The sequence below is a fragment of the Sapajus apella genome, unplaced genomic scaffold (assembly GCF_009761245.1).
Source record: "Sapajus apella isolate SASKATOON/1434 unplaced genomic scaffold, GSC_monkey_1.0 scaffold26, whole genome shotgun sequence".
Taxonomy (NCBI): Eukaryota; Metazoa; Chordata; class Mammalia; order Primates; family Cebidae; genus Sapajus; species Sapajus apella.
In genome coordinates, this window is record NW_022436966.1 from 6,637,893 (window position 1) to 6,777,262 (window position 139,370).

Genomic DNA, 139,370 nt, shown 5'->3' on the forward strand with positions numbered 1-139,370 from the left:
AGCTATTTTGAAATGTTCAATAGATTATTGTAAACTACAGTCATCCTACTGATATATCTAATATTAAGTCTTATTTCTTCCATCAAACTACATATTTGTACTCATTAATCAATTTCTCTTCATATCCCCTCCCTGCCATCCTTCCTGGCTTCTGGTAACCATCAATCTACCCTTTACCTTCACAAGATCCACTTTTTTATCTCCCACATATGAGTGAAAACATGTGATATTTGTCTTTCCTTGCCTGGCTTATTTCACTTAGCATAATGACCTCCAGTTCCATCAATGTTGCTTCACAAGACAAGGTGTTTTTGTTTGTTTGTTTATTTGTTTGAGAAGGAATTTTGCTCTTGTAGCCCAGGCTGGAGCTCAGTGGTGCAATGTCAGCTCACCATGACCTCTGCCTCCTGGGTTCAAGCAATTCTCCTACTTCAGCCTCCCAAGTAGCTGGGATTACAGACACATGCCACCATGCCTAGCTAATTTTTTATATTTTTAGTAGAGATGGAGTTTCACTGTATCTTTTTTATGGCTGAATAATATTTCACTTTATATGTGTATGTACTACATTTTCTTTATCCATTCATCCATTGATGGGCACTTAGGTTGATTCTATATTTTGGCTATTGTGAAAAGTGTGGCAATAAACAGGAGTGCAGATAATCTTTCTGATATAATGATTTCCTTTCTTTTGGGTATATACTCAGTAGTGGAATTGTTGGGTCATGTGGTAACTCTATTTTCACTTTTTGAGGAGCCTCCATACTGTTCTCCGTAGTGGCTGTAGTAATTCACATCCCAGCCAACAGTGTAAGGGGTTCTCCCTCTCTCCACATCCTCTCCAGCATCTGTTATTACTACCTGTCTTTTTGATAAAAGTCACGTATATTCATGTTATCATGTTACTCATATTGATCTGTATTTCTCTTATGATTAACAATGCTGAGCATTTTTTTTTCTTTTTTAATTTAATTTTTTAAGTTCCAGATAGATATGCAGAATGTGCAGGTTTGTTACACTGGTATATGTGTGCCATGGTGGTTTCCCACATCTACAACCCGTCACCTAGGTTTTAAGCTCTGCATGCATTAGCTATTTGTCCTGATGTTCTCCCTCCCTTCATCCCTGACCCCCAACAGGCCCCAGTGTATGTTGTTCCCCTCCCTGTGCCCATGTATTCTAATTATTCAGTTCCCACTTGTGAGTGAGAATACACAATCTTTGGTTTTCTGTTCCTGTGTTAGTTTGCTGAGGATGATGGTTTCCAGCTTCATCCATGTTTCTGCAAAGTACGTGATCTCATTCCTTTGTTTGGCTGCAGAATATTCCATTGTGTATATGTATCACATTTTCTTTATCTAGTCTATCATTGATGGGCATTTCGGTTGTTTCCATGTTTTTGCTATTGTGAATAGTGCAGCAATAAATGTATGTGTGCATGTGTCTTTATGATAGAATGATTCATAATCTTTTGGGTATATACTCAGTCATGAGATTGCTGGGTCAAATGGTATTTCTGGTTCTAGTTCCTTGAAGAATTGCCACACTGTCTTCCACAATGGTTGAACTAACTTATATTCCCACCAACAGTGTAAAAGCATTCCTGTTTCTTCACAGGCTCACCTGAATCTGTTTTTCCTTCAGTTTTTAACAACTGCCATTCTGACTGGTGTGAGATGGTATCTCATTGTGGTTTTGATTTGTATTTTTCTAATGATCAGTGATGTTTAGCTTTTTTAAATATGTTTCTTGGCCACATAAATGTCTTCTTTTGAGAAGTGTCTCTTTATACCCTTTGCCCACTTTTTGATGAGGTTGCTTTTTTCTTATAAGTTTGTATAAGGTCCTTGTAAGTTCTGGATATTAGACATTTGTCAGATGGGTAGATTGCAAAAATTTTCTCCTATTCTGCCTCTTTACTTGATGACAGTTTCTTTTGCTGTGCAGAAGCTTTTTAGTTTAATTAGATCCCACTTGTCAATTTTAGCTTTTGTTGCAATTGCTTTTGACAATTTCATCATAAAATCTTTGCCCATGCCTATGTCCTGAATGGTATTGCCTAAGTTTTCTTCTAGGGTTTTGATGGTTTTGGGTTTTACATTTAAGTCTTTAATCCATCTTGAGTTAATTTTTGTATAAGATTTAAGGAAGGGGTTCAGTTTCAGTTTTCTGCATATGGCTAGACAGTTTTCCCAGCACCATTTATTAAATAGGAAATCCTTTACCCATTGCTTGCTTTTGTCAGGTTTGTGGAAGATCAGATGGTTGTAAATGTATGATATTATTTCTGAAGTCTCTATTCTGTTCCCTTGGTCTATATTTCTGTTTTGGTACCATTAACATACTGTTTTGGTAACTGTAGCCTTGTGGTATAGTTTGAAGTCAGGTAGCGTGATGCCTCCAGCTTTGTTCTTTTTGCTTAGAATTGTCTTGGCTACACAGGCTCTTTTTTGGTTTCATATGAATTTTAAAGTAGTTTTTTCTAATTCTGTGAAGAATGTCAGTGGTCATTTGATGGGAATAGCATTGAATCTATAAATTACTTTGGGCGGTATGGCCATTTTCACAATATTGATTCTTCCTAATCATGAGGATGGAATATTTTCCATTTGTTTGTGTCCCCTTTGATTTCCTTGAGCAGTGGTTTGTAGTTTGATGTTGAGCATTTTTTCATATGACTTTTTGCAATGTATACTTTTATTTGAGTTGCAGCACAGTGGGGTTCTTTACAACAGCATCACCACAAACACGTGGGTAATGCACTGCACTTTGACATTACCACAGCTACGACATCACAAGGCAGTAGGAGATTTTTCAGCACCATTATAATTTTATAGGACCACTGTTATATATACAGTCCATCCTTGACTGAAACATTGTTATTTGGCGCATGACTGTACAGGCTACAGCTACCTACCTCCAATCTAATCCTTTACTCTCCCAGTTCTTTATTTACTATACTTAGCTTCAATTTGCAGCTACTGCTGCCTGTTCCTATCTTAGCTTGATACTCACTCTGCTGTCTATATGTCCCTCCACACACTCATCTATAGAAACTACTCTCCATCTTAGAAGGCAGCTTAGAGTGTGGCAAATACAGTGACTACTCAGTTTTATTTCAGAGTAAGGAAGGGCCCAGGGCCTTGAATATAATAGTTGAGACTAAAATCCTAACCTTAGGAACAAAAGCCCTGTGTTTGTGGGCAAGCTATGTCCTTCTCTGAGGTTCTGTTTGCTCATCAGTAGAATGAGGACAACAACATCCACCTTATATCCACCTTGCGGGGTTTTTGTGAAGATTAAATTCAGTGAGATAAGATGTAAAGCTCCAGCTACAATGACAACATTCAGTTATGCCCACCCTCCCCTTGGCGACAGCACTGAATGCTGATCTACAAGCAGTGAGCTTTTCTGATGACAAAGATGGTATTAGCAAGACTTTAGGTTAGAGGTTCACAACTCTGGCTGCACAATTAATTCACCAAAAAAGCATTAAATAGTTCAATGCCCAAGCTACATCCCACACCAGTTAAGTCAGCCTCTCTCTCTCACATGGGACCCAAAAGAGAGAAGCTGAGGAGCCCTCAACTTGCTAATCTTGAGGAGGAGGAGGAAGGAAAAACCTGGCTCCAGAAGTGTTTATTTTAATACAGTTGCACTCTCAAAAAATACAAATTCCTTGTCCAAACACATTCCTTTCCCTTCAAGTGGTACATGTCTAAATGACCTGTTTTCAGTCACCAGATTTTATTGAATAAAGCTATCCATGGCCAACAGTGGACTTCAAGACAGTTCTTCTTTATAAGCCTTCATTGAAAACAAGCAGAATTCTGAGTAGAAACATTGACCAATGCCAGCTCACCCCACCCCAAAAAAATAAATACACACACATGGAAATCTAGAATGCAGTAGGAGGTAATGTTTTATTTTTCCTATAACATGGATAATAAGAAATCTCCCAGAATAAAAATTTCTACTAACCCAAATATGCAAAGCCTAACATGATATTTCAGAAGTCAAATCATGAAACCTAACACAACACAACTTACTTTTTCTTTCTAAACAAAACAAAACAGAAGCCCAAAATAGTGCTCTCGTAGGAAGCATAAATTGTATTTGTTAGAAGTAATAGCAATCTCTTTAGAAATATCCCCTAGGACTCACTTGAGTCTATTTTCTTAAGTGCTGGGTTTTTTAAGCTCTGTTGCATACCTCCCTCTTAGACATACTGAATTGAACAGTCTAAATTCTGAACACTTAATGGCACAATCTTGGTAAAGATGTACCTCTAAAATGAGTCACCTTTTCAGTCACTATTGCTATGAAAGTCCCTGGGGGAAAAAAAAATCATTCATGTATGCACTGGTCTTAATTTAGAATTTCCCATGTTGTTATACTTCCTGGTAGATTGATTATTGCTCAAATATTTTTATTTCTGACCCTCTTTCTCTACAGGATAAATATATTTTTCTGACTTTAGATTCAGCTATGTGACTTGCTTTGCCTGTGGGATGTTAACAGATATGATATAAACAAAGGCTTAAAATGTGTCTGCCTCTGTGCCTCTAGCATCAACATGAAAAGAGCTTAGACCAAGAATGAATGAACACATATGGAACAGACATGAACCCAACATGCAGCAAGAGCCTGGACTTAGCCAGATCTGCCATTTAAAGCAGGGGCAACTAGCCAAGTCCAGCCTAGATTAGCCAACTTTTATACAACCCACAATTGTGTGGGTGAGAATAAATGACTTTTATCTCAAGCCACTGTGTGTTTGGGATGGTTTGTTTTTCAGCAATAGCTGACTGGTATACACTGTAAGACTTGGTATTCAATAAAAGAAAATAATAAGCAAAAAGAATAAATAAAGTAAAACTGGTTTTGAGATTGATGTCTTATGGCCAATTAAAAATATATTTTTGAAGATAGTTGCTAAGGCAAAAGATTCATTTTATACTACAAAATAATCATGCTGTTGCAACTATCATTGAATATCTACTGTTTATACATCAAAGTAAAGTGAGTAATTATTTCTGTGAATAATTGTTTTAGACGGTGCCAAATTCACATCCATGAAGCTGAATGGAAAAATTGGCTACAGGTTCACTGTGGTATAAATATCAATTTTGATACTGGTTATAAAATAATAATCATTATAGCAATCATTCACTGAGCACTCACAACTTTACTGATACCATCTCAAACCTCTACACTAAGATAGTTGTGACTATATATGTCCATTTTAGAGATTAGAACGCTGAGGCTTACAATGTTGAAGTAACTTGTCCAGAGGTACCAAGCTAGAAAGCAACAAAGCTGGGATCTGTTCCACATGTGCCTGGCTCAAGAACTGAACTCTCACTACTGCCCCTCAGAGTTAAATGTGTAAGAGAATGATGCAAAAAGAATAAGGTCATAATAAATTAACAAGGTTCTTCCCCACTGACGGATATGTTACAACATAAATCTCTCTGACAAAATGTGGCTCTTCTGGTTCTTCTTATCTAGAGACCATCTTGAGTTACTGTCTCAGATGTAAATATTCAGTGCAATTGAACAACTATTGTCTTGGCCCTAATAGGCACTAGGCCTTATGCTCAGGCTTAGAATTACAGTTGAGTGTAGGATGCAGTTCCTTTTTTTCAGGATCTTTGAGTCTAGTAAATAATTGAAGTTTAAAAGATCCTAACCAAAAATCCCATTGTGAGCTCTATCATGTTCTAAATGCAGGGTGAACAGATGTTCTGACTAATGATTGCTGGGGTGGGAAGAGGGTGAGGGTTGGGGAGTTAGTTACATTTACTCACTGAGAATGCTCATTCCTTTCTGAAGGCAGCCAGCAGCCAAACAACAAGACAAATTCTAAATTAAAGGGGAGAGCAAGCTGTGCAAGACTGCTGATTAGAGTGAGAGGTGAAAGACAACGGCTGCACAAAACGCTGAGCTCCAGTCCGTGGTGCATGAGCCAGACGAACAGCACACTCAGGCCTGGTGGCTTCCATGAGAGTGTTGTCGGCCAATAAGCAATAAATTAAAGTGGGGGAAAGGACCATGGTTTTGTTGAGCTTTAGTAAACTTTCTCCTATATAAGAGGATTTAAAGTTTATTAAATCTAGATATTTTGCTTAAATAACAGAATTTTAATACAGTATTGTTATGATGCTACTATCCAGACAGGTCACAATTTTTGACTGCCCCAAGATTTTAGAGATCAAATTATAGCAGATCCAATCATAGGACTCTCTTTCACCAAATAATTTGACATTTTCCAGTCTCTCTTTTTTTCTTTCCAGTCAAAAGTCAGGCCTCATATGAGCTGCCCTCTACTCCACACCACTTAAAAAGAAAGAAAAAGGGGGTTGCCAAACCCATTTCATAAGTGGGAAGCTAAATGTCAAAAGGTATTTATCCAGGTGAGAAAGCAACCAGTGATACATAATTTTCCTTCACCAATCAGAAATAAACTGTTCCAATCCTAATTGTTTCATAAAGAATTACCATCAGAGTACATTGATGTAAACCTACAAAGAAATCGCAGACATAGTTATCAAATTATATATGTAATCAAATACTGTATCTTTTCAGGAGAAAGTCATATGTGTACTAAAATCCATTTTGTGCATAATTTTATTCTAATATGCCACATGTGGCATCATCCAGCAATATTGCTTGTTACTTTTTGTAAGTTATTTAGCCTATATGAACTTCAGCTTTCTTAACTAAAATAGGAATAGGAACCCTACTGAAAAAATTACTGTAAGGGTCAGAGATATGACACATAAGGTACTTTGCAAGACAGAGAAGAAAATCAATAAGTAGTAGCTATTATCTTTGTTATTATTGACACTGCTCCTATTTAAAATTCTGTTATTGCTTCCATATCTTAATTATTTTTGTCGTATGCTTTGATAAGACAAGCCTCCTTCTAAAAATAAAAGAGCAAAATGACTCTAATTATATATCGCCTTGCTATGGGTCATACTTCCTGTCAATTTCAAATGGGGACTCCCTTACCTCTGATGCTATTTTACAAGCTTAGCACCTTCTACCCCCCAGGTTTTGGGGGGTCTTACCAGAAACGAGGCACTTAATATCTGACTTTCTCAGATTTAGGATTTTCTGTTCACATAAGTTCATTTGCAAAGATGCTCAAACTCATTAGCAATCATGGAGATGCAAGTTAGGACCACAGTGTGATACCATTTATATACTAGATTGGCATAAGTTAAGACATGATATCAAAGATTGGAAGGTGTGGATTTATAGGAATTTTTATTCATATACATTGATGGTATGGAAGCAAACTGGTACAACTACTTTGGAAGAAAATGTGGCATTACAGTGTAAAATTGAATATTCATACACACTACAAGCCAGAGTAATACTTCAGAGAAACTTCTGCCCATGTTCCCCAGGAGACATGAACAAGAATAATCATAGAAGTCCTGTTCAAAGCAGCAGAAAACCAGGAAAAAACTCCTCAAATGCCCACCAGCAGAAGAATGGATAAACAAACTGTAGTATAGTCCCTTAATGGAAAATTATAGAGCAGGAAAAATAACTGGACTAGAATCCCACAAGCAACATGGATGAATCTCAAAAACAGAATATTGAGTAAGAATTGCAAGTCTCAGCAGACAACACAAGGTATACTGTATTTATAAACAATCAAAACAAAGCAGTACACTATGTGGAGGTGTGAATTGTATGTGTATGTGTAAATGGTTTATAATAAAGCAAGAAATCCTAAACACAAATTCATCCTCAGCCTGAGAGGAGGGGTGTGGGATATAAGAGGATTATATAAGCAATGCAATAATGTTTGTGGTTCTAAAATGGGGTGGTGACTTCACAGCTGTTTATTGTATTATTCTGCTTCATTACTTACATGTATGCTACATATATACTCACATCAAAGACTATAATAAAGGAAAGTTATCCAGAAATAATAGATTCATTAAAGGGCATGAAAAGAAGAGATTATTACATAAATCTCACAAGAAACACTGTAGATATTTCCGGTACTTTCCGAGTTTCCACTTACCCATTAATGTCTCCTGCTCTGATTCTTTTTTTTATTTGTTTTCATTTTCTAACTCATTGTATGTCTTTAATCGGCCTCTTCCCATTGGAGTAGTCTGCAGCATTCTAACCACTTACTAGTCCTATAAACTAAAGTAAGTAGAGTGAGATGGTAACTGTATCTCTTATGATTTTGCTAGTCACACATGTTTAACGTGTGCATTTTCTTTATAATGGAAGAGGCCATTTCTATCAGAACCACGGGGTTAATAGATTTCCTTCCTTTCCAATCTCCCACTCCCATACACTAACCAACCCCTCTGGGAAAAAAGCTTTTATCTTATCAGGGGCCTATGCTTTGAGGATAATGCAGCAATATTTTATTATTGCTGCTAATTTGTGCATGTGGCTATAGATGGAACAATAGGCAAAGAACATGGCTTTGTTCTATGCAGACACAAACCTACACTAACCAGTTAAGTGGCTTCTTTCCTTCAGCAGCTGCCTCCTCAGAGGTCTGGAAGAGCCTAGTCCCAACAGAAAGCCATTGGAAGAAATTGCTGCCCACTAAACAGAAGAGAAAACAAAGACAGCTCTGCAACTAGAACTGTTCAAGTGCGTGCTTTTCAAGAATATGGGAAGAGCCTTAGTCTCTCTAAGTTTAAAAAGGTGACAAATTGTTAACAATCATAATGCCTGGGCTTAAAACTGAGCCCAGAAATGGATTAAGTGGTCTGACATATACAAAAAATATTTTTTTCTGGCAAAATCTTTGTCTCAGCTACTCCTCCACTCATAGCAACTCTACCTCTTGCAATAAAAACTTGAAGTGGAGTGCTAATCCGTATTTATATTATCCTGTTATGTTGTGTTATGTTATGCTGAAAGCAACCCAATTTACTAATAGCTTGTTACTCTCTAGCTGCATTTCCCCCAGGCCTAATACCATTCAATTCCTTCTTAGGGTTGCTTTCTCCAAGGAATGCTGGACTGCCTTTAATACATTCAATTTCTAAAGCATTCCTTCAAATGTGTCCTTCCTTGGGAATGAAATAAATAGAGAACAACTACAACACAAAGTGAGCAGACAGTACAGAGTATATATTGTATCCCAGAGGTGTACAAATATAAAACCATTGACTAAAATGCCATGCACATGTTCATATGAGTCTGTTTGAAAACTCATTGATTGTTTCTTGACAGAGCCTACCTACTCTCACCATGAAGAATTTAAATAAATAAATAAGCTATCTTAGAGACACTGAATTAGTCAGGAAGGGCCAGGTTACGCTGCAGTGACAAATGAAACTACATAGTCCAGTGGGTTAAAACACAAAGGTTTATTTTTTGCTCTAACTACATATCCTACACAAGTGGGCTGAGAGCTCTCCTGCACACCACTGCACTCTGGAACCCAGATTTGCAGAGCCCATACCATTTGAAACGTCACAGACTGTTATGGCTGGAAAAAGAGGAAGTGGTAGAGGTTATTTGCATGTGGGCTCTTAAAACTTCCAAAGAGAAATGACACAAAAGTTCCTCTCACATTCCAGTAGTCAAAGCAATAGCAATTTCTAACATAAAGAAAGCAAGAAAATATACTACCAACTGTCTAGAAGTAGAAAAAGACAAATATTTGGTGGACAACAGACATTGACAGAGATCTTTTTAGGAATTTCCAGACATGTTATCCTACCAGGATGGAGGGTGGGCATGACATTTCAAAGTATGACTTTTTTTTTTTTTTTTTTTTTTTTTGTGATGAGACAGAGTCTCACTCTGTCGCCAGGTGCTAGGCTGGAGTGCAGTGGCACAATCTCGGCTCACTGCAACAACCGCCTCCTGGGTTCAAGCAATTCTCCTGCCTCTGCCTCCTGAGTAGCTGGGACTACAGGCACACGCCACCACGCCCAGCTAATTTTTGTATTTTTAGTAGAGGCGGGGTTTCACCACGTTGGCCAGGATGTTCTTGATCTCTTGACCTCGTGATCCACCCTCCTCGGTCTCCCAAAGTGCTGGGATTATAGGCTTGAGTCACCACGCCCGGCCAGTATGACTTTTAATGCTTACTAAAAAGCACCTACTTAATGCTAAAGTAATGAAGCATATGGGGATACTCACTCAATGAGAAATCAACTCTGGAGTTGATATCCTGAATGGATGGTTACTACTTCCACACCCCTAAGTAAGATTCTCAAAACAATTTAATGATGTGAGCCCAATGATGTGGGTAGTTTTAGATTTCTAGCTGGTAAACTTTTCATTTCTAATATTCAGACTAAAGTGAGCATTTTCAAAAGAAATGTTATCTTTTGAATTAACATGTAACAAAATGTCTCAAGCTATCGGTACAGAGCAAAATTATTCATTATTTTTAAGGGGCCAAGAAAAGAAAATGTAACTGGGAACTTTAAAAGATGAATGTGAAAAGCCAAAATGCTATAAATGTACTCTATATGCCAGAAACGCCTGAACTTTCCATTTTTACTAAATTACATCCAATGTAAGCACTTTTGGCCTTTTCCTTGCTTCCTCAAACTATGATATTCCAATCAAACTGTTTCAATATAAACTAAATCTTGATTCAATACTATTATCTCAACCAGAAGCTCATTTTAAAGCAATAAAACCTTTAATGAGATATATGTTCAATGGGTATGAATAGTGATATAGCTAAAAAGCTGCTTTCCCAGAAAAGGAAGATATATTTAATATATTATTCTAGCATCATCTTTACATTCCACTTGGCCAGGGAACTGGGGCCAATAGTCTATCTGAGCTCTCAAGGAGTGGGTAGCTCTGCCATGAATGTCCTCTTCTTCCTTCTTTTTTTGAATTCAACACTGGGATTTCGCAGAATAAAGTAAAAGTACTAGGTACCATGAAACACTATAATAACCTTCCCTTGTCATTGAAAGTAGGCAGAAGGAAGAGAGAAACAGGCTCCAGACAGTGAAAACTCTCTCCCGCATTATTACTGGGCAAGTGTCCTTGCTATAGGGCAGGGATCAGAAAATGTATTCTATAAAGGACCAAGTAGTTTATATTCTGCTTTTGCAGGCCATAAGATCTTTGTTGCAACTATTTGACTCTGTCAGTGTAGCATGAAAGATGCCATAAACTGTGTAAACAAATAGGCATGGTTGTGTTTCAATAACAAAGTGTTTATAAAACCTGGAAACTGATCATATTTGGTCCATGGGCTATAGTTTGCTGATCTCTGGCTCTAGAGAAGAAGTACAGCCTAGTGCTCAAATCCCAAATGTGACCATCAGTCTGACTCACTTCTCTTGTTCTTTTATGTATACACTACTTACTACCTCTTTTTGGTTTTTCTTTAATCAACTCTGTACCTCATCTCACTCTTCAAATATTTATCTCCTTTTATAACCATCATTGCCATTGAGTTCCATAAGTGAAATTTCAGGAAGAGGTATTTTTTCCCTTTATTGTCTAGAAATGGATGCATATTTACGTGAAAGTCCCATCAATGAGTATCACTCATTAGTTAATTATGTGTAGAGAGCTCTATGCTAGGTCCTGAGGGCAGTAAAAGAGGAAGTAGCAATCATCTTTTGCTTCAAGCAGGTCACACTTGCATTGGAAGTGTCATGAGAAGAAGTAGCTTTGCATTTGTTTTTTGACAGAAGCAAGAATATGTGTATAATCACTGGTGAAAGAAAAATAATGACAAATAGGTGTTCAGCGTTAGAAAGGTAATCCGGATGCTTTGAACTCAGAGCAACAGGAAAGCCCAAAGGCTGGAAGGTTACTAGAGTCTGGAGAGTGAGGATATTTGTATGGAGAAGGAAGCAAATCCATCAAACACGTTTAATGCATGAATTCATACAGACGTTTGCCCAGAAAAAGTATTCGTGTTAGAAAAATAAGAGAAAACTGAATTAAACAGATTTCTTTCCTATGGGATTTCTCAATGCTATTAAAATGTGTTGTAAATCTTTAAAAGAGAAGATATACCAAATTTCATCAATTTGAAAACTCATATTTGTTTTCTACATTTTAACAACTGTGAAATTGAGTCTTAGAATCAATAGCATGACATAGTTTAATTAGCAGTGCTTTTTCTTCCTTAGTAGTCCATTAAAAAATGGTTCATCTTACAATCAAAGGTTTCTTAGATCCCGTGAAATAAAATAACATGCTTCCCTTTCCATTTATTTGGCTACCTTTTGCTTTTTCCATAGCACACATATTAACAGCTCTCAAAACTATATCTGAATAACACCAGCTCAGGAAATGTTATATTTGAATAAATGTACAGGTCACACATTTACTTTCAAAATCTCCTAGAAATCCTCTAACAAGTTGTCTTTTCATTTCTCTACCTGGAAAGACACATTCCCATTTGCCTTGTTGGTTGTATTGATGCCCTTTAGTCAATGTGTGCAATCTACATGTTTGTATTGACTTATTTGCATATTTGTTTGTTTGGAAGGAGAAGCCCATAATAAGCCAGGCTAATTCTATAGCAGTTAAGAGGAACTAAGTCTCCCTGTAATTTATTTGGTCTTAAAACTCCTTTGGACAAATTTTATCCCTCAGATCTAGGGAATAATTGCCCCAGCGTACAATGTTTACTACCTGAATTTGACCTCGAACATAGAAACACCTTCTACAACCTAAAGCCAAGGACACACAGCTAGAAACATTTCTGGTTATTTGTCTAGGACAACTCTTACTATCTCCCATCCTATTGTGGGCAGTGACCACATCCTACACTTTATTTTTAACTCACTCCAGGCCTAAGGAGCTTTTTAAAGGTGGTCAATTCTTAGCGGCCGACTGATGATATATTTCATTTGCTATTGAGATTTCCCTTAAAAGGGTATGTTGAAAATGTTGGCTGGAGTTATCTTCCTTCTTTCAGAAGTTTATACTAATGTTATGACACACTAGGATCTAAGAGACCTAGCTAATGAATTCTTAAATGGTCCCTTGATCGTTTGGTCAAAAAATATGTCACCTATCACAAGGCCAGCTTGATGATACTGTGGAAAATGGAGAGGATTTAAGTTCCAATTTTGTGAATTCATAATGAAAAAAGGAGAAAGGCATTTTCAAATAGCGATCTAGCAGATACAGAAATAGAGCACTAAAACCAATGCAGTACCTTCCGACACACAGCCCATGTATTAGCACATTCTCACACTGCTATAAGGAAATGCCCAAGACTGGGTAATTTATAAAGAAAAGAGGTTAAATTGACTCACAGTTCCACATGGTTGGGGAGGCTTCAGTAAACTTACATTCATGGCAGAAGGCACTTCTTCAAAGAGTGGCAGGAGACAGAATGAATGCCAAGAAAAGAAGAAAGCCCCTTATAAAACCATCAGATTCCATGAGAATTCACTCACTATCATGAGAACAGGATTGGGAAAACTGCCCCAATGATTCAATTTTCTCCACCTGGTCCCTCCCACGACACGTGGGGATTATGGGAACTACAATTCAAGATGAGATTTGGGTGGAGACCCAAAGTCAAACCATATCAGCCAGTAATTATAAAAGCATAACAAATAGAGCATAAAGAAAACATCGCTACCACCTCTCCTGCCCAATAGGCTCCCTAGAGGCTGGCAATGAGGCAGGCAATAGTGCCAGCCTCAGGGCCACTGTGGAAACAACTGAAGCTTTTCTTTTGGAAAGTCACAACTAGGAAAACATTGCAGAAGATATTTTTTTCCCTCCAAACCATGAAACTGAGTCAGAAACTCCTACCCAGCATGGAATATGGACTATTGCCACTAGTGTCTGCTCTTGGCAATGGATAAAGAAAGAGATCCTCTAAATTCCATGTCAGCTCTGGAGGCTGGAGAAAGAAAGAATGAAAAGCAGTCTCTGTCTCCCTCTCTGCCCACCAGCAGTTATAATCCTTTACCTTGGGCAGTAGCTCCAGAGGAAGGTGTAAATAGCACAAGGGAAAGCTTTTCTTTTTACTCCTCTTTCTCCATTTTTGGCCTCTTCTCTCTCCTTTCTGATTTCCTCCAAACTAAAAGAATGGCAAAGGAAATAGTATGAAGGATTTGAGTGAAATGAACAGAGTTGGTGGAAAGACAATTTATTCCTTTCTTCTTTTTCCTACTTTAGTGTCTATTCCAAGAAAAACCTTAAAGTTGAATTTGGGGAGAAAATACAAACATGCAGTGAAGAAAATGTGAAACAGGGTGAGTATACTGAGCTGAGTCTCAAGTTTGATTTTTTTTTTTTCCAATTTTCCATCAGAACCAGAAGCTGGTTGATATAAAAAAGCGTTGAGTATGCCCTGGGCAACATAACTTTCCATTTTATCATAAGCACGCTTCTCCCTCTACATGGCCTCACAGAAATCATCTTCAGAGTGCTGAGGAGACCTGGGAACATTCTCAAGAGTTGGCCTGCCGATGGAGACCTGTGAGGTAGCCTCAGTGTGCCCTGTAACAGTGAGGCATCCACACCCGCACAGCCCTGGAAGCCAACCCAGGGTCATTGAAGTAGGCAATCCCAGGGTTCTGAGTGCTTGGACCTGAAACATGTCTAGAAGGGGACTGGGCTCTTTTTGGGCACATGCACTTGGCCCAGCAGACTCTTGCTCCATAGGGAAGACACAACAAGGACAGTTGGAGAGGGCCCTCTAAAGCCTGGCACCAAGCCAGGGTCTGTCTTTCCCTCATTTTGGGGAGATGATTCAACTCTCTCATCCCCTACCTCCTAAACACATGTTCTCTAGAAAGTCTCCTAGGCATCACAGACAGAGGTGAGTTCTCATTCACTCTCTCTGTGTCTCTGTCTCTGTCTCTCTCTCCCTCTCTTCTCTCTTCACATGCCCTTTCAAGATGAGCATTACTTTAGCAGTTTGCTCATAATTTCCTTGAATTTAGGAGCAATGCCCTATCCTTTTTTGTATCCTTTATATTCCCTAACACAGTCCCAAACATATTAGCAGGCATAAAAATGAATGTTAACGGATGTTGATTTTAGAATGTTTTTCAAAAATTATTGGACATATTTCTGACTGTCATCTGTAAAAATTGCATCATATACCTACATCTATATGGAAGATTATAGACCAAAGTGAGTAATTTTCATCCCGATTACTGTGTTGGTCAATATGCATACTCTTTCCTCTCTTGAATCAGCTCCCTGCTGCACTCATGCCCAATACACCTTGTTATTCTTGTTCTCTATTTTCTCCTATCAAGATTCACAGAGTTACCAAGTACTTTAAGAGCATTTGAAATTGAGTGATTTCAGGTGTGCAACAGTCTCCAACACATGAGTTTATGTACCAATAAGAAGAGCTCTAATCCAACTGGAGTTAATTTTAGTGTAAGGTGTCAGGAAGGGGTCCAGTTTCTGTTTTCTGCACATGGCTAGCCAGCTTTCCCAACACCATTTATTGAACAGGGAATCCTTTCCCCATTGCTTGCTTTTGTCTGGTTTGTCAAAGATCAGATGGTTGTAGATATGTTGTGTTGCCTCCGAGACCTCTGTTCTGTTCCATTGGTCTATATCTCTGTTTTGGTACCAGTACCATGCTGTTTTGATTACTGTAGCCTTGTAGTATAGTTTGAAGTCCGGTAGTGTGATGCCCCCCACTTTGTTCTTTTTGCTTAGAATTGACTTGGCTATGCGAGCTCTCTTTTGGTTCCATATGAAGTTTAAGGTGGTTTTTTCCAGTTCTGCAAAGAAGGTCATTGGTAGCTTGATGGGGATAGCATTGAATCTGTAAATTACTTTGGGCAGTATGGCCATTTTCATGATATTGATTCTTCCTAACCATGAACATGGAATGTTTCTCCATCTCTTTGGGTCCTCTCTTATTTCGTTGAGCAGTGGCTTGTAGTTCTCCTTGAAGAGGTCCTTTATGTTCCTTGTTAGTTGTATTCCTAGGTATTTTATTCTCTTTGTGGCAATTGTGAATGGAAGTTTGTTCTTGATTTGGCTCTCTTTAAGTCTGTTATTGGGGTATAGGAATGCATGTGATTTTTGCACATTGATTTTGTATTCTGAGACTTTGCTGAACTTGCTTATCAGTTTCAGGAGATTTGGGGCTGAGACGATGGGGTCTTCTAGATATACAATCATGTCGTCTGCAAATAGAGACAATTTGACTTCCTCCTTTCCTGTTTGAATGCCCTTTATTTCTTTTTCTTACCTGATTGCTCTGACTAGAACTTCTAATACTATATTGAATAGCAGTGGTGAGAGAGGGCATCCTTGTCTGGTGCCACATTTCAAGGGGAATGCTTCCAGTTTTTGCCCATTCAGTATGATATTGGCTGTTGGTTTGTCATAAATAGCTTTTATTATTTTGAGATACGTTCCATCGATACCGAGCTTATTGAGGGTTTTTAGCATAAAGGGCTGTTGAATTTTGTCAAAGGCCTTCTCTGCATCAATTGAGATAATCATGTGGTTTTTGTCTTTGGTTCTGTTTATGTGGTGAATTACGTTTATAGACTTCCGTATGTTGAACCTAGCACCATAAAAACCCTAGAAGAAAATCTAGGCAAAACCATTCAGGACATAGGTGTAGGCAAGGACTTCATGACCAAAACACCAAAAGCATTGACAACAAAAGCCAAAATAGACAAATGGGACCTAATCAAACTCCACAGCTTCTGCACAGCAAAAGAAACAATCATTAGAGTGAATCGGCAACCAACAGAATGGGAAAAAATTTTTGCAGTATACCCATCTGACAAAGGGCTGATATCAAGAATTTACAAAGAACTAAAACAGATTTACAAGAAAAAAACTAACAAGCCCATTCAAAAGTGGGCAAAGGATATGAACAGACACTGTACAAAAGAAGACATACATGAGGCCAACAAACATATGAAAAAATGCTCATCATCACTGGTCATCAGAGAAATGCAAATAAAAACAACATTGAGATACTATCTCACACCGGTTAGAATGGCGATCATTAAAAAAATCTGGAGACAACAGATGCTGGAGAGGATGTGGAGAAATAGGAACACTTTTACACTGTTGGTGGGAGTGTAAATTAGTTCAACCATTGTGGAAGACAGTGTGGCGATTCCTCAAGGACCTAGAAATAGAAATTCCATTTGACCCAGCAATCCCATTACTGGGTATATATCCAAACGATTACAAATCGTTCTACTATAAGGACACGTGCATACGAATGTTCATTGCAGCGCTGTTTACAATAGCAAAGACCTGGAACCAACCCAAATGCCAATCGATGATAGACTGGACAGGGAAAATGTGGCACATATACACCATGGAATATTATGCAGCCATCAAAAACGATGAGTTTGGGTCCTTTGTAGGGACATGGATGAACCTGGAAACCATCATTCTCAGCAAACTGACAGAAGAGCAGAAGATCAAACACCACATGTTCTCACTCATAGGCGGGTGTTGAACAATGAGAACACATGGACACAGGGAGGGGAGCACTACACACTGGGGTCAGTTGGGGGGAAATAGGTGAGGGACGGTGGAGGGTGGGGAGCTGGGTAGAGATAGCAAGGGGAGAAATGCCAGATGTAGGTGATGGGGAGGAAGGCAGCAAATCACACTGCCACGTGTGTACCTATGCAACAATTTTGCATGTTCTTCACATGTACCCCAAAACCTAAAATGCAATAAAATAAATAAATGGGGGGGAAAAAAAGAAGAGCTCATGGTTTCTATATTTTCTGGTTTCACAACATAGTATCTTGGTTTCAATGAATAATTTTGGTTTTTACCAAATTGACCTTTTACTTAAAATCTTCTTCATATATAAAACTCCAGAAAACTGTTTGTGGGAACAGAAATGTGCCCGAAAACACAACCATATAAATGAAGAGAAAAAGTCTTCATGCTGATAAAAGAAACACATATTTCTAGGTTGAATATCTGACTGGAAGGCAGAAATAAAGTAAAATTCTTCAAGGCAAATCCCTGCATTGTGGACACTAGTAAGCCAATTCCCAATCACCAATGTTTTATGGTTTTGTTTTGTTTCCTAATAGGTACAGAATCTCAAGGCACTGAGGCAAGTTTCCCTTAACAAAGTAGAATTAACTAACCATCCTCCTCCTCCCCCCCAAATTAACCATCTCCCCAATGGCTACACACAAGAATCATTTATATTTACATTAAAAATGATTTGGCCTATGTGTATTACATTGTTTGACAGGAAAGATGGATGTTCCCTTATAATTAAGTTTTGGCATAAATGACCTCATTCAAGAGAATAAGCATTCCATGTTCCCTCTCTGCTGCTTTTCTTATATGACATTGTGAGTTATATGAAGACTCAGGTGATTTTTCTAGCTGTCTCATCAATGGGTGGTTTTGCAGCCACTCAGTTGCCTTGGAAAATCTGAAGGAAATTCTTCCTATCTAATTCATCAGCTGTCTCTTGGTTCTTTGCTTTCAGGCAAGAAGGAAGGGGGATAAAGCCTTGTCACTCAAAGTAAGGTCTCTGTACCAGTAACACAGCCAGTACCTGGAAATATACTAGAAATGCAGGATTTTGTGGTCCCACAGAGAATTATGAGGTCAAAATCTGCATTTTAAGAAGACCTCCAGGTGTTTTTTTTCTTTTTTTAATATGGCCGTTTAAGAAACTGTCCTAACATAAAAGTTATCATCTGAACAATGATTAGCTTTGTAAATAAGATGTATTGTTGAGTTGTTTTCTGTCTTACACATCAGACTTTGAGAGTTAGGTTTTCAAACCTTTATATGATATATTCCTTTCTCCTACTATAGCAGTAGAACTAAAAAATCCTAGTTTGTCTTAAATAATTCTCATATTACTCCATGTGTGTAACCTAATCTTTTCAGCCAAGCTGTAAGGCAATGACCATACCAAAATAAACGATTCCACCTTTATTGTGTACAGAATGCATTTAAGTCACTGTTTACAATATTAAGGAGGTGGTATTAGAGAGATGTATAGGTAATGTCCTTGCCAACAGTATTTGTTTGGTTTTTGTTTACTTGTTCACTTGTTTCTTGTCTCTCATTGTTACTGGACTATAACCTTCACGGGGCATAGATCATTGTTGTTCACTGTTTTACCTGTAGCTCCTACCCCAGTTCCCAGCACATAGCAGATGTTCAATAAATATTTGTTTAATTAATAAGTGACTTTCAAATATTGTAGAAAATAAGTTGCATATACAAATATCTAAAAGCCTGGCATAAGTAATTGGTGCCTTATAACCACGTTGTTTAGACTTTTCTCAACTTCTATAAAACTGATGTACCTAAGAAAGAACTAAACCAATCCTTCCAAAACTCTTACAAAAAAATGCAAGGGGTGAGAACAATTCTAAACTCATTCTATGAGGTCAGTATTATCCTGATACCAAAACAAGGCAAAACAACCACTAAAAAAGAAAACTACAGACCAATAGGCCTTATGAATACAGACACAGAAACATGAATACAGACACAGAAACCAACAACGTGTAAAAAGGGTTATACAGTGTAAGGAAGTGGAATTTATTCCAAGAAGACAGGTCAATTCAATGTGTGAAAATCAATCAATGTAATATTCTATATTAATAAAATCATGGACAAAAATTTTATCTTAATAATACAGAAAAGCATCTGCCAAGATCCAACAATATCCTTTTGTGATAAAACACACACGCATACATATACCAAACTAAAGCCTTTAAACAAGTGGCTTTGGAACAATGGGATACTCACATGCAAAAGAAGTTGGGCCTCTACCTTATATCATATACCTCAAAATGCATGGATTAAAGACCTAAAAACAGAAGGATCTTCCTCACCATGATAAATGGCACCTACAAAAACATAAAGCTAATGTTATAATTGCAAACGATGGAAAGACTTTCTTCTAAGAACAGGAACAAGACAAGGCTATCTGCTGTCACTACCTCTATTCATTGTTGTACTGGAGATTCAATCCAGAGCAGTCAGGCAAGAAAAAGAAATAAAAGGCATCCAGGTTGGAAAAGAAGATATAAGACTATCTCTATTTGCAAATGACATGATCTTGCTTATTGAAAAGCCTGAAGAATCTGAAAAACAGCTATTACAACAAATAAACAATTTCAATGAGGTTGCAGAATATAAGATAAATACATAACAATCAATTGTATAGCTATGTACTAGTAAACAATTTGAAACAGAATTAAGAAAGTAAATTCACTTAAAATAGCATCAAATAATTTAACAAATATTTAACAAATAAAAGTGGAAGACTGCATACCAAAAACTACAACCATGTTGGAAGAAATTAAACAGGCTTTAAAAAAAGATATTCTGTGTTCATGGATCAGGAGATTGAATACAGTTGACCCCTAAACAACATGGGTTTGAACTGCATACGTCCACTTATACACAGATATTTTTCAATAAAATATCTGTATTTTATTGAAAAATATCTGTGTTACACTGAGTGTATCTGCCTCACCTGCCTCCCCACTTTTACCTGCTCCACCTCTTCCACCTCTGCCACCCCTGAGACAGCAAGATTAAACCCTCTTCCTTTTCTTCCTCAACCTACTCAACATGAAAATGATCTTTATGATAATCTACTTCCACTTAATGAATAGTAAATAGATTTTATTTTCCTTAAATATTTTTCTTAATAACATTTTCTTTCTCTAGCTTACTTCATTTAAAAAAGAGTATATAATATACATAATATATATAACATACAACATATATATAATACATATAATATATATAACATAGTACATAATATATATAACATACAACATATGTGTTAACAGACAGTTTTATGTTATCATAAGGGCTCCAGTCAACAGTAGGCTATTAGTAGTTAAGTTGGGGGTGGTCAAAGGTTTCCAAACGTTGGTAGGCGGTCAAAATAGGTGGATTTTCTACTGTGTGTGGAGGGTTGGTGCTCCTAACCCTCACCTTGTTTGGGGGTCAATTGTATTGCTAAGATGGCAACATCTTTCAAATTGATCTGCAGATTCGATGGAATCCCTATCAAGTCCCAGCTACCTTGATAGACATTGACAAGCTAAGGCAAAAACTCATATGAAAAATGCAAGAGACCCAGAATAGCCAAAACAATCTTGAAAAATAGCAAAGTGAGAGGACTCACACTTTCTATTTCAAAACTTGCTATAAAGCTATGGAAATCAAGATTGTATGATACCCTTAGATATACAGATGAAAGGAATAGAATGGAGAGTCTAGAAACAAGCCCATACATTTACAGTCAACTGATTGTTGACAGGGTGCCAAGGAAATTCGATGGGAAAAAAAGCCTTTCAACAAGTACCTTTGGGACAACTGGATATCCACATGTAAAAGAATGAAGTTGGGCCTCTACTTCATACCATATGCCTCAAAATGGATGAACCAAAGACCTAAATATAAGAGCTAAAAACTATATAACCCTTAGAAGAAAACATAGGCGTTACTCTTTATAACCTCGAATTAGACAATGGTTTCTTAGACATGACACCAAACATGCAAGCAATAACAAGAAATAATAGGCAAATTAGATTTCATCAAAATTTAAAACTTTAAGAAAAACTGTTATTCATCAAAGGACATTATTTAAAAAGTGAAAAAATAATCTACAGAACAGGAGAAAATATTTGTGAATCATTTAACTGATAAGGAACTTAGATCTAGAAAATATAAAGAACATGTATAACTAAACAGTAAAAGTACAAGTAACTCAATTAATAATAGGCAAAAGGTTTGCATAGACAATTCTCCAAAGAAGATATGGAAATAGAAATAAATAGATGTTCAATATCACCAACCATTAGGGAAATGCAAATCAAAATCACAATGAAATACCACTTCATGCACACTAAGATGGCTATAATCAAAAATCCAGAAAATAACGAGTGTTAGTGGGGATGTAGAGAACTGAAATCCCCATACATGGCTGGTGGGAGTGTAATATGCTACCTACACTTTGGAAAACCGTTCATTAGTACCTCAGAAAGTTAAGTATAACAGTTACCACATAACCCAGCAATTCCACTCCTAAGAAGGTACCCAAGAGAATAGAAAACATCTCCACAAAAAAGCTTGTGCATGAATATTCATAGTAGTATTTTTTTTCTAACAGCCAAAAAGTCAAAACAATCAAAATACCCATCAATCAATCAATGAAGAAAATATGGTATATACCTACAGTGGAATATGAGTCAGCCATAAAAATGAATGAAATATTGATACATGCCACAACATGGATAAACCTTGAAAACAGCGTCAAGTGAAAGAAGCCAGGCATAAAAGATCACATGGTGTATCGTTCCACATACTGCATATGAAATGTCCAGAATAAGTAACTCACAGAGACAGAAAGTACATTAGTGGTTGCCAGGAACTTGTAGAGAGAGAACTATGTGTGGCTGCTAATGATTACAGAGTTTCTTTTTGGTAATAGAAATAGTCTGAAATTAAATAGGAATAATGGCTGCACAACTTTGTGAAACTACTAAATACCACTGAATTGTACAATATTGAAGTATAAATTTTATGATACATAAATTATATCTAAATTTAAATAAAAACTTGTATTTAAAAAAATAAAAACTTCTCTTCACAATTGTTCCCTCCTGCTTTATAAAAGAATAGCATCTCTCACCCATCCTATTTTTACAATGCATTTTCTGGGATGCTCTGCCAAACAAGGAATGATTCAAAATATTGGTGTCTTGATAAAGTTACCCCTAACATATCCTTTGATAAGAAAGTAAGTTTCCAATTTTGTGAGATCAATAAAATTGCAGGAAAATCTAATCATGTTGTCAAGATAATATTCTAATAAAAGTAATTTTTGATGATATATCACAATATGATTTTTAACATAACTCAAAATGATTTCAAGAAACTGAGTGACACTGATATTAAGAAAAATCCTTCTTACCTACTTATATGAGCAAGGTTTCTCAACATTTACATCTTTAACAATGAAAAGTAAAAATAAAATTGATGCCGAAATCTTTCTCATTCTGGTAATAATATTTTTCCACAACACATGAACTGAAAACTATATCTTTTTCACTGAGATGTGTTTCCAATAAATTTTACTCATTATGTTTAATAATAGTCTCTTAAATTTTGAAATATATTTATATTACTTTTGATCAATTGAGTTATAGGTTTCTGTAATATTAACTCAATTCAGTATAAATATTTTAATGCTTCAAGACTCCTGGTTACAGAAAGTTTAAAAATTAATAAAATAAATTTATATGCATATGTTTGTTACAGATAATTATAAATGAATAATCAATAAAAGACTTTAAATCATAAAACATATTTAAATTCCATGGGAGAAATAAAATATAAACATAAGTTCTAAGAGAACAGTAACAATGTAAAATTCCAATTGTTAAAGTAATGCTTGTTCCTATATTTTTAAATAAAATTTAAATCTCATTAGAAATATAAAAAGGTAAAGCAAAAATATTTGTTAAAACATTTTATTATGAAAAATTTTAAGTATAAAAATAGTCTTAGCCTGAGATAAAGGTTTGGGCTAAGACTATATGTATTTAGAAATTATCATAAGGTCTCAATGCAGGTAGTTTATTTTTGGAAGAAATACTGAGCAACAGAAAAAGGAGACCAGGAAGACTGTGACAAGAAAGGAGTAAACACCCATCTAATAATATGTTATCAAGCTTATCACACTGTGGGAACTGGTGTAGCAATTCTACTAGGGACTGTCTAAGGGGCTGTGTGAGATATCCTCCAGAATTGACCAGCAACTCCTGTTTCCCACAAGTCAAGAACTGTCCCAAGAGATGTTAATTTCCTTATACTTTCAAAATATATTTCTGCATCATGATGATGGTAGGTTTCTGCAGATATCCCACTAGGCAAGAGAGATCCTTGGAGCAGCTGAGGCTAGATATTGATCTAGGTATGACTATAGCATTGGCTGGAGTGGACCCAAAGCCTGCACAGTAGGCATAGAAGTTGCCCAATGTATAAGCTAAAGGAAGCAGAGTGATAATGAACATCAGCATGACCAGCACCTAGCGATGACAATTACTTTGCTTCATATATACATCCACCATTATCCTTAATGCATACTCCGTTTTGAAGTAAATTCCAATGATCATGTCATTTCAATGATGCATACATGTCAATATAAATGTCAAAAGAGAAAAGGACTCTTTTTAAATATCACCTCAGTCACTGCAGCACTAGGAGATTTTATTTCCTATGGCCTCTATAAGTAACATATTATTTTATTTGTAATAATTTTTAATTTTTCTCTCCTAGAATTTCTGAGACTAACAGTCCAAATTAATCAAAAGTTAGTGCATTAAAATGCAATCTCTACTTCTGACCTTAGTTTAACTTGGCCTGTTAGTTCCAGAGATGAAAGAAGGCACAAAAATAAACAACAATTAAAACAACAAAAGCAAAATAACAACAACAACAAAAACTTACCTTTTAAATAGACACTTGAAAGGGGAGAAATTAAAAAAAAAAAAAAAAAAAGCATCATAGACCACATTCCCATTTTTCCACCCAAAAAGCAGTTGAATGTTTCTATGATTATTTATTTTTAGACAAATCCCAATATTTAGGAATTGTGGTTGAATTGTTGTCCAAATAGTTTTTTTGATTACCTACTTGGGATGACTTTTAACCTTCCAGTTCTGATTCAAGGGAATATCTCTGTGCATATGTACTCAACATAAAATATAATCAAAGTAATTTTTAATGAATTGTGATGCATTCTGAGATTTTTCTGGTGTTTTTGTTGACATATATCTGTCATTCTCTTTCTCTATAAAGCCTCACACTTCCCTCTGGAGATATCCAACTACCTATTAGGGATGAGAATATATGTATTTAATACAAGTTTAGAACCCACTAATACTCCATAGGTGTAGGATTACAAACCAACTTGAATCTTATGGTGTTCAACTTTGTTTATTCTTGGCAAAGTTTAAAAAACCTAACAGGGCTCAAAAGATTTCTTGGATATGGGCTTGAAGAAAAAGTATTTTGATGAGTAAAGCATAAATGAACCAGAAACCCATATGGATCAAATTTTTCTCAAAATGCACATGGGTTTAATAATTAATGGAAAAAAGTGCTTCTAGCGTGCATTGGGGTTTTATCAAACCCCAAATATTTGAAAAAAAATAGTTTGATAGGTTCAAAGACTCCAAACTTTGATTTGATGCACCCACATTAATATCTCTTGATGTTGAATAAAAATGAGAATGATTTAGATGTAATAGAAAGCAGAAACAGAACTTGTTCAAAAATTACGTGAATGAAAGAAAATAACAATTCTACAGAGTTCATCTTGTTCATATTTGTTTTCTTAAATCCTTCTTTTGAGAATTTCCAACAATCTCTTAACTATGCCCTAGCTCAGCATATTAAAAGTTTTGAAAGAAATTATTGATTGCAGTTGAAAAAGAAAAACTGAATGAAATCCTTTGAGATGCATAATATGCCATGAAATTTTTAAGTTATTTGCAAATGCTTCTGCTACTATCAATAAATCCCTAAAATTACAGGATAAATCGTGATGATTAAGGAATGGTACTATGTATTTAGAAGTTTCTGGAAGCTGTGTTTTTGAATTCATAGTAGTGATGCTTTGTGTCAGTGCAAAATTTAATTTTTACCACTTTTCCACTAAAACTGTTACATTCAGTTATAGGAGCATTTTCTCAGCAACGCCGGAACATTTAGACTTTACGTGATTTTAGTATGTTTATATCTCAAGGAACTACCACAACTTTGAAAAAAATTATCTCATTTCTATTGAGCATGTGAACCTTTTACAAATCTTGAATCACTTATTAAAGATATCATTGTGTTTTCCTTATGTAGACTTGAGAGCTACTATATAGAAAATAATAATCTATGCATTTTTCAGATAACAAATGCAGAAACTTAACATAACTTTCAGCTAAATATGACTAGGATACATCAGACCAATAAAACTAATTCTGAATTATCTCATCCTTTAGCCCCTTAAGAAGCTACTGAATTTTGTCTCACAAATATTTTATGCTTCATTTAAATTCCACAACAAAATAATGATCTCTCCTTTTCATTTACATCTGTATATCTGTAAAAGGTGGCATAAAGGCAATAATTTAATGCTATATCAAAATACCCTGAAAGAACTGTCCAAATAAAGTATTTTAATTATGGGATAAAAATAAATGAAAATGTAGTTTTGTCATTACTGTTTTAAAAAATGAAAAGTAGAGAGAAGAAAAAAAAATACTATCTTTCTTAATAGAAGCAAAGAAAGTGTCTTGGGAAGAACTTATATTTAGGTATTTTTCTGCCACTTTTTCTGGCATGTGGGCCAACAAGTTAGCATGATAAGCCTTAAGAAGAGATTCCTCGGTAAAGAATTCCCTGAAGTTGGAGGAAGGACGAGACTCCATGAATAAGGTAACTCTGTGTTCCAACTAAAAACAGTTGCTTGGGAGCATTTATGGAGGAGCCATAAATGGAACCAAATGTTATCTCCACTCCAGTTATTCTTTCTCCTCGTGCTCCTGCACACACACACAAAACTATTGTAGAAGGCAGCCGTGTAAATTGCCAGAAACCCAGCAAAGCCATATAAATGATATGACCCTTTATGATAGGCATTTATTTATATTCAGCAAAGTAGGTTACTGACAATTTGGTCATTAATTTGCTGTTTATAAATCATATTTTCCATGTGTAGGAACCACAAGACTTTGACATTCACAGTCGTGTTGAAAGAAACAAGTTTATTAAAGAAGGCGACAGGGAAAAAAGATTGGTCCTTTAAAGTTCACCAAATTGCTCATGTCAGCCACCAAGTAAAATTCTGCACTTGCAAATAGCAAAATGCTAGTGTAAGGAAAGGGAATGGAACATACCGTGTGTATTCACATCACAAGTGAAAGGAAATCAGACCAGCAAAGAAAAGTCAAGTATTCCAAACCCTAAAGAAACATAATCTGGAGTTTATATCAGATGGTTTATGGGAGTTTATTGGAATATACAACAGGGTTCATGTCGTGTGTCATGAGGTGAAGCCTGTTCGTGGGTGATTTACAAGCCGCATGTGCCAGCGTTACTGTAATTTATAGAACGCAGATGGTCCTGGGGTGCCCTGCTGACTTGTAGCTGAATCAGGACCTAAGACCCGTGTGTCATCTGCTCTGAGTACCTCAGACTCACTTCCCAAAATTATGCAGCGACGTATTTCTGTTCTCAACTGGAAGATTCCAGAGACCTTTACCTTGTTAATAAATGCAGCTTAAAAAAATGTGTGACTGCAGAGATGTGGGGAAAGATTTAGGCTAGAGAGACACATACACACACCACATTTTCTTTATTCAGTCATCTGCTGTGGAACATCTAGGTCGATTCCCTATCCTGGCTATTGTGACTAGTGCTGCAATAAACATGGGGGTGCAGATGTCTTGATACACTGCTTTCCTTACTTTTGGATAAATGCCCAGTAGCAGAGTTGCTGGATCATGTGGTAGCTTTATTTGTAATTTTTTAAGGAAACTCTGTAATGTTCTCCAGAGTGGTTGTACTAGTCTACATTCCCATCAACAGTGTATAAGACGTCACTCTTCTCTGCATCCTCACCAGCATTTGTTCTTTTTTGTATTTTATAATAATAGCCATCCTAACTGAGGTGAGATATTAACTCATTGTGGCTTTTGACTTTGCATTTCCCTGATCATTAATGATGTTGAACATTTAAAAATATTTTTTGGCCATCTGTATGTCTCCTTTTGAGAAATATCTATTCAAATCATCTGCCTATTTTTAATCGGACTGCTTATGCCTTTGCTGTTGAGATGTTTGAGTTTCTAGTAAATTCTAGATATTAATCCTGTCAGATTAAAAGTTTGCAAATATTTTCTCCCATCCAGTAAATTGTCTTTTCACTCTGCTGATTTCATTCAGTTTTGGATATCTCAAAACTATATATCTCTGCTACCTCCCTATACAAAACAAACAAACAAAAAAAAAAACTTTAAAAAGGAAAAGAGGAAGACTACGCTATTCTAAAAATTTTTGTCTATTTCCGATATAAAGTATCAAAAAGCCCTCATCCCTAGCCACCTTCAAAACTATTATATAATTGTGTCTTTATCACAAACCCTTTTCATAACCCACAAAGAATGTGGTTCAGAAAGGTGGTGTAATAATGTGAGACAGATGTTTACAGAATCAAATGTAAATGGATTGACCTTCTTCAAAAGATTGTTTTATCAGCACTTTAATTCACAAATTAAGGCACACTTGTTGGTTTTGAACTCTTTTTCAGTACTTCCATTTGAAGTTTCTAGCACTCCTCATTCTGTTGCTCACGTATTTCATGGTGTGTTTGAACCTCTGTTGGTCGAGGGGCAGTTACCAAAGAAAGGACCCTTGAAGCTCCAATTGTGCTGCTCCGCCATCTCCCTTTGAGTCATTTATTGAGAAACCGAGTTGAACAATCTGGCAATTATAAACACATGCCTTGATAACATGTTCCAGTACTCTTGCACACTGCCACCAAGTGCTCCTAATTCCTCCCTGCTGGTGAGCTCTTGCAGCTCTTGGAATGGCAGAAAGGACAAGAAAAGTATTTCTAGTGCATCTTTTCATACTTCAGCTGGATATGCAGCACGTCACCTCTAGACCAGCACTGCCCAATAGAAATATAACATGAGCCGCATGTCCAATTCTAAAAGTTATTGTAGCCATTCTTAAAAAAAAGTAAACAGGTGAAATTATATATATATACAACCAAATATTTTCAAAATAATATCACTTGTCAAGCAATTGATATAAAAAGTATCACTGAGCTATTTTTTACATTCTTTTTTGTACTCCATCTTCAATATCTGACATGTATTTTAAACTTGCAGCGCATCTTCACTGGGACTGACCACGGTTTGAGTGTTCCATAGCCATATGTAGCTGATGGCTAGCATACTGGATGTCACATTTCATACCGTTTTTCCCCTCTTCTGATCAAGTTGATCTAGAAAGCATGAAGCAGGTAACAACGCTTGTGACTTATTCCATAAGAAGTAGCCATTAATGCAAGTTTTAATAGTAGTGTGTATGTATATATTGTTTTCAGATCAAGCAAAGGAAAAGAAAAAGTCCAAGAGAAGAAACAGAAGGAGAGCTGTAATGGAAATAAAATTGACAGCCTCTCAAAACTCAGGTGGCACTTTCCTTTTCCAGTTAATTACGGTTTTAATTACATGGCTTCTTGCGACTCCTTGATACCTAATAAACCAGACTCTGTGGGGCAGCCAAGTTGGGTTTTGCTTGAACTGCAGGTGTAAGACTCAGCACGAAACATAAATCAACTGCTTAAGCACGTTCCCAGGGTGTGTTCAAGCTTTTTCTTCCTGTTTGCTTGTAAAATCACATCTTTTCACCATTGTTGGTAAAGAAATGATTGAAGCAGCTATGGGTTGAATAATAGCTTTGTGTTTTTGACTCACTTGGCCTGGCATAAAACATTTTGCTTCAGATGAAATAGAATAGCAGAATGCAAGATGTGGGTTTTTTTTTTTCTCCTTCAGTCTTATGAATAATATATACCCCTAGATATTGACCATTTCATTTAGAAAAATAAGTACCTGTTAGGGAAAACAAAAATGAAGGCCCTGGGATTTCTGGCTTGAGTATTTGGAACCCATAAGATGATGGGAGGTATATTTATTCTAAGAAAGTGCTGTGCGAGGTCAATCAAGTTCAAACACGGTAGAGTGTGTGCCGACTTTGTACGCATGATGGCATGGGGGCTCTACTGCAATGGAAAACAGGGAGGGAGGAAAGTATTCCCAAAGTTCTCATTGGCTGGAAACCCAGCAGCATCTGATGGTATTATGAGCAGCTTGCAATTTAGCCTCAGCAGCAGGAAAATCTGCAGTTGATCAGCTCTGCCGTAACTAGTAAATGTCACCACGGTAAACGTGGATTTCAGTGGAAGGTTTTGCAGTGCCTAGTGATAATTCTGCCAGTTCTTTTCCCCTCCCTCCTCTGTCTATAAAGCGAAAGTGCAACATATGGTATTTGCATGTTATCACAAAATATGAGATACTGGTTGAAATAAATTACGTGTGAAGGGAGTTTAGCCCATAATTTTCTGGTAATTTCAAAAACATGAAAATGGCTTTTGAAGTATAAAAGAAAGCCTTTCTCCTTGGGGAGAACTTCAAAACACATCACATGTTATATAAACACAAATGCATTTACCTTGCCTGGGCCTCCCTTTTTTCTCCTTGGAATCCTGGCTAATTGTCAATGATGTCTGTGTTCTAACAAGAGGTTTCTTTTTCCGATGTGAATTATTTCAATTCAAGCTGTCTAATAGTGAAGTTCTGCTGTGAGTAAGGTTTGCAGGAGAGGACAAGTGGGGGAGGGTTCGGAAGGGAAGGAAGTTACTGCATATGAATCATGGTCCTTCAACGGAAGAAGATCCAAAGTTGGTTCATGATCTGTTGCTCCTCCCAACTTCCCATCAATAATGCTAAGCCCTAAAAAGATGTCTTTGTCTTGTCTCCAGAAATCTCTGTTTGTTCTGCTTCTTGCATTAACTTTCACAGCCTTCTGCAGATACCTGGAGATGCAAGGATCAAACTCATAGACCCAGGAGAGAAGGTGTGGTGAAACCCTTGGAAAACCCTATGTCCAGTTCCTACTGGCCCCTTGACCATTGTTACATTTTAGAAAATACATTCAGGATGTGTGTATGGTAACCCATGCAGGCAGTCACTTTTTTCATATATTAACAATGGAGAACAAGATGCTAGCATTTGTAGGGCAGTCTTGTGACTGTAGCCATTGGATTTAGTGGATGTAAGTGTTCCGTTCACCAACATCCTTTATTTAAAATAAGTTCTCATGACTGTGTACAATAGTTAGCTAACAAGTATTTGCTGTGTCTGCTCTACTATAAACTCCAGGGGACTGATGAATTCCCCTGAGCACCTAGTATACAGTTGGTGTTCAATAACTACTGGTTGAACAAATAATGAATTGCAATGGGATTAGACTTTTCCATCTTGTCTGGACAAGTAAGAATGCAGTGAGGATTTCTGAATTCCATTTCAAAGTTGACTTAGGATCCGGGAACACTGAGTCCAGTTGCGCAAAATTAAAGTGCTCATCAGATTGTGGGAAAAGGCTGGTGCAATCCAACTTAAACCTTCCCTGAATGCCTCAGCTTTCCTTCTCAGTCAGTGCTCCTAGCTAACCAGGAATTCCAAGGAGATCATTTGCCCTTTAAAGACAGACATCTTCCCTGAGGCAGTGAGCTGTGTGGCAACTGTGTGGAAAAGGAGGAGGAGGGAGATGATTATCAACAAAAGTGCGCCACAGTAATCACCCTTTGAGAGCTTAAAAAGCACTTTCACAGACCTTCCTTCAGTCAATTTGCGTAACACTCACATGTGATGAACATCATCATCTTCATTTTACAGGTGAGAAAACTGAGGCTCAGAGAAATAAAATGTCTTGCCTAAGATTATGACGCTAAGAAGTGATAGACCCTAGATTGATACTCAAGTTCTGAAACCAAGAAGACTAAGTCCTTGTTTTAAGTAGTATTTTTAAGTAAAAATGTAGTATATATGATTGTTTTAAAAAATCAGTTCGTGAAAATGTCTTTGTCTCAATTAGACCTCTAATTTCCTTCCCCAAGATAATTACTGTCCACAGATTCTCTAGTCCTCTTAAAGAAATAAAAGCTCAGCTACATATAAACATACATGCACACACACACACACACACACACACAAAATGATTAGGGGCATAATACCATGTTCTTCTAAGAAAAGCTCCCTTCACATAACCTATAGCTTAATGAACATTTATGTAAACATTTCCATCACAAATGGAGCTATGCCATTGTCCTAATGTTGCAATATAATGTATTTTACCATTTTCCCATTGGTAGGTATTTAAGTTGTTTATAGGGATCTATCATTGTAAAGAATGCTGAAATGAATATCCATATACATGACAGTATTCATTTTCTTATAAGAGTCCCAATAACTAACTAGGGCTCCCATAAGAGACAGTAATCCAATGGCTACAGTCACAAGAGTACCCTGTGAATGCCAGCTTCTAGTCCTCCATTGGTGTGTCTGGTTTTGTTTTGTTTTATTTGAGACAGGGTCTCACTCTGTTGCCCAGTCCGGAGTGCAGTTGTGTGATCTTCGTTCACTCCAACCTCTACCTCCCAGGCTCAAATGATTCTCCCACCACAGCCTTCTCAGTAGCTGGGACTACAGGTGCTGTCACCATGCCCAACTAATTTTTGTATTTTTTGGTAGAGACAGCATTTCACTATGTTAGCCAGGCTAGTCTCCAACTCCTGACCTCAGATGATCCTCCTGGCTCAGCCTCCCAAAGTGCTGGGATTACAGTTGTGAGCCACAGTGCCTGGTCTTCATTGTGGTATAGGAATTAAGTGCTTGCCTGCCCAGGTTAGTATACACACATCTTGGACATATTTTCCAAAATGCACCATGTTCCATTGGGGCCTTAAATGAAGCACTGGGCTGAAGTGGCAGGTCCAATTCCAAGACTGCTACACACTAGCTATGTGACTTTTCCAGGTGTAACATCAGAAAGTACAAGAAGAGCTCAAGAGGCAGAGCTGTGCTGTATGGGGAAAAGAGATCCATTATAGTGTCAGGACACCTAGGCTCTAGTCCTACGTGTACCAACAACAAGCTCTGTGATACCAGATTTAAGATAGTCTCTCAAAGTCTAGATGACCTCTAAGACCTCATCCTCTTCCAAAACATTCTACGGGGGAAATCACCAGTCCTAAGCTACACTGGGAAGGGTGAAGTTTGTCTCTAGTGCCCTGCCTTGTCAAAACCCACATGCCATAGAGATACACAGATTTGCCAGTGGTGCTTTAAGTGTAATTAACACTGTAATTGATGCTGTGGTCTTCTCCTCATCATTCATGCCCACCTTCCGAGGATATCCACATTCTCCTTTGTAACTCCTGTGTTTTGAGAGACACTGACATCAAGTTAGAGCTGGTGACTAAGGCTTAAATTTATCAATATAATTCATTCCTCTAGTCATAGTTTTTGGGCCTGGGGTTAATATAGAGGCTAAATATATAGGCCAAGTTGGATCAAAAAGACACAGAAAGTTCTAGGAAAGGAGAGTTCTTACGTATTTTTGAGAGGCTCCTGGAGGGAGAAACATTTAGACCCAGGAAGTATTCATGGCCACCTCCCAACCACAAAGAGAAGCCAGACTTGGGATAAAGCCAACACCAGAAGGAAAGGGCAGAGAGAAGGACAGTGCAAAGGCCTTGATGATATTACTACATCACTGAAGCAAACCAACTTGGGGGCTTGTCTAACTGCTTACCACTTATGTGAGCCAATGAGTCTCTTTATGGTTTCAGTCTTTACAGTAAAGTTTGAATCAGACTTTTTCTGTTACATGTAATTCAAGGCATACTAAGAGGCACAGAATTGGCTATCAATATAGTACTTATGTGGATATCCAGTTTATTGATGTTTATTGAGTACAGGCTGGGTACTGTGCTATGTACTTTATAATCATGAATTCCTTTAACCATTATCATAACCCAGAAAAACAGATACCACCATACACATCTGGCAGATAAGAAAATAGCTTCAGAAATTTTAGTAACTGTTCATGCTTTGCAGCTAAGCAGCAGGGGAGGTAGAATTGCATGGTTCCAAAGAACTTGCTTAAAACCAACTACCTCCTTCAGTCATGACTGGTATAAACAGGCTTATTGAGTTTGCTGCTGTCTAAGCTCCACTGGGAAGGGTGAGGATTGTCTCTAGTGGCCTGCCCTGTGAGTGCCTGCCTCCCACAAAGATGCACACACAGGGCCCTAGGCTGCCTTACCCTAAAGGTGACCAAACTGGCTCTGACTGGCTGGTCATGTTCTAACCTCCTGGATCTGTGTCCCACTTTTTTTGCTGCTAGATACAAGCTAAATTATTAATGAATAAGTATGTTTTCATGATATACTTTCCCCAAGAGCACTTTGTGTTTTACCAGAAATCTTTGAAATCTTCACCCAAAGGAGAGATTAGGGGAGAACAGTCCAGGTACCAGATACATTGGAAGATGGGTAGATGTGATTTTCAAGAGTACTGCTTAGGAGATGATATTTACCACTGGAAAGTTTGTAAGGATATCAAATTCACATTTTGTTAACTGAAAATTGATAAGTTCATTCAAAGTCTGATAGAAGTTTAAAAATAGTTGATCTAAAAAGGTAAGAAAATAAGAGAATCATATTTCCATTAACAGAATGTCAAAAGGAATTAACGCTTCATTGGGCATGAATGTGCCAGGTTGTTTATAAACAAACAAATGTAAATACACATACACATACAGAATCAGCAACCTTTTTCCTTCTTACCTATTAATTCATAGACAAATACCACATTCACCATTGCTGTCCATTCCTTTGTTTTCATATAAATATTTTTAGGTAAGACCTTCCATATAGCATTGTTCTCATTATTGTGTTTAGTTTGTATAAACTGAAGGAAAGAAGGAAGGAAGGAAGGAAGGAAGGAATGAGCAAAAAGAGGGAGAAGGGGGAAAGGAAAGGGTGAGGAAGAAGAAAAAAATCTGGTTAAAATCAGTAATCAATTGTTTAAGCATACTTTCAGAATAAAAATAAAAAACTGCAACTACCTTTATTAATTTTCCTTACTGCCATAATTTAGACTACAGTGTATTATTATGTTGATTACTAGGAAGAAATAAAAGGACCTCACCAATAATTAATTAATTGTGCAATTAAAATCACACACCTGAATCTTCCACATGAATCTTCCTCTTAAAAATGTTTAAATAAATCATTTTTAAGAGAATTAGTATATAGTTGCTTTCCCAGATGTTCCAAAGACAAACAAATGTGTTAATTAGCATACTTTGGGACTTTAACTATGCTTGTTCTCCTTCCTATAATTTTGCCTTTTATTTCCAACTCTGAATTCCTCAGGTGAAAAAGGTCAAAACCTGGCTTGGTACTAATGATTAATGTTAGGAGAAAGTACATACTTGTTTTGTGAATCAATAATTAAATTTAAATGGCAAATAGGCCATATATTATTTGTATGAATTGAGAGTCTATCAAAGTAAAAATTAGAAGAAAATTGACCTGCTGAAATAACAATGAACACATTTTGAAGTCTCTAGGAAGAGCTTTTGACATGTATTATCTCAAGTAATCCTTACAGTGCCTCTGTGGGGAAAGTCCCATCTGCAACCAAGGAAATTGAGACTGAGCAATTGCTTCAATTTTCACAGCTAGTGAGTTGCAGAACGAGGTAATACTAGAATCTAAAAACCCTGAATCCCATGTTTACTGTTTTCGTGACACAACTCTTTCTCCCAGAAAGTGAGGATTTTGATGTCAGAAAAGAGTTTAAGAAAGAGATATCAAGGAAGGCAAACAAGGAATGTTCTTATAATGTAGAAAGTGTCTATGAGAAATTACTTGATAAGCCTACGAAAACCCAGTGAGCATGTGTTTGGAGTAACATGGGAAGGATGAAAAGCTATGAAGCTGTGAAATAAATATTTATTTTCTGGTGAAACAAACTGAAACTGGACCACATTAGCACAAAGTATTTGATGGCATGACAGAGTGAAGGAAAAACACCAGCAGAATGAGATCTGCTACTCAGAGTGCCCAAGAGCGGCCGGCAATGTGCTGGGGAATCAAAAGTGAGCCACGAGAGAAGGACGCCTTGTTGGTTTACAGCAATGTAAAGGGCTATTTCCTTCCACTAACTTTTCATTAAAAAGACCAACAACTGGGTTGTTATTAGAACAGAAGTTGCATAACAATTACAGTAAGTCCTCACTTACCATCATTCATATGTTTTTGGAAACGGCGACATTAAGCAAAAGCAATTTTACTATGGGCTAATTGATATAAACAAGAATTAAGGTCCCACAGCATATTTCTGGTCCCTAAAATATCATCAAACTTCTAAATAAAGTCCAAACGAAAACACCTTTAAACAGTGAAATATGTGTGAGATATATATACTTAAGAAATATTAATAGAAACAAGATAATAACCCAATTTTTGGTGAATCCGTGAGTGATGGCAGTCCTAGTGATGGTGGATTGAATCAAGGAATTAAGGTTTGTGAAGCAAAAATAGTAAGGAGCACCTACTACCTCCATGCGGTTTACAAGCAGAAAAGAACAAATCTGGCAGGCTTACTGAGCACTTTCAAAACACAACATTTTCTGTGGTATATTTGCATGATTGTTTGTAGAAGTGATGATTTTTTTACAATAATGTGTATTCATTCATTCATTCATTCACGCACTCACTCACTCTTTTTCCAACCCACTCCTTTCAGTTCAGTGTCACCAGTGGCTGGAGCTCATCCCAGCAGGTTAGGAGGCAGGGCAGAAATCAGTACTGGAAAGGATGCCATCCCATGCTCAAAGTGCACTCACACACATCTACACACTCTCACGCTGGGACCATGTAGACACGCCGATTCACCTGACATACATATCTTTGGGATATAAGAGGAAGCTGAGTACCCAGAGAAAACCCATGCAGACATAGGGAAAACATGGAAGCTCAACACAAACTATGGCTTTGACAAGGAAGTGATTTTTTCATCAATGTTATAACAAAAGAATATTTAATAAAGTGTCATTGTTCAAGGAGCTGATCTACAGGCATACCTCTGAGATATTTTAGTTGAGTTCCAGATCACCACAGTAAAGCAAATATGACAATAAAGGAAGTTGGCCACATTGAATGACTCTTCCTTTCAGGAAAGATGTCTCTAGCATGCAATGTTGTTTAGTAGTGTTTTACCCATAGCAGAACTTCTTTCAAAATTGGAGTCAATTCTTTCAAAACCTGCAACTGCTTTATCAACTAAGTTTATGTGACATTGCAAATCCTTTGTCACCATTTCAACAATATTTACAAATTTTTTGCCAGGAATAGATTCCATCTCGACAAAGCAATTCTTCATCCATTCAAGTTTCATCAGTATTGAGAAATGTTAAGTTGTTGAATATTGAGAAAGGTTGAATGTATGATAGAATATATTATTTGCTAGGAAGAACAATGGCAAGGAAAATGCAGCTGGCCTCCCCCCACAAGTAGAAAACTACTTGGGGCATTCTAAAGTGGCAGGACAATATATAAATATCGTACACCCATTAAAACAATTCTTTAACCGCAGGACATCTGACCCTGCCCCTATGGCTCCCCCATGAAGAATACTTTTTAGTTTGTCTGTGATCAGTGGTAAGCGGGCGCCAGCTGCCTACTTGGCATATTTTGTGTGATGAGAAAATACCAAACATGTTTGTTTGTAATAGTCACCTGTTCAGAAAGATTAAATGCATGGGCGAGAGTCTCCTCGAGGCCCTCAGCCCGGAATGCTGCTGGCCCCCCGGATAGTCCCACTTTGTTGTTCTATCTAGGTGTCTGCTTCTCAATTACTTCAGTGCCATCTGGGTGGGGGTCTCTATGGCCAAGCTGGCCTCCATACATCAGGAGACTGCAGCAATTCAACCACATCCTCAGGCTCCAATGCTAATTCTCGCACACTTGCTATTTCTACCACATCTGCAGTTAATTCCTCCACTGAAGTCTTGAATTTCTCAAAGTCATTCATGAATGTTGAAATCAACTTCTTCCAAATTCCTGTTAATATATTTTGACTTCCACTTATGAATCACAAATGTTCTTAATGACATTTAGAATGGTAAGTTCATTTCCAATAGATTTTTAGTTTACTTTGCACAGATTCATCAGATAAATTACTATCTAAGGCAGCCCATAGCCTTATGAAATGTATTTCTTAAAAAAAAAAAAAAAAAAAAGACTTGAAAGTTAAAATTACTCTTTGATCAATGGGCTATGGAATAGATATTGTGGAAACAGGCATGAAATCAACATTAATCTCTTTGTACATCCCCATCAGAGCTCTTAGATGGTGAAGTACATTGTCAATTTTGAAAGGAATCTTCTCTCCTGAGCAGTAGGTCTCAACAGTGGGCTTGAAATGCTCAGTAAACCATGATGTAAACAGATGTGCTATAATCTAGACTTCGCAGTTCCATTTATAGAGAACAGGCTGAGTGGATTTAGCATAATTCTGAAAGGCCATAGGATTTTCAAGATGGCAAATGAGCATTGGCTTCAACTGAAAGTTGCCATCTGCATTACCCCCTAACAAGAGAGTCAGCCTGTCTTTTGAAACTAGGCACTGGTTTGTCTCTAGCTAAGCAAGTCCTAGATGGCATCGTCTCCCAATAGAAGGTTATTTTGTCTACATTGAAAATCTGTTGTTTGGTGTGGCCACAGTCATCAATGATCTTAGCTAGATATCCTGGATAACTTGCTGCAGCTTCTATATCAGCACCAGCTGCTTCACCTTGCACTTTTATGTTATGAAGATGGCTTATTTTCTTAAGCCTCATCAACCAACCTCTGTCAGCTTTGAAACTTTCTTCTGCAGCTTCCTCACGTCTCTCAGCTTTCACAGAATTGAAGAGAGTTAGAGTCTTGCTCTGGAATAGGCTTTGGCTTAAGGGAGTGCCGTGGTTGGTTTGATCTTCTACCCAAGTCATTCAAACTTTCTCCGTATCAACAATAAGGCTGTTTTGGTTTTTTTATGATTCATGTGTTCATTGGCTTTTAATTTCCTGCAAGAACATTTCCTTTGCATTCACAACTTGACTGTTTGGCACAAGAGGTCTAGCCTTCAGCCTATCTTGACTTTCAACATCCCTCCTCAATTATTTCTAGCTTTCTGTTTAAAGTGAGAGACGTGTGACTCTTTCACTTGAACACTTAGGATCATTGTCAGGTTATTAATTGCCCTAAATTCAGTATCATTGTGTCTCAGGGAATAGGGAGGCCCAAGGAAAAGAAGAGATATGAAAGACTGGCTAGTCAGTGGAGCAGTCAGAACAAAAGCAACATTTATCAATTAAGTCTGTCGTCTTACATGGGTGCAGTTTGTGATGTCCTAAAGCAAGTATAATCATAACATTAAAGATCACTGAAGACAGACCACCATAACAGATATAATAGTATGAAAAAGTTTGAAATACTACAAGAATTACCAAAATTTGACATAGAGACATGATGTGAGCACATGTTGTTGAAAAAATAGTACTGATAGACTTGCTCAAAGCAAGGATACACAAAGCTTCAATTTCTAAAAAGCTCAATATATATGAAGTCCAATAAAGCAAAGCACAATAAAATGAGGTATGCCTGGACTGGGAATGGAAAACAATCTATGTAAGAGCTCAGTGGCCTCAACTCTGTCAATTTACTTTTTTTTACTTTCTTAATTAGACACACATGCCCACCCCAAGAACACTTAAAATAAAACACGCACACACACACTCTCTCTCTCTCTCTTTCTCTCTCTCTCTCAGCAAAACCAAATAAATCAGGATGCTAAGTAGACATTCCTATATCAGAGTTGCAACACAGAAGAGGAAGGTTAAGGTACTAAGAACTCAGCCTCAGAGGTCCAAGGAGATTCTCTTTTTAAGAAGCCATGGATCTAAAAGCTAAGTCCAAATTTGCTTACATAGTGAGAAAATATTCAGGGCTGTGAATCTTACTGTCTTTTCTTTCAAAATAACAAATAAATGAGTGGGGAATCCTATAGTAAGATCCAGAGAGGCAAAAAATAGCCCATTTGAGTTGTGCACGGTGGCATGCACCTGTAGTCTCAGTTACTCTGGAGGCTCAGGTGAGAGGGTAGTTCAAACCCAGTAGTTCAAGTCTTGCCTGGATAACATAGCAAGACCCCACCTCTAAAAGCAAAATAAAACAAAATACATTTGAAGGAAGAGTTCTTTCTTTCAAATATTTCTATATTCACTCACAGGTATTTCTTTCATCCATATTACTCAACTCCCTGCAAAGAAAAAAATAACCCATGATCACAGGTATAATTATCATTTTTAAAATGTGGAGATCAAGGCATCCGGTGATCTGACCAAAGTCATGTAGAAATTAACAGGCAAAGAAAGTATTAGAGAAGCTGACTGCATAGCTTCTAATGTATCTTCCTGAGACTGTAGTCGCTACCACGTTCAGCCTGTCATCAGGAGAAATTAAGGCCCTGAGAGAAATAAGTCCCACTTGCAGAAGTAGAAATTCCAAGTGTGCCCCCCACAAACAAGTAGCAACATTGATCAGAACAGGAAGAAATGGTTTATGCAGCCCTGGCACTTCATTTTCATTTCCAATGCATCTGTCAGTTTTCCATGGTAAGGTGATTCAGAGGTCCTGAATTTGATTTATGAAATCTTTTAATTGAATACCCATTTGCTAACATCTGTGAATGTCATTGCCTAGTGGCAACCACTATCAGCAAAATGTTCTGTAAAAGACCCTGTCACCCTTCTCTGAGGGCATCCGGTTTGCAGGGAATGCAGCACTTTGGTTTAGAGGCAACAGTGTCCACATGCTCCTCTGTTTGGCAAAGGTATAACTAGGCAAACTATGACTACCAGTTCCTAATGTCACAGAATCAATCTATATTTTTATGCCCAGAAGCAACTAATACATTTGAGAGTAGGGATAACAGGTAGGCGTTCATAGAACAGTTATAAATATGTATTGAGCTTCCTTTTAAAGCTATTCTTATTAGAAAAATTCAACAAACACCAATAGATCAAGATTTAGGAGTCTTTGAAAACACAAGAATAAAGAAATTCAGATAGCTGTAGAGATTTTGTTACTATGTATAGCCATAATATTGCTGCTGAAGAATAGGGAAAATATTTACAGTGATGACAAGGAGGAGAAGATCTAAGGCATTTGGTGGGCATTGATAACAATTATTTAAAAGAGAAAAAAAAAAAAAAAAGCCCTGGAACATTTAAAGAGAATTTTAAAGGGTTTTGTCAGAAGGGCAAAGGAAAGAAAACATCACAGTGGTGATGTAGTTGAGAATCTGCAAAGGGATTACCTCTGGCAGAGCAAAGCAGCATGGTGGGGTACAAGGGCTGTCCCTCCATATCTCCCGGCACCCCATAGCTTTCATGAAGCCTTAGAGGACTTGGCAGTGTGACTTAACTTTGCACCATGGTACACACCTTGTTTAGAGAGAATCTCAAAGGCAGAGCAAATGTGAAAAGGAGAGGCAGTTCACTGAGTTGGGAGAACTGAATGCAGGCTTCTGATATAAACCTAAATGACATGGCTAACAAACAGTAGAGAAGGAAATGGACTCTTCCTTCTCCTCAGTTAGATCTCTCTTTGGACTAGGGCTGGCTTCACGCACGTGTGACCTGTGCGGTTCTGAAGGGCCCAGCACTTCCTCTAATGCTCTACTGTCACCATCTTGAAATACTACATAATTTTTGAGCAGGGGGTGTCACACTTTCATTTTGCATTGGGCTCCCCCACGAATCATGTAGCTTGTCTTGCTCTCATAATAGGGGAGCATATGGTGTCTGGGTTCTATGACAACATCCAAAGCTGGGACCTTCTGACTCATGGCTTAGCAGCAGGCACAAAGAAACATAAAGGAAGTTGAGGTTGATAATGTTATTGACAAAGTGAGAAATTCAAAGTGATGGAGTTTTTGTTTTTTTTTTTTTCTATATGGTAATAGCTTGACCAATAATTTATTTTCTTGTCTTTAATAGCATTATATCTTTTTTAAAAGTCATTTGGGTTGTGGTTTGACCTGGTGCAGTTTAAGAGACAGGGTTGTAATCACCAGGCAAACAAGAGAAAAAATGTCCCATGGACTCAATGCAATTCAACATGCCTTATTCTCCCTGGGAGGGGAATCTTTGTTAGATCCCAAGATTCTGCTGCGGTGATTGTTTTAGAAGGGGCCTCATGGGTTCATTGCATTGTAGAAAAACAGAACTGAACTGGTTGGCTACAGGGCTGGGGTGAATGTTTCATGTTGAAGGTAGTATTTGAGAAGTTGGTTTGAAGATGTTGAAGGATAGATCTATTCCTAGATTGCTTTAGATTCAGATCCTGTTCAATTCAGATCCCCGCCTCAGCAACCCCCAGCAATGTCTTCACAAAAGAACACACTGCTTCTGTAGCACAGAAGGTCCATATAAATATATTATGTTTCAATAAATAAGTAATATAATTAAGAATAATCTTTTCCATATCCCAAATTCGGCACTAAAATTAAACAAGCCCGCGCATATTCCAGAGACAATAACCCAAGGTGGGGGAGGCTAAGAAACAGATGAAAACAATATAAAGACATGCAAAACTGCTATTAGCTTAGGATAGATAAAAGAATTTCAAAATTATAGCTTTTGGTAATGTTTAAGTTGAGAGTCTAGTAATCTGGGTGCAATTGTACTTGGGGGCATTTGTTCTTTGTATAAGAAAATAGATTAAGAAAAAAAAAATAGAGCTGCTAAGCCCACCACCAGAAAATAAATCTTCAGAGGCGAACTCTAGCCCTTTGAAATAATGTATAAAACCTAGCACCACAGGGCTGCCAAGTTAGGATACCAAGCCAAGTCCTACCTGTCAAGTTTCTGAGCTCAAAGTGAACGAGAAATCATTCCCTTTATATGCTTTATAATTTTTTTTCCTGGTAGGAGAGGTCCTTCATGGAAAGATGTGTAATACTGAAGTCTTCTGCATATAACAGGAGGTGAAGAGAGGTGAAGGAGGCATGTACGGTGAGCACCATCCCTGCTCACCTCCCTAAGATGGCCTGTCATATGGCCCACTCACCACAGATGGACCAGGGAGCATAGGATTTACCCATGGTCACACAGCTCAATAGAAGTGGGTCTGGGACTTGAGCTCAGGGCCCAGACCCAATCCAGGGTTCCCTGACAAAGAGGGGGTAGAAGCACACCAGGGTACCCAGGCTCAGCACTGCAGGGGCAGAACATTCACCTTGTCCTCAGCCTGGACACCCTGAGGTCATACTATGTCAAGACCCAGGCTGGGCCACCTTTGCTCTAGGAAGCTTTGGGGATCCTGAGTGAAGGTTTTCCAGTAATGCAGGCCCACAGACTACTGAAGATGGTTCATAGAAACTACCCCTGCCTCTGCTTCATGGGTCATTACAGTCAATTCTGGTTATCACTTCTACCCCCAAACACTGGACACACACACACACATACACACACACACAGAGGCACGTATTCACTGTTTCAATGTGACTAGAGCCTTCTTTACTGAAGAGATGCCACAAATGTACATATATTTGTGTCTGTGAAGAGCTGAACTGCTATAAGCCAGTGGCTCTCAAACTTGAGTATGTATCAGAATGCTTTGACTTGTGAAGCATCTGCTGAGTCCCATTTCCAAAGATTCTGATACCTTCTGCTCAGGTTCTTGTTCACTGCCCTGCAAGATGAGCTGAACAGAGGAATGGTGTCATGGGAGCAAAAAGATCCCCACTCCCTCATAGAATGCCAAGTTAAGCAACTAATCACAGCATGATGGCTTCATCAACCCTGACATGACCAAGAAAGTTGATGGCATAATTCAAGGAGTAGAGGGGAGAGCAAGAAACTGCACTTGAAGGAAAGTGGATGAAACTGGCTTGAAATTTCCTGATCAGTTATTAATATGGTCTCAAATATCAGGCTCAAGCTCATGTCCCTTTGCCAGGTAGGAGCAGTAAAATTTTTCACTGGGAGAAGAAAAATAAACATCCAAATCCTTCTTCTTTGCAAATAATAAAGCTTGCGTTCATCAGCATTTAAAGAAGTAGTACTTTTTTTTAATATTCCAAAACTCTTGTGTTCTTTTGGATGAATTTAGCAGATTTCTCCTAATTTTATTTCCTATGAAAACAAGATAATTGATTTCAGAGAAATGTTATTTTACAAAGTAGGTTATTTTCTTGTTTATATTTTAATTTCTTGCTTTGTTCTGGTCAAAAATCCTGTGAGCTATGTATTTTAGCTTATAATTAAATAACCAAGTAATTCTGGGACATTACCAATAAGCTGGTCATTTTTAAAAATGAATAATTTCAAAGAAATACATATAGGGACAAAGCAACACACACACAAACAGAGAAATAAGTGCTCATTTAAAGTTGAATATTTTAAGTAACCAAGTAAATCTGGTACATTACCAATAAACTGGTCATTTTTAAAAAGGAATACTTTCAAAGAAATACATATAGGGACAAAGCAACACACACACACACACGCGCGCGCACACACACACACACACACACACACAAAACAGAGAAGTGCTCATTTAAAGTTGAAATTTGGTTTCTAATGAGTCATTATTAAACTCTTAATTCCATTCCATAATTGCCTACTTGTGTGCTTGGCACTATGGGAAAACCAATAAACTAAGAGATATGAAAGAAATTCACAAACAATGAAATATGAAAAAAACGATGGCATTGGATTATTTAACAGAAGCATAAAATAACTTCACTACTCTTAAAAGAGTTTGAAGAGACTCAAACAGCCAGTCATATGAGTCAGGCTTCTCGTAACATGAGCCTTTTTCTATAGTACCACCAACAAGGTTATCACGCTCCATTTAAACCATCTCAGAAGCTACATAGCTTGTGCTGTGGGAACCCATCAGAAATGTGAACACAGCTTCCATGATCACCATCTTAACTCCTTAGCTACAGATTCCACATTCCCAGTTACATTAATCAGAACTCTTCAGAGAAACAGAACCAATAGGAGATATTCATATATATGTATGTGTATATGTACATCCATCTATATACATATGTACATATATCTAGAGAGAGACAGTGAGAGGGAGAGAGAGACTGGCTTTAAAAAATGGCTCACAGACTTTTGGGGACTGGTAGCTCTGAAATCTGTAGGGTAAGTAGGCAGGCTGGAAATTCAAGTAACAGTTGCTATTGTAGTCTTGAAGAGTATTTCTCCTGGCTCCTGAGACCTTCAACTGAATGGATATGGCCCACACATACTATGGAAGTTCATCTGCTTTACTCAAAGTCTACTGATTCAAATGTTACTCACATCTACAAAATACCTTCACAACAATTCCGTTGATGTTTGACCACAAGTCTGGGTACCACAGCCCAGCCAATTGGACACATAAATTTAACCCTCATACCAGTCTTTCCACTCCTTGGTCCCACTGATGCGACAATTAGCATCTTGGCCATGGCTAAGGATGAGGACTTTATCCCTGGGTTTTATGTGTCTCTGAGAAGACATAGAGCCATGCTTTTGACCTCTCTCTGATTCCTTCCTGCCCATAAGAGGGAGAATGGCTTGCCCGATTGTTGAATCTGAGAGACATCCCTGGGCATGAGTGCTAAACCTATATAGGACTACAGCACCTGCTGCTTTGGACCTGCCTATGGAGTTCAATTTTCTCCCTGCCTGTGGTGAGCTTAGCAAGCAGGCTTAGGCCCTTCCAGGTGAACCTGCAGTTCTGGTGGCTACACTTAATGTGGGGCTAGGGATACAGGATTAGCCCATCTATTTAACCACTATACAAGTTTCATCTGAAAAAGCTGACATTTAGATTTCTATTTGTCTGACTTATGTATGTATTCCTCCGTTGGTTCAGAAATCTGAGTAAGAGAACAAGATGTGATTAATAGTCATTGCTAAATACATACAGCTTCCCCCTACAGAATATATTCTAGCTCATCTATAACCATCTTCAAGTGGGCACTCAAAATAGAACCAATCTTTCCCCACAACCTGACAATGCAGAATGAAGTGAGACTGTCCCTCCTCCAATCTGTGGCTTTGGACTCACCCAGTCACACCCACCTTTCCAACCCTGTGACTTTGGGCATGTGGGTTACTATACCTTAGCCTCAGCCTCCTTATCCACTAACAGGGCTAATATTACCAACAACCTGCTTCATAGAGATCTGATGAGAGCTAAATCCTATGAGGTTATGCATTTAAAGCACCTACTGAAAATGCCCAATATGTACTGGGTGCTCGATAAACCATTAATAATAATAAAATTTTAGACAGCTTATTACACTCTTGGCTCATTTTGAGTCACTTTCAGACAAGTTCTCCTCCAACAATTTGTGTTAGTTTAATAAACTTTTTGATCCCTGAAAGCAGAACTTTTCACCCCATCTGTTTCAAAGCTAACTCATCTGAATATGTTACCTATTGAAAACTCCTCCCCAGGTTCAGGAGCCCCTGCATCTTACCTTATATTCTTTCTAATTCTTAAAAATGATCATACAGATATCATCTGATCTAGGTATTCCTTCTCTACATCTTTGGGGAACAGTTTTCCTCTAGCTATAAATCTACCTAAAACCATAATGCCCTCTAGGTTTACAGTGCCTCTAATTATCATATGGGAGAACTTGTCAAATTTAGGCTTCATTCATTTATTTATTCAATAAGCATTTAGTGACCTTCTTACCATATGCCAGGCTCTGGGCTGGGTGCAGAAGTTGCCAAAACAAAAGTTTCACTCCCTGTCCTCAGAAGCTTTTACACCAATGAACAACATGAACACCAAAAGGCAGGTACAACACAATGTGGCAAATGCTGTGAGCACTGGATGGTTATAGAGAGGGCCATCCAGCTCAGCCTAGAGTTCAGGACAGACTTCTCAGAGGACAAGACACCTGAGTTTAATGTACAGGAAGGGGAGGATTTAGCCTAGCAAAAAAAAAAAAAAAAATACAAAGAAATATCTCAACAACAGAAAAAAAAATCCATCTAAAGGCAAGGCATGAGGAAGAGAAAAAACAGAAAATAAGAGGAAGTGTCAAACTTATTAGGTCAGAGCCAAGGATACTCGTGGGAAAGTAGACTCCAGAGGTCCACCACAAAGGGCTGTGAATGTCACACAGATTCTGCATGGAAAAGCAATTGGAGGATTTCATGAGGAGAAGCAGTATGATCCAAATAGCATTTAGAAAGGTTACTATTGCCTTGGTTGGGAGGAGAAAAATGTGCCTTTGGAAGAGCTTCCTAGTTCCATAGGTGAATGCAAATAAATTCAGAAAAAATCCACGGCAAGAGATTTTTTTGTTTGAGTGCTACATTTTAAAGATGTTACAATAGGTAGGAGGAATTACAAGGCTTTCCCAGTAAATCAAATAAACTGAATCATGGACCTAAGAGTTGGGCCCTGAACCACTTGTTCCAATACCCCCTGGACCAAGTTCTTGCTTTGATGTGGACAGAGTAGTATAGCTCACATAGGATAGCCAGGGTAACTGTGGCTTGGGAGCTGAAATGACCAGTCCATGTAATAGAGCCTGCAATAGTGGGCAGAGCACCAGGGTGCAGCTTCTACTGTCCAGAGACCTCTGTCCACCATACAGCTTCACCAGACCGTGGAGGAAATGGCTAAGTGAAGAGCTGGTGAAATGGACAACCTGTTTCTCATTTCAGATCTCCCAGGAAAGAATCAGCATATTCAGCTTTCTTGTGTACAGTCATGTCAATAATGATACATACAAAATTTCTCTCTTACTCTCCATTTTGAAAAAATAGTAAAATGAGGTACTCAATCACTTGCATTTACAGGACCCACATTTATAAAGAGATGTACTTTAAGAACAGAGAAAGGCTGGGTGAAGTGGCTAAGGCCTGTAATCTTAGCACTTCGGAAGGCTGAGGTGGGAGGATTGCTTAAGTCTAGGAGTTCGAGACTAGCCAGGGCAACATAAGGAGACTCCCATCTCTATGAAAAATTTAAAAAATAAGCCAAGCATGATGGCATGCACCTCTGGTCCCAGCTAGTTAGGAGGCTGAAGTGGGAGGATTGCTTGAGCCAGCAAGGTTGATAATGGCTACAGTGAGCCCTGATCATGCCCTGATCCAGCTTGGGTGACAGAGTAAAACCCTGTCTCATAAAATAAAAATAAGAACACAAAAGGATTTTAAGAAATTGCTCTTCACCCAGGTACCTAAACCAAGTTCTTAACGACCTACAAAGAGACTTAGACTCCCACACCATAATAATCGGAGACTTTAACACTCCACTGTCAATATTAGACAGATCAACAAGACAGAAAATTAACAAGGATATCCAGGACTTGAACTCAGATCTGGACCAAGCAAACCTAATAGACATTTACAGAACTCTCCACCCCAAATATAATATACATTCTTCTAAGCACCTCATGGCACCTACTCTAAAATTGACCACATAATTGGAAGTAAATCACTCCTCAGCAAATTCAAAAGAACAGAAATCATAACAGTCTCTCAGACCACAGGGCAATCAAATTAGAATTCAGAATTAAGAAACTAATTCAGAACCACATAGCTTCATGGAAACTGAACAACTGGCTCCTGAATGTTGACTGGATAAACAATGAAATGAAAGCAGAAATAAAGATGTTCTTTGAAACCAATGAGAACAAAGACACAACATACCAGAACCTCTGGGAAACACTTATAGCAGTGTCTAGGGGGAAATTTATAGCAATAAATGCCCACATGAGAAGCGAGGAAACAGCTAAAATCGACACCCTATCATCAAAATTGAAAGAGCTAGAGGAGCAAGGTGAACAAAACCCAAAAGCTAGTAGGAGACAAGAAATAACTAAGATCAGAGCAGAAATGAAGGAAATGGAGACACAAAAAAAACCCTTCAAAAAAATCAATAAATCCAAGAGCTGGTTTTTTGAAAAGATCAATAAAATAGGCAGACTGTCAGACAGGTTAATTAAAAAAAAAAAAAAAGGGAGAAGAATCAAATAGATGCAATAAAAAACGAAAAAGGGGATATCACCACTGATTCCACAGAAATATAAACTACAATCAGAGGTTACTACAAACAACTCTATGCACATAAACCAGGAAACCTGGAAGAAATGGATAAATTCCTGGACACTTGCAGTCTTCCAAGACTAAACCAGGAAGAAGTTGAAACTTTGAAAAGACCAATGACAAGGGCTTAGGTTGAGGCAGCAATTAATAGCCTACCAACCAAAAAATATCCAGGTCCAGACGGGTTCACAGTTGAATTCTACCAGATATACAAAGAGGAGCTTGTACTATTCCTTCTGAAACTATTCCAAACGATACAAAAAGAAAGAATCCTTCCCAAATCATTTTATGAGACCAACATCATCCTGATACCAAAACCCGGCAGAGACTCAACAAAAAAAGAAAACTTCAGGCCAATATTCATGATGAACATAGACGCAAAAATCTTCAATAAAATACTGGCAAACCGATTGCAACAGCACATCAAAAAGCTTATCCATAACGATCAGGTACGCTTCATCCCGTGGATGCAAGGCTGGTTCAACATACGCAAGTCTATAAACGTAATCCACCCCATAAACAGAACCAAAGACAAAAACCACATGATTACCTAAATAGATGCAGAGAAGGCATTCGACAAAATTCAACAGCCCTTTATGCTAAAAACTCTCCATGAACTAGGTATTGAAGGAATATATCTCAAAACAATCAAAGCTATTTATGATAAACCTACAGCCAATATCATAATGAATGGGCAAAAATTAGAAGCATTCTTTTGAAATCCAGCACTGAACAAGGATGCCCTCTCTCACCACTCCTATTCAGTATAGCACTGGAAGTTCTAGACAGAGCAATTAGGTAAGAAAAAAAAATAAAGGGTATTCAATTAGGAAAAGAAGAAGTCAAATTGTCTCTATTTGCAGACATGATTGTATATTTAGAAGATCCCATCATCTCAGCCCAAAATCTCCTTAATCTGATAAGCAACTTCAGCAAAGTCTCAGGATACAAAATCAGTGTGCACAAATCATAAGCATTCCTATACACCAATAATAGACAAACAGAGAGCCAAATCATGAGCAAACTTCCATTCACAATTGCTACAAAGAGAATAAAATACCTAGGAATACAACTAACAAAGAAGGTAAAAGATCTCTTCAAGGAGAGCTACAAACCACTGTTCAAGGAAATAAGAGAGGACACAAACAGATGGAGAAACAATCGATGTTCATGGTTAGGAAGAATCAATATCGTGAAAATGGCCATACTGCCCAAAGTAATTTATAGATACAATGCTATCCCCATCAAGCCACCAATGACGTTCTTCATAGAACTGGAAAAAACCACCTTAGACTTCATATGGAACCAACAAAGAGCCCACATAGCCAAGACAATCTTAAGCAAAAAGAACAAAGACAGAGGCATCACGCTACCTAATTTCAAACTATACTACAAGGCTACAGTAGTCAATACAGCATGGCACTGGTACCAAAACAGAGATATAGACCAATGGAACAGAACAGAGGCCCTGGAGGCAATGCCACACATCTACAACCATCTGATATTTGACAAACCTGACAAAAACAAGCAACGGGGAAAGGATTCCCTATTTAATAAATGGTGTTGGGAAAACTGGCTAGCCATGTGCAGAAAGCAGAGACTGGGCCCCTTCCTGACACCTTACACTAAAATTAACTCCAGATGGATTAAAGACGTAAACATAAGACCTAACACCATAAAAACCCTAGAAGAAAACCTAGGCAAAACCATTCAGGACACAGGCACAGGCAAGGACTTCATGACTAAAATATCAAAAGCATTGGCAACAAAAGCCAAAATAGACAAATGGGACCTAATTAAACTCCAGAGCTTCTGTACAGCAAAAGAAACAATCATTAGAGTGAACCAGCAACCAACAGAATGGGAAAAAATTTTTGCAATCTGCCCATCTGACAAACGGCTAATATTGAGTATCTACAAAAAACTAAAACAGATTTACAAGAAGAAAGCAAACCCATTCAAAAGTGGGTGAAGGATATGAACAGATACTTTTCAAAAGAAGACATATATGAGGTCAACAAACACATGAAAAAATGCTAATCATCACTGATTATTAGAGAAATGCAAATCAAAACCACATTGAGATACCACCTCACACCAGTTAGAAAGGTGATCGTTAAAAAATCTGGAGACAACAGATGGTGGAGAGGATGTGGAGAACAGAATCACTTTTACACTGTTGGTGGGAGTGTAAACTAGTTCAACCATTGTGGAAGACAGTGTGGCGCTTCCTCAACGACCTAGAAATAGAAGTTCCATTTGACCGAGCAATCCTATTTATATACCCAAAGGATTATAAATCATTCTATTATAAAGACACATGCACATGTATGTTCATAGTGGCACTGTTTACAATAGCAAAGACCTGAGTCCAACCCAAATGCCCATCAACAATAGACTGGACAAGGAAAATATGGCACATATACAATATGGAATACTATGCAGCCATAAAAAATGATGAGTTTGTGTCCTTTGTAGGGACATGGATGAATATGGAAACCATAATTCTCAGCAAACTGACACAAGAACAGAAAATAAAACACTGCATGTTCTTACTCATAGGTGGGTGTCAAACAATGAGAACACATGGACACAGGGAGGGGAGCATCACACACTGGGGTCTATTGGGGGGGGCCAAGGGAGGGACAGAGGGGTGGGGGGAGATCGGGGAAGGATAACATGGGGAGAAATGCCAGATGTAGGTGATTGGGGGATGGAGTCAGCAAACGACATTGCCATGTGTGTACCTATGCAACAATCCTGCATTATCTCTACATGTACCCTAGAACCTAAAGTACAATGAAAAAAAAAAAAAGAAAGAAAGAAATTGCTTTTATTTTCCTACAGATTTCTAATGTCAATCACATGCTGTGGCTGATTCTAGAATGTCAAGAAATACAGAGACACTAATTTCCAAAGCAATACACCTTTGAGCCATTTCTGGCCATAGCATACTGAGGCTAGGTAAAAGAAATCAGACTTACCAACAGAAGAACAAGAGAGGTACTTGTAAAGAAGGATAAGAATGAATGCAAAGATGAACTGTAAAGCTGCAAAGAGGGACAAATGTGTTCTCATGTAAAGAAAAAAAAAAGATGAGATGAACCAGAACAATAGGCAAGCATTTTGCTCCATCGTTTAATCATAATTACAGCTATTTATATAGCACTTATTATTTATCCATCATTAGTCTCAGAACTTAACACATATGACCTTGTGGGATCCTCATAGCAATGCTGTGAGATGGATACTATTATTGTCCCCATTTTACAGGTGACAAAACCGAGGCACAAAGCGGTGAGCAATTTGCCCATGATCAGAAATTAAAATTAGGAATCTAAACTAGGGGATTTGGCTTGTAACTGATACTAGGAAGAATTGCATTTAGCTATAGTTTGTTCTGGTTGATTTTATTAACAGCAGATTCAAACAGGATTTTAAACTATTTGCTCTGAGTTGGAAACACATGCCTTGTCCTCAGTTCACAACTTGGAACATTTTATTTTTAATTTTTTGGTTGTTCTTCCTTGTGGCTCCTATTATTGTCAAACTATGATTGGAAAAATAATTTGGAAAATTGAAAAAATAATCATGAACACTGGCTTTTAGATAAACAATTGCTTAACTTAAGCAAAATCAGATCAAATTGAGGCTGAAATCTCTTTCTTGTAAAATTTTCCTTTTTTATATGTAATAATTTGTTTCTGTTCTTGTTAAATTCCAGGCCTTAGAAATAGACATATTTATTTAGTTTGGCCTAGGTCTAGTGTGTGTTGCTTGGTCTATTCTTCTTAGTTTATTGTATCTCTTAATCTTCTACATATGCAACCAGAGACCTCAGTGATGAGGTCATTGGAAAAATCTAAACAAACAATAAATACTGCCTAAGAGATTCTCTATAAATGCAATGATTAATAAAATAATGCTTGGAATCATGACGTTGGAATGATTAGATCTTTGCAGAGTCACCAAATTATAAATTCCAGTGCTTGCCATAACTGGTAATATTTTTTTCTTATTGCTTGAAATATTTGAGATCACTATTTTGTACATAATAAAACAAAACAGTTCACTGCTTTGAGAAGCAAGTATGATTCAGTGTTCAATGTTTCAAATAAAACAAGAAGCTACGATATTTTCCTACTAAGCCCAAAGCTTCAGTTATGAGCTCCTTCTGGTTTGCCCTTTTGGAGTTGAGAAACCCAGCTTTGATCTCTTTTCTTGGCACTGACTGAGCACTCCTACAGGAACCTTCCCTGAGCTTCCACTGGGCACTGGCCCTGGAGCACTCAGGTGGCACCAGGTGGTACCTAGCCCTGGTTCCGCCCACCTTTGATGGCACCTGGTTCTAAGTGTCAGAACACTGACACTTCAAATTGCCAATAATCCCAACTGGCATAGAGCTTTACTTTAGCTTATTTTTCTACTCATTGATTTCCTCCTTTCCTTGTAATTGCCCAAGCAAGTTAGTCATTCAACATGTTTTTCTTAAGCACCTACTAAACTCTAAGGGGAGGTAAAGATGATAAGTCAGAAAGACATATCCTCTGTTCCCAGGGAACTGACAGTCTAGAAAGAAATATATAGTCACAACAAAGCATGCAAGCTAAAAGCACAGGGTGTGATGGAAATGCAGAAAGGAAATAGAAGTATCAGAAGAAATACACTAACATGTTGAAGCAGCCCTTGAGTGGTGGAATTTGGCTTAATTCTTCCAAATTAAGTACTCTATTTCAAGGTCTTTTCCAAGCTTAATTTAATGGGCAAAAATATTGTTATGGTGAGCATTTTTAAAACAAAAAAGAACATTTTCAGTCTATCCAAAAACTAAGTTTTGAAAATTTTTCTTTTTTAACTAATATCAAAAATGTCTATACTTATTATGCCATGAAGTGTCACTGTTCAGGCAATGACTCCAGCTCCTATTCAACTTAAATTCTTTCTTCAATTATGCCAGCATTGGTTCCCTTAGATAACAATGCTTTCTAATATACAAAGGTATTAGGCAACCCTCACCTCCACAGTGCCCCTCCATGAAATCTCATCTACATTATTCTTCTTGACTTCATGAGCAGAAACTGAAGTATATAAACTTTAGTCACATTAAAATTTAGAGAATTCCATGAATTTACCCTCTGACTCTCCAGCAGCTCTGAATTCCACAAAACAATGAATAACTTCCAATGACGTTTCCATCAACAGCGGATTACATATATGATGGTGGTCCCATAAGAGTATAACAGAGCTGAAAAATCCTTATCTATGGCCTAGCAACATCAAAGCCATAGTAAGGTGTTATCATAAAACATTTCCTTTTGCGTGTTTGGCTATATAAATTCTTATACATTTATGTTTAAATATACAAATTCTTACCATTGTGTTATAATTGCCTACAGTATTCAGAACAGTAACATGCTGTATAGGTTTGTAGCATAGAAGCAAAAGTCTATCCCACCATAGCCTAGGTGTATAGTAGGCTATACTACAATATTTAGGTTGGTGTAAATACATGGTATGTTTACACAACTACGAAATCATCTAAGGACACACTTCTTAGAACATATCTTCATTTCTGTAAGAGAAATCAAAAGGATCAGAAATTACAGCAAGATAGAAGACTATGATTAGATCCAAAGACCAAGATAATTTGAAAGGAAGCCAACCCGAAACAGCAACCAGAACCTTTCCGGATGCCCATTGTTGGTATATATTTGATAAGATTTTCTTCCCAGTCAGAAGGCAAAGTGTGCTGTCCTCATTTCTTTGTATTATTAAAAATAAATTAAGAGTAATTTCTTCAATGTTAATATATTTTTTCTAACAATAAAAGTCTTAACACATGTTTATGAGACATTAAAAGTCCAGAAGTTTCACAAAGAAAATAAATTCCCACATAATCCTATAATTAAGAGATGCCATTTTTCACCCTTAAGTCACTGAAAAGTTGGTTTTATGCTTTTTGCATAGCATATCCTGCTCTTTTCACTTAACATTATGCTGGGAATATGTCATTTAAAAATATATCTATTTTTGTCATGACTTTATAATATTCTGTTGAGTAGATATATGACTTATTTAACTTTTCTCTTATTTCTGTATAATTAAATGACTTTTTTTTGCTATTATGTTATAATGAATGTTTTTGCATCAAGAATAACTTGTAAAGACATCTAAAGTACTCTAATAATAATAAGTCAAGATCAACTGAAAAAAGTGAGCACACTTAACATGCATTGCTACAAGTTATGGATCATAAATTATCCTTAGTCTCCCATCCCTATATTTTTTTTTTACACAAGCAACTAACTTAATAACACCTAGAATTATAGGGGCATCAACGTTTAATGTTATCTATTCTCAAATCTATTTAATATCCTGCTTTATTTCACATATTCCTTAAGGGAACTTGGAGGTTTTTACTTCTTTCGTGGAATATGTATTAGTTATCTTTGCTGCATAAAAAATTACTTCAAAGCTTAGGTTACAACAACAAATATTCATAATCTCTTATGTTTTTTGTGGGCTCATGACCAGGCACAGCTTATCAGGGCAATTCTAGTTCAGGATCTTTCATGATGTTACAGTCAAGCTCTCAAACTGCAGTCATCTCAAGACCCAAGGAGCTAGAAATTGGCTTCCATGCTCAATCACATGGCTGGTGGCATGGCAAAGCTCTTTACTGGCTGTTGGCTGGAGGCCTCTGCTCCTTACCTTATGGGCCTCTCCACAGAATTGCTCCCAGCAGGGTAGCTGGGGCCTCCAGAGTGAGAGATGCAAAAGAGACAAGAAGAAAGACATCCAAAACGGAAGCAATAATACCGTCACTCTTCCTGAATTCTGTTGGTCATGCAGACCAGCCTTGGTGCAATGTGGGCGGGGACCACACAAGGGTGTGAACAACAAGAGAAGGGAATGATTTGGATTTTATATTGAAACTGTGGAATCTTGAAGACTAACCACCACATATATAATTTTTATGAGGATCCGAAATAGGAACCTAATAATCTGCTGAAACTCCCTCATCTGCTGCCACTTAGAAAGAGTTTACCATTACCTAGTAAATTTGAATATCCCATGTCTTACAACTGACAAACTCCACTCCCAGGTCTAACTTCCTAAAGAAAGTCTTTACATATACACACCAAGGTGTATATCTAGAAAGTCTTCTATAAGGGCACATGTACAAGAATATTCTATACAGCAGCAATTGTAATGGCAATAAATAAATAACAGTCCAGATGTCCATCAATATAAAAATAACAGCAAAGTAAATTGTAGGGTGTTGATATCATAAAATGCTATACATCATGAGACTGAATGAAATATAGTACATTCATCAATCCAGCTGCATCTGCTGAGTGCAAAACACAGAATATATAAATATACATCTATTACATTACCATAATATTCATAAAGGACAAAACCAAATAACATACTGTTTAGTGGTACATTTATAAAAACTAAACTTATAAAGTAAAGCAAGTATATGATGATCCAAAGGCCAGGAGAACAGTAACCTGCTGAAGAGATGTGAATATGTCCAGAAAGGCCTGCAGGTCATATTCCTTAAGGTTTTATTATTTAACCTGGGATGGTGAGTATAGAGGTGTTCACCTTATCTTTTTACATCTACATAAATATATGTTTTTACTCTTTTCCATAACTATATAAAAAAACTACACCATGTGGTAAAAATATTTAATAATACTTGCAACATGAAAATAGTAGTCAACACATATTAAGCACTTACTATATGACAGGCACTGTGATAAGCATATCGAGTGGTTTTTCATTTAATTGTCACAACAAGTAAAAGGTAAAAATTACTCATTTTTTCTGCATTTGCCAGATGAGAAAATTTAATCTTTAATACATGAAAACAGTTGCCCAAGGTGAGACAGCCAGCATGTCATGGAGCTGGGATTCAAACCCAGGCAGGACAGTTCTGGAGCTAAGTCCTGATGGCTGAGTTTATATTTGGGTTCATTCCTACATGCAGTTCCATGTGTTAAATCATGACATGAAGCATTAAATCATGGAAGTGTTATAATTATACCTGAAATAGATCAACTGATTCTTGCACAGGTGAATGGACATTCTTACAAGCTCTCAAGACTCTTCCATCTCTTTCCACTGTTCTCTGATGATGAAATCCTCCTCACCATTCTGTCAGGATTTCTCTTATAAACACCAACCAAATAAGAAGACACATTTTTAGAGTACCTAGTATAAGCCAGGCTCTCATCTAAGTGCTAGATACATGAACTAGTCCTAAGTCCTAGATGCATTAATTCATTTGATCCTCATAACCACTCTCTTCACTGACTGTTACTATCGTACCTATTTTATAGATGAGATAACAGGTCCCAAGAAAACTGTTTCCAGCCATTGCACAGCTTATAAATGGCAGCACCAGCATTTAAACACAGACATTCCAGATTCAGAGCCTATGATCTTAACCACTAATATACTTTCTCCCATAACATATTAAGCTTAGAATAAGGGCAGATAAGAGAAAAATAGGCTCCCTTCCTAATGGGATATATGGAATATATATGTTTGGTATCAGATGAAATGCTTGCAAGGATTTCCATGCTCAGATTTTCTTATGATGTCAGAAAAATGTGACATGTGTGCTAGGAAAAAAATATATCATGGTTTCATCTTGGAGACAGTAAGAACACTATAATTGCACTTGAGTTTTTAATTTAATTTTGTTACAAGTTCACTGCCTTTATTATCTTAAGCTAACAGGATTTAATTCAACTAGTTAACAATGTTACAGTCATTTGATCATATTTGCTCTAAGTCATTTTTAGGAGTGAGAAAATATGTTTTATATATTAATCTAAATTTGGGAGGCTCCCACTCCATGTGAGGCCCTAGAACAAAAGATGTCAAGTTTAACAAAACATAGTCCCTCCCCACAGTGGTCCGAAGCCTAGTGGTAGACAAATAATTACTGTGCATATGATTGCTATCAACATATTAGGTTCTAAAACAGAAGAATGCATTCTAGAAGTGACCAACTCAATTTATCCTGCCTTAAAAAAAAAAATAAAGTGACTTTTGAACTGAGCCATGCAAGATAAATGTATTTTGCTACATGGAAATTGGAAGAAAGGGCACTCCTGATAGAGAGCACAGCTCAGTCAAAAGTCTGGAAACACAAAAGAACATCCTATGTACAATTTTTTGCTGCTAGAGTAGAAATTGCTTAGAGGGTCGTGGTGGAAAATGACTCCGGAAAGGGCATTTGGAGGAAAATAATGAAAGCCTTTTCCTGATTCAATAGTTTGACCTGAGGGCAATAGGGAGTCTTAAAGATTTTTAAGCAAGAAATTATCATGCTTATTATTTATTTTATCCTGTAATCCAGGAGGCTGGATTACAGAAGGAGGAACCTCACTGTATTATCAGCCTGAAGGCTGTGTTACTAGTTTTGTCAAACAATAGCAACAGTCTGAATTAGACCACTTTATAAAATAAATAATATTTCAGACTCCATTTTACAGATGAAAAAAATCAAGGCACAGAAGAAGTAACTTGTCCAGCACTGCACAGCTGGTAAACAGGGGAGCCAGGGTTCAAACCGAGGTGGTAAGACTATAATGCCCCTGCACAGGTCACTTCTCTGCCAGGTTGGATGATAATCATGACAGGTGAAACAAGGTAGGTAGTTAGAGAGCCTAAAGCTCAGACTACAGAATCAAGGATGCTCCCATTACATATCACATGGATCACAGAGTAGAGACATGGCAGGTAGAGAATCAGTGAGTTCCATTTCAGACATGTGGTCCAGGATGTCTTTGAGAGACAAGCCCAGATGCCAGAGAGTTATTGAAGATGCAAAGGCTAGGCTCAGAAGAGTAGGGGCTGGTGAAAATCCACTGACCATGGGAGATCACCACTGAATAGACACCCTTCCACCCAAGACACTCATCCTGAAGATGCAAAACCTAAGGCCATGGGAGGTATCTCAGAAACAACCCTCTAAAGCCAGAACCACTTTCAAATTCTGGGCTTCCATATGTGTTCTGGATTACGTTTCTTTACTTTTCAAATTGGAGGGCTTTTTTCATTTATAAAATTGAGACTGTAGTGTAGTACATCACTTACCACTTGTAAAGATGAAAATTAATATATATCTTAAGTACCTAGTACCTTGCTTTCCAAAAAGTGCTCGATAAATGATACATAATGATTATTATCATTTTTGTTGTTATCATTTAAAGGGTTTGTCAAAAATGAGGCTCTAGTGTAGGTAACATGCCGAGCTCCCAAGCCCAATTACTTTCTTGGCAATATTTTTCCATAAAATTTTCTTATCTACATGGAATTATCACTAATTTTTCAACCCAGAAAAAGACAAAAAGAAGCCCCTTTTGAGGAGCACGACTTAGTATTTTTAAAAAGTCAATTCTCTAGTAGCCAAAAAGAATAACCTAGAGAAATCAGATTGAAATTGTATATACATGTATACAATAAAATATAAAACATTGCTCAGAAACAAATTGAGTGACATATTTTCCTGGAGTCTGAAATGACCCAGACAAATCTGGTGTGACTCAGTCCACCCAAAGAAGAACCAGCAATGATTCTGTCAAGTGTGATAGAAAGGACCTTTTCAGCCATGGTCATCTTGCCCAGGATTTTCCATAGTGACATTATCAGTGGTCAGAATGGGTACATCCCTCAAGAAGGATGGTCTTCCAGGAGTCACTGAAAATTTCAAGAAGTGAAAATCCAACAGAAAATACTTGGACCCAGGAATAAAATAGAAGCCTTGAAGACTGAAGGATATGTAAGCATTTATTTGTCAATTTGTCACTCCTCCGTTAGATGTATTTTTCTTGGGGATTCAGTATGGTAACTAACAATACAGTTATACAGTCAAAGACTTTGAGATTGAAATATTGTAGTGGTAAAATGACTTCAATTCACATCACACACACACACACACACACACACACACACACACACACACACACATATATACACAGGTCAAAACACAAACACACTTAAGAAAAAAAGACATTGGAAATAAATTAAATTTATTGTTTAATTTGATTGCCTCTAAGATAATACATTTGGTAAGGATGTGAATATAAGCAATGTGGAAAAAATAAAATAAACGAACAGGAAGCAGTGCCAACCTCATCCGTTAGAAATAAGGGGAGATGTTTCAAGGCAAAATTTTTTCTTCCACACTAAGGATTCTTGGTCTGTTGAGTTCAGTTCTCTGAACAGGGCTGCAGAGCCTCAGACTCCGCTACTTCTCCCTCCTTTCATGCCCCTATCTCTGCCCCTGCTTATCTGAATATATAGGCCTGCCCTTTGCTCAGATTTATGGGTCCAGCAAGGGCTGTGTGTATTTACAGTGTTCTGACCTGAAGACCCCGGGCTGAAGGAGAAGAGGAGGAAACTGGGACCCATTCCATAAACAGAGACAGATCTGAGGGGGAGGTAAAAGGCTTTGCTAGCACTTAACATTTTTAACTATTTGGCCAAAGCTTATGAATTAGCGATTAGATTAGAGTACAAGAAAAACGAAAGACGTCGGTACAGATATGGAGAGAGTAAATTGTATATTTTTGTTCTAGTCTAGTTACTTGGAGGTTCTGGGTTTGGGGGTGTGGGTGTGGTTGAATTTAGTATGAAAGGTCAGAAAAGAAAATCGATTAAGTGAGTTACAGAGAGAGTTACAAAATGCTTTGGGAAGACAAAGGGTCTACAAAATGAGAATATAAACAACATTTAGTATGTTGGAAAATTTCTCCAACCACAAGTTAAGCTCCTTGTGTGAAACAAGATTCATTGCATTTTTTAAACGTAATTGGTTATAGAAGAAAAATCCCCTGCTCTATGTTTAAATGAGAACACATTGTCATTGATGACCAAAAGCCAATCAATTATGTGTTTAAATATTTTTCTTAGAGCCTGGTGGCCCACTTGAAAGCATTTGTTTTCAAACAGAGCTGCTTTGTAAATGGGCCACCAGTATGTAAAGCAACTGGTCCATCTGTAAGGTGCATGCACCAGTTCCAATGAGAAATAAAAAGCACTTACATTGTGAGCGGTGCTTAGCACCCCAAAATGAATCGCTCTTTCTCAGGGCTAAATGTTTGTGTATCCGCAGAATGTGAAAGCACAACTTTTATTTGGGGCCATTCTCAAATGATCTACTTGCTGGAAAAATTCGAGTTTGTAGGGAAAACTCTTACCTACCAACTGACTACATCAGAAATAATCCATCATCATATGTAAAGATTCAATAGAGAACTAAAAAACAATATTCAATAGAGAACTAAAAAACAAAGCAACTAGGATAAGATAGTAAGTGAATCCTCCACAAATCAATTTACATTGCAATAGAGCAAAAAACCTGGAATATATAGGACTGATGCTGTGATTAGAAAATTAGTGAAATATCATCAAATTGCTTCTTTTTACTCATTTTAATATAAAGCAATGTGTTCCCATGATGTCACCTGTTAAAGCTATAATGATCTGCTATAGTGATGATATTGTGTGACTGGAACATTTTGTTTCAACTAAAATGTGTTGTGAATAATAGTGTTATTACAGTCCATTCTATGTGGACCTGTGTGACTTAGATTGAATTATTACTAATAATTGCATGAAAAAATATATGTGCTTTGCATTGTGTGTGGCACTTTAGAAATGTTAACCTGTTTATTTGTATTATATTATTATTAAAGCCATTTGTCAGGAAATCAAAAGCAAAATTAATTCTATAACTGAACTTTAAAAAAATTTATAATACGAAAAGCACATAAATGCATTTTCTTTTCCATTTATGTGTGCCATTTTATGCTGAAAATCAAACATAAAATTCTGAGCAGTGGAGTTAAAGAAGGCATTTGATTATTACACCACTATAAGCTGACTACGGAACAGTAAAAACTTGGGCAAAAAATGATGAATGGGAAAGAGCTATTCTAACAAGGTTGCATTTCTAAAGTAAAATGAAATACGTGGCAGAGTATTCCAGAAAACTAATATCTTCACTGCTATCTCTTTTGAACTTTTCCTCTAAAATGGTAAAACTTCTGCTTTGTAAATAATGCATGCTCAAAACAGATGCAACTGCATGCGGACTATTTAGAAGGATTTTTGGAGCTATTACATCGTAGCTAAAATGCTTCCCTGTGTCATTTCTGTGGAGATCCATTTGCCAGGGAAATAATTTTTTTCTCTAATATGGTGTGGATCGTAGCAGCAGTGGGTTCAGATGTAACCATTTCAGAGCAGAGGCCTAGCTCAGTATGCCAGGAAAAAAAAAAAAAAAGAGCACCACAAAGAACATTGAGATGAATGGCTCTATTTTATGAGCCATAAAAGTTTTATTCATCTTGACACTGAAACAGGTTTAGGCAGTGAGTTGACACGCCTTAAATAAATAAGTGGAATTAATTCCCCAGCCCTTGAAACAATAGCAGCATGCATGTAGCACAGAGAAATGCCCCATTGTTTCCCTGTGGCTGCCTGATATTGATATTATTTGTGTTTTTCTGTGCTGCTTCCTCAGGGGCCTGGTTGATCCACTTCAGATTCATCCCCTGTTTTATTAGAGGTTGAAAAAGGTTCAAGACCTGGTTGTACCACAGCTCCCACCGACAGCTAAGGAACCAGTTTGGCGTCTGGTTTGTCTGTTGTTTTACTGCTGACCTTCAAATCAACTTTAACCCCTGACCTCTGGAGGCATCTATCATGACAAGAGGCTGTTTAACACAAATGGTGCCCATTTATAGGGGAAGAGACTCAGAAGATTTCCTTTTTATGAAGAATTTAGTTTTTCACCCCTCTTTTCTCAGTCACCACAGGTGAAATCCCTCTCAGCAGCTGGCTTATGAAATAATGTGAAGGGAGGCCTTAATGAGCAGAACGCACCCTCAGCTGGAGATAAATATATGCAAATGAGATGCACAAACAAAGGAGCCTGGACAGAGAAATATCTGCAATTCCAGCAAAATGCTGCCTGCAGCTCGAAGATGAACAGCTTTGATAAAATGGTAACAAAAAGCACCTTTTTATCCTCCAGCGTGTTTTACATTGCAATAGACCATTGTCATTGCAACCCAGTGGAGCATGCAGAGGTTTTCTGCACTGTTTCAGAAAACTGTTTAAACATTTGTTTTAAGGCATTCATGAAATATAATCAATGGACTGCTTCTTTGTTGTTGTTGTGATTTTTTTTTTCTGAGTGTGTTTTAGATGTTACTGTAGTTATTTTACCTGTTGGTCTTTTCGTGGTTTAATGTTGCTGGCTTGCTGTGCTAGTTCATGTTTTGGTGACTGTTTCTTCCACTAGTGAGAATGATTTTTTTTTTTTTTTTTAACATTTCAATGGAAAGAGATTTCAAGTTAATAACTAGTAAGAATTGGCTTTGAGCAGCACCCAAACAACTAGTTTTAATGATGGCAATCAAGTGTGAGAGCTAATTCAGAGACAGGCATGTTAACATGCTGATTTTAATAAGCTTTAAAAAGGCAATCTCTAACTTTTAAAAGTCTCTTTTTAATTTAATTGTTCTTCGTTCATATGATGCCAAAACAAACAAAACCATTAAAATATGTTTTCAATATGTATCCACGGTGTTATTTGATGGTATTCTAAATTAGCATCATGTTGGTAAAATATTGATTTGATAAGCTTTAAAAATGGAAAAGCTGGAATTATTGACCTAGTTAGAGGAAAAGGCAACATTTTTTCCTAAAAATGAACAAAGCTCCAGACCCAAGATCTTAAACCAGAGAAAGGCTGGGCTCATGACATGTAAATTGCTGCGTTGGAGCATATGTGTTATATTTAGGTGAATTGTCAAAGCAGCTAAGGCGAGAGAAGAAACACTATGTGCTTCACGTGTATCAAAATACGATCACTCTAAAATCTCAGCAATATTTGGTTCTTTCATTTATAACACAACCCTAGCATTCTGCAGCAAGAGATGTACAAGGACCTTTACATTACCTTTACCTAAATTATTTCATCTTGGTAGCGAGGATTGGAGGGGAGACATTCTCCTGAGTACTGTGTAGCTTTCACATTTTATGTTCATTTCATCAGGCAAATGTCAAATTTGCTAATAACAAGAAAATCTCCTCATTTTTAATCATGCCACTCCTGTTGCATGGGGTGGGGTGTGGGGTGGGGGATGGACGCAAGCAAGGGGCGGAGGAGGAAGCATAAAAGCATTGAGCAGGATGACCAAAGAGAAGAAGGAGAAAAATGCTTGTTTGGATTTTAAAATGACACATGCTTGGTTATCTCAACGTCTGTATCAGTGCATCATTAAATTCAGAATTTCAGGAGTTAATAGAAACTTGGTTATATTAGGGATGCTTTTTCAAGCCCAGGTTCGAAGCAGCATAATTATGTTCAACTGCTGTTGTTTGGAAAGGGCAAACAGCATCTTAGGCACAGAACAATGAAATTACAGCTGAGATTTAGGTTAGCAAAAGCCGTCTTCTCTAGGCTTTTATGATTCATTATTTCCCATTAAATACAGTATTAGAAGTGTACACTAGATAGCTCATGGTTGCTGCTCTCGGAGCACATTATCTATATTACACAGGTCTGGGGAGCAGAATTAGAAAACTTTGGGGGAATGAGCAATATGTGTTTGCTGATAGAAGTACCATATGGCTCATCTTCTTCAATTGCTTTCATTGCGACTCTGATGCTGGAGAAATTAAAGTTTTATTTGATGTGGCACAGCTTAATGAACTGTCTTCTGTTAGGAAAATTGAATATGTTTCCTGTTATTTGAGCACAGAGCCTCCATGGTTTGGCTGATGAGGGATGCATTATGTATTGTTTATTTAGCATTTTGAAAACAAAAGCAAGATATTGAAGGTAAAATTGATTACTGCTGGATTGCATTATATAATCAAGTTTTCTCCCTTTAAATTTCCCTTTACAATCCTTTTGTAATGTTTTAATGTGAGATTGTTCCAGATTTTTGTTTTTCAAAGGTACACAGAACTTGGTTTTATCAAAATACCTTTATTTGTAAACAAGCCACATGAAACTGTAAAGCCAGTATTGCCACATTTATAAAGTTCTAAGAATGATGTTTGGGAAAAAAGAAAATAATTAAATTTGTGTGACTCTAATTGCAAAACTTCTAGTGAATCCCCAGTCAGCTTGGTTAGTTGAAAGGGGGATGTCATTTTCTTTTGTTTGAAATAGACCACTTAAGAACATGCTAGGGTGGGGTCATAAGAAAAGGAAGAGACTTTTAATATTCGGAAATACGAACCTAAAAATATTTTTTTATATTTTTGAGTTAGTCATCAGTGAATAAGAAGCTGGATTTGTCCTACAAATTAAAAAAAAATGAAGTGTACATCTCATGAATTTAAATTTTTAGTGAATAAATATGATTACAATATGTTTATACATGCTGAGAAAACTGGGATGTCAACCCGTGTGAATATTCTCTACTCCCTAAAGAATCTATAAGGGAATATATTTTAAATTTTGTTTAATTTCCTTGTTTTTGTTCTCGATCTGATTGTTTTTTAAAAATAAGAAATCTGAATAATCTCTAAAAAGACAAAATGTAAAATCATCTTCTAATGACTGCACTTCTTTCTTTCATTTTTCAGTGAGAAATATTCCCCACGTGTGCTAATGCCTCAGACACACCAATCTGAAACAAGCAACTAGGATAAAAAATAGTTAAAAGTGAATCGACATTTAACCAGAATATACAGTCCTGACCCCCTTATTCCTCCCCCACCAAAAAAAAAGTCATTTGTCTTCTGTGTCCTGTGATGTTTTGAGGATTCTGGCAAATATGGCAGTTAAACAAACTTCTAGCACAATCTAAATACAGTCTGTTCAAGAGAGGCTTCCAATGTTTATAGACCATAAGTAAAGAAAAAAAAATCTGGTATTTAACCAAGAATAGTGCTCTTGAAAATGTCTCCGAACAAAGTGTTTAAGCAAAACTTTGGCCACAGATATTCTCCATTCCTCATTCTTCCGCTGATTTTTTTTTCAGTGAAGAATTTTCATATGCCATCATTTTGCTCCTTCTTCTTTATTTGAAATTAACAAATTAATTTAAAAAACTAACGCCTGACTGAGGACCTGGTCATATAAACTTCCTTTAGAAACAGTTGAGAAGAAAACATCACATTTTTATGAAGCCCCTCTCCTGACAGGGGACTGGAGGAGGAACACCATTATGCATTGTTATCAGCGTGGTGTAATTTGACTGTTGACAAAGTATCCGTGGCAGTGCGAATGAGCGCAGTTAGAAGTGTGGCGGATTGTAATCAAGAAGATGCTTAGCTGTGCAACACTGCATCTTGAGCAGATTTGAATCAACATTGCCTTAAGGGGACACACACACATACCAAAAGAAAAAAAATCCATTAATTTTTAGAGGGAAAATTAGAGTGGCACTTGATGAAGTGAAATTTGACATGCGTTAATTGGTGTGCAGCTCTCCTAATTAGAGATTTTCAGATTCTTTTACTGCTGTCACCGTGATGGCACATTGTCTTGCCGGACAAATACTAAAATTGCAAATTGGTTTGATCAGGAAGTTTTACATATGAAGATAACACTGTATCCTCTAGTCCACTTCCAAAAGGTGGACAGCTGGAGAGCAAAGATGACTTTCAGCTTTACCTTCACCCCAGATAAAAAAGGATTATTAAAATAGTTTCATTATGAGACTTCATGTAAAGGAAGCAGGTGCTGATACGATTTTCTTAAACAGATGGAAACATTCCTTAGATACTCGTGCCTCTTCTTTATATGAAATATTTCAGGTAGAAAAAGAAAGCCAGGGAAATGCTACATTATACATACATTCTCATATTTCCTCTCATATTCTTCGGAAATTGGAGCTAGGTGGATTTTTTTGAAAACTCATGTCACATTTTCCCCTGCTCTGAGGTCTAGGGTACTCCAGTTCCCCTTCTTGTCTTAAAGTAATTATACTGATGTTTGGCCCCCAGGATGGCACCAAATATGATACTACAACAATTTTGGTTTCCTTTTTCCAACTCCTCTTGTCGAGCCCTTGAACCTCTCTTAATTCATTAACATATTGAATTTTTTCAATTTTCCATTTTCTTGCAATAACAATATTAATGCTGGGGTGAAAGCTTGATTGGAGCTAAATTACTTGTTACCTGCTGGCATTTATTTATATGGCATTGAATTATAAAGCTTTGCTATTGTCATGCCTTGGGTGAATTGTTTATGACACCAGTAATAGGAGTAATTGTTATTGTTGAAATTACCTGTCAGCTACCCATAGCAGTGGCCCTTGTCCCACTGACAAATAGTGACAAGGGAGAGGTATCCTCCATGCGTCCCCCTGATGGCTTCTCCTCTGATAATAAGAAGTGCAGGGCCTCTGATAATTTGCCTGTCACTGTTGAGTGCAGCTCAGAGAGAGTTGGCCAAATTGTTGTCATTCACTTTGACAAAGACAGCAAAATGCTCCTGTGCAAGAGGAGGATTATCAAAATAAATGAAATCGCTTACACCCCCTTTGTTTGTTTGGCTCAAGAATTGCCTGGCTTTATATGAGGTTGGGAAATCAAGGTCCAGTTCTTATTGATGTACCTCTGTTCATTCTATGATGAGGATCCCAGGGAAGGAAGGGCACCTTAGGAGACACGCTATTTTGCAGTTTGCATCAGCTAGTAAAAAATTATATTCAAGCGTAAAGAGAAAGTCCATAAAATTGTAATATGTCTAATATGTCATTAAATACATTAATTTAAAACACATCTAAAATTCACACCTTTTCTTTCCTGACTTCCATTTGTCCCTCTGGTTCTCTTTTGGCCCACACAGACGTTCAAATTCAATAAGCATTCAAAAATGCACAAGTTATCCGTTTGCAATCAAGTTTTCTTTAAAAGTTTAGAAATCTCCATCTCTGACTCTTACAGCTTTAAAAGATTATTTAGTTGGATTTGGGATTATTATTTCAAATGGTTGGTTCCTTTCCATAAATTACCTTTTATCTATACACTATCTTAATGGGTAAAGAGATAAATGAAACATAGTTCCAGTTATAAAGCATCAATTATCACAGGCTTACAGAGGAAGCAAAATGGGTCTGTTATTGCCAGAGTGCAAATATTAATAGAAACATTTGCATTTTAAAATCCCTTAGTTGCAGCCTGTGAACCTGTCAAAGGGACAGGGAGCAGCAGGGATGGTGTCGGGAGTGTCCCTGTCTGAACGAAATAGACTTGAAACAAATCAAACCTTTGCTACTGTAAAAACCAGAATCATTCTCACCTTTCCACAAAAGGCATCATTTCATGGTAGGAAAATTCTTATTTTTAAGGTGCCTGGGAGGCTATTTCTCATAGATCTTCTTAACAAATACTTCCTGTTATAAGAACTTGAAAAGGAAAAAATAACTAGGATAAATGTAAAATATTGGCTCCATATAGGATAGTAATCAGCTGTTTATTGGTCTCTACTAGACAAGTAATGACCAACCACAGTGTAATGACAACCCAGCAACATTGCCTTGGGCCCTTGCCTCCTAATGCCAGCCATTATCTGATTAGAGAACCTCCAAAGAAGTCACTATTGCATAATTGTGTGGGTCTTAACAGCTCTGGTTGGCTGGCAGAAAAACTACCTAGGAGGGTTGATAAAGCAACAGTGAAACATGATTTTATTTACTTCACTTACACCTTGGTCTCTCAAAGAGTACCTGAGTATCTCAGTTGCTGGTGGCTACACAAGAAACCTAAAATCAATTCAAATAGGAATTGCGTGGGACATGGGGGAGGTGGAGGGGGGACACAGGAAGAGTAAAATGATCTCTCTTGAAGCTTTTCATGGACTGCACAGTTTGAAGTAATGAACAACATTGTTATAGGCATCTAGACTCTTTCATAGGTGTTATGTATTTAAAGCAGGTTAAGTATGGTTTTAGCAGTGCTAAATGCAATATGATTATAGGAATAAAATGTGTTTCTAATCCTTAATAATAATGTATTCTTCTAAAGGCAACCACTCTATGGTTAACTATGTTGAATGTCCCTGATTAACAAGTGGAAGGCAGTGACATAATTAAGAGGTTATCTGTAGTAATAAAAATGCTCAAACCTGTCTTGGAATGTGATCCCTTTAACAGATAATTTTTAAGAATGCATGTCCTTGCTTTCTCTGCGGAGATGCACGTTAGTGATCCCAGGAGGGGAAATAAACATACGTTTTTAAATGAAGATATTTAAAATGTACCCCATATTTCAGCATGTTGCTGTAACCTGGTCTTTTTTATGTTCCGCCTATAAAACCTAAATTAAGCCTCTTAGGAGTGGTTTTGCTGCAGGTTTCAACTAAAAACACAATACATTTTAAATGGTTCCAGTACTTGAGTGCACTTTAACATGTAATCACTAATGTGTATTCTCTTCTTCTGTCTTCCAAGCACCAGTCCTAAAAGGATGAGCCTTCTTTAAAATTTAGCTTCATTTGAAATGTAAACTTTTAACAAATAGTAATTGCTTGTGTAGCTCTATTGATGAAGTGACTGGCAGCAAATCTTTTCTTTCTTTTTTTCTCCCCGCTCTCTCTCGTGTAACATTTTGAAACACCCATCAGTGTCAAAGGAAACTGCACACGCCTCCTTTGGTGCTCTAAATAAGGCTCAGCAATGTTAAGAAAAATGTCAGAAAAACCTCAGTGGATTAAAGGAACATTTCTGCACCATGTCAAGGAAGATGGCAGGGCAGACTGGTCTGCATAATTTTGAAAGATATTTTTTGTAAAATGCTTACTCTTATAAACCGAATGAAATTTTATTTGGAAAGATTTGATATTGTATTTGATAACATACAACCTTCGGTTGTTTTTCTAAATCTTGTTATATGTCTTTGGTATGTATTCTTTAAATTAGAACAATAATACACTCATCATTTGGTAGAATGTTTCTGTACCCGGGTGCAGCGTTAAAACACATTTCGGACCCTTCCATGCATTTTTCTTTTCTTTCTAAAATTCTTGGAATGTTCACTCAGTGAAAGCAGTGAAAATGCTCGGCTCTTACACATGCAAATTTATTGACCTAATCAGCCCTTTTCCCCCCTAAATGTGTACATAGATCTGGAGATTTTCAAAAAATAAAGCATTTACATGCATTTGTGTATTAAAAATGAATTACTGGTATGAGGTTTTTAGTTTGTTTTGTTCTAAAGAATACTCAATAGTCACAAAATAGTACAATGACAGTAAAATATTCCACAGTATTTTAACTATGTAATTAAAACAACAGTCAAAAAACATCTTACAAATTTAATACTAGATACCACCAGAAATGGCAAGATTAGTTTTACAGCAACTAGGTAAGTCTCAGCTGATTTTAAATATAAACTTTTCCAAAACAGGTTAAAAATGAATTCAGACAAATTTGGCTCTTAACCTTTAAAGATTTCCTGCCTGTTTCTGTATGTCCTTTATTATATTAATTTTTTATTTAAATTACACCATTAACTGGATATGAATTTATCAAGAATACATGTATTGATTTATAAAACAGTACCATTAATTATTATAATAGCTAGATGTAGCTGATATTACAAAGCCATTTAAAGGTTTTTAATATAACATGGACATACATAGATAGATAGACATTATGGGCAAGACTACAATTTAAACTGGCTACCAGCAGCTAATGAAATCCTTGATTTATTTTCTAGTTTAGAGATTGATTATATTGTTGCTTTGTAAAACTATTTATATTGTACCATTTTTCAAAGGATGTCTCAATAAAAAAGCTAAATAAAATATTCAGTCAATTCCCAAAGCAGATTTTGTTTTCTGTATTTTAAATGCTGGTGAAAATAATTGATTGTGTGTGTTCCAAGCTTTGTCATTTCCATTCCAGAGGTGGTTTTCCTGATGGGAGCCTCGTTTACATATGCACACTTTCGCACACTTTTGATCCTTGCAGAAACAAACCCCTTCTTTTTATTTCATAATCCCTCCCACCCCCAGCAACAAACCCATGTATATTTCACAGACCACGAATATCAGGACACATAAGTCTTTCTGACATCTTTTATGTTATGCATTTTTTTTTCTTAAGGTTGTGGAAAACTGGGACTTACCCCAAAGCCGCAAAGCAGGCCATCACGAAGAGTATTTGGGTAAGAATGCAATCTGAAGAGGAAAAAACGAAAAATGAGGAAGAATATCAGCAAATAACAGTAACACTTTCAAATTACTTTTCAAATGGTAATTAGCCAGCAAATAGATTGAAAGTTAAATTCTTTTCACATTGTACTTGGTTTGGGTCTCCCAGTCTCTTTATTTAAATCACTTTTCCTTGCCTGGCAACATATGTTACCGATTTATTATAGTATTTTTACTGTTAGCAGACAAATCTAAAGGCTAGCTGAGAAGGCTAGCTTCATCTGATGACTTTAACAACAACTGCAGGGCATCCTTGAGGGTGAGCCAATAGGCTCTTTTGAAGCTATAATACTATTAACCATTTTGATGCTGAAATACTTCTCATAGCCAGAATTGGTTCTATCTTTTCATGGGCACTCGGGGTCCTACATATAAGAAAGTTAATGTAAATGATTTGTTTTGTAAATATTTCAATAGCCTTCTAAGCACTTTCTTCCACGTGTCTTAAGTTCCCTAAAAGCCATCGGTTTCTTTATTTCCCCTTCTTTTACAGACACTGAAATCTGTGGCACACATTCATAAGTAAACAGCTATCAAGCATCAAGTTAAGTTGTCACATTCCCCTCCCCCATGCCATTAATTCTCTGCTATGCTATTAAAAGAAACAAACATCCTTTAGAATTTAAATGATCACGTTTCTCTGATATATGTACAGCCTAGAAAAGTAAAGTTCAAGCAGGATTCTTCTTGGCTAAGAAGATGAAATTACTTTGCAAATTAGAGACACCATTAAAATCAAGACCATTTTAATAGATATGTGACCCTCACTAAAGGTTTATGCCTTTTAATATGTCCATGTGAAAACGTCTGTTTTAGAATTTTATTTGTTGATTAGAGTATTCATTTTAAAGCTAGCAAACATCATTTTTGATGATTTCTAATGTACATCAGTCCAAATTATCTTGTCATTTTAATTTAAATTTTTTAGCAACAATTTATCAATTTAAATGTCTATATGGGGTTCATTTTCAATTTCAGGTACATTTCATAAAAATCTCCATTGAGCATTCATGACTTGAAAATTTAGAAATTAAATCCCAGTATTGGAAGTCAGTTTCTTGTCTAAAGGGCCTGGCTCAGCAACTAAAATTTAACATAATTTTGATATTGGAATTCAACCAATGAAAAACAGATAATGCAGTACTGGGGGTTCTGACTGTCGAAAATGTCCATTTTGAGGACCTGAAATGCACTCTGGACCCCTGTGATCAGAAGGCACTAAGAGACCATCCAATATGTTCATCCAAACACATCTAACACAAGAGATTCTGTCTACAAATCATAACAATCCCACAGCTCTCCAACGTATTTAAGAATACACAATCATACCTGGTTTTAAGACATTTGCATACAAAATCTGACTTCAAAACAGGTGGTGAAATAACTACATCTATGCAATCATTCATCTGATTCTAATTTTTATGCAAAGCTCTCAGATCTTTTTTTACTTCAATATACTTTAACCCCTCTTATTTTAGTATTTATTACAGTGGCCCCATCTACTGCATCAAAATAATAATACTAATGAGTAAATTTCATATTCAGAAATATATAATTGTATAGTTTCATCCTAGTTTAACTTTTGATACTATTTAAGTTGGCTGATAGTTTATATCTGTTATCAGATACTTACAATACATATTTCATTTTTGTCCCAGCGTGGCATTGTATGGCGACTTGGGCAATTTTAGGTCAGAAGTAATTATGATCAAAAGGATTTCAGCTTCAGAAAATGAGGCCAACTTTTTGAAGGCATAAATGCACTCCCTTCCAAAAGTGATTATATGTAGCGTTATGGATTCCCAAATAACTCAATGCTAGTCCTGTCATTCTAAATGCCCTAATTAAGACAAGTTAGTTTTTAAATATTATTCTTCTTTGAAAGATGAATGGAGACAATAAGGTTGGAGAGCCAAGAGTTTTCTTTGTCCTCAAAAACATATGTTTTTGAACCAAAATCGAATCTCCAGCAGAGTTTGATCCGCATATTTAGAAGCCTGCCAACTGTGTATACGGTGCTCCAAGCCTTTCTAGAACAGGTCCTCTACTCTGATAATCCAGCCGGCAGTGCCCTTATTAGAGATTCCTCCTCTCCCTCCCCTACCTACCACATTCTCTCTCTCTCCTTTCTCTCTCTTTCACCTTAAAACAGGTGTCTTTTTAATGTCTGGGTCTAAAGATACAAGTTTCTCTGGCTTCTGGCTCCAGCTGTGTCATGATCCTTTTGAATAATCTACATGGCCCCTTCTCAAAACCACTCAGAGCCTTAGCTGGAATCCCCACTCTGCCCAACCTCAACTCTTCCCTGAACCCCACGGGCCACCCCCCTGCTTTCTGTTTTGTTCATCACCTTGGTTTCTTCCTGCTCCCCCCAACCCCCCCGCAACCCAGCCCCATTTCTGACCTGCTCTTTTTCTGGATCAGACGCAGGCAGGTTGAGAGGTAATGAGAACCAGATGGACATAGTGCAGAAATTGCCCAAATGGGTATGAGAATGTGGGGAGCTGTCAGGCATGGAGAGAAGCTGGAATTTTTCAGCAATAAAATGGGATTTATCGCCACTCTACCACAGTCATTGCCGACAACCGTTTACCTTGACAGAAACTCCATTCCAATAGGCCACGCCGATGCAGATTCTTTTTTCCCAAAGAGTGATGATTGGTATTTGTTCTAAGGCTCAAATGGCCTGCACTAAAGGTGAAGCATTAGGCCAAAGTCCTGTATTCCCCACTGAGGCAAATGAACCTGCTAAAATAAGTTCCTTCCACAATAGCTATGTAATTGAAACCAGAAAGTGAGAGAATTTGATAAATTGCTTGACCCTGAAGGAATGTTAAGGTCATAAATTTTCATTGCATTTTTTTCTCTCCTTTTTTAAATATTTTTATATATTGATTATATTTAGTATTTGCCTCAAAATTCAACAAGCTTACAGATCATCAGTTGTGGTCCCAGGGAAAAGCACAGTAAATCATCAATTAAAAGGTCAGGGAACATTCTCTCCTCATCTTCTAAAGAGGAATGCCAGCTCCTTGGTAGTCCAAGGACAGTCATGGAAGTATCTCACATCTCAGAATTATTCCAACTTAGCACACACTTTGTCCTGGCATGGACAAAGTAAAATCTACAGAAGAGATGTTTCTCAGAAGAGTGCTGCTATACTTCCATCATTTAAGAATGATGAACTGTTAAGAGACTGGCAATCCATTTGCAGGAATCACACCCACATACCTTTTCTCACGGTAACCTAAAAATAAGAATGATTGTATTTTAGCTACAAAGGGTAAGCCCCGTTTTTAGGTAAATGGAAAGTTTCCTTGTGTTTGTGTGTGTGAGCACCCATGCTTCCGAATGCTGGTTTTGGCAAGTTCACTTTGAAATTATTCAAACTTTTCCTTTTTTGAAATGTGGATTGTCTTAATGTAGAAATAAAGCACAGGTCATAAAAACAGCCTAAGCCACATATTACACAATGTAAAATGGATTCAAATATGAAAGTTATTACATAGTAGAAAATTTCTACACATCTTGCTGGAAGGTTTTACTTGTTTTTCTAAAAAGTGAATGAACAGAGCTTGCCAGTATTTTACTTTAGCTGTATTCTCTACTGATCACTTACAGTGATATATTATGAAGACATATACTCTCTCAATTGAAAGCAGGTCAAATACTTTCTTGATAGCCAAAACTTCTTGTCCTCGACAATTTTAAAAGACAATGTATCTCTTTTGTATTTGTGTGCTAAGTTTGTTAGAACCATTAAAGAAATAAAATCAGAAGTATTTAATCGCTAATACATCACTTTTATGTTCAGAATTTTCAGAATTCTGGAGATCCAAAATGAGATACAGGGTGGAGTTTCTTATTTACTATTAGGAAATTTCTCTAATTTAAGAGAGGTTCCTGCTGATTTATTTTCAATAACTACTTATCAGCTTAGAATTTGAAACCAATACCAGTTTTAGGATGCGTAGGTATTAAATAAGCCCATGAGTTTTTCCTCCAAACCATCTGAATTCTGTAAGAAAAAGATCATTGATGTTGCTGTCCACAAAGTATCATCAGTAGGGATGAGGCTAAAGAATGTCTGGCTTTATGTCTCACTTTCTTTTGTTCATAAGTAACTAATGACGGTGTTTATTAAAGGTATTTCTATCTTCAAAGTAATTTTTTTTCAAGTAAGGAAAAAGGAAAGAAGGCCCATGAAAGAAATAAATCTCAAATCTTTGTTATTTGTAAATACAAAGTCAGAATTTTTGAGTAATATGTAGTAAGAAGTGGCAGGGCTCTTAGAAACCTTGGAATCTAGCACCAAAGTACAGGACTAGATGATAATTTTCATATGCTGTTGCTTATGTGCATATAAATATCCTCATAAGATTTCAGCAACATGTCTTCATCTTATAGAGAAGAGATCACGATAGACATATGATCAGCATTTAACCCAGTGTCTTTTTCCAGTGTTCAAATGTGGCTTCCTTCCTCTGCCCTTAAAAATTTTGTCGCAAGCCTGTTTCAAACAAAAAATAAATATATGCATATGTATATATGTACACATATATAAGTATAAATAAAATATGAACAGAAAATGGATTCAATCACTAATATTTTTGCAAACTAATGTTCAGCTGATGCAACTCAATTTTATTTTGCATCACATTAGTGTCATAATGGTAATGACTAGCCTTTATTCACTAACAGTTTGAGTCAGCACTTTGAGACATTTTCAAATTAGGTCATACTGCACATTCGTGGCTGATACAAAGGTTGATTAAGAGAGCTGCACAATTGTAAAGTGATGTGGTGTGAGTTGAATTAAGTTCTCTCTGATAGTTACGGGAAATGTGAGCCACTATAACTAAGCAGAAATAACGTATGGGCTATAGGGGGAGGATATATTTCCACAGAGTGCTTGAAGTAATACTCATTTACAATTTAACAAAGTCCTCTGTCTGTTATGGAAGAATTCTATCATGGGGCCTGGAAACAAGCAGTGAATTACAAAAAGGACACTGGAGGCCTGGTCTCCAGTTCTGTTTTGGTGAAAGTCAGTTTTTGCCTTTATGTCCCTTTTGACCTTCTCAATAAAGACCTTTTTTTCCCTGCTTCTAGACACTGTCTGCTGCTTTTCTGAAAACGATCCTGTGTCACAACCAAACCATTTGCCCATAATGTAACAATTCTGAGGCAAGGCTAAATTGCTGTGAAGGTGAGACCTGGAAGAAGTGGGTCGGGGGGGAAGAGTCTTTTAAAGTAATATTGTTATGGCAAATCCAAAAGTTCATCTAAAATTTGGAGGCATATGATTTTCTTTAATTCACCCAGCACTTCAAATGAATTGTAATAGTGGCTCCTGAAAGGCAAAAGTACTTTTAATTGAGCTCAAAGAGAACAAAAATAAAAGCTAAAACTCGCAATTATTGGTTTGTACAAAAAGGGCAAAAATAGTAGTTATTATTAACACTGTATTCACATCAAGTGCTCTCTCTATAGAATAAAGGAGCTGCAGAAGATTTTCTAACTATACATATGTTGGCCAGGTGCATTGGGCTCACACCTGTAATCCTAGTGCTTTGGGAGGCAGAGATGGGCGGATCACTTGAGGTCAGGGGTTCAAGACAAGACCAGCCTGGGCAACATGGTGAAGCCAGTCTCTACTAAAAATACAAAAATTGGCCATGTATGGTGGCACAATCTGTAATCTCAGCTGCTTCGAAGGCTGAGGCAGGAGAATCTCTTGAACCCAAGAGGCAGAGGTTACAGTGAGCTGAGATGGTGCCACTGCACTCCAGCCTGGGCAACAGAGCGAGACTCCATCTCAAAAAAAGAAAGAAAGAAAGAAAGAAAAAGAATATAATATATATTCTTTACATACATATATGTAGTGCAAGTAGTTTTAAAATCCAAGGAACGTTGAAAAGAACTTAAATGGTGTATGGCACCTGGACAGAAAGAAAAACTCCTTGGCTCAGCAGCTTTGGCCCCGAGGAAGAGAAACAACTTTCACTTGTGCAGGCATTCTGCTTGCTTTCTTTGAGTTGGCATGCTGAAAGATATACTTCTAGTGTAATGAAATCACATTTTCTTTCATGTATGTGATGTGTTTATTAAATTTCAGTTTCCCAGGTAGACTTTTCTGCCCTCCACATGTATTCCTGGATCCAGTCCCTGCCCATGGGCCCATCACAGTGTGCCCTACCATGCCCCTGCAGACAGCTTACCTTCAGCTTATTCGAAATTTCTTTCCAATTCCATCTGAATTGTTACAGTTTAAACTGAACTTACTTCCTCAGATAAGAATGAGTAGGCAAACTAAGTGGAAGAGTTCCACTAAAAAAGAATTGTATGGGATCTTTTTTTAATTCACCAAATTAGAAATATGAAATTGTAGTAGCCATAAGTATTCTCAATATTTATAAATACATTTATATTCCACACCCTGTAATTATGGTTTTCACAAGAATGAAAGAAAAAAATACCCTTCAAATTTCAGAAGAAATATACAGAAGAACTCTTTGGAAAGAAGGGAAAAGCAAAGGAAGGGAGGGAGGGAATGAAATAAGAGAAACAAGGAAGAAAGAAAAAGCAGGAGAGATTGATTTTAGCTCTTTCACTCTCTTCTGACAAAGACTTCCTCTTGAATCAACCATCCCTGTTGACTGATTTCTGTCCCTCAACTGTGAGAGATGGCAATCTATAAACATGATATATAAAACGTCTGCCTTCAGCTTTGCTGTCATTGGTTTTTTGTTACTGCATCCAATCAATATTCATAATAAGCTATAACTTGAATCTGGATAACTCCAAATCCCCTTTGTTGTTGCTCTACCAGATTTGATGATTTAATCACAGAAACAATGGTCATGAGTATCTTCCAATGGAATATTCAATGACCCAGATTGAAACGCAGATATCCCTGGATTCATAGTCTGCCAATTAATCCCTGGAGCAATGGTGGCACTATGTCTCAAGCCCATACATTTTCATTTTGAATACACTCTTGGTATTTGCAATCACTTAATTTACATTTTCAAAAGGTCACTTGTGGTGCTAGCTGGAATGGATAGTATATTTTATTTATTTTGAAGTAGGCTAATCTGCCTAGCCAGGAAGACACACCTCTTCAGCCTCTAGATGACGTAAATCTGAATCAGCCATAATATTACAATGAATAGGTAAAAGTATTTTTGCTATTTTGCTAAGCAATTATGGGAATGCTCAAATTTCTACAACAGTTTAATTTAGTAGAGAAGAACAGCTTCTATTGAGCTACGTTTATTAAGAGTGGGGTTTTTTGTTGTTATTTTGTAGAATTAATACAGCAACATTATGGGGGTGCAACATGACTTTTGATGATCTGGCATGCAGTGATTAAATAAGGTTAATTCTCATTTTATATGCTAATAGGATAGTTATAATCTCTACAGCATATCCAATTTAATGATTTTATTCTCTGTTGTTCAGAAAATATTTCTTGTTAGTGAAAGAGAATATCCTTACATTCACCACGGACACTAATTTAATTGGGTTTGAGTGCCCTGCGTATAATTAGTCCACTTCTCTAATATTTCATCTATAATTACACAATGAACAATGTGCTTAAACTTCATAAAATCAGTGGGTTCAAAAGAAAGTCTTCATAAAGAAAACTGAGCATTCCATTTTCAAGGTTTCCCAAGCCCTACTAACAGCCTGATGATAATAAAGTTCAGGCCAGTATAAGTTCGTTGAATGGTGAATGAATGCCCAAAGGCTCTCAGACTTTGTAGTCTAAAGTCTAAAGCTAAAAGGAAGTTCCCCTCCAGCTCCGCTTATCCCACTCGATGACAATGTTACTGGCAGTGTTGTTTGGACCAAGCCCAGCTGTCACTGAAGTAGCAGGATAAAAGTCCCCACATGCTATATTCCCAAGGTCCCTCCAAATGTCAACCTTCAAGCTGGTATTTTGAATAGCAAAGCTATTGGCTTTGAGGTCTGGATTCTCCCCACCCCACACCACATTCCCTCCTTCCCCCAGCATTTAGAGCTCTTTCAGGAAAACTCATTCCAGACAGCAGCCTATGAAGTTTTATCATGAGAACCAACTTTAAACTTTGTTAGAAAATGTGAGCAAGAAGAGAAAGGAAAAAGAGAAACTAGTATATGATTATCAGAATTCCTCCACTGATCTCGGAGTGTGTGTGTATGTGTATTGCCCGCCTTAGCTCAAACGAGGCTATTTACACTAGCAGGCTAGTTCATTACAGAATTAAAAAAAAAACTGCAAGTATGAAAGAAAAATTGATTATGGGATTTTAGCTGAGTTTTTCCAAAGGCTGTAATAGCACACCATCGTCAGTACTACACAGCTCAGGGGAGTTCGCCAAGATCAACAATATATCCACATGGCCCTTTCAGTTCTACTTCTCTTGTATTCCTAAAATGTCCACCCTGTAAAGACCTTGAATAGCTCTTACTTTCTAATTTCACCTTCAAGCCTGTTTGCTTCACTTCAACCAAAAAGAGAACCTTGCCAAAGTGACTACTGTGACTCCGCAGCCTACCCACTGCCAACAGACAAATAAAGACCCCTAAAGATGACAAACAGAATCTCTTACCTTTCAAACTAATAACCTAGAAATATATTTTTTTTTTTTTGGAGATGGAGTCTCACTCTGTCACTCAGGCTATAGTGCAGTGGTGCGATCTCAGCTCACTGCAACCTCCTCCTCCCAGGTTCAAGCAATTCTCTTGCCTCAGCCTCTCAAGTAGCTGGGATTACAGGCGTGTGCCACCATGCCCAGCTAATTTTTGTATTTTTAGTAGCAATAGTGTTTCCCCATTTTGGCCAGGCTGGTCTTGAACTCCTGACCTCGTGATCCGCCTGCCTCGACCTCCCAAAGTGCTGAGATTACAGGTGTGAGCAGTTAATTGGTTGGTCCTGGCATTACTCAGGAAAAATAGAATCACCACCACTTTAGGTTGAAGCAGTACAACCTAGAGATCTAATCTAGGGAATGAGTTACAAAAGTGTTAGAAGAACTCAAAGTCCAAATGGGGATGGTGAGATCACCAAGGGTCCGGCAAAGACAGGAAGCTACTGCTACCTCTTGACTGGAAGGACAAAGAGAAGAGGAAGGTCTGAGACCTCAGAAGAGATGTAGCCATTGCAGAAGCACCTTCAAAGCAGGTGGGATAGTGGGAGAACGACTATCCCAGCCTCTCTCCTCCTCCCTAACCAGCATCTTCCTTTGCAGAGCCTTTGTGGAAGCCAGATGGCAATGTACTTTGCAGGGTTAAGCCCCCGGAAGACAAAAGAGCAAGGAAAGGATGGGAATGAGTCTGACAGCAAACAGATAAATGACCAGCACAGCCCCTTCTCAACAGCATCAAGACTTTTGGGTGAAGATAAAATTCCAAACAAACTCCCGTGTGACTACAGTAGAGGGAAACTGATATTTATGTTGGTTTCAAATTCCTAAGGTGTTATACCTAGGAACCTCAGTTAGGAAAATGGCTATCATGTTGAGAATAAACATTCAAGCAAACTCAATATATTTTAGCTGCATGAATTAAAAAGTAATACAAGTGCTTACAAAGTTGAGGCCACCCTCCCTCTTAAACCCTGAAGTTGTTTGTAAGGGTAATATGTCATTTCCCACACCAGTGTGGCCCACAGGCAGCAGAGGGAGACACAAACAGGAGGTCAATCTTCACTTCAAATTTCCCAGTTTACACAGATTTCGTGACAGCCCAGATTTTGCTTGGACAAGGGTAGAAGGTTTTCTCCAGGGAAGCACTGCTGTGCCCTGACTGAACAGCAATGCATGCTCTGTGCTCTCTACTCACTGTCCTGATGCCACATCGCCAGGTCAACTATTTTTAAAGTATTTTTTCTACTGTCCCCATACCCCTAAAGCTATTCTTCTTGGACACCAGCTAACATGAATGGAGTTTATTGTTTGAGCTCAGGAATAATGTCACCTCGATCCTTGAATCCTCGTCACATGTACACTTTTTAAGGCTTAACATTTCATCTTCTTACTACTCTATTTTCAGCCGTATCACTTGCCTGTTAAAATGCATTGTGCAGTTAAAAGAGATTTGCATTTGGTCCTCCAAAATGAAGATTTTATAAGTTGTCTCTTTTTTTTCCTCCTGACCAGAACCCATATTACTTGGAAAGGGAAAGGCCAAAGGGAAATTATTGCTATTTTAGACAGCAGCATAAATTTTCTTCCTTTTTTAACCTAGCTTTTAATTTAATAAGTTTTATGACCCTTATATTAAGTACATATGTTTTACAAGACATTGTGTCCCTTGAGTCACCCTGAATTTGCTCTACTGTATCAGAGTTAAATAAATGAATATTGTGTTTCTGATTTTAGTTCACCTTGTGTTTGATCCTTATAATATGCCTTGTAAACCTTCATAAAGGAGAGAGAAACAACACAATTCGAAAGTCATCCAAAGCCAAGCAGATAATGTTTTAAATAAAATTAAGGAGAGTGTCTTTTTATAATATTTAGATTTCAGATTTCTGTCCCCACTGGTTTTTATAATAAATAATTAAGGATACATAAAATATTGGAAATCATCTCTGGTCTTCCAAATTGGAAACTAAGCATACAAACACTTTTATATGCTCATTCCATTGCCCATTGCAAAGATACTCTTCCCTCAAATTAAAGCTTCAACATCGAAGATGACCATTTTTCTTTGGAAATATAAAGTGACATCAACTTTTTTTTAAGACAATTTCTCACTCTGTTGCTCAGGCTGGGATGCAGTTGCACCATCTCTGCTCACTCCACCCTCAACCTCCCGGGCTCAGGTGATCCTCCTACCTCAGCCTCCTGCCATGCCACTACACCCAGCTAAAATTGTATTTTTTGTACAGGCAAGGTTTTGCCATGTTGCCCAGGCTAGTTTCAAACTCGTGGGCTCAAGTGACTCTCCTGACTCCTTCTCTCAGACTGCTGGGATTATAGGTTTGAGCTGCCAGGCCAAGCTGACCTGAGATGGGTAGATCACAAGGTCAGGAGTTCGAGACCAGCTTGGCCAAGATAGTAAAACCCTATCTTTATTTAGCTGGGTGTGGTGGTGCACACCTGTAATCCCAGCTACTCGTAAGGCTGAAGCAGAGAACTGCTTGAACCCAGGAGGCGGAGGTTGCAGCGAGCCAAGATTGAACCACTGCACTCCAGCCTGGGTGACAGAGCAAGATTTCATCTCAAAAAAAAAAAGATATTCTATCATCCTGTGTTCATGGTCATTTAAAAATGAGTTTAGTATTATTTAAACATAAAGAGGGCTGCACCAATCCTGAAAGAAAAGACTATTTAAACAACTCTGATTATTTAAGAAGAAAATGTTGAGTTTATGGCAGAATGGAGAAAACCACCTATAGTGTTGATATGAAGAGATAGGTTTTCCTGAGTTTATAGGGGAGAGATAAGAGTGAGCAGTAGCAGAGGCTCGACTTGACTCAAAGTTCTGTGTTTAAATAGTGAAAAATGTAGTAACTTTGCAATGGTGACAAAACTTGCTTTTTAATTATTCAGATGTAGCAGATTTTTACATCCTACCAGAGTACAGTAGCTATTGATTCAAGCTGAATATTCAACTAGAAACTCTTTATAAAGATTTGCTTTAAAATGTGCTTTATAAATTTGCTACTTCAATTCTGATTTTAAAAATGGCTTCTCTATGCATGCCAACGTTTAGTTAATCAATAGGCCGCTAAAAGTGCAGTTTTGCTCCATGGATTAAGGGTGGCACAAACTCAAGATGGAAAAGTGAGCGTTTATCCAATTTCAGATAGTGTGCCACACTATATAACTGTGTATACTTAAGTTTTCGAATGTATAAAATTCAATTTAAGAAACCATTAATTTCTTTTCTATTTATTTTGTTTGCTTTTGTCCTACTTCAGTGACTTTGAAGGACATGACCTTAAAATATAACTGGTTATTCAGTAGAATCTCTCTCAAACATCTACGTAAGAATTGATGTTTATTTCATAAAATTAATATGTTTTAGCTTTTCTCTGAAGATTTAGAGGAGGATCCAAAATTAATATGTTTCCCTGTGATTTTATTGTTAGAGGAAACCGTCTATTATTTTCAAAAGGAAAAAAAAAATCGGTGTTTCTATATTTTACTTCCAGACTGAATGACCAAAATATTAGACATGTTTGAAATCTCTTAAATATTTGGCACCTTGTAGGTTATTTGCATTTAAAAGGTTTTTCTGTTTTGTTTTTAAAAATAATTTAAAAGTCCGTAGTATCTAGAAACTCTTGTTTAGTCAAACCATCTAAGTTATAGCTTCACTGCTGAGGAATACAGGTTAGGATGGAATGTTGGCATTAGGCTCCAGGAAAACAAGGGCTGGCCATTTTCGCCCTTGGTAGAGAACTCCTGGTCACCTCCCAAGGGGCAAATTGATGTCAAGTTCTGCTGTCTGTCAGGATTAAGTGCCTGTTTGCTTTTTCACTAACATGTGGTTTGAGAACAAAGCAGCTCAAATCTCCTCAGTCCCTAACAAAGCATCTCAAATTGCTGAGTAAAATTCCTTAATCCCCCATCTTAATCTGAAAACACCAGCAGCTCGGGGTAGAACACTGTGGTCTCTTTTTGTACTGCTCTCCACTCCACCCACCCCCCACCTTCCTTCCCCAGCCCTGATCACCTTCTCCTCACTACCACCATGAATATGTGCATTTGGCTCCTCCAGTAAATGGTTCTCCAACAGAATATTATCAAACAGGAAATTCAGGTAACTTGGTCCAAGATCATGCTGGCTCTAGTGATATTAATTCCTTATCAACTTTATTCATTTTAAGAGTAAAGGGAAAACATAAAGACCAAAAAGAGGGATTAATGGACTACCTTCACATAACCTTGAAGGTCTTGTGTATACAAATAGTCTGTCATTAAGTTTAAATGGACAGGTTTTAACTGCTTCTTTGTAATATTTGGAAGCCAAAAGGATATGGAGATTTCAAATACAAATTTAGAATGTTTTTACTAAGGTAAGAGAAGGAAGCAAAACTAACTTCAATGATTGAAACTATGAAATGATCTCTGGTAACATGAGCAAAAGAATCAGCAGTTGGAAAATACTTTCCATTATTTGCACATGTTCATTACATATTAAGGATCAAGACTTTATCCATTGACTAGAGTGGAAAGGCTCCAACATGTTGCTGCCTTAATTTGAAAAATGTTGAACTCCGCAAGTTGAATTATATAAAACCTTACTTTCTCTCAAAATAAAAAAGTATTCCTTATGATTTTAATACTTGATAATATTTTTCCTTACCAATTTTAGTTGAAAATAGTATTGGTAGATTTTTCTTGAGGAGGTTTTTTTGGGGGACAGTTGCCAAATTAAGTTCCAATTTAAGAAAGTGGAAACTCATGGCAGTTATCTTTTTTTCTATTTTTGTATAATAAAGTTGAATAAGATTTGCCATAATAAATAAAATCAGAAAACTCTACTCCTGCACTTTAAAAATTTTATTCAATTGAATGCCACTTTAAAGACAGATCCTGATCTAGTAGGCTCTTGCTGTTTTTTACTCTTTCACAATTTCCCCCCCTTCCTGAAACAAGTGAATAAAACTCAATTCCCCAGTAATCCTGGACTCTCTTTCAGTATGTGTATCTCTGATACATGGTAATAAAGCTTCATAGAGAATGTAAAAAATAGAAAAGCTAAAACTTCCCACCATCTATGAAAATAGCACCCGTGCTACATTTAATAGCATCACTTTCCCCATTTTTCTTCTTGTCATTTTTACTTTCCACAGGGTTGGGTGAAGGAAAAGAGTTGAAGGAGAGGGAGATGCATGCAAACATACTAGTTCCAGCTGAAGCCTTTACTGACAACTGTCTCAGACTTTTTTATTTTAAAAATAAAGTAATTGGAATTCAGATAAAACATAACATTTTTCTCGGTAAATTTATTTATGCTTGTAAAAGCCTAATTTAAATAGTGGAAAAATCCCTCCTCCCAATTCAGAAATGATTATCTTTTACAAATATCAGCTTTTTAAACTCACCACTTTAATGTCAGAAAAAAATGGAAAATCTGGGCAGCTGCTACAGCTCCTAATCCATAAATCCTCAACATGAACCTCTCCACCCCAAACCCAAGATTGGAGGCAATACCCTAGGATGACCTAAATAGACCCATAATCCCAGAAAGGCTTCATGGTACAAGAGGAAGAACATGGACTATAGCCAAACTATCTGTGTTTGACTCCAAGTTCTTCTTTTTCCTGACTGTGTGACCTTGGGAAAATCACTTAACCTTTCTGTGCCTCAATTTTCCTGCAAAATGAGGACAGTATTTGTACCTAATTCATATGAATAATAAATGAGTTAACATTTGTGAAATACAAAACTGTCTGACATTGAGTATATGCTATTAACATATCAATGTTTGACTTTTTTTAAATTTATACCATTCTAAGTTAGTTTAAAAATAAAATATTTTCCCCCCAACTTTGTTGAAAGAAAAAGCACTTTTTATCTTAAGCTGACAGCATAGTAAGAAAAGAAATAACGTGATAAGAAAAGTGTTTCTGTTTGAAGAATATCATGATCAAAACAATTGCAAATAAGTGAAAAACATTTTAACCTTTAAGGATTCAAAACATTTGGAAAAGAATATGATATGTTTCATGTCTTAACAACCAATCTTAGTCATAACCAGTAGTTCTTTGAGAACCTTGATTATTCTAGACAAGTTATTTTGCTAAATAAACTGCTGGATATTTAGGGTACATATACCTTGGCAAATGTTTATTACTAAAAGTTGGACTTGAACAGTTAAATACCATATTTTGGAAAATTTTAATGACCTGAGCTGAGATGCCAAAATGAATATTTTTAGCAGTATATACATATATATGTATATATGTGTATATATACACACACACACACACACACACACTAATGAACATGCTAATTTTAAAAACGGGCTCCTGGGTGAATGTGTTCTAAAAGGTTCTATAAAGTTTTTTACAAGTTGTCTCATATATCCTTCCAGGTGTCATTTAAAGCAGAATTCCTAGTTGCCCCATTGAAATAGTTTAGTTATAAAAACGTTTTCCTGGCCAGGTGCAGTGGCTCTTGCCTATAATCCCAGCACTTTGGGAGGCCGAGGCGGGTGGATCACGAGGTCAAGAGATCAAGACCATCCTGGTCAACATGGTGAAACCCCGTCTCTACCAAAAATACAAAAATTAGCTGGGTATGGTGGCACATGCCTGTAGTCCCAGCTACTCAGGAGGCTGAGGCAGGAGAATTGCTCCAACCCAGGAGGCAGAGGTTGCAGTGAGCGGAGATCACGCCATTGCACTGCAGCCTGGGTAACAACAGTGAAACTTCGTCTCAAAACAAAACCAAAAACAAAACAAAAAAAATTTTCCTTCATTCACTCTTTCAGCGAGTTTTCATTGATTACGTACGTACCTGTGCTAAGCCCAAGGTCAGTTACTGTTATGCAGCAGTGAACAAAACACATGTGATCTATGACTAAGAGGGCATGGCTGACAAGGTTTCCTGCTGGCTTACGTATACCCATATAAAAATGGTGGAAAATCTTCTGTCCTAATCTTACAGCCTGGATTTGTTTTCTCAGCCTCTTCAAAAAATAGGGATATATAAATATATCAAATCATCACATTTAATGTCTTAATTTTATAGTTTTGTTGGTCAATTATATCTCATTAAAGCTTGGGGGGAAGAACAGGACTGTTGACTGTGCAACACAACCTGAGGATAATCAAGACAAATTAAGGGGTCTGGATAATGTTTCAAAACATTAATCTCACTTTAGTATAGGCAAGATTCCCATAGCTAAGCTTGAGTGATAAACAAGGAGAGGGGCCTTTAATATAGGTCAATTTTATCAAGAGTTAGAAGAAAAGATATAGAAAGCCCATGAGTCGTGGCTGCTTAGTATCTCGTTGATCATGGTATCATGGTATCATGAGAGTTTCTGTAAAGAGCAAGATTTGAAATGGGGATGTTACAAACTGCACAAGGACTGCCATTACACAGCAACAGTATTTAAAATGTTTGGAAGAAGCTCAGAACTTTCTGCAGGCCATGACTCTAACACAAGTCACACCACAGCTGAAATTCTTAGACTTTCTCCAGTCATATACTCATGAGGACAGAGCCAAAGGCTCAATTCTCATGCTCACTGGTTTCACCGTATCTTACAAGAATAACTGGTTCCAAACTAGAATGATCTTTCTAAAAAGATGTATTTTCAGTCACAACCAATCAGGGAAAAATGTACCAATGAAGCCACTTAAATATAAATTGATTAATCAGTTAAACTTTTGAAATACATTCCTCAAGGATAGTAGCACTGTGTGTGTGTGTAGAATGCACCAGACAGTGTTCTTTAAGAAAATCGTTTCAATCACGTTTAATTACAAAGCCAAAGGATATCTGAAATAAACCCCGCAAGAAAATAAATATCTTCATAACAAAATGGAAGCCCAGCTAAGACTTGGATTTCTAACTTTTTCTAAAGCTAGTTCGAAGCAGTGAAATCCTGGACCGCTCAAGACTAAGACTACTGCTCACCACTTTATTCACTGTTTAATGGAGTTTCGGTTTTCTATAATGGTTAAAAACCAAGAAAGAGAGAAAAACTGAAAATAAGGTCTAACAATAGGCAATCGGTTATATAGTTATTAAAAATTATGTATATGTTGTTGGATATCGTGGCATATTCTGAAGTATAAAATGCAGGTTGCAAGATGATATGCATAGTATGATTTTGTTTATTTGTAAATGAAATCACATATATTTGTTTTGCATAGGGAACAAATCTGAGAGATAACACAAAAAAAGTTAATAGTGGTTACCTGTTTGGTGGGTTTTTCTTTTTTGTTAGTTTATCTTTTCCTTTCTGTATTTTATTTTTAGACATTTATTGCATAAGGCCACAAAGGCACAGCCAAACTGCGAATTTTAAGCTTTTGTGCCTGGACAGAGGATACTTTCATTAATATCTATTAGATTTCAGTTACACAAAAATCTGCATACAACTGCTAGCCAACAAATCTCAATACATAATTATGTGCATTCTTATATACAGACATACACACAAACATAGAAAAACATAAATTATTAGAATGATTATTAGTAATAGTCACCCATATCTGATCAAAATATCTACATATGATATCATTTATGACTATTGAGTTCCCACACTTCAGGTAGCATGAAAATTACCTGGAAGGCTTGTTTAAACACCAACTTCTGGGTCTACCTCCTGAATTTCTGATTCAGCAGGCCTGATGTGAGGCCTGAGAATTTGCATGTCTAGGTTCCCAGAGGATACTGATCCTGCTGGTCAGAGAACCACTTTGAGAACTATGTACCGACACGTCAACGCCATTTTGCCTGAATGATGAAAATCTGAGGGTGATTTGATACCTGTGTTCCGGTGTGTTCAATTTGACTCTGGGAAGATGGTAAACAGCTGTTCTTTCTCCTCACCAGAGAGAAGAGAGAAAATAGAATTAACCTGAGGCTGAACGATTTAAGTTTGCTCTAGAGGGGAAACATCCTTACATAAGTTTTATTAAGTACTAAGATGGGCTTAGAAAGTTACTAAGAGAAAGTGTTTGCTACCTACCTCCCTGGAGGTTTTTAAGAGTTTGCAGGTCTTACTTGAATAGGGGAAGAAGAGAAAGGACATAAGGCACACCATATTTTCAGGTGGGCCCAGACCCATTTCTCTACCTTTTGGTGGACTGAGAAATCATACTTTATCTTCCTTTGTTCCTCAATCAGAGTAATAAGAAATTTTTCCTCTGTTTTCCCTCACTGCAGAGAGTATTTTAGACTTACATCAGATGGGAATAGTTTAACATATCCCCTTTCCTCAAGACAGAAGAACAGATCAGCCAGGGCATCTTAGCTTCCGACTTTCTGCTCCCCATGCTATAAGGCACCAGATTAAGAGCTTCACATCTATCTCCTTAGAGGAAAAAGCCCAGACATCAACTCAGGAAAACTTACCAGAAGTCTGCTTTCAACATGGGTCCAGAGCTTCCAGAAGAATGAAAACAGATTTGGTTAGCAGCCAACACAACAAATTTTCTTCAGTTTAAACTCTAATCTTAACTCTTTGCCGGCTCAGAATAAAAGACCAGTCACAATCTACAACTCATTCTTCCCCTTCACTCACTAGACATCTAAATTTTTCCAGGGCTCCCATTACGGAATTCGAAAAACTGACACTCACACTCACGTCTGCTGCAAGAGCTGGGACTCTGGCAGCTGAAAGTCCTGGACTCACAGCCCCTGTCACTGTTTCTCACCTGTGTGACCTTCAGCAAGTTACTCATTCCCTCTGTTCTTCCTCTGAAAGATGGAATCAATTATATCTACTACCCTGGGCTTCCTTGAAGACTAAATGAGATGCAGTGTGAGAGGATGTAGCCCAATGCCTGCTCCACAGAAGGGACTCAACAAATGTTAGGTTTTTTTTAAAATTTTAAAAACCCAGTCCCTGAGTCAAAAATCATCTGGACAGAAGCCATCTGATGACTCTTAAGTCTAATCAACATTTGTTACAAAGACAATTTTGTGTTTAAATATGTAGATTTTGTCTATCTCAGATCTTCTCCAAGGTTGATACAACTTTGCTTCAATGAGTGCCTCTGGATTTCCACTGATCTATACAATAGGAAAATCCTCTCATGTACTGGTATATTAATAGGCAAAATTGTTTTGCAGGCAGTTACACAATTAATTCCCAATCAACATTTCCTTTGGAGCCAATTATTTCCTTTAATATATAGTGAGAAAATTGAGAAATATCTTTGGAATCAACACTGATATTCAGATTTCTCTGCTTTGTTGAAAACAGCAAACAATAAGCCTTAACTATTTACAAATTGGGAATTATTCTGATTGTAACTAAATAAATAAAGCAAATAGTTATAAAACAGAAATAATATGATTCTGTATCTCAAAGCATCCCTGAGGATGAAATGTGATAATGCATGCAAAACACTTAGCAGAGCTCATAGTATGTAGTTATCTGTAATTATTGTTATTAGTATGATAGTTTTCATATTTGAGGATGAAAGTCTTCTTCAGATCTAAAAATCAATGCTTAGAAGTAACTTAATCCTGAGGAAAATTCTGTTTCTTTCCATAACTCTGTACACAACACCTTTATAGACTGATAGCCAGAGCCTGTGCAACCACCTCCCCAGAAGACTTCTACTTGTGCTGTGACTTAATTCTTTTTTATCACTTTGTAGGAGTAGGTGTTTATGGTAAATCTCTGAGTGCATTTTTTTCATAATTGATCTATGTGTTTTACATCATCCTTTCCAGCCCACATTTGTGGAAAATGCACATGGAGTCATAGTCATTTAGAACTGAAGCTGCCTTAGAGAACTTCTAATCCATTAGCATAGTTTTGCAGGTGAGAAGACTGAGGTTCAAACATGCTGGGTGATGTTCCAAAGTCCCTAAACCTGCCCTGTCCACTTACAAACTCAGGCCTCCTCCTTCCAATCCCAGAAAATAGGAGATTCGTGCTAAGGAAAACTAATTTAAGGTTTTGAATATCTGTTGAATAGAGAGTGTGTTTTTATTCTCACATTTCCAAGAATTATTATATTTGTGACAGAAACCAACTTTAGGAAATGTCAGTGGAGCAGGGTGGTGGGCTCACATAACATAACCCCAGGATGCATAAAAATTCAGGGCACAAGACCAGGTCTTGTTGTTGGTCTCTTGGCTCTTTCTTTGTAGGTTGACTCATTTTCTCAGGCTGGCCTTCCCTACAAAGCTACCTTAATATAGGAAAAGAATTATAACAATTAGGGCAATGTCCTTCTGAATATGACAGCAACCCACTCGCATGAGCATAACTAAACAGAAGCTTTATTTTTCTCATAACAAGAATTCTGAAATGGAGTAGACCAAGGCTGGTATAGCTACTTAAGCCAGTCATCAATGATCCAGGGCCCTCTCAATCCCTATACCACTGTTCTTAGCAGACTTATGATTAGTCCACGGTGTAAGTTTCAGGCAGAAAATGGAAGAGGAGTAAGGGCAAAAATGACTTGTCAGCTGAGTCTTTTATCAGGACACCAATTGTTCCAGAAGGCCCACACTGCAGACTTCCATTTGTATCCCATTGGCCAGAAATAGGGACATGATCATATGTGGCTCCAGGGGAGTGTGAGGAGATGGATATTTTCCACTGGAAACACTACCACTATTTTTTTAATGGGATTTTCTTCAAAGGGGAAAAGGAGAGAATGGATATTGGATAGGCAACTTATCTGTGCCAAGAACACTTCTCTGTTATTTCCAAATAGACAAATCCTGAAAAGAGCCATTAATTGGCTCTCTTAGTCCCGTCACTCATGCTTGTGACCAGGACAGTGGTGTATTATGATTCACAGACCCAACCAGAACCGCAGGCGGGTTAGGAGGAGAGGAGTCTAAACTAAAGAGGAAGCACAATTGTCAGGTAAAGAAACAGGGTGTTCAGCAGACTAGATAATAAATATGACAGTTCAAATTGCATAAAGTAAAAATATAAGCCAACGATTTGATCAATATTTAAAATACTGATTGAGATCGTGAATTGTGAAAAGGATCAGGAACTTCATCTGATGAGATTCACTACATATCCCAAAGCCATAAGGAACCTGGCAGTAAAAGGCAGAGTCCAAATGTGAAATATGTGAGATTGCATACCCATGTGTCAGGTGCATCATTTTATAGCCTATGGGTGAGTAATAGGCCAAGGCTAGGTATCTGCTGCCTCATCTAGTGATATTGTCTTCAATCATGTTAATTAAATTAATATGATCTGCACTAATGAAAACTGCAAAAACCTATTTTGGTCTCTATCAGCACATACATTTTGATAATTTAGTCCTGTCATACTTGTGTGCCTCTCAATAACAAATTCAATGCTCATAATATCAGGGTAATTTTAAGCATTTTCTATACAAAACTAACAAAGAAAATGACTTGTGAAGTAAATTTCATTTCGGGTGAGCAACAAACCAAATCAAGAATTAGAGATTCATGATGGCTTTATGGATGCTTCCAGTTTTATTCACCTGTCTCTCTTTCTTAACATATATTCTCCTTTGACATGTTCTCTAAATGATTAGCCATCTGAGAAAATATTTAAATGACCATATCATAAGGTAAAAGATTTATGACCTAAATTACATTAAACAAATTCAATATGCTGTGCATATGGAAATGAGAAGCTTTCAGATTATATTTTAGTCATTAAAATGTGCCTTAAAATATTTAGTTTCTGTTTGCAACATTACAATTTCCTTTTCCCTGCTCACCTAATGGCAGATTCTCTGAGTAACCAAGCGAAAACAAATGACTTAGTCCTTGGTTCAGAAAAATAATGGGTTACTAGCATAATTAATTTTATGTTTAATTACTGTAGAATGAAACAATTCAACAATATCCAATCAATCCTTAGAATGACAGAACAGAAGGTCAGCAGTTGCTAAGTCAATTGTTTTGAAAGAGAAATTTATGTCAGGTTCTCTTTTATGTGCTATGGAAAGAAATTGGATAAAAGTGGTCAAGCAAACATTAATTAATTGTATAAATATAATCCAGTTGTCATACTAAATCATAGAAGCAGGGTACAGTTCTCAGAATGGTGGATATGCATCAACAGCAAATTTCAGTGACATGCTAAACCTCACCCACTTTCATGCCATGCACAATCAAAAGGCTTAGGGTAAAATATTAACATCTCTAGAATTATTTTCTAAAGTTTAAGTTGACAACTCCTTGAAAAGATATGGATGATTCCAGTTCATTTTTTTTATGCCCACCCATCAGCCTGAAGGACTGGGTCTAACTGACCGCCCCTTCCTCTCTGCCTTCCCCATCCCATTCCTTGTTGTCCCATTAATAGCAAGAAAGAGAACCCAAATTATTTCACAAGGTGATTCTTCTGGTTGGAGAAGTAACACTTGATGTGAAGAGTAAGACTAGTAGATAGAGAACGAAGTCCACACTACCTTTTGACATTCAAAGAGTTAATTATCCAAGATTTCCTCCAAGCTATAGATTTCCTCAGCATTTAAATACTCTGCTTATTTGACTAAGGAAATTCTAGCTTTTTATCTGTTATAACTGAGGTACCTATATCAATGCAACAGTGTACCTGCCCCAGGACAATCCCTTCTACCTCAATTACAATCCTTTCGGGACATGCCTCCAGAGTATGAAGCAGCAGTCACTCTGCAAGCATGAAGGTGAAAAGCCACATGTGCATCACTCTAGAGTTTTGCCATCATGTCTACCAACCCTTGAAGATAGCTTCAAGAAATGAGTGAAGAAGTCACGCCTTCGGCATTCCTGTTGTTACTGAAAATGAAGAAGAGTTAATTAATGGGATGGGGCAAAAAGTAGAACAAGCTCATTTGCTGAGATTAAAATGAGTAAGGTACTAAAGTTCCTGCTGGGGTTCCTGAACTGAGGGACATAAGGGAAGTCACCTAGGTGCTGGAAATGTTCAGATCTTTTTTTTTTATCTGGAGGCTGGTTATGTAGGGACATTCAGTTGGTGAAAACTCACTAAGCTTATTATTTGCACACTTTTCTTTTTATAGCTTGCCCCCAAGAAGGTACTCAAAACTAAAAATAATAAAGGAAGGCCCTAATTCTCTGACCAAGTGAAGCACCTTCCAGGAGTATGGGACAAAATGTTTCTCCAAGAAGACCTGGGATTTATTATAGACAACTGTGTAGACAAGCCTAGGGTTTGTGTGTGTGTGTGTGAAACAATTAAGGATCTCTGCACATGCTAAATTGATACTCTAGAGTTGTAACCCAATTTAGCTAGGCCGACATGGACATGTGTTTAGTTTGACCATCTGTTACTGATAGGAGCAGTGCAGCACTTTGAAGCTATGTTTTAAGCCCAGAAGTTTCTTGTGAGAGGTCAGAATAACCCTAAACTTTATAGAAAGTATGTATAGCTACCAGGATGTGTCTATATGGAAGGTCCTGTGAACCAGAACAGGTAGGCAGCCATTACAACAACACCAATCCACTTTCTCTAATAACATTAAGTGGTCCTTTGTGGTGTGGTGCACCTGTAGTCCCAGTTACTCTAGCAGCTGAGGTAGGAGGATTGCTTAAGCCCAGGAGATCAAGCCTGCAGTAAACTATTATCATGTCACTACACTTCAGATTGATTGACAGAGTGAAACAGTCTCTAAAAAAATATAAATATGAATATAAATCAAGATGGAGGAAAAAACTTCTAGCTCATTTTAAAATTCAATGGCATCACCAATGAACAAGATATTTTTGTTTTCATTTCAAAATACATTGCATTGTTCATAAGCCTTTTTGTGATTTAATATGGAAGATGATAATATTGTTTTGCTTCTTTAAAAACAAAGTTACTATCCTCTGCAAAGTGAACATAAAAGGTCATAGTTCCCCTCTTCTATTTTGTGCAATAGCTTTTACACTGCTAATGAAAGTACAAGGACATGAAATAAAGTACATAAGATCCATGCAAAGTGTAATTCATGAAATGCAGTTTCTCAATATTTCCTTTAAATGCAACTCTAAAGCAATTATACAGTCACTTTACAAGACCTTAGACGTGTAATTATAGATGAGACATGCACTTGCAACATTGAATTCAACCACATTTTCTTAAACTTGATCTCCAAATGTCCATGGCAGTAATAAAACCATTACATTTTCCCTAGCGAATGTTCATTTTTCTTTCCATTTTTAATTACAACACATTTTGCTTTCAGGAGAATAAGTAAAAGTCTATATTAGAAGAAAATTCAATTATTTGAAAATTATAATTCATTCTCAACATAATGCTGAAAAACATTGTATGCAGAAAGTTTATGTTATTTTTTTCTCTTTTTGAGTGGGGTTGGGATAATTCCTCTGGATTTGGAATTCTAATCTGACAGTTTATATGGAAACAGAATAAAATACTCAACTATTCAATGAGACTGAGGTTTAAAAAAATATGGATAGGTAATACCATATTTCATGTGCCCACCAATTTGAATACAGTAAAATGGGCTGAAATATTTTGGGGAAAAAATGGTCACTATCATGGGTAACATACTTTATAAGAGAGATGCTTGAAGAATACTTTTGCATAAGACATAACCAGCACTTTCTCACTGTGCCTGCAGATCACTGTGACTCAGAGCTCCTGTGCTTTCATTTTTATTGCCCACAAAATTCTGCATAAATGCATAACTACCAAATACAAGGTGAAATTTTTTATTGCATTCTGGATTTTTAAAGATAAGTTTAAAATACATTTTGGAGACTATTGAGGACAGCTGGAATATGAATTTTATATTAGATTATGTTATTGAATTATTAATTTTCTTAGGTGCATGATAATGGTATTTTGGTAATAGAAGAGAATGTCCTGATTCTTAGGGGAGTCATGCTAAGGTATTTAGGAGTGAAGTGTCATGATGCCTGTGATTTACTTTAAAATTATATATGTGTGTGTGTGTGTGTGTGTGTGTGTGTGTACACATGAAAGAGAGAGTGCACACATGACAAAATATTAACAACTAATGAATTCAGGTGAAGAGTAAAAAGGTGTTCATGGCACTATGTTTTCTGCTTTTCCATAGGTTTGAAGATTTCCAAAATAAAAAGTTGGAGGGAACTTGTATAACTGCATGGAAAAGCTATTCCTCTGAACAACAGTGAGGGCATGCAGTTTCTTACTCTTTTTTTCCAGTACGATGTTAATTTTGGTACAAGCTTTTCTGATGCTCTAACAAAATACTTCTGGAAGAATGTCAGGTCAGCAGGCCCTGTTTTAAGTTTATTAACTGATAACCTACTTTCAATGACAAAAGAAAATGTAACCTATGCCTGTTTTAAAGCAATGATTGTCAGCTCCCATGGTCAATATGTCATGCAGGGTGCACTTCATTAGGGAGTGAATTACTTCACTTGTAATCTGAGCTAAATGAACGTCAATGTCAGGTTGCATAAATCACAGGTTAAAATGTATCACTAAGTGCAATCAGATAGCGGACATCACCTTTTGCCCTCCAGAAACACCCCAAATTGGGGTTTACTTTATACAAGTTTTCCAAGTGGCAGATAGAAAATCTCCTTTGTACTACACAGAAGCAACTTTCCTGCCCCTGAAAGGACTTCATGGATTAGGTGTACTGTTTATGTGTCTTATTGCCACATTTTCAATGCTAGTAAAATCTGAAATGAAAACTTCACTGTGTCTGAGGACTCAGTAGCCAGGATAGCAAAGCTTTCAGTTTGATACCCCATGTAATGATGAGAGAAACACCAAAAGCTCCCTGAAAAGGATTCAAACTGGAAAATATATTATTTTGGAAAAACCCCTCTAATGTTCTACACTGTACAGAAAAGGCAAATCTCTTTTAAAGGAAGCCCACTTTATATAAAGCACATCTATTATAATGCATTTTTCCTCGCTCAAGCCAATGAAACACATCTCTATTCTGGTTGCTCTAAACAAGGTAAGTGGATTCAGCAGCTGCATGGATCTAATCAGGTCCAGACGGACCACGTTGATGGTTTGAACAGAAAGGAAGTTTGGTAAAGTGGAAAGAGAACAGACTCCAGGATATGATACGAAATGGGTTTTTACCCCAATGCTGCTACTGGCTGTCTATGCAAGTCTAAGAAAGTCACATATAATTTCTCAGCCTCAGTTTCTTCATCTATAAAATAGGTATGATAATATCAACCTCTCCATATTGTTGCCATGGTTAACAATAATATGTGAAGAAAACACCATGTCAGGTCTTGACACATATCAAGTACACAAAAAAGGAGAACTATTATAAATTGTATAAAAGCAGTAAATTTTATTCTTTTTAGGGGAAAGTGGTTAATATGATTACACCGTCATTTATTACAGACCTACGAATAAAACAAGACTTCCTTTACCCAGTGCTCTTTTAATTGCACCTCAGGTCACACCAAGTCTAACTATACACAAAAGTGTTTGTGTCATGGGATATAAAGTTTCAACCTCTAGTTCTGGCTTATCAAGTATATTTTTCAAAGATATGAATGGTTTTTGATTAAGTAGATCACTCTGATCTTGGTCTCAGCAGATAATTAACGTACATTGGATGAATAGTTCAGTGCACATATTAGCGAATTTGAAGAACTCAATAAAGCATATTATGCACAACATGGAATAAGGTGTAAATCTGGCTTACTATGTCATCTCATCACTATGAACAGCTCAACAAAGACCCAAATGTTCCAACTGGGAAGAATAGCAAGTAATGGTTGAATACCTACTTTGTCTTGTTCCATAAGCCTACTTTTAAGTGAGTGTTCCCAATCTTTGGATGAAGAGAAATAGCTATGCTACATTTCCTAGGAGTTCAGACTGGAGCAGGGGCCCAGCAGTGGCTTCCAGAGATGGGGATCAATCTGATAGCATAATGCGTGAGAGAGAAGTCCCGCAGAGGACAACTGTTGCACCCAGAATACTTCTAGAGAGACTTGTTGGAGATTTACTAGGTAAGGCATTTTACATTGCCTAGGCTGATTTAAACTCCTGGGCTCAAGTAATACTCCCACTATCACTTCCTGAGTAGCTGGAGCTACAGACATGAACCTGCACATCTGGCTCTAGTATTTTTTTAATGAAGATGTTTTGTCTGTGGACCTAATCTCCTTGTAAAGTCTCATCATTTCACCATCTTCATTATCAAACTACTTTTCCTGAAGGAAAATGTCAGCAAGAATAAAACAAGTTGAATTTTCTAGAATATAATTACCAATATTGTTTTGTTTTTCTGTTGGGTTCTCCCTAATATCTGTAAATATGTGAGAATAACATTTTTGAAAATTAATCTTTGCTGTTCTGGCAGAGGGGTTAAATGGGGGAGAAAGGACCCACCCCAGGGCTGGATATGCGGTAGGTTCTCACTAGGTAAGCTGAGCAGGAAAACAGGCTGCAGACTGTCCTTCAGCTTCAAAAGGTAAGGGGCAATAGTCATTATCATCCAACAATTTGAAGAGCTATCTAAAGAGCATCCTTTAGAAAAGCACTCTTGCCATGCAGATTTACATTTTCAATCTTAACCTAAACAATCCTGAAGTTAGCTAGAAGGTCAGAACAGCAGCTAATAAAATCAGCAACTGAATTTAAAATTAAAAACAAAAAAAACATGTGCTTCCCCTCTATAGGACATTTTTTACCTTGCCCTCTCCTTTGGTCACAGCCTGCATAAGATTTTCTTCAGATTTTTCAAAAGTAAAAGTTGGTGTTAAATAAGATGTGAGCATGGGAGGCAGAGATCCACTAGATGTGTTTTTTAAACAGCTTTTTAGATGGGCAAATACGGCAGCTTGATTAAGAGATGCACACCTTCATCATCTGTCATTCGCAAGTCTTTAAGCCCTGAGGGGTCGTTTGTGCCAGATCACGGAAAGAAGTATGCCCCAAGAGACTGAGGACAGCACTACCTGGTAATCAAAAAAGAGAAATGAACATGGCATTGAAGAGACTTAAAGAGGCGGGCACAGAACTCATTTGTTTATCCCCTAATATAAATTTCCTCACAGATCTTGTTCATTTCTGCTATCCTTCTCCCAAGCTGAAAAAGAAATTGCATCATTTCTTTTCCTCTGCCTTTGCAGCTCCATTCTCGTAGGGTGCTCCTTGCATCCTCAAGTGCGCTGGATGTCAGCATCGCCCACAGCTCTAGGCCAGGCCAACATGATCCCCAGAGTAACCTTCACAGGTTTTCATGAGACAAAGGGCTCTTCTCACAGGATCTGAGCTATGGGATCTTAAAAATCCAGAAAGAAATGCAAGCCCTGGACTGAGGTCTGAGAGGTTTGATCTCAGCTCCAGAAGGCCCTGACCCACGTCCAGCTTGCAGCATCCCGTACCAGACTCGGACAAAGTGAAACAACTCAGCAAACCCCATTTATTCATTCTGGTACAGCTGCTCCTAATGGGTTTATGTCCATTGTACTTCGCTTCGTTCCCTTTTAGCAAATTGACTAGAATTCATCATGGTTTTTTCTCTGCTTCTTATTTTGTATTCTACATTGTGTAAAGTGACATTTTTTCTATCTGCACCTGTCCTGATACCTACTCCATAGCAATAGACATAGCAGTCTCAGGAAATATTTCATAAATGAACACAGGAATTACAGAATTCTGAGAAAAGGTGTTACAACAGCATTAATCTAAAATCCTGTGTCCCATATCATTAATTAGGTGGCCATAATGCCATATATTTGTTTTAGAGGGTCAAACTGCCTTCTAATAACAATTCATTGACATTTAAAAGTTGTAAAATCAGAGAACACAGAGAACATGCACTTCTACACCAATTTCACTTTTTTGCCAAAATATTGAGCTTGGCAGTTGGTGAAAATGAATGGATATTAAAACTTTAGAATTTTAATGATCTAGACAATATAAACCAGTCATGATCTTATTTTATTAATTTTTATCTAGTTATTGTAAAACATTTTTGAACATATAAAAATATCTGAATAACAATATACCAAATACATTTGGGTCATGGTCTAGTTTAGAAGATTAAATATCACAAGCATAGTTGTGTATCCTTTCCAAGTGCATTTCACTCCAAGCCCCCAACCAAAGGAAACTCTGATTCCGAATATGAATTTAAATATATATATATATATAGAGAGAGAGAGAGAGACAGAGCTCCACTCTTCTCTCCTAGGCTAGAGTGCAATGGCACAATCTTAGCTCACTGCAACCTCTGCCTCCCCGACTCAAGTGATTCTCCTGCCTCAGACTCCCACGTAGCTGGGATTACAGGCACCCACCACCATGGCCAGCTAATTTTTTGTATTTTTAGTAGAGACTGGGTTTCACCATGTTGACCATGGCTGGTCTCAAACTCCGGATCTCAGGTGATTCACCTGCCTTGGCCGACAGGCAGATCACCTTGGATTACAGGCGTGAGCCACCACACCCAGCCTGAAGCATATTTTTATAGCTTTACATATATGTAAATATCCCTAGACAACACACAGAATCATTTCACATATTTTAAAATTTTGCATCAATGGCATCATATTGTACATATGTAATTTAGTTTTTGTTTTATTGCATACTTTTAAAGATATAGCCATTTCAATACATGTTACTCTAGTTTTTACCTTTTTCACCATCTCATATTATTCCACTATGTAAATATATCACATTCTATTCATCCATTGAGAGCCTGAATTTCAAGAGAGGGGAAAGACTGATGGGGAAGAAAAGAACAGTCAGATAAAACTAACCCTTCCATTTACACACATCATGGCTCCAAGCCATGGGTTGGTTGCCCTAATACTTTTCTCTTTGGTGCTAAGGAATACTGTGTGAATAAGTGGCTAAGAAGAATGGTTAAACAAATTAACAACAGTGTAAGACAAGTGGTGACAGCCATGTGCCACTGACTAATCTCATGCTTCTCCCTGGTAGTAATGGCTTTCTTCACTGCACCAGGGTGCAAAGGAATACCTGCAAAAGGCCATATATCAGCTAACTGGACATCATGCCAAGTCATCCTTCAGAATGCAATTTCTATTTCTCTGGGAAAAACCACTTATTTTATCACTTCATTAAAACTGTATATTTGGAGTTATGCATCCCAGAAACACCTGTAGAATGTGCTTATTTCATGCCATAATCACCTCTCCAGAGAATCCAGGCTTGTGCTATTCAGTAATTGATCAAAAATTGTTCATTTGCCTCTCAAAGACAAGTCCCAAGATGAGCAGTTTTTCTTCCCCTCTGTCCTTGGCGACCTAGCTCTGCCTGTCTTGACATTCAAATCAGTATGTGTGAGAACATGAAAAGAACATGACACTAAAAAAAGGGTCCTGGGAACCTCACCTACTCCAGTGGCGTCTCTCCTACCTGGTGCACTATAAAAACTAACACCTGCATGCCAGATACATACAGCCAAGGATGTGGGACTGCTGCTGCATCTTGCAGCACTTAGAGGGAATTGGGAAAAGGAGCTCCTTGGCTGGTAGCATGAGAAGCTGGAGTAGTAGTGATAGGAACAGTTGTGTGGGTCTGGCCCCCAGGTGTGGGAGTCCGAAATTGATAGGAAGTGTCTGGAGAACAAGGTTACTGGCCAAAATGCTATCAAGTGTAGGTCTGCTGTTGAAACGCAGAGGAAAGAAGAAACCTACTGACATTAATAATGGCGAGTCCCTAAACAAGGAGAGAAATATGACAGGAAATCCACAGTGAGAGCTCAATACAGATCATTCTGCCCTTTAGTTGTACACTTCTCTTTCAGTCATTAGATTCTAATTCATATTTTGAGAAAAGGCTCTTATTCCTGCAAGGCCCCTTAAAAAATCAAGTAAATCTGTGCAATAGAATACTACATAGCAATAAAAAGGCACAACATAGTGTTAGCCAAAACATTATGAACAAACCTCAAAATCATCATACTGATACAAAGAAGAGAGAAACAAAGATTATATATATATATATATATATATATATATATATATATATATATATATGTTTCCATTTACATGAAGTTTGAGAACAGGCAATACTAATCTTTAGTTATAGTTGTTAGAAAGTAATTGTATGTTGATATGGGATGGCAGTTGACACGAAAGTGGAAGGATGAAACTTTATGAATGATATAAATGTCCTATAGATTCTTTTGTGTGGTGGTTACACATGTAACCGTGACTGTCAATATTCATCAAATGGATCTTTAAGATCTGTGTATTTTATTGTAGGTTATTTATAAGGTAACTTATAATGCACTTTTTTAAAAGGTTACATAAAAATAAACATATAAATGAATTATCAAGCCAAAGATGGGTTTGGCTAGGAAAATCTTTCCATAGAAAGTATGGATTCAGAGAGAGGGCAAGATGGCCAACTATATGCAGCCAACTGGAACAGGAAGGCACCCGGGGATGGACAGAGGGAAGGCACAGAAGCTGGGCTGAAGGGAGAGGAAGCTGGGAACCCTGCCCTGGGCTACTGCACACCAGGACTTACTCCTGGCTCCCAATGACTCCTGGCAAGAAGCAATTGGCTCTCACCACAGGGCTCTGGAATCACTGCGGGAGGAGACCCCCTTGACCACCACTTGCGTTGGCAAAGATAGCTGCTTAGAGAAGTGGGAGGAGCAGCAATGATGTGGAACTCAGATGGTCTGGTGCCAGTGCTAAGCAAAGCACAGCCAGGGACAGCCATCCCCCTAGTCTCAACTAGCTCTCATAGGAGACTTTAGCCCTAAGGGAACTGTTGGTCCTGAACTTTGAATATTGGTCGTATCCATCAGACTAGACTAGTCTGATTTGGGCACTCCTTGGTCTGCTGGTCTCTTCTGGGGCCCCAGCCTGGCCTCCTGCTTCCAGGGCAGCCTCAGGTGCCCTGGGAGCCAACACCATAGCTCCTGCACTGGCAACCATGTCTGACCAGTGGACAGCTCCAGCAAGGTGGCCGTCATGCACCAGCCCAACAGCTCCCTCCCCACCCAGCAGCTTCCCCTGTGCCCACAGCAACCAAAATAATTAGTTCCCCTTTTATCTCACTTCATTCTCCATGCTTGCTTATAATTATTCACATTCAATGGGGCATCAAACTTAAAGAATGAGGCACAAAATAAACAGAGTACTCATATTTGCCTTGAGTCTCTCATTTCCAACACAAGTAACATAACATTGTTGCTAATGTTCATAGTAAATCTAATCTGGAATGACATCACTTGAAACCTTTTTACATACATAAAGATAATTCAAGGTTCTGAATATCTGCTTCATGCAGAAAACATTGTGCTAAGTTCACATGGGCCTAATAGAGTATTCTAAGAAAAGCAAGGTACAAAAAGTACTTTGTCCCACATCATTCTGTTATTTAGGGTAAAGAAAATGCTAGAACCCAAGTGTCCAGGCTCTTTTGCCATATTACCAAATATGATGAAACCTTGAGCCAAGGAATAAACATCCATATAAGATTCCAGGCATCAATCAATGGTTGCCTTTCCTGTCTTCCAAAAATTGCATCCCTTTTCTGCAAGAGGCTGGCCTTGTTCATTTTCAGGTGCAAGTTACAGAGAGTGAACAGTTTATCTATGTGATAATAACATGTAGGATAACCCCCAATATCAAGCTCAGGAGGTACTGATAAAAAAGCAAAAGTAAGATAAACAAGGAGTTACACTCAGGAAATCTTGGCAAAGGTGAAAAGAAGTGTGCATGCATCCTTTTATAAGACCCAACACCCAACTTATAGTGTTTTCCACAAGGACACTTCAATAGTCTTTCTTCATTTTACTCATCTAACAAATATTTATACAGTGTCAATTATGGGACATGCCCCTTTTGAGTTGCCATATGTACTGGGGTAAACACACTGGTGCATCATTCTGACCTCTCCCCACATCCACTTCTCCATACTCCATCTCTTCCCCTTAATACAACTTCTGCGATCTCAGTGCAGTTAGCTTCAACCATCTTTTAGTAAGAAAAGGACTTGGATTGACCAATATCCCACTAATTAATAATCTATTAACATGACATTCTCCTCAACACACACACACACACACACACACACACACACACACACACACACACACTTGTATTTTTAAAGCTAATGCATGTTAGCTTAAATGCATCTTCAATTGTCAAATTTCAGGCAGATAACAAAGTAAAATCAAGTTAAAGGTTTGGGTAGTAGCAGTAGGAAACTGGCAAACAGGAGAGTACCCAGGGGTTGGCCCCTGGAAACAGTTTCTAAAATGTGCTTTTCCCTGCTTTTTTCTTTTATTTTTATCTGACGCTACCATTTTAAAAAATCTGCAGGATCTGATGAAAGGGATGAGGGTGGGAATGAAGGTGGAGACATTCGACCCTGTGTAAGATAGAGGGGCAACAACGAATGTGTATGCATCATTTTCAGAGTGGAGATTTTTAGGTTGGAGATTATCCAAATAGAAATGTTTTAAACTTCAATCTCCTAAAAACTTTTCAGGGACTGATTAGTGAGCAAAGAATTTAACACCCTTTATTTTGGAACAAATGTTTATGCATCCCTAATTCATTGGTTGGAATCCTAACCCCCAACGAGACTATGTTTGAAGATGGGATTTTGGGAGATCATCAGGATTAGATGAAGTCATAAGATGAGCACTCCTGATGTGATTAGTGCTCTTATAAGAAAGACACTGGAGAGCTAATGTGCTCCCTCCTCCTCCCCACTCCTCTCTCTACCTCTCTCTCTGTGTGCTCATACAAAAAAGTCATATAAACACACATTCAGATGGTGACTGCCTACAAGCCACGAGAAGAAGCCTCAGAATGAAGCTTACCTTGCTGGAAGCTTGATCTTGGACTTCTCAGTCTCTAGGACTGTAAGAAATAAACCTAGCCTATGGCATTTCATAGCGCAGTCCTAGTTAACTGATACATTCCTACTCTATATTCTCAAATCAGACATAATAATTTGCTATAATTCCTCATATTATTTACCTTCCCCCTTATTCTCTCCTTAGCCAAATCTCTCTCTCTTCTCTTCTCTCTCTCTCTCTCTCTCTCTCTCTCTCTCTCTCTCTCTCTGTCACACACACACACACACACACACACACAAAGAATATAACTACTCAAATATAATCACCAAAATGAAACAAATCTTCAAAGTATGCTAAGCATACTACATACAGCTTGAATTGAAAATGAAGTAGATCAGTCTAAGAATGTTTTTCTGGTTGCTTTCAGTTGTCTTTTATGATGAATCCTTATAAAGCTCATAAAGTTTATGTGGAATAAGGATGTAGCATAAGTGCAAGTACGTGCACACACACACACACCCCGTCATCTTCTCTCATTTAGGATTTACTGAAACTACTGAAGCCCTCTCCAGTATTTTGGTTGGTTCAGTGGGGTTTATTTTTCCTGCAGGGCTTCAAGCATGGTGCTGACTGTCTTACAGTGAGAACCCTGTCCAGCAGTTGCCAGGAGAGCTTAGCTGAGTTAAGCAGCCTGGAGAGTAAGTTCAAAAACTGGGGACTCATTTATCTTCCACAGTAACATACCCTCCAAAACCAACTACAAGCTACTTAACCCATCAAGACTGAGAGCTGCCAAAGCCACTTTCCTCCTGGCACTGTAAATACCTCCATAGTCAAAGTCACAAAGCTTTTCAAGCTGGTGCACTGGTGATTAGTTTAAACTGCTAAAACCCTGATTATCTTTAGATTCCAACTTTTCATTTAAATCACCAGTCGTTCTAGATACATGATGATTAAAGAACTAAAACTGAAGATAAAAAATAAATGAGGAGTCACATTACCATCTTGTTCATGTCTCAGGAGCTTCAGACTTCGGACAATAACATTGCCATCTACCTTCTATTTCCACAGGCTCTCAGAGTGGATGTTAAGTTTTATAATCAAAAAAATTTTTTACTTGAACAGGAATCCAGGGGTTTAACAAACTCTAGAAATGCTAATGTGAATGACCTGATACATTAACGTAGTTAAGAATTCCTCTGCCTTTATTGCCATTCTGAAACATGCCAAACGATGTTTAAAAGGTTGGAATAATGCACTTTTTAATTCTCTCACCATGTGTTTGGAGTCTTAAATCACTGGTGATTGGTTATCTTCATTCCTTCATTTGTTGACATCTTTATTCAGTCAGTCATAAACATTTACTGTTAGCTAAGGAACATGTGCAACAGTATTGATTACAAAGTGTATAATAATATCAAAAACTAGACATAAACAAAATATTGCTCTATACAGAGTAAATGAGGTAAATCACAGTCCATCCTAGCCTGCAGCAGCTAAAAGATGTGAGGTAAATTATATGTCTTTTCATGGAGAAATGTGACTGTTATATGTTTTGGGGCCCAGGGAGAAACAGATTTTAGAATGACATTTCTATTGGGATATTTTTAAATTAACTTGTGTATGCGTGGGTATGTATATTTCTATAAGAGTCTAGAAAATATATGCCATTTTGTTAACAGTGGTAATCTCTGGGGTATTACTGAGTGACATAGTTTTGTGTCATCTGAGTTTCTTACCAACAGAAAATCCATCTCTTCACTACAAAGTTGCATTTCCTTGTTTTCGGAGCCCATGAAAGAATTATACCAGGATCCCTTGCGGTTGGGTGGCATCATAGGATCGGTTCTGTCTAAAGAATTATAAGCGAAAATGGTATGTGTCACTTTTAGGCTAGAACATTTAATTGCTGGTGCAGGATCCCCCTGAGCTCTTTTCTTTTGCCACAAACCCTTGAGATGGTGGCTTAAGTTTGAGACAGCAGCTGCTCCATCAGCCGAGGTTCAGAAATGAGATGTGGATCTGACCTCTCAGCCAATCCCCAGTGAACATTTAATTAAAGCAAAAAATTAACTCTAAACTTTTAAGAATTGGAGAATCTGCTCATAAAGAATGGCCTCGCCTCTCCTGACTAGTACAAGTAAGTATATATTAATTTTTATCTTTAAAATAGAGATGTTGCTTTTCTAAAAAGCAGTATGTGTGAGCCTGTTAATTTTATTCTGATGAGTGAGTCCTCCAATTTTGTTCTTTTTCAGGGTTGAACTAGGTGTTCTGGGTTCCTTGAATTTTCATTTGTATTTTAACATTAGTCATCAACTTTTACCAAAAAAAAAAAAAAAAGGAAGCTGAGATTTAATAGGAATTGTGTGAAGCTGTAGATCAGTTTTGGAAGCATTATCACCTTAGCAATATTATCAGGAGCAGAAAAGATAACTATTGGGCACTCGGTTTAATTAATGAATGATGAAATAATCCATGTAACAAACCCCCATGACATGAGTTTACCTATGTAACAAACCTTCACATGTACCCCTGAACCTAAAATACAAGCTAAGAAAGCAAAAAACAAAAAAAAAACTCCAAAATTGTCTTCCAATCTATGACCATGGGATATCTTTCCATTTATTTAGATCTTCCTTAATATCTTTCAATAATGTTTTATTGCTTTCAGTGTACACATCTTGCACTTTTTAAATGTATTCCCAAGCATTTTCTTCTTTTAATTCTATTATAAATTGAATTGTTTTCTTAATTTCACTTTGGCTTGTTCATTGCTAATACACATAAATAAAATTGATTTCATATACTGAGCTTGTATCTTGCAACTTTGCTGAATTCATTTATTAGACTTAGTCATTTTTGTGGGCTCCTTAAATTTTTTTTATACATAAGACCATGTCATATGTGAATAAAAATAGTTTTACTTTTTCCTTTCCTGTCTGGATGCCTTTATCTTGTTTTCTTGCTTAGTTGCTATGGCTAGAACCTCCAGCACAAATGTTGAACAGAACTGATGAGAGAGGACACTCTCATTTTGTTCTTAATCTTAGGAGGAAATCAGTTTTTCACCATTATATATAAACTTAGTGATGGATTTTTTTGTAGATGCCCCTTATTAGGTTGAGGAAATTGACTTGCCTTAGTTTGTTCAGTGTTTCCTTCATAACAAAGTGTTGGATATTGTCAAATACTTTTTTTCTGCATCTATTGAGATAATCATGTGGTTTTTATCCTTTATTCTATTGATGTGGTGTGTAACACTGATTGATTTTTGAATGTTAAGAAGAGTATTTCATCCTTAGAAAGAATTCATGGATATGGTTACAGAATCATCACTTCATGCCATCCTCTACCTCTTGGTGCATCTTCATGTGTTAATCAGGATAGACTAGATTACACTTCTGTCACAAATGACTTCAAAATCTCAGTCATTTAACACATACTAATTTCCCACAATATAAAGGTTTCTTTAGGTTAGACTCAAAAATGTAGAGCTTTATCATCCATATTGTGACTCAGAAATCCAGGCTGCTGTGATCTTGCGGGTTTGCTATCTCAATACATTGCTCTTATACTCACTACCTGAGGGAAATCAATAAACTGAAAAGTCACACAGCAGCTTTTTACTGCTTTAGCCCAGAAATGACATATTCCACTTATCCTTAGATTTCCTTGCCCATAATTAATCACACACTCCTGCTTTACTGCAAGGGAACTGGAAAATAAAATTTTTATTGTGCCCAGGAGGGAGGAATACAAAATAGAATTTGAAAACCCGTAGAATTTTCTCCGCCATAGACAGAGAAATGTTAAGTTTCTTACCTGTTGTTATGGGTTTAATTATAGCATCCCAAAAGATATGTTGAAGTCCTAACCCCCAGTACTCCAGAATGCGACTTTTTTGGAGATGGACTTTTTATAGTTGTAATTAGTTAAGATTGGGTCATACTGGAGTAGGGTGAGCCCTTAATCCAATATGACTGATGTCTCCACAAAAAAAGAAAAACACTATGTGAAGGCAGAGATACATAAGGAGACCATCCTGTGATGATGGAAGCAAAGATTGGGATGATATACCTGCATGCCAATAAACACCAAGGAATTATAGCCACCATCAGAAACTAGAAGGAGGAAAGGAGGGATTCCATCAGTCTTAGAGGGTACATGACTCTGCTGACACCTTGATTTCAGGCTTCTAGTCCTCCAAACTGTGACAGAATAAATTTCTGTTGGGTAAACCACCTGGTTGTTGGTAACCTGTTATCACAGGTCTAGGAAAGTAATATACCAGTCAAAAATATTGTTGTGAGTATTGTACTCAACCTACAGTGTCATCAATGTAAAGACATGAATTATTTCATGGACCTCTAAGAAAGGAAAAAGGTTGCCAATTAAGTAATGACACCCTATCTTAACCTATCTATTATGCCTGATAATCCTGCATGACACACAAATTGGTCACATCCTCTCATTGCTGTGCAGCATATTTCCTTGATACCAAGAGATTTGGCAAGTTTTTGTGTCTTCAAGTGTGTGGCTTGGCACATGAAAGGCAATCATTTTGCACATTTCTCACTAACAACACACAATTTATCCATAGATAATTGTGGTTTAGTCCCTTTTTAGGTACCATAAAGTACACTGTTATTCTTTTGCAAAAAAATATAGAGTCCTATTCATTCTCCCAAAATTGCTCTTCTAGTGTCAAATATATGCCCCACTGCTCTATTCTTGTCATTCTGCATATACACTAACTCCTCATCTCAGAACTATATTATACTGTAAATTCTGAGCGAAAGAGATTTTAAATGACAATTAAACTCTCAACACATAACAACAATGATGCACATCATTCAATAAAAATGATGCTATGAATAGCTATGACCAAATTCATGCTTTTGCAGGTAATAATTACATCACAACTGCCACTGGGCCAACAGCTGTTGTAAGTCACTATCAGGGTAAGACATATTCCAAATTCAGAATGTGAAAAGATGGGCTTTTAAAAACCAATAACCTATAGTGATGCAATAACAACAGCAGCAATTAAATCAAATCACTCAGTCTTGACCACACATAGGACTTTGTTCTGTGATAGTAGTTCTCCAAGTGCAGTTTGGAAATTCCTGGGGTATTTCCGAGACATTTTCAGGAAGTCTATGAATTCAAAACCATTTCCACAAAATACTAAAGTGTTATTTCCATCTTCATTCTTGTTCTCTCATTATAGTACAACAGAGTTTTCCAGAGACTACATGATATGAAATGATAAAACAAATTAAATGTAGAAACAGATATGAGAATCTGCCATCTATTAAGCTGAACATTTTGCCATTCTTCTCATCATTTTTTTGTTTTGGAAACTATGTTTTCACAAAAACTATTTACCAAAATGTGAAATGGCATTATTATTTAGATAAGTTAATAAGTAGTTTTTTCTCAGTTGCAGTTTCTAATACGGTAAACATCAATGGGTATAATAACAAAATGAAAGTACTCAATAATTTTTAAAAGTTGTATAGGGATATGAGATCAAAAAGTTTGAGAATTTGTTTTAGTGAAACCATCTTTGGCTTGGCTTTAAAGATGCATGTCTTGGTTCACTGAACAAATCTTGCAGTTAGGATTGGATCAACACTGAAGCAAACTCAAACATCGAGAGACAGGGAGTGCTGTTCTCTGACATATGCAATTCAAGAACAAAAAAAATACCCATAAAATACAATTCAGTATTTCAGTAAAAGATATGTTTACTGCTTTAAAATAATTCCTTTGATAGAGAGAGGGAGAGTGTGTGTGTGTGTATGTGTGTATCCTCCTGTCCTTCCTTTCCTGTCTCTGTCTTTTGACGCCTCAAGCTTGTGGTTGTTTGGGCTGCATCCTCAGCTCCATACTAACTTGGCTTTTGACAGGATGCAACCAAAATGGAGATCCTGGAATTCCTCCACATTGTCTTTTTTCACAATCAGCCTATGCAACTCTTTCATGAGTTCCTTCCCTTTCATGTCTGCCTTCAAATAAGACACTATTTTCTTCCCAGGTTTCAGGCAAGGAGCCAGAAAATGTATCACAGCCTTCTATTTTATCTCACAGTATTATACTAGCAGGTTCTTTAAAGCTTTAGTGCTTTGCATTGAAACATTGTAGGCTTAACATTTTCCTTGCAATTTACAAAATTATAATTGGTGTGCTGTTCAGTATAAAGCAGAAAAGGTAGGTTAGGTTTGTCCTAGGATGCTTCCCACTGGTTCAGCACTTCTTGCTCTTTCCCAAAGTGGCACCCCACTGAGTAAATATGGGAAGCAATTAAACCCTGCTGTAGTATTTATTAATTGATAGTAGATTTGGGATGGATTCACTTAAAGATAAATAATAGACTATTTATATTTTTAGAAGTGACTCTTGAAAAAAAGTCATTAAGAACCAAATAAATTAAGATATCCAAAGGAATGGTGGCTAGGCCCTGTGGCTCACACCTGTAATCCCACCACTTTGGGAGGCTGAGGCAAGAGGATTGCTTGAGCCCAGGAGCAACATAGTAAGACCCCATCTCTACAAAATTTTTTTAAAAAAAAGTTATCCTGGTGGGGTGGCACATGACTGGTCCCAGCTACTTGGGAGGCTGAGGTGAAAGGACTGCTTAAACCAAGGAGTTTGAGGCTGCAGGGAGCCAAAACTGAGCCACTCCATTCCAGCCTAGGCAACTAAGCAAGACCCTGCTAAAAGACAGAAAGAAAGAGAAACAAAGGAAGGAAGGAAGGAAGGGAGGGAGGGGGGGAAGGAAGGAAGGAAGGAAGGAAGGAAGGAAGTAGGGAGGGAGGGAGGGAAGAGAGAGAGAAACGAAAGAAAGAAAGAGAGAAAGAGAGAGAGAGAGGGAGGGAGGAAAAAAGGAAGGAAGGGAGGAAGAAAGGAAGGAAGGGAAGAAGGGAGGAAGAAAGGAAGGAAGGAAGGAAGGAAGGAAAGGAGGGAGGGAGGGAGGGAAGGAAAGAGGAAGGAAGGAAGGAAGGAAGGAAGGAAGGAAGGAAGGAAAGAAGGAAGGGAGGGAGGGAAGAAAGGAAGAAAGAGAAGGAGGGAGGGAGGAAGGAAGGAAAGGAAAGGAGAAGAGAAAGGGAAAGAAGAAAAGAGAAAAGGAAGGAAGAAAAAAAGGAGGAAAGGAAGGAAGGAAAGGAGGAAGGGAAAGGAAGTGAAGGAAGAAAAGAAAGGGAAGGAAGGGAGGTAGAAAGGAAGGGGAGGGAAGGCAAGAAGCAGTGTATCTAGCTTACTGGGTCTTTAAATGTTCAAACAAATGACTAATGTTCACTGAGGACATACTACTGTGTCAAGCGCTGTTCTAAGCACATTGAACCTAATAACTCATTTACTCTTCACAACTAAGCAGGTGGAAACTATCACTACTTTCATTTTAGTGATAAGGAAAGTCAGGCACAGAGAGGTTAAATTACCTCCTGTGAGTCACACAGTGTAACTCGAAGAGCCGGGATCCAAATCTAGGCAGTATGACCACAGAGCCATAGCCACTAGATTATGGTGCCTCTTGAATCACATCCTTGGTGACTTGGAAGGCTGTCTACACCACCCTCCAGTCAGTCACTTATTAATGGTAACTGGCACAGTTATCAAACGGACACTTGCAGCATCCCAGTGCTGTGTTCAAGTAATCCTTCTTTTACTTAATAATGGCTCCAAAAGGCAAGATTGACAATGCTCACCATTCGAATACACCAAAAAGAACGTGTAAAGTACTTCCTTTAAGTGAAAAGATGAAATTTCTGGATTTAATAAGGAAAGATAAAAATCCTATGCTAAGGATGCTAAGAGCTACAGTAAGAATAAGTCTTCTATCCATTAAATTGTGAAAAAGAAAAAACAAATTCTTGCCAGTTTTGCTGTCACACCTTAGTGACAAATGTTAAGGCCACAGTGCATGATAAATAATTAATTAAGATGGAAAAGGCATTAAATTTGTGAATGGAAGAAATGAACAGAAACGTGTTTCAATTGACAGCAATCGGGTTTGGTACTAACTGCAGTTTCAGAGATCCACTGAAGTTCTCGGAATGTAACCCCCAAGGGTAAGGGAGGATGCCAATATTTTGGTGAATTTTTAATTTGCCTCAGTTTCAGATTCATAATTATATGTATCTAATAAGTCATAATAAAAAATAGTGTTTCTTTCTCTTAATTCATTGTCCTCTTTTTACACAAACTTCTTTTGGACTCATAACTCCTTCCTCACTGAAATCAAAACATGTGGCTTACCTACCCCAAAACATGTTCCCATTTGTTCTCCATCTGGCTGGAATTCCTTTTAAAGTTGGGAGTTTGAGCTTCAAAGAAATCCCTGAACATGTACCTCAATGAACCTACCTATCTCTTCCTGCCGGCTGTATCTTACTCCTTTAATCTTACTCAAGTTTCCCGTCTATTCTCTTTCCTCAGTGCTGCTCATCCTGACAAAAGAACTTGGCCTGAAGTTAAATAGCCCATAAAAGAAATAGGTATGCTTCTGAATGTCCATGATTTCAAAGGACGTGAATGAACCATGGGTTTGTGTTGGTTTTCTCCATAGCCCTTTAAAATAGGGTGAAACTTTTGTCCATCACCATTTTGCTGATGGATTGAGAAAAAAGGAGCCTGCCACAAACTGAATTAGCGCTAAGTAATTTTCCCTTTCTTCATGTACACAAATGCCTTTCAATATACAACAATTCTTGAGGTGTTCAGGTTACATGCTTATTTTAAGATCATTGTTTACTTTCTGATCTTTATAGGTCATTGACATCCCATTTAGCACTGGTGACCCTGTTTATACAATTTTGATATAAATTAAAAAGTGTTCTTGGGGATAACATTAACATTTGCGATTCCAATCTACCACATAAGCAAACAATTGCCTTTGCTCATCAGTCCTGTGTGTAAGTGTTCAAAAGCCTCAGTGTAGACTCCAATATGCAGAGCAAATCTGATCAAACAGATTTGCTTTCTTACTTCTTACTCAAAACAGGATGAGATCTCAGCCTATGTAAACTACAATTGAATAACTTATGGAATTTTTGATAGAATGTAGTCATAGTAAAACACTGGATAGGGTGTTTCAGGTTTTAATTATTGAGAAGAGGAAGATCAATCAGGGTCTATTTCTACATCTTAACTTGGACTTAAAATGTGTTTCTTTTTCACTTAAAATTTGAAAGGTGTTGTTCCTTTTAACCTTTTTTATTCTCTAGAAGGCAGGAGGGGAATAATATTTTTGGAATTTGGTTTCTAATTTATTATGTCATTTGTATTAAGCTTCCATACTAAAAAAAATGTTGATAATTTCTCCTTCATAAATGCATAACAGTCCTCTGACTAATTGCAAGTATTTAACAAACCATAGTTATGATAGCTTACTCTGATCCTATTCATATTTCATGAGTGGACAAATCCTCCTTATCCTAATTATAAAAAACTATCCTAATTTTATTAAAAACTTTCATATTCCTGGGCAAAGAAACTAATCTGGGAATACAGGAAAAATTAAAAGACCTGTACTATCTCTTTGTTAGGAGTATATCCTAAAGAAATCATTGAATAAATATATAGGAATTTACAAACGCATTGATTCAGCATGATTTACAAATGCAAAAAAAATTGAACAGCATAGATGTTCATCAATAAGGAGTTGTTTTTAAAAATTAGGATGCATAAAAACAGTGGTATACTTGGCAGCCAGTAAAATGATGATGTGGATCATTTATTAATGTGAATAGATGACCATGATATATTAAGCTCGTTACCCAATCATTAAATTAATCACCTAGTAATCAGTAAATAAAGACTGTTTGAGTATGCCTCTGTGTGTGTGTGTGTGTGTGTGTTTGTGTGTTTGTGTGTTTGTGTGGAAAGAACACTGTATACCAAAGTGTGTTCCAGGAAAAACTCATCTTTTGAATTAAAGTTTCTCTCATCAAGTTTGAGAAACTACATTTTACCTCCCTTTTGTGAATATCACAGTATACACCAGCATATTAAAGGCTCTGAGAAGTCCTGTAGTAAAAGAAAACCTGTTTATATGCATTTAACCACAAATTTCCTAAACATATTTTAGCATAAATACCTTCTTTCAAGTGCCCTGTAAAATAAGCTTCAGCAACTTTTGGCAGTAATACCAAAGATGATATCTTTTTAATGTATATTTTCTAAATTACTTTGCAATAAATATGCATTTCTTTTAATATTTAAAAAATGAGCTAGATAAAACTATTTTTTAAATTATTTTGAAAAAACTATATATTGACAAAAAAGATGTAGTCAGAGACATTTAAGTACTTTGTTATATAAAAGTGCAACTTATGAAACACATTTGATGTGATGGAGTCTCTTTTTGTAAAAACAAAAACATATATAAGTAAAGAAAAATGCCATAAATTCAAATTTTATTATTCATATCTCTAGGTCATCAATGATAGGTAATTCTTAGTGCTTTACTTCGTTTTCCAAGTGCTCTTCATTAAGTAGTTTTGCAATTGGAAAATCAACAATAAAGTTTTGTATTAAGGAGCACACATGTATTTTAAGAAAGAAAAAGAAATGGAGCAAAGAAAAATATGCATAATAGTCTCCATTCAAACTTATTTGTGGTTGTTTCTATTTATTTGTTAATACAAGAGTTTATCTTCCTCAAGACTACAGTAATCAAAACAGCATGGTACTGGTACCAAAACAGAGATATAGACCAATGAAACAGAACAGAGGCCTTGGAGGTAATGCCACACATCTACAACCATCTGATCTTTGACAAACCTGACAAAACAAGCAATTGGGAAAGGATTCCCTGTTTAATAAATGATGTTTGGAAAACTGGCTAGCCATGTGCAGAAAGCAGAAACTGGACCCCTTCCTGACACCTTACACTAAAATTAACTCCAGATGGATTAAAGACTTAAACATAAGACCTAACACCATAAAAACCCTAGAAGAAAACCTAGGCAAAACCATCCAGGACATAGGCATAGGCAAGGCTTCATGACTAAAACACCAAAAGCCTTGGCAACAAAAGCCGAAATAGACAAATGGGACCTAATCAAACTCCACAGCTTCTGCACAGCAAAAGAAACAGTCATTAGAGTGACTCAGCAACCAACAGAATGGGAAAAAATTTTAGCAATCTACCCATCTGACAAAGGGCTAATATTCAGAATCTACAAAGAACTAAAACAGATTTACAAGAAAAAAACAAACGAGCCCATTCAAAAGTGAGCAAAGGATGTGAACAGACACTTTTCAAAAGAAGACATATATGAAGCCAACAAACATATGAAAAAATGCTCATCATCACTGGTCATTAGAGAAATGCAAATCAAAACTACATTGAGATACCATCTCACTCCAGTTAGAATGGTGATCATTAAAAAATCTGGAGACAACAGATGCTGGAGAGGATGTGGAGAAATAGGAACACTTTTACACTGTTAGTAGGAGTGTAAATTAGTTCAACCATTGTGGAAGACAGTGTGGCGATTCCTCAAGGACCTAGAAATAGAAATTCCATTTGACCCAGCAATCCCATTACTGGGTATATATTCAAAGGATTATAAATCGTTCTAAGGACACATGCACACGAATGTTCATTACAGCACTGTTTACAATAGCAAAGACTTGGAACCAACTCAAATGCCCATCGATGATAAACTGGACAGGGAAAATGTGGCACATATACACCATGGAATACTATGCAGCCATAAAAAACAATGAGTTCATGTCCTTTGTAGGGACATAGATGAACCTGGAAACCATCATTCTCAGCAAACTGACACAAGAATGGAAAATCAAACACCGCATGTTCTCACTTATAAGTGGGTGTTGAACAATGAGAACACATGGACACAGGGAGGGGAGCATCACACAAAGGGGTCTGTCGGGGGGAACTAGGGGAGGGACAGTGGGGGTGGGGAGTTGGGGAGGGATAACATGGGGAGAAATGTCAGATATAGGTGATGGGGAGGAAGGCAGCAAACTATATTGCCATGTACGTACCTATGCAACAATCCTGCATGTTCTTCACATGTACCCCAAAACCTAAAATGCAATAAAATACGTATTAAAAAATAAAACAATGAGAAACTAAAAAAAAAAAAATTTCAATCATCATGTGGTGTTTCTCCAAATGCTGCTTCTTTCTTTCCTGACTATGCTCTTCTTTCTCTCTTCCAGCACTTGGTTCCATTATGTGAGGAATAAAGAATGATTTTTCAGAATATCCCAGCATACCACCCACAAAGATAATACTGTATAAGTTACATATACTTGGGAGGGATGCTCCCATTATCAAATCTTACAGTGTTGCACTGATGAAAGTCTGAGAAATTAGCAGCAAAGCATTTAAGAATCTTGAAAGACACAAATTACAAATCCTGTCAATAATATTGTCTATTTTATTGTTTTTATTTATTTGCTTTGTTATGTTTGGCTAAATTTCAGCACCTTATTTTTACCGATAAACTTATTTTATTAGTAAAAAATAAACTTGATTATTTGGAAACATTCTTATTTTTATCCAAATTACATTTCTAAGGAAGTGTATAAGTGTATTTTTACAAGATATGAATATAGAGTAATGAGACTTTTGAAATGGATCTTAGCTTCCATATTTATTTTTATTTTTTTTTAAAGAAAAAAGGAAAGAGAGAAGGAAAGAATAAACGAATAAAAGAGAGAAAGAAAGAGGAAGAGAAAGAGAGAGAGGGAATGGGAATCTTGCTCTATTGCCCAGGCTAGAATACAGTCTAAAAATGGGTATTGAAAACCTCTTTTAAGTCAATAATTGTGCTTAACAATGGAGACAGGAAGGAATAAGGGAGGAAAATAACAAACAAGCAGCCCACCAATACTTCATTTAAACCTGTGAAATGCTATGCAATTACTGAGGAGTGATTTACTTCCAGTTATATAGTCACTTTTAGAGTAGGTGTGATGTGGTACTGAGAAGAATGTACGTTTTGTGGATTTGGGGTGGAGAGTTCTGTAAATGTTTATTAAGCTTACTTGTTCCAGATCTGAGTTCAAGTCCTGGATATCCTTGTTAATTTTCTGTCTCGTTGATCTGTCTAATATTGACAATGTGATGTTAAAGTCTCCCACTATTATTGTGTGGGAGTCTAAGTCTCTTTGTAAGCCATTAAGAACTTGCCTTATGTATCTGGGTGCTCCTGTATTGGGTGCGTATATATTTAGGATCATTAGCTCTTCTTGTTGCATTCATCCTTTTATCATTATGTAATGTCCTCCTTTGCCTCTTTTGATCTTTGTTGCTTTAAAGTCTATTTTATCAGAGGCAAGAATTACAACTCCTGCTTTTTTTTTTTTTCTCTCCATTTGATTGGTAAATCTTCCTCCTCCATCCCTAGCTTCCATATTTAAATGAAAGTTGTTCTTCAAACATTAATGTTAGGAGGCAATACATATTTCATCGACCCCTCCACTGCTTAAAGCATTTAAAAAGTCCCGGTGGATAAGCTTTTTGATGTGCTGCTGGATTTGGTTCGCCAGTAATTTATTGAGGATTTTCATATCAATGTTCAACAGGAGTATTGTCCTGAAATTTTCTTTTTTGTTGTTGTGTTTCTGCCACATTTTGGTATCAGAATTATACTGGCCTCATAAAATGAGTTAAGGAGGAGTCTCTCTTTTTCTATTGTTTGGAATAGTTTCAGAAGGAATGATACCAGCTCCTCTTTGTACCTCTGGCAGAATTTGGCTGTGATCTATCTGGTCCTGGGCTTTTTTTGGTTGGTAGGCTATTAATTACTGCCTCAATTTCAGAACCTGATTATTGGTCTATTCAGGGATTCGACTTCTTCCTGATTTAGTCTTGGGAGGGTGTATGTGTCCAGGAATTTATCCACTTCTTCTAGATTTTCTAGTTTATTTGTGTAGAGGTGTTTATAGTATTCTCTGATGGTAGTTTGTATGTCTGTGAGATCAGTGGTGATATCCTCTTTATCATTTTTTATGCTGCCTATTTGATTCTTCTCTCCTTTTTTCTTTATTAATCTGGCTAGTGGTCTATCTATTTTGTTGATCTTTTCAAAAAACCAGCTCCTGGATTTATTGATTTTTTGAAGGGATTTTCATGTCTCTATCTCCTTCAGTTCTGCTCTGATGTTAGTTATTTCTTGTCTTCTGCTAGCCTTTGAATTTGTTTGCCCTTGCTTCTCTGGTTCTCTTAATTGTAATGTTAGGGTATCAATTTTAGATCCTTCCCACTTTCTTTTGTGGGCATTTAGTGCTATACACTTTTAAAGTTACATTATAAAACAGGAAAAACTCAGTTGTATTACTATAAAATTACACCTGATCTTTGAACAAAGATAACAATCCTCAGTTTGAACATCCACTTTATTTGTTATATGTTATCTCCAATTGCTTTGAGGATTCTTCCAAAAATAGGCCAACCATGAAACGATAAACAAATGTCTGCCAAGACTATAGAACCAAAAAAAGGCAAGAACAACAACAACAAAAGCCCTGTCACAGACTATGAAGTCTTTCAAAGTATGAATTCCAAACTTCTTTCAGCACTAATAGCATTGAAATTTTGCAGAAATAAAAATTCATGGATATTTAGGGCCCAGAGGAGACTGATTATTAAAAATTATATATATATAAATATTGTTTTTTCATATATACATTATGTATATGGCCTACCACTAAAAATGTATGCATTTTGACATATAAATATAAAACCTACATCCCCCAATTGTATTTAGCTTTGAAATGTGATTAATGATAGCCAATTAGAGATTGACACGCAGGTTACAGTCTATACCATGAGAGAATCCAACAAAAAAAAGTAAAAGTTCCAGTCAGTCATTCTTATTTACTAAAGCATGAAGCAATGCTATTGATGATGAATCTTGCACATGTTGCCTTTATGATGTGGAAACTCTATAATAAGGCAGACCATCCAAATTTGTAATATAGAGCTCTGGAGTGTTCAATTTTTGTGATTATGTAGAGACGAATGCTAACAAATGTATGGCACCCATATGCTTTCCTGCCTCTAAGCATGGACCCCACTGAAATCAAGAGCTATATCCAGCTTTTTGGCAGAAGAAAGAAAGATTTGTTTTGGAAGAAAGCTATGGGCCACTAATATGAAAGAAGCTTTGAGAAACTAACTTTTCATTTGCAATTGGCACAACGTATTCCTAACAAACAATTCTGAAATGTTTATACTATAATACTTCCCTTCAAAGAATTTTCAAAGCACTTTCCAATTTAACTTTAAGACATTCAAGTCAAAGTCTTAAAGTATCAATGATAGGAGAAGTTGTTTAATATTTGCCAGTATAGCAACAAATTACCACCTTTGAAATAATAAATGGTGTTATACAACAATTAGAAATCTAATACATAGTTTTCAAAGAATTCTGAAAAAAAGAAATAATTGTGAAAGAAGGAATTATTTGACTACCCAGTAGTTGGCAAAATACAGCCTGCAGACCAAACCATGTAGGCCACCTGTTTTTGGAAATAAAGTTTTATTGGCGCACAGCCAAACCCATTTGTTTATGTATTGTCTACTGCTCCTACAAAGAGTTGAGTGGTTGCAATCGAAATCTTATGGCCAGCAAAGCCTAAAATAGTTATCATCTGGCCCTTTTCAAAAAGTTTTCCAACACCTGGACTAGAGTGTTAATTTTATTTTCTAATAATTATTTGTCAATAACAGTGAATTCACAAATATTTTCCCACTCCATGGGCTAGCAAACTAAGTTATACCTAATGGTACAAGATAAACATGAATGACATCATGTTTTCCAACATAAAGACATTTGGAACTGGTGATTTACTCAGCCTAGGACCACACCTGCTTAGTCTAGATCCACACATCTGTATCAGAGACAGAGTATGCAGTTCACATTTTCTGCCATTTTTACAAGAACAAAGCTTCAGTGCAAAGGCTTAGTTACGTATAGTATTTATAATGACATATTAAAATCATCAAACGAATTACAAACAAGACATGATGAACTAGTGTTTAGAATGGGAAGGACATTTCTCACCAGGTGCTAATAATTTGAAGGTAGATTTGACTGCAGGCTGACATAAGTTCATACAGCACTCCCTTAATCAAAGGATAGTTAAAAAGAATATGAAATGAGCTGACAAATTTTGACATGATTGCCGATTGCAGATCAGATACATGTGCACTGCACATTGGCAATGCATTGGAAAGAGTTTTCATTCCCTTAAGTGATGGATTTTAAATCAGTTCCCGAGATGAATATTTCAAACATACAAGCATAGGATTTTGAAACACTCACCCAAACCTGGGCGATGAAACATGTGCATTCAAGTCTTGCCCATTCCTGCATATCCCCATTTTACACTTTGAATTACAAAATAGACTATAAAAGAACCAGAAGAAAATGCTTTCAGTCAATAGCATGGGAAAGAATATCTAAACATAAGGGCAAAGGACAAAATTATAAAGGAAAACATATTTGATGCATAAAATTTTTAAACATCTGTATATAAAAAAGAGTCATAAAAGCCACAAAGCAAAAGAAAAATACATACGACTAAAAGGTTGTATTGTTAACGTATTGCAAGTCTTTAAATTTATGAGAAATTATAAACACTTATTAAATTAACCATTCAAAAAGCTTTAATTGAACTCATACTCTAATACTATTTGAGCTTCAGTGGGTGACCCCTGCTATGCTGTTTCATGACTGACAGGTGTTCTAGAATGTGAGATTTTTACTACTAAAGCCAGGACAGTCCCAGACAACCTTAACAGTTAAATAGAACTGAACTCAAGTTTGCACTGCTCCCCTCATGACTTTTAACATGTTACTCCACCTTAATGAGTCTCAAGCTCCTCAGCTCTAAATGGGTGCCAACACAAGTACTTTAAGGATTTGGGAGAAAATTAAACAAGAAAAATGTACAAATTTTACAGACCTGGCACACGACACATATTCAATAAATGGTAACTATAATTATTTTTATTGTAATCATCATCACTATTGTTATCATCATTGTTTGCCAGCTACAAAAGCCTACTGGTCTCTTCCCAGTATCCATTCTTATTCTTGTTTACAGAACTCCAGTTTGGGGGAAAGATTAAACAAACACTGCTAAAGTCCTGGATAGAAGTCATCATCTGACCTAGTTCTGATGACTAAACAAAAAAGGGGTAGGGGTGAAGTTTTTGGTGGGACTTCCAGGAAGGCTATTTAAAATATGTGAATGTATGGGAAGGGAGGGGGAGGGGAGACTTGATTGGCATGGGCATTTTGTCCTTGGCTCTTTCATTTCTTCCTGCCTGAATCATGGACTCAATTCTGGAAGCAAAGCAGCCATCCCACAATCCCAAGGGTGAAAAGCACATGCCAGGGTTGGCTTAGTGGAAAGATATGAGTCCATTTCTCTGCTGGCATGGAGACACTATCAATTCTAAGTTTCTGACTTCTGGACTTTTCGTTCTGTGAGAAAAAAATAAAAGTCTTTATTTAAGCCACTGTTTCCAGGTTTGTGTTATTCACAGCCAAACAAAATTCTCAATCAATACACTAGACACATTAATAGAAATACAGGCAAAGGATTCAAACAGGCAATTTAACAATAACAACAAAAAAGGCAAACATTCAGTAAATCTATGACAAAAGTTATTACATTATTATTATTTATTATTATGTATGTATAAACATAACACCATGTTTAGCTGTCACGTTGACAATACAGAATAATATTTAAAATACTATATTTGACAATTACCAAATATAACAATTATTTTTATTATGCTGTGCTTTCTTCTGACTTTTTTTTCTTTTTTTGAAATGGGGTCTCACTCTGTAAAGAGGGTCTCCCTTTGTCATGCAGCCTGAAATGCAGGGGTACAATCACAGCTCACTGCAGTCTCAACCTCCCCAGGCTGAGGTGATTCTCCCACCTCAGCCTCCTGAGTACCTGGGACTACAGGCAAGCACCATCATGCCTAGATAATTTTGGGGTTTTTTTTTTGGGGGGGGGTAGAGACAGGGCTTCACCATATTGCCCAGGCTTGTCTGGAACTTCTGGGCTCAAGGGATCTGCCCACCTCAGCTTTTCAAAGTGCTAAGATTACAGGTGTGGGCCACAGTTCCCAGCCTCTTTTGACCTTTTAAAAGAAATAGTATGCAGGCCAGGCACGATGGCTCATACCTGTAGTCCCAGCACCTTGGGAGGCTGAGGTGGGTAGATCACAAGGTCAAGAGATTGAGACCATCCTGGCCAACATGGTGAAACCCCATCTCTACTAAAAATACAAAAATTAGCTGGGCATGGTGGCACATGCCTGTAAGTCCCAGCTACTTGGAGGCTGAAGCAGGAAAATCACTTGAACCTGGGAGGCAGAAGTTGGAGTGAGCCAAGATCATGCCACTGCACTCCAGCCTGGTGACAGAGTGAGATTCCATCTCAAAAAAAAAAAAAAAAAAAAAAAAAAAAAAAAAAAGCAACAGAAGTATACTATTACTCATATAGAGGGGAACAACATACACTGTGGCTTGTTGGAGGGTGGAGGGTTAGGAGGAGGGAGAGGATCACAAAAAATAACTAATGGGTATTAGGCTTTATACCTGGGTAATGAAATAATCATGACACAAGTTTACCTATATAACAAACCCGCACATGTACCGCTGAACTTAAAATAAAAGTTAAGTTAAAAAAAGAAGGGTCAGCTTCTAGGCAAGATGGCCAAAAAAGAACAGCTCCAGTCTGCAGCTCCCAGTAAGATCAATGCAGAAACTGGGTGATTTCTGCATTTCCAGCTGAGGTACCCAGCTCATCACATTGGGACCGGTTAGATAGTGGGTGCAGCCCACGGAGGGTGAGCCAAAGCAGGGTGGTACATCACCTCACCTGGGTAGTGCAAGGGGTCAAGGAACTCCCTCCCCTAAACAAAAATCAAAAGAGACAAAGAAGGTCATTACAAAATGGTAAAAGGATCAATGCAACAAGAAGAGCTAATGATCCTAAATATATATGCACCCAATACAGGAGCACCCAGATTCATAAAGCAAGTTCTTAGAGACCTACAAAGAAACTTAGACTCCCACATAATAATAGTGGGAGACTTTAACACCCCACTGTCAATATTAGAAAGATCGAGACCGAAAATTAACAAGGATATTCAGGACTTGAGCTCAGTTCTGGACCAAACAGACCTAATAAACATTGACAGAACTCTCTACCCCACTTCAACAGAATATACATTCTTCTCAGTACCACACAGCACTTATTCTAAAATTGACCACATACTTAGAAGCAAAACACTCCTCAGCAAATGCAAAAAAGAAAAAATGGAAATCATAACAAACAGTCTGTCAGTCCACAGTGCAAACAAATTAGAACTCAGGATGAAGAAACTGAATCAAAACTGCACAACCACATGGAAATTGAACAAACTGCTCCTGGATGACTCTTGGATAAATAGCAAAATTAAGGCAGAAATAAGAAACTTATTTTAAACCAATAAGAACAAAGATACAATGTACCAGACTCTCTGGGACATAGCTAAAGCAGTGTTTAGAGGGAAATGCGTAGCACTAAATGTCCACAGAAGAAAGTGGGAAAGATTTAAAATAGTCACCCTAACATCACAATTAAAACAACTAGAGAAGCAAGAGCAAATAAACTCAAAATCTAGCAAAAGACAAGAAATAACTAAAATCAGAGCAAACCTGAACAAGATAGAGACATGAAAAACACTTCAAAAACATCAGTGAACCTAGGAGCTGGTTTTTTGAAAAGATTAACAAAATAGATAGACCACTAGCTAGACTAATAAAGAATAAAAGAGAGAAGAGTCAAGTAGACACAATAAAATATGATAAAGGTGATATCCCTACTGATCCGACAGAAATACAAGCTACCATCAGAGAATACTATAAACACCTCTATGAGAATAAACTAGAAAATCTAAAAGAAATGGATAAATTTCTGGACACATACACCCTCCCAAGACTAAACCAGGAAGAAGTCGAATCCCTGAATAGACCAATAACAAGTTCTGAAATTGAGGCAGTAATTAATATTTTGCCTACCAACCAAAAATAAGCTCAGGACCAGATGGATTCACAGCGGAATTCTACCAGAGGTACAAAGATGAGCTGGTACCATTCCTTCTAAAACTATTCCAAACAATAGAAAAAGAGAGAATCCCCCCTAACTCACTTTAGGAGGCCAGCATCATCCTTAAACAAAAGCCTGGCAGAGACACAACAAAAAAGGAAAATTTCAAGGCAATAACCCCAATGAATATCAATGCAAAAACCCTCAATGAAATACTGGCAAACTGAATCCAGTAGCACATTAAAAAGCTTATGTACCACAATCAAGTTGGCTTTACCTCTGGGATGCAAAGCTGGTTCAACATATACAAATCAATAAACATAATGCAGTACATTAACAGAGCCAATGACAAAAAATTACATGATTATTGCAATAAATGCAGAAAAGGCCTTTGATAAAATTCAACACCTCTTCGTGCTAAAAACACTCAATAAACTAGGTATTAATGGAACATTTCTCAAAATAATAAGAGCTATTTATGACAAAACCACAGCCAACATCATACTGAATGGGCAAAAGCTGGAAGCACTGCTTTTGAAAACCAGCACAAGACAAGGATGCCCTCTCTCACCACTTCTATTCAACATATTATTGGAAGTTCTTGCCAGTGCAATCAGGCAAGAGAAAGAAATAAAGAGTATTCAAATAGGAAGATGGAAGTCAAATTATCTCTGTTTGCAGATGACATTATTGTATATTTAGAAAACTCCATCATCTCAGCCCAAAAACTCCTTAAGCTGATAAGCAACTTCAGCAAAGTTTCAGGATATAAAATTAATGTGCAAAAATCACAAGCATTCCTATACACCAATAATAGACAAACAGAGAGCCAAATCATGAGCAAACTCCCATTCACAATTGCTGCAAAGAGAATAAAATACCTAGGAATACAACTTACAAGTGGTGTGAAGGACCTCTTCAAGGAGAACTACAAACCACTGCTCAAGGAAATAAGAGAGGACACAAACAAATGGAAAAACATTCCATGCTCATGGATAGGAAGAATCAATATCATGAAAATGGTCATATTACCCAAAGTAACTTATAGATTCAATGCTATTCCCATCAAGCTACCATTGACTTTCTTCACAGAATTAGAAACAACCACGTTAAATTTCATATGGAACCAAAAAAGAGCCAGTATAGCCAACACAATCTTAAGTAAAAGGAACAAAGCTGGAGGCATCACGCTACCTGACTTCAAACTATACTACAAGGATACAATAACCAAAACAGCATGGTACTGGTACCAAAACAGATATATAGACCATTGGAACAGAACAGAGGCCTCAGAAATAACATCACACATCTACAACCATCTGATCTTTGACAAACCTGACAAAAACAAGCAATGGGGAAAAGATTCCCTATTTAATAAATGCTGTTGGGAAAACTGGCTAGCCATATGCAGAAAACTGAAACTGGACCCCTTCCTTATATCTTATACAAAAATGAACTCAAGATGGATTAAAGATTTAAAAATAAGACCTAAAACTATAAAAACCATAGAAGAAAACCTAGGCAATACCATTCAGGACACAGGCATGGGCAAAGACGTCATGGCTAAAACACCAAAAGCAATGACAACAAAAGCCAAAATTGACAAACGGGACCTAATTAAACTAAAGAGCTTCTGCACAGCAAAAGAAACTATCATCAGAGTGAATAGGCAACCTACAGAAGGGGAGAAAACTTTTGCAATCTATCCATCTGACAAAGGGCTAATATCCAGAATCCACAAAGAACTTAAACAAATTTACAAGAAAAAAACAAACAATGCCATCAAAAAGTGGGCATAGTATATGAACAGACACTTCTTAAAAAAAGACATTTATGTGGCCAACGAACACATGAAAAAAAGCTCAGCATCACTGGTCATTAGAGAAATGCTAATCAAAACCACAATGAGATACCATCTCACACCAGTTAGAATGGCAGTTATTAAAAAGTCAGGAAACAACAGATGCTGGAGAGGATGTGGAGAAATAGGAATGCTTTTACACTGCTGGTGGGAGTGTAAATTAGTTCAACCATTGTGGAAGTCAGTGTGGCAATTCCTCAAGGATCTAGAACTAGAAATACCATTTGACCCAGCAATCCCATTACTGGGTATATACCCAAAGGATTATAAATCATTCTATTATAAAGACACATGCACACATATGTTCATTGCAGCACTGTTTACAATAGCAAAGACTTGAAACCAACCCAAATGCCCATCAATGATAGACTGGATAAAGAAAATGTGGCACTCCTGTATGAGGTATCTGTCAGCCCCTGATGGAAGGTGACTCCCAGTCAATATACAAAAAAATTAAAAATAATAAAGAAAATGTGACACACATACACCACGGAATACTATGCAGCCATAGTATGCAATTCCATGTTTTCTCGTATATTTATAGTTGTGCAATCATCACCACTATTTAAGTTCAAAACATTTTTATCACCCCCAAAAAACCTCATACCCATTAGCAATTACTTTCCATTTTGCCCACCTCCTGTCCTTGGCAACCATGAATCTACTACTGTCTCTACGGATTTACGCATTTTGGATGTTGTATATACACGAAATCTTACAATATGTGGCTTTTTGTGATGGCTTCCTTCACTAAGCATAATGGTTTCAAAGTTCATGCATGTTATAACATGTAGCTGTACTTCCTTCCTTTTCATGGCCAAATAATATTCCATTGCATGGACACACCACATTTTGTTTATCCACTCATCAGTTGATAAAAATTTGGGTCTTTTCCATTTTGTGGATATGATAATTAACAACACTATGAACATTCACTACAAGTTTTAGGTGGATGCACATTTTCAAATATCTTGAGACTCTGCCTAGGAATAGAATTCCTGGGCCATATGGAAATTCTATATTTAACATTTTGAGGAACTACTAGACTCTTTTCCAAAGCAGGTGAAGCATTTTACATTTCCATTATTCATGTGTGAGTATTCAAACATTTTCACATACTCCTCAAAACTCCAAACGTCCATTTTTTTTTATTGTAGCCATCCTAAGGGGTGTAAATTGTATGGTATCTAATTGTGACTTTGATTTGCAATTATCTATCAATGTTGAGCATCTTTTCATGAGCTTATTGGTCATTTATATATCTTCTTAGAATAAATGTCTAGTGAAATAATTAGCCCATTTTTAAATTGGGTTGTCTTTTTATTGTTTATTTCTAAGTGTTCATGATATGTTCTGGATACTGGTACTTTACTAGATATATGTTTGCCAATATTTTTCACATTTTGTAGTTTTCTTTTAACCTTCTTGATGGTATCCTTTGAAATATAAATGTTTTAAATTTTGATAAAGTACAATTTATCTATTATTTTGTTGTTTATCCTTTTGCTGTCATAGCTAAGAAACCATTGCCTAATCCAAGTTGATGAAGATCTACACTTTTTATCTTCTAAGAATTTTATAGTTTGAGGTTATTATATTTAGGCCTTTGGTCCATTTTTGAGTTAATTTTGTATATGATGTAAGGTAGGGATCAACTTCTTTCTTTATCAGGATACTATTTTACTTTTGACTACTTATAAAGTTCTTCTACACCCTGACATAATGTTTTCCGATAATTTCCCCAAATGTGCTAAAAATATGGGTGTTTTTTAAATCTTTAATTTATCTCAAGTTTGATTTTGTATTTGATATAAAGCAGAAATCCAGTTTTCGTCCTTCCAGATGGCTATCATTTGACACAGTGGTAATTGCTAAATACTCTATTATTTTCTTCATTGATCTGTCAAATGATAATCTTTATACATGCTTGGATATTTTTGTCCTATTATTCTATTTGTCTAACATTTAAATTACCATAAATTAATAATGTATTTACATTTTTTAAATTTTTCAATAATTTTTATTTCTAGATCTTTTATTTTGCTACTTTTTCCACGATTTTCTACTGATTCTTTGTGATTTCTGTTCCTTTTTTTTCCCTTAATTAACATATTGAATACATAAGAAGTTCATTTAGATTATTCTATAATATCCAATTTGAGGGTCAATAATCTCCTATTTGTTATGTCTGCTGATTCTTCCTCATACTGGTTCCTGTCTTCACATTATGAGGTCTATAGCAGTTCATTTTGGGGGAAATCTGGGGGTGATGAACGCATATTAACAGAGCAGTTTTCATTGGCTCCTACTAGAATCCTAAAGGTTTCGCCTATTTTGTGACTTTTTTTTAGGATAATTTATCTATTTGAATTGTCCACACCATGAGAGCAGGAAACTTTCAGGTTCCTTTTCTGGTCTTGGTGTTTCCGTTTCCATCAGGTGACTCTCATATTTTTTCGCCTGGAACCCAAGTGTATGCCAAGATCCTTCCCACATCCCTGAACTAATGGGCCTATTCTAATCTCTTTTTGGTGGATAAGGCATCCTTTAAGAGTCTTAGCTTTACTGGGAATTAGCATTAATACTTTTTCTATTGGAATACATATAACATCCTTACATATGAATTTTAAGGGCACTTTTGAACCACTGCAACATATTAAAGGTTTGCAGATATCAAGGTTGAATGCACTACCACATTAAGACAATACTTTTATTTATAATAAAGGCTTACTGTGTCATTGTACTTTCCAATATGATTAGAAGGAAAAGAGCCAGGACATAGACCTTCCAAAAATAATGGGTTGCAAAACAATCTAATCTCCTTTTTCTTAGAGCAAAAATAACCATCATTCTGTCTCCTGTCTTTAAAAAATAATTTCAGTTAGAATGGCAATCATTAAAAAAATCTGGAGACAACAGATGCTAGAGAGGATGTGGAGAAAAAGGAACACGTTTACACTGTTGGTGGGAAGGTAAATTATTTCAACCATTATGGAAGACAGTGTGGTGCTTCCTCAGGGATCTAGAAATAGAAATTCCATTTGACCCAGCAATCCCATTATTTGGTATATATCCAAAGGATTATATATCGTTCTGTTATAAAGACACATGCACACGTATGTTTGTTGCAGCGCTGTTTATGATAGCAAAGACTGGGAGCTAACCCAAATGCCCATCAATGATAGACTGGACAAAGAAAATGTGGCACATATACACCATGGAATATTATGCAGCCATAAAAAATGACAAATTTGTTTCCTTTGTAGAGACATGGACGAATCTAGAAACCACCATTCTCAGCAAACTGACACAAAAACAGAAAGCCAAACACCACATGTTTTCACTCATAGGCAGGTGATGAACAATGAGAACACCTGGGCACAGGGAAGGGAATAACACTCACTGGGCTAGGTGAGGGGGTTGAGGGGAGTGGAGGGGAGGAACAACCAGGGGTCCGGGAGGATGGGGAGGGATAACACCAGGAGAAATGCCTGATGTAGGCAACGGGGGAGATGGAGACAGCAAACCACCATGGCATGTGTGTACCTATGCAACAATTCTGCAGGATGCAGGATTTGCACATGTACCCCAGAGCCCAAAGTACAATAAAAAAGAAAGAAAAAGAATAATAATAATAATAATAATTTCACAACCCTTGAGGTTCACTGCTCCAAATTTCTTCTGATGAACAAATGCATACATCATAGGCATAAAACTATTTAAAATTAGACAATAGGCTGGGCATGGTGGCTCACACCTGTAATCCAGCACTTTGGGAGGCGAAGGTGGGCAGATCAATTGAGGTCAGAAGTTTGAGACCAGCTTGGCCAACAAGGTGAAACCCCATCTCTACTAAAAACACAAAAATTAGCTGGGTGTGTTGCTGTGCACCTGTAATCCCAGATATTCAGGAGGCTGAGGCAGGAGAATTGCTTACATCTGGGAGGCAAAGGTTGCAGTGAGCCGAGATTGTGCCACTGCACTCCAGCCTGGGCGACTGAGCAAGACTCCATCTCAAACAACAACAACAACAAATTAGACAATAATTCACTGAATTGATGAGAAAATCTTATTTTGCAATTTATAATATTGACATCTACTGACATATACCAGCAAACTTTAATTAAGAAAGATTCTGATCAGTTTTTTTATTTAATTTGACATATCTAAAAGAGTAATACTATATAGTTGGGTTTTTCAGTAACTGCATTAATTAGTCTCTATCTTTCAAGGTTTTACCATGTCTGTAACTTTTTGTAACATAATGTTTGTATTTCTTTTCAGCAGGATTTCTCCTAGCATCATGGGTATTGACTTGTTAACAACAAAAATTGTTTTTGATGTTGCAGATGCCATAATGTAATCATGGCATTTCCAACAAGCGTAAGTATTCTAAAATGTTATGCGAGCCAAAACATTATTGGTAAAGTTATAGGAAAATATATTATGGGAATACCGTAATGAACCTTTAGTAAATTAATTTACAAACCCCTATTTTATCAAAAAGTTCTGATTGCTGTTTAGTATGTCTCTTAATACAAGGGCTTGGTCTTAGCCTCTAGTGACAACCAATTTGTTGGCGTTTCAAAGTAAAACCCAGGGCCTCCTTAAATGAAATCTGAAATGGCAAGACTGACAACCAGATTATAGTGGAACTGCAAGAAACATGAAACCTCCTGGAAAATTTTAGCAAAATAAGTTAAATAATACTAGTTACTGGCAGCAAATCCATATCCGTAAGGATCTGCATCAATCTCGATTCTTGCCTCCTCGGAAGAAAGAATTAAACCGGAGGCATAAGGCAGAAGGAGAGACTGAGGTAACTTCTAGAGCAGGAGTGAAAGTTTATGAAAAAGTTTTGAAGCAGGAATGCGAAGCAGTAACATACACTTAGAGAGGGTCAAGGAGGCTACTTGAGAGAATCAAGTGCATGGTTTCATTTTGACTTGAAGTGTTTTTGTTGTTGTTTGTTTTGTTTTTTTGTTTTTTGAGACGGAGTCTCACTCTATCACCCAGGCTGGAATGCAGTGATGCAATCTTGGCTCGCTGCAATCTCTGCCTCCCGGGTTCAGGTGGTCCTCCTGCCTCAGCCTCCCAAGTAGCTGGGACTAAAGGCGTGTGCCACCACGCCTGGCTAATTTTCTTTATTTTCAGTAGAGACGGGGTTTTACCGTTTTAGCCAGGGTGGTCTCGAACTCCTGACCTCACGATCTGCCTGCCTTGACCTCCCAAAGTGCTGGGATTACAGGGGTGAACCACCGTGCCCCACCTGACTGGAAGTTTTATTATGTTGGTATACTTCTGGGGTCTTGTGTTACTTCTCTTAAGATTCTTCCCTCAGGGTGGACTCTCCACATGCACAGTGGCCTGCTAGCCCTTGGGAGGGGAGCACATGCAGTGTGTTTACTGGAGTTGTACACATGCTCACTTGAGATGTTTTTTTCTTACCAATCTAGCATTCCTAGAGGCAGGTCATATGCCAGTTAAACTCCGCCATTTTGCCTCTTAATGCACACAGTTAAGTCCACTCGCCCAACTCCTGAGATTTTATTGGGAAGCTGCTGAGCCCAGTTTCAGGTGTTTCTATCTATTGGGAGTTGGCCTTTCCCTGGCGCCAGCTGTGACCAATTATTATTTTAGAGAGACAGGTAACAACCACCTGACCATCACCTGATGGTTGCCTGGCATTCCTTTAGTACCAGCTACCTACTGTAACAGTATGGAGAAACAGGTTTTTCCCTATTTTACTCTATCATGAGTTCCATTTAATAAAATGTTAATTAACAAAGACCAATCATTGCCTTTTCTAGATTTAAAAGAATAAATAATGTCTATTTAAGTGTATGCTAAAATGTGCTTAATATAGTGCAAAATATATCACATTTTCATAGAAATATGTAGATTAGTAGCAAGATAATGGGCAATGAGTAACATTTCCTTCAAGCTATTAAATTCTTTTAATGCTCTATATAGTACAGGGAAATGTGGATCTAATTTGACGTTATACTTTTAAGGATTCTTATCTGTATTTCTCCAGTGAGTTGTTATTTCAGAACAATTGTAACTCTTAGTAGAGACACTTCTCATTTTATAGTCCTGCAAGTTGAAGAAAACAGCGTTTGGGAGTTTCTGACACTACAAGGTTTCATTTTCCTAGCACAACTGAACTATTAGAAGTTTGACTGCTATCCAACGTGCTTAATGCCTTTTATGTTTCCTGTTCATTTTGGATGGGAGCAAAAGAAACGAGACTGAGTCATCTTTTAAGTCAGCCCCTTAAGAATAGAGGATTTAAGACTAGAGATTGCACAGGTGTGAGTTGCCTGACCCAGTGTTCATATTATAGTAGGTGAAGGATGGCTTTTACTCTAATTCCAAAAACACAGGACGTAGCCCTGAGTCCAAAGCCAAATTGAAAAGATGGGAGGTCTGAAACATGGGGAATCTTATTAAACCAATCAATCAAGAAATATTTATAAAATGCCTAAAATGTGTTTAGTGTTATTTTAGCTATTAAAGATCAAACATTGAAGACAAGGGAAAAATAAATACTTGAAGAGACAGAATATTATATTCTATACTAGATAACAATATAAAGATAAAATCAGCCTCAAAAGAGGGAACCAAAGACCAAAGAGAATACAAGTAAATATCAGAAGTAAAAAAATAGAAAAACAATTGACAAAGAGAATTAAATGTAAATGTAGATCAAATAGCATTAATGAATACTTTTTTTTATAAAAATCAATTGATTGGCTAGGCATGTTGGCTCACACCTGTAATCCTAGCACTTTAGGAGGCTTAGGTGGGAGGATCTCTTGAGCCTTGGAGTTCGAGACCAGCCTGGGCAACATAGTGAGATCCATATCTAAAAAAAAAAAAAAAGAAAAAAAAGAGAAAAAAAAAAAAAACTTCAGGAAAAAAAAGAGAGGGCTTGAATAGAGGACACAGTAACAAGACATCGTTAGTAAGACCTGAATTCTAGGAGGTCCAGCCAAGCAGAAGTGGATGTGTATTTTATTTCAACCTGCCAAATAATTATTTGAGTTTTAAAACGTGCTTTGCTTTTTTTCATAACACCTACATTTTTTGTGTTCGTAAGCACTAAAACAGAATTTCAGAAACTCTATAGCACACTCGACCTTTTTTAAATCTCCCAGACAAACTCCAAACTCACCAGCCTTCCCCATCTCAGGAGTGTGAAATCTTATTTTCCAGTTCTCTGCTCAAATTTAACAAGCCACCTCCTGCTTAACCTTCTTCTGTGAAACCTGAAAGCACCAGACAATTGTATATCCAACCCTTGCTCCTTTGAGCTTCCCAACTCTCCCCATCAGGACTCCATAGAACCACAATTTCAAATCTCTGATAATAGCCCTCTGCTACCCCGAGTGTAAAATAAGCCTTAACTACATATCGTTGCACTTTAAATACAAAAGAACCCACCCTTTTTTTAAAAAAGCATCTTTTTAACCATCCCCTCACCCTCTGACTTTAAGAGAGAAACATTTAGAAAGCATTCAATTATCTCCAAAGTATCAAAGACTGATTAAATTTATGCCAAGACTGGGGCTTTGTTGATGACATTGTTGTTTCTACTGCTTTCTGGTGAAGATATACTCAGTGAAAACACTATGGCTCTCAATTAGGCAGCTGGGTGACTTATAAATATATATTTATGTTTGAAGCCTAAGTGGCCATTGGCTTCCCTACTGTTTTACTTAGCTAACAAAACAACTCTATCAAAGTAAGTATTATTCCAAAACCCAACTTCCTGTGCAGAATGCTCCCATATGCCCCATCAGTCTAGCTCTCTGATGAACTACATCGTTTCTTATAAACTGTCCATGGCCCATAAATTTCCAAGCATAAAGGCTATTACTGTACTGTGCAAATCTGCTGAGAATTTGGGCCTTTCAAACTCCGTTTTACCTGGTTGAAAATGAGACTGGGGGAGAAAGTCCATCTGCAAACTTCCTTTCTTCTCCCTCCTTCTCAGGCTCACTTCCCATTTTGATCAATGAGAATTATTTAATGTATACAGGACTGGAACAAGGGTTGCTTTTGACTAATTTTAAGCAACTTCTGCATGAAGTTAGCATTTTTTTTTTCCTGTAAGTGCTACATAGAAGAGTAAAGAAAAGAGAGATTTGGGCAATTTTCTAATTAAACTGGGCAATGTCGTTTAGAAAACTAAGAAGGGAAAAATAATAAATTTTCTTCTACTAGCTAAATAATTCTGTAGAGAGTGGAAGAGGCATCACAAGAGAATGCTTTAGAATCCCAGGGAATGGCGAAATCTAGTTTATATCAGTACAAATTATGTTATTCAAGACTGTATCCTAATCAGAAAACATAAGGCTGCTACCAGAGCTTTATTCTAAAAATGAACAACATTGCTGGGCATCATCATAATCACCACTGGCATCATCAGCCCTTATGTTTGTGCTGTGCAGTGTACAATAGGTTCTCAGACATAATCTTGTTCAATTTTTATGAATAGGTACAAAGCATTTAGAAGAAGAAATGGGGCACTGGTCTGTCCTTGTCCCTAAGACTTGACAGCTCATCACCAACTTCATTTGGTTTAATTTAACGATTAAAACCATAATGATAATATTGATAGCAAGTAGACTATGCAGAGTGACCTGGAGGCCAGTCTATTCCCAAGCATTTGCTACAAAAGAAACTAAAACATAAGTTGATGTTTTCCAAAGTTAAACCACTTAAACTTATCAACATCAAATTTGATGTCTCCTAGAGCAAATGAATCCATCTCAGAATTTTTAAGACAAATAAGGAGAGTTCCACAAGTAAAGGATGAAACAGAAGAAAAGAAGGAAGGCAAGAAAGGAGGGAAGATTCTGTTTATATCAGACATGATGTTTCAAGAGGCGGGGGAGGGGGTGGGGGGAGGGGGGTTCTTTTCCTAAAGAAGCGGTCTCACCTTGCCAGCCAACCTAGAATCTGCCAACCTAGAATCTGTCTTTTCACCGTCACACTTCCATTCACATCTCATTAAGTAAACAGTGAGATGTTCTTGCTATTGTTAGTCTCTTTGACAGAGAATTGCAGTGTTTTGTTGAAGAATTCTCACTAGCAATAAAAGGAAATTATGGTAGTTTACATGATTTATGTATTTAGTGCAAAAGGGACTAATAATTTATAAGGAGAAAAGACAGGTTTTGCTTCCTTAAACACATTAAAAAGCATTAAAAATTCTATTTTCAGGCACTTATAATCCTAATATGAAAATTTTCATCAAATAAACTAACTATAACATACCTAATCTAAAGATTTGGGGTAGAGATGAACACAGAATGAAATAACATCTCAGCAACCCAGTGTCTGGAGCTAAATATTCCTTTTAGTGAAGTCTTCCTTGCTAAATTACTATTGTATTTATAATATCATGACAGTTTTCATCTCTCATTTCTTAAAAAATATTGTTTATTTTACTATAATATATACTCTGCAACACTTAGGATTTAGCAATGCCATCTTTTTCCCAGATGTAATTCTCTGTGCTATTTTATATGATTCTTGCTAAAATTCTCTTTCCAGGGAAATAGTCAAAATTATTAACATGGCTCATTATCCATTACACGCTGTTGGATGATTTGTAAAATCCTGATGTGAAAATCCTAAGTGATTAAAATACTATATAAAAACTAGCACAAGAAGGTATTTTTCATTGTTTACTCTGAAATTCATTTGTTTAAAGTGCTTATGTGTTGTGCAAGATGAATTTACTCTCTCATGCAAGTTTTCTTTTAAAAAGATCATAAAATCTACTGTGAATATTTAACTGAAGAGTAATAACATAGTGTCAGATACTTACACAGCATAATGGTGTAACACTCTGCATTTTGACATCTGTCCAGACAGATGTTTAAAACTTTTTCAAGTTTGTCAGGATTTTTTTTTTTTAAGTTTTATAGAAAAAGATCTGGGAATCATTTTTTTATACCAAAGCTACTTTTGACAATTTCACTGTCAACAATTTGATTAATTCAAACAGAGACAAGAAGTCCAGTGATTTATATAGGCTTTCCAAGAAAAATTTGATCAAACTGAAAGTATGTGTGTGTGTATATATATATATATCTATATATATATATATATAGATAGATAGATAGATAGATATTCACATAACCACAAGCAACTTTTATTTTACGGACTCACCATCATGGATCATCTTGTCTATTTACTTGGCTTATGTACATATATAAAACATTGTTCCTTATTTTGATTTTTTAAAAAATTTGCATCAGTATAGCAAGGAATTTTATCTCGAGAAGGAATCATTAACCTATATAGCAGGAACAGCCGTTATGGTTTTCAAATATGTTCAAAAAGTAACCCTGAGTTCTCCTTTTCATATGCTATAATGCTGCTGCTAAATATGAATGTGATATATTTCTTTTTAATTAAAAGTAGTTGCATTGTGGTGTGATTTTTAATAACTTCAGTGTCTTCAGATTTCTGCATTTTAGATTCATGTTGAAACTTGTACACCACCACATGCTGATTGCAAAATTCATTAGCACATAAATCATGTTTTAGTGATAGTCCTTTAAACAAAGTTGGTTTCATTGTGAAGTGCTCACTGGTTGGCTTATTTATTATGAAGATTTGTCAGGCAGAGCCGTTAAGTTAATCAGTAACCAATAAAAGATTTAAATCTATAGATATGTCAGCAGATTTATTACTGAAAAATGTTTGGGACTTCTTAATAAACACTCATGAAAACATGTTGTAATGGTTACTTCAGAAACCTTATTTCCATACTGCATGCAAAGTTTAAAGAAGATTCCCTAGTTTAGTTGAAAATAGAGAAGAGCATACATTACTTTCTTGAGTTTTATTATCTGAGTATATGTCCATAGAAGATACTTAACTTGATTTGCTTTGGAATCAATATGCAGTTTGCTATTTCTGTTTTGCTACAAGGCTCAGTGTACTATCGCTGAAAATAAAAGAAGTCTTTCCACATAGACCATGTCTCTTGAAGGTAATAATATCTAATATCAATAATTTTCAACAAGATTAAGGAAACTCACTCTTGGAAGGTTTTGATCTTATAATCTTATTGATAAATCTTTACAGAAGAAAAGCATGATACCAAACATAACTAGAAACAGATTAAAAGTAATGAACAAAAGCTTCTTTTTCTCCACTGGACCGTTTTAGAAAACTAGTAAAAAGTATAAAACACCATTTCTTTACAAGTGGAGTTTATGCAAGATTTGGAAAAGTCTCTAGGGCCTCAGTTTCCTCATCTGTAAAGTGGGGCTGGGGGAGGGAATTAAAGGATTGAAATAGATAGATCTAAATTCTCTGAAAAGTCTGAAATTGTGTGACCCTATGTGTCCATTAGCAATCTTCATTTAACTCATAGGACAATACATTTATGACCATAAAGGTAATGCAATGTCTTGCAAATGATGTATTTTTAACAAATAGTCACTAGTAGTGGTTACTGAGTAGTTACATCCTATGTTCCCACAGTTATGGAAGCTTTATGGCCTTGTCTAGAAAATTCAGTCAATCTAGTCTATGATGGGATGGACAATTAAGATTTGAAAAGAGAATAAATACTCTCAACCATTTTTGGCTAAATTATTCAGATAATTGTTCAAATTTCCATTTCCTTTTGCCAAGGTATCTAAATATGTATTCTGTCCATATTTGTTTTCATAAGACTTTGGCAGTCAAGTTTGGGATTTCTTCCTGTTTTTCTTCTTTTCTTTTGATCTCTTGATTGGTCTATTCATCTTAAATCTCTCAGTCAGCAAAGGACATGTATAATATATTTTCACCAAAACAATATCTTTTGCTGAGATAAAAATAATTGTGGCCAGGCGCAGTGGCTCTCACCTGTAATCCTAGCACTTTGGGAGGCTGAGATGGGTGGATCACCAGGTCAAGAGTTCGAGACCAGCCTGGCCAGTATGGTGAAACCCCGTCTCTACTGAAAATACAAAAATTAGCCGGGCATGGTGGGGGGCCCCTGTAATCCCAGCTACTCAGGAGGCTGAGGCAGGAGAATTGCTTGAACCTGGGAGGCGGAGGTTGCAGTGAGCCAAGATCGTGCCACTGCACTACAGCCTGGGTGACAGAGTGAGAGTCCCCCTCCAAAAAAAAAAAAAAAAAAAAAAAAAAATCTTAAATATAATAAGCAGGAGAACATGTATTTAGCTATCCTTAAATGGATCACATTTAAGTGGAAAAGTCACTTTCACCAACCCAAGTACTCAAATATGAAACCATGTCTTTGTAATGTACCTTCTACTTGCACCCAAAGCTCAGTATATCAGGAGGACAGAATTGTTTCCTGTCAGTTTTGTGTTTGATGTTAAGATAGCATGGGGAGTGGGATGGATCCCACCTGGAATAAATTTTGAGTTTTGCTGATGCAATAAATTTCATCACAAAAACATCATACCCATTCCAAATCTGTTTGCAGCATGACCTTAAATGTTGTGCAGTCTCTGATGGACCTGATAGGAATAGCTTTAGAGGAGCAAGATTTTAATTTTCTTCCAAATGCATCTTTCTTTGAATTAAATGGAGGAAACACTGTAAATTTCCTGTCAATATATTTTAACTGCTAAAAGTGCTATAGCCCTAAAAGATGTTAAAGGAAGTAAAGGCCCAAAATATTCAACTGTGTATATTTCCCTGATAGTTTAAAATTTTCTAAGTTAAGTATATTCAACTAAAGTTTGAACCAGTAGCCTCAGACCTTCACAGGCCTTCCCAAGATATCAAAATATGCCCATAGGAAGCTAGGCATACAGCTGTAATTAGAATTACTTGGTTGTATGTAAGAGAAAAAAAGCAAGCTAACAGTGGCAAACAGAAAGAAAGAGAGGGAGGAAGAAAGGGGAGAGAGGAAGGAAAAGAGCAAGGAGAGGCAGAAGGGAAGGAAGAAGAGAGGAAAGAAGAGAGGGAGGGAGGGAGGGAAGGAGGAAGGGAGGAAAGAAGGAAGGAAGGAAAGAGGGAGGGAGGGAGGAGGGAAGGAAGGAAGGAAGGAAGGAAGGAAGGAAGGAAGGAAGGAAGGA

The 139,370-nt window shown here is 37.1% G+C and overlaps 1 long non-coding RNA gene across 1 annotated transcript; it reads right to left on the reverse strand.

Annotated features, from left to right (window-relative positions):
* Positions 1-70,007: 70,007 nt before the first annotated feature.
* On the reverse strand, positions 70,008-120,726 carry LOC116560519. The gene is made up of 3 exons (XR_004272997.1): positions 120,647-120,726; positions 98,393-98,490; positions 70,008-70,930 (listed from the first exon to the last, which is right to left on the reverse strand). It is a non-coding gene; the product is annotated as an uncharacterized LOC116560519 (long non-coding RNA).
* Between the last annotated feature and the right edge of the window lie 18,644 nt (positions 120,727-139,370).